Here is a 144179-nt window from a genome sequence, read left to right as displayed (position 1 = left end):
TCCTCTTTCTTTCCCTGCTTTAATGAGTAGGAAATATTTACTGACTATAAGGCGGCCGTCCTAAATACTTCCTTGTTAGGCCAGGAAGAATTCAATGGAGTTTTGCTGATGTGTTTGGATTAAGTTAATAAATAAAAAACAGTGATTTCAAAAACCCTGCCAGTTTAAGATCAGAGTTAAGGCCATTTCATGTTCACTCAGGCTCCCAAGAGCTGGGAAATTGGAAGCTTAAACAGATGTACCAGATGATCAGCAATGATGTTGTGGAATATCACAAATTGTGCTTGCTAATAACCTACCCTCCATGTACCCACACTTTCCCTTGGTCTTTCAGATCCATATGGAGAACCTGGAGTATATCTTTATGAAGCACCTAAAACATTTTGCATATATAGTTCCATGACATTTGTGGCTGCAAGAGCATGTGGTGTGGTTGCATTCTGCGTAGTTGAGATACAGGGTGTGTTTGCAGGGGGGAGGTTGTGTAGTTGCAGGGATATGTGTTGGGATGGTGCGGAGGGGTGCAGGGGTGCTTGTGTGAATTTTGAAGGGTGGCTGTTTGTCAGTTCACAAATCGTTTCAGAAAGTAGAAGTTCAGGAGGTGTGCCAAGTCAGATGAATTCCCCCCATCCCTACACACTAGTCAGCCTGAAGATACTGGAGTTCTTGATAGAAACTTGCCAGACCTGCTGCAGTGTGAGAGCCAGCATGGTGTGATGTGGCGCAGTCAGTGTGCCATAGCAGTGTGGCACTGCCATGGAAATCTTTAGGAAATCAAATAAATGAATTAAATGAATGAATTGGAGGATCAGGCTAGGACTGGGGAGACTCAGAGTCAAATGCCCCCTCAGTTATAAAATTCACTGTGTGACCTTGGGCGAGTTATTACGTATATCTGATCTTAACCTACTACACAGATGGCAAGGATAAAAAGCAGAGGCAGACTATGCATTCTGCCTTGAGCTCCTTGGAAGAAAGGTAGGGTTTAAATGTGGTGAATAGATGCTTCACTATACCGACACTGTCATGGGAAAGCAGCATAAAGAGTCGGCTTTTCTCTTTATCTTCTACCACTCTTCTTGCTGAAATGCTGCACTCTGCTCTCCAAGTGTGAAACTTGAGTTGCCTGTTTGGTTTCAAGCCTTTCAATTAAATTCATGTTCTGGTTTGATGGCTGGACATCTTAAGAGCTCTAAGACGGAAAGGACACAGACTCGGGTAAGCTCTGTGCACAGTACATGTAACAGATCTCCCCTAGCCACCATTGGAAAAGCCCAGGGAATAGCAGGCTGACACTCCAGTATACTGCTCACTACATCGTCATCAGCTCTCTCTTTCTCTTCTGGGATATATGCCAGAACAGCCAGTCCAGGAAAGCCCCTAATTAGGACTCCATCTTTGGGGAAATGGGACATCTCTGAGGACATCTATTCCAAGGAACATGAACTCTGACCTCATCTGCTTACAAGCCTGCCATGCCAAGGAACCTGTCGTGCCAAGCAGATCTACTGACAGTGAAGAGTTCTTGCCTGCTAGCTAACATGGCAGTCTAGAACAGTGGTGGGGGACCCAAGCTGTGCCCAAGGGGGCACGAAACTACCCATGGCCACTGTAGGAGAAGATATATTGCTTAGTTATTATCCTTCCTTGCTCACATTAGTGAGATCAGCATAGGACCATCCTTTGCAACTTCAACTTGGAAGCTAAGACAAAGTTGATTTAAACTTCTAGCACAACAATCCAGGATGCTTTAAGGCTTTAAGGCAGACTGGATTTTCCTTGGTATTGCCTCCCCCCTAAAAATAATAATCACACACTGTTTTGTGAAGAACTAAAATTAGTATTTACTTACATAATTTAGGTCTTGAGGGAACAATTGCAATAGCAAAATAAAGGCAGGTTGATAACCGCTATGTAAGTTACAAATGTACAAAATGTAAGTTCAAAAATGCTCTCTGAGCTGCAGAGCTCAGACATGCATGTGTGGTCAGCTTAGAAGCATGATAAAGAAAGAAACAGATGCCCAGGTGTGTGAGCTTTAGCTGCTTCATATACTTATGTATACCTAGCAAAACATGAATTGTTGGCTTGGCTGCAATAATGTCCCACATCCGCAGGCAGAGGAAAGAGGCCTGCATGTTTTGGATCTGAAGACTTCAATGCATCTCCTGATGGGCCCGATCCTTGGTGCCTGGAACTGACACAGCAAAAAAAAGTCTACATCACCACACCAAGTTGCAGGGCTTTGGAGACTGCAGTGGTTTGCTGCTTGATTATTCCCTGTCCTGCTCTTCTCGTACCTTGTACTGTGATTCATGTGCTGTACTTTGAATGTGTGCACCCCAAAGGATAAACCAGAAATGCATTAGTGCAAGGAGGAACAAACTTAGTAGAGCTTGCCGCACCTTGCCCCAGGATTAGAAAAACGGCGATGACACACTCTATAATTGTTTAGGCTGTATTTGCAACTCATAACAGCCACCCTCATGAAAATCCTCAGCAGCAGAACATTACTTTCTCCAACCTCATGATTCATCAGAGCACGCTGGGGTCATGAACTCTTATCTTTTGCATATTTTTGCACATGGAGTGCAACAGTGAGCATCAGTAAGTGGCAGCCAGATTACAGCTCACTTACCTTGCTTATTATAGGATATTCTGTGACATCTTTGCTTCACCCTTCCTTTCAGGAGCTCTGAGCACATCATCAATCTCTTATTCCCTCCTCACAAGAGCCCTGCGAGGTAGATGAGGCTGAGAGAGAGAGCGGCTGGCCCAAGATTGTCCAGTGAGCTTCTGTAGCTAGGTGGGCAATTGAACTCAGGACGTGGAATCCTGCAACGCTCACTGCACAATGGGCGACTGGTTCTCCACTTTTGTGTTTCATCTGTTTACACTTTGCATTGTAGAATCTTCTGGGGTTCTTTGACACCTCCCCTCTCCCAATAACCTCTGTTTTGCTTGTCTTTACATTCCCATCTGCAACAGATACAGCATATGAAGAAAGAGCGCTTCTGGGTCACATAAAAATTTTGAGCTCCAGACATAGAAGCATGTCCCATAGCATACGTAGGTCTCCAGCCTGTGAGCCAAACATTACAAACCAGGCAAAGCGTAAATATTGCATCAAGGAAATGACATGGAGAACTTTTCACAAGTACTTCCCTCTTGGCAGGAATCCTGTCAGGGATTTGGAGGAACACATGTGCTTCATGGTTAATGAGGACAACTCGTCAGTCAATGGATTTATTTGCAAACACCTTACTTCATTGTCTGCCTCTTACCAAACAACCATTACTTCATCGCCGCTAATATTGTTAGGAGGTTGCCGAGTATTGACTGGAGTTAAATATCACTCAATCTATAAACTGCAGCCAATCAACATGCTTTGTGATCGCTACTCAAAATTCTCAATAGGATTGAATAATGGAAGGGAGGTAAATCAAAGCTAACAGCTTCTAGCTCCAGCCAGTCTGTCTCCACTCTAGGCATCCATTCAGCTGGGAAGCATATCAAAATTTATATCCTCGACGTTTATTGTGTGGGGCACTAAAATGATGAGGAACCCTACACTCATGCCGCAAGAGCCATTAAGAGGAGGCAGAGTCTATATTTGAACAGTCCTATACAATTGCTCAGTAGCCAAAAACAGATGGAAGAACTGAAACATTTATCTACACACCAGCCAGATTTAATCTCTGTACAATGACAAAAGATTTTCTTTTTTGGAAAGCAATGTCGCAATCCAAAGCATATTTATCTAAAGTCCCACAGAACTTTAGTGGGATTTATTTCTGAGTACTGTAAACACTCGGGATTAGGTTGCAAAGTTAAAAGAGCATTTGCACTTATTTTTTCTTCAAAATCAGAATGCAGGTGTGGGTGTAACAGAGTGATTTCGAAGAAACATAAATACATGGCAGTGTTTGTTTCCTGCAGTACTGGGTTTTCAGAACTAAAATATTGTACAGATCTACAGTGCTTGTTTAATCAAGATGGATGACACATTTGATCAGCTGCTGAAAGAGGCTCTGTCTGCATTCTGTGATTTGGGTGGGATGTCTGGGTAGAGAATTCAGCATTCTGAAAATCCCAGGTGTCGGTTTTAAAAAACAAACAAACTCCTTGTCTTTATGCTCAGTGAAATCTTCAGACCCATGAGAAGAGGAAGCAATAAGTTTTGGGATGAGGAGTCAGTGTCCTGCATCACTTCCCATTACCATTGGAAGCAAAATTAATTATGCAAAACAAGAAAATATATGCAAATGGCTTGAAGTACATAACTTACAAGTTGAAAAAGGCAACTTTTTTTAGAGCATTTTTGAGGTTACATTGAACAGAATGTTGATTTTTAAAAAAACCTGCAGACTATACTCCAGCCTAACAAAATGCACAATGATCTGCTATTTCCAGCACACATTGTTAATTGTTCATGACAAACACTGAGAGCTCTGTCACAGCCCAGAGCATGGCTGGGTATGTCACTGCAAGCAATACCAGCCTTGGTCCAAGCGCATATTGGATCCTGCATATGGAAAACCTGCAAATTAAAGAAACTGGTCTACCACGTTCCTCTTCATGAAGCAGCATTCAATCCTTCATATCCTTGAGTGAGTGTGTGTGTGTTCTTAATTATTAGCCTAAAATTAAAGAAATTGGCCTGAATTGCTACTAAATGTCCTGGCTGTGTTGGGTAAATATATTCTCCAAGCACAACTGGACAAGGAAGTTTCTAAGAAAAATGCTTCATGACGATAACGACTTGCACAGTCACAAATCACCAACACATTGTTGCTTTTTCAGTGCTAGGTAAAAGATGTGTTAATTTTCCCAGTCTTGTGAAGTACGCTTTTTCTCCACTGTTGTTTTTTCTGCTGTGTTTTATTATATTATTGTTTTTGCTACGTTCCAAGTCATCCTGGGAAAGTTTATGAAGGGCTGTATATAAATCCTTAAAATTATATATATATATATATCTGCAACTGAGGGGCGCTGGTGTAGCCAGATGCTGGGATTTACATGTGGGGAGAGGGCTACTGCACTCTTGTGAGCTTCCCACAGGCTTCTAATGTAGTTGGCCACTGTGAGAACAGGATGCTGGACTAGACAGGCCATTGGCCAGATCTAGCAGGCTATTCTTATGCTCCTATGTTGGTGTTAGAGTTGAACAATCTGGAGGGCCAGGTTCCTCACCCTTGATGTAAACCAGGGATGGGTAATTGGTGGCCTTCTAGGTGTTGTTTGGTTACATTTTCCATAATCCTTGATTATTAGCCATTCTGGCCAGGGCTGATGGTAGTTGAAGTCCAGCAAAGATCTAGAGGGCCATAGGTATGCCATCCCTAATGTCAACAATCCCAACCATCATCAGGTGTGTCCTCAGATGTGCATAAGATGTGAATGAACAATTATGGGTACAGGTGGCAGCAGTTTCATAACCATGGCGCAAGGTGGCAAGATGGAATAGAGAACAGGCATCCTGCATTTTTCATTGTGCTACGGAAGGCAAGCTGCACCTGCTGAAATTTTCAATTAAAGATGCATGAGACCTCTTTTTCAGAAGTCCTACCCTATCATGATGCTATAGCAATGGTCACCCTGCCTGCACACATTATATAAGCCAGTATGTGAGGACATTTGTCAAGCACTAACCAGAATTTTAAGCTTTTTTACTTACAAGGAGGAAATGCTGAATTCTGTCAATGAAATGCTTAGCTTTGACTGATCCATGACAGCGAAAGGTAGCCCATTAATCAGATACTTGTCTGACACCTCTTTGCTTCTTATTGCCATTTGTCCATCACCTCAGAGCCCAAGTTCCCTAGGCAACAACCTGTGCTTAACATCCTGCAGCAATTAGGTTTAGAAGAAAAATAAAAATGTACATGGAATAATAGCAGTGATATGAAAATATGCTGGAGAGGTAGAAACTTGAGACAGTGGCGTTGCTGGACTTCCTTGTGGTGCTACTAGTTCTATATAAATGAAGGACCTTTTTATCTTCTAAGTATAATTTTCTCAACTTGCGCTGTATAAAGCTAACCAACACTGCAAGAGATTAGCTGGCTGCTAATCCCATCTGCGCTCCAATTGCTCATGCCTTTGGAATGCACTGAAAACCTATGCTACATATAGGCTAACATCCTATTATTATTTTTTAAAAAGAAAGGTAATCCCTAGTCTGCCTCTAACAATAACCAAGGCTGCATTTCTGTAATAATTAATTCATTTCCCTGTCACTATGGGTCACTGTCTGGAAAAGAGGAGGCCAAAATTAGACAGTTGTTTCACCACATATCATATCTACTACATACAAGAAAGTGGAGGAGATACTGGGAAACTCTTACGAATTTATGTTATGAAGAGCTGTGGACCCAAGACCCCTCTAGTCCAGTGTCCCATTTTTAATAGTGGCTAGTCAGGTATTTCTGAGGAGCCTATAGCAGAACAAGAAGACTGGAGAGCCCTTTTCCTCCTCTTCCTGAGACACACCTTGGAGGTTAATTAGGTCATCGTAGAAAATACCTATTGATAGCCTTATCTTCCATAGTGGAAAGGCTCAGTGGTAGACCATCTGCTTTGCATACAGAAGGTTCCAAGTTCAACCCTTGGATAGGGGTGGCAGGGGTCCCCTGTTTTAAATTCTGGAGAGGCCACAATCCAGCCACGCAAAAATATTTGAGGTGCAAAGTATGGCCAGTGAGCTGTGTGGCCTGGGAGAGTTTTGAGGGCCAGACAGGTCTCTACCTAGAAGGCCATATCCAGCCCCTGGCCCCTGAGGTTCCCCATCCTTGCAGTATAGGGTAAAGCGTCTATTACATTACAGTAAACCTGAAGGAGCATCTCCACCCCCATCGTTCTGCCCGGACACTGAGGTCCAGTGCCGAAGGCCTTCTGGCGGTTCCCTCACTACGAGAAGCAAAGTTACAGGGAACCAGGCAAAGGGCCTTCTTGGTAGGGGCACTCGTCTTGTGGAACACCCTCCTACCAGATGTCAAAGGAAAAAACAACTACCAGACTTTTAGGAGGCATCTGAAGGCAGCCCTGTTTAGGGAAGCTTTTAATATCTGAAGGAATCTGAAGGACTATTGTATTTTAATATTTTTATTATTATTTTATTATTATTATTATTATTGGTCCATCTAAGAGCATTGATATGGTAAGCAGCTGCCTACAAGTTACAGCCTCATGTACCATACAGGAATAATAATCAAGAAGTCACAAATATCTGCAGCAATCAGTTGAGTTGCTTGTTTCTGTGACAAGGCTCATTTTTGTTTCTGTGTGGAATGTCAAATCCTGTGGAGTGCTGATTGCAAACTGCTTAGTGTACTTTGATCTGCTAAATGAATTAATAACTCGGGCAACAGCCACAACATTGACATACAACCATATGTCTTGTATGTCATGTGTTTTGTTTTGATTGTTTTTTTAAAAAACTTTTTTTGGCACAAATCAAATATAACAAACAAAATGACAAACAATAAAAATACAGAAAGAAGCACTATGCTGCTTTTGAAGAGCATTAAGCTAAATAACTGAAGCTATCGAGATAGCCAAATTGCATGTTGTATCATAGAGAGAGAGAGCCCTGTGTAACAAGATTAGTTTTGGATGTGCTAAAGTCCTATCAGACAGCATACAATTTTTCAGGTTCCTCCAAACCTTTGGAAACACACAGTTAATAGGTTTTTTGTTTTTTCCAGCAATTGCTAGGGTCCTTTGTATCAAAGGGAGAGCTTCAAGTGCTGCAAAGTTTTCCATTTGGGAGCTACAGAAATCCTGTCTGCTGCTAACATCCAAGTTAAGAGATCCTTACAACGGAAATCTTTCATTTGATCATCCCAGGAAAACTATGAGGAGCTTGGAATGGGATATTTAAATGTTTTGGTCATCTCTTGACATACCGTGGAACGTCAGGTGTTAAAAAATAATGCACTGGCTTGCTGTCATTTGATGGTGACTTTTGTGTGGGAGTCTTATCTCTCAGCAATGTTAAGAAAGGCTTTCCAATAGTGTTGACTCAAGGAGGAAGCCTGTGGATACCGTGCTGCAGAGACAAAGGTTAATTGACAGAGCTTAGAGTCAGCTGAGACTTATTAGTCTCCAACAATCCCAGCCCAGAGCAGTAAAGCAGAACGAGAGACAGGTGCTGCAACAGGATCAGTGGCCAAGCTAATTCTCAGAGGATAAGTGGGTGGTGGACAGCAGACAGCTTTCCTTTTAATATGCTCTGCTTAATACTCCTTGCGCTGGTATGAGGAAGAGCAATAAATCGGAACGAGCCCAAAAACAGAGCATGGTCTGACTAAAGGCAGTGGGTGCCACAATCTTGTTGATGCCCTTGCATGCATTCCAATCTATGAGTTGCTCATCCAGCGTTCAGCTTCCTTGGAATGAAGGTCAATGGAGACTGTGATGCCTTTAGGATATATGCCTTTATTTTACACATATATACAACCTGAGCAAAGGATGGAGGGGCTCACAGCATCAACTCTCCAACAGATCTTGCTTCCCCATTAGGTTTCAAAGGAAGCCTCAAGTCAAAGCTTGGCGTCCAGCCCAGAGCAAGTCATGCCTTTGTCTCTTCAGCTTCCAGCATCAACTGAAACTCACACACAAAACCCTAGTTCGACCTTACAGGGGATACCCCCATTTGTCTCCAAGGCAGCAAGGCAACTTCTTTCTAATGTAAATAGTGTACTAATCTGGCTGGCTAAGGTCATTGCCTTAACAAAGGAACTGGTTGGGCTGGTTTCTTCTTATAGGAAAGCCTCTACCTACACAGGTTTTGGGGGGAACCCATGGGTATCTTCCAGACCGACCCTTCAAACTTATGACAACACTAAACACCTCTGACTCTAGTCAGTGCCTGGGTGGTAGACCACCTGGGAACAGCACCCTGAGTTATGCTGTAGAGGAACGATGGGGTATAAATAAAAACAAAGAGAAACAAACATACCAAGTACTACCCTACTTACTTGCCAAGCTAACAAGATGCTTTAAAGATGCAGTGTTTATCCAAATGGGAAGGGCTTCTAAGAATAAGTTACCTGAATGGAAATAGGCCAGGCAATCTGGTGTGCCATGGTTTGTTGCAGAGTGAGTTGGAATGCTCTGTTGAGTTGTGGGGCCATCACTCATGGCTCTCCATTGGCTTAAACTGGAGTGTTTGATTTTCTATCACTATTTTTGCAGGCATTTACTCCTTCATCAAGGGGCAAGACTGATCCCTAATCAAACACTAGATTCCAAGTCAACCCAGCTCCTTTTCCTACATGGCCCTAGTCCTTCCCATTGTTCCCCTTCACATTGGCAAACTTGTGTGGCATAAAGATGAAACAGATGGCACAAGGGTATCTCTACAGTGGTGTCCTTTTTTTTAACTGGTATCATGTGGTGCACCACAGCTGCAAAGGGCTTTAGGAGCAATCTCCCACCCAGGAGGTGTAACTCAAAGATAGAATTGCTCTGTTGTCTGAGAAATCAGCAGAAAGTATGGTTTAGATATATCTGTTACACTTCAGATTGGATTCCGTTGATTATAATTCAGAAAAGAGAAACAGAATAAGTCTAGTGGCTCGGAAGAGAAATTTTCCTTGATTACAAGAAGGTTTGAAATTAACATCAAACTCTCTCTCCAGCGAATTGGCAGAATTGTATGGCTTTAATGATATTTAATAATATTTTAAATCTCCCTGTTATTGTTAAGCAACTTCACTCTTTGAATGGAAGAGCAAATTTGCTTGATAATAGTGGGAATATTTTTAGATGCTTCAAGTAGGCAATAACTAAGTTATTAAACAGTTAGCAGCTACAGTGCATTGGCCAGCACAAGATTATATCATACAAATGGCTACAAGTCTTCCCGGGGTAATACAACTCGAACGCCTGATTTCTTGGGCCATTACAAAACTTTGTTCTTATGAGAAAAGGAAGGTGACTTCTCCTATTTATCTAATTAATTGCTACTGCAGCCTATTATAGCTCTAGGACAATTTGTGGGTGTATAGACATAAGCACGGTACTGTCACAATTCTTGACAAGGCCTTTGGAGGAGCTGGAGGCTTGGCTGCCAAACAGAATAAACAGTGCATCTTGTTAAAGTGACAGGACTGTCTCTTTCTGACATACAGGGAGGGGGTCTGTATTGGAATCCTGCATAAATCTCATTGACACAGAAGGGAGGAAACCAAGGAGCAGTGTAGGAGATTGCATCCCCAAATGTATTGTAGTGCCTGCAGTGTCAGCAGCTGGTGGACCCTGGGCCCATACCCTTCCCTGCAACTGTCCTGTTTTAAGTGGGACATCCCAGAATTCTGTTTGGATCCCGGAATGTCCTGTTTTGGGGGTCTAGTGCACCAGATCACCAGACCAAAGACACTCACTCTGGCATGAGTCAGCAGGGTCACGTCAGAGCTCTGGCACACCCTGCTGAGAGCATCCGAACACCTTCCATCCCAGTCCTCCGGCGCTTGTCAGCAAGTTCGTACTGAAGGTCCAGGGCTCTGGCATGACCCAGCTGAAGAGCACCAGAGAGCCAGGCTGGAAGGCACGCCCCTCCTAACGTCCCAATTTTGGGAATGAAAATGCTGGAGGCTTTGCGGGCCTAGTAGGGCAACTTGGCCATCTAGCAGGTCACCTAAGTGGAGCCAGTGGACTGTTATAAGGTACCCAAGAGAGCAGTTAATGAAGGGACTCCATAAACATCCAAGCCTATGGGAAAAGACTACTCTCCTCTTTTAGCTTCTTTACTTCTAGGCCTCCTTCCTAGAATATGGAATAAAGTGGTGGGATATCAATTGGACTAGGATCTGGGAGAAAGGATTTAACATCACGGTTTGGCCATGAAGCTCGCTGTGAGACCATAGCTGTCAAGTGTCCGTTATTTGAAGGGACAGTCCCTTATTCCAGCACCATGTCCCGCTGCTGTCCCTTATTGATAGATGTCCCTTAAATGATGTCCCTTAAATGATGTCCCTTAAATTTCAAAGGAAGTAGCTCCTCTCCCTCCCTCCCTGCCGGCCAGGGAGGAGGGAGACTCCAACTGTGTTGCTTGGCTGTGTTGCTCACCCAATAAGAAGTCTAACAACGACTGGGGGGTGGAGCTTGCATGCCTTGTGTGTGGCTGATTAATGCAAGCTGAGGGGGGTTTTGAATGCTGGATGCCATTTTGTTGCACGTGCTGCTGCAAACATTGCAGTGCAAAGCCAGGCCGGGGAGCCATCTTAAGTTGAGGCTGCATAGGCCTTGTGGTGCATGTGATTCAGATTCTATTCAGTTGAACCTCTGGTTACAAAGTTGGACAGTGTTCTAGAAGCTACCAGCATGAGTTTGACCAGACTGCAGGAGGACAGGAAGACTGGAGTGCCTGGAACAGGTGAGGCTGTAGGTCCCTTATTTTGGCTGCTGGTCCCTTATTTTCAAATCTGTAAGTTGACAGCTATGTGTGAGACCTTGGCCAGACTCTTGACCTAAGCCACCTCACAGGGGACAATATGGGGAAATGGAAAACCAACTTTAACCCCTTGCAGAAAAACATGGCTCTGGGAGTAAACGAAGAAGATATCCGGACTGTCTGTCCCTGATTCTGAAGTGGGGAAAGGAGGCTAGCTTTGGAATCTGGGACACCACCAGGATAAACTGGCCTATGCACATTATAATTTTCATGCAGGTCCCTGGCAAATACAATATCTGTAGGGACAGGCTTGCCTGGGTGAGTTGTGCAGTCGGAGTGTCATCTGTACTCCTGTACTATGTATAGACTCTGTACGCCACGTTCTCATCTGAACTATCCCATGCAGCTTCATCCTTTTTTATAATAGCATTTTAAATTTACCAAAACATTGGACAGGGTTTTCCCCCCCACAACAAGCATGCAAAGTAGGCCACAGTGAAATGTTAGCAAAAAAGAAGAAGAGGAAGAGTTATATGATAGCCATGTTCAAATATATAAAAGGATGTCACATAGAGGAGGGAGAAAGGTTGTTTTCTGCTGCTCCAGAGAAGCGGACACGGAGCAATGGATCCAAACTACAAGAAAGAAGATTCCACCTAAACATTAGGAAGAACTTCCTGACAGTAAGAGCTGTTCGACAGTGGAATTTGCTGCCAAGGAGTGTGGTGGAGTCTCCTTCTTTGGAGGTCTTTAAGCAGAGGCTTGACAACCATATGTCAGGAGTGCTCTGATGGTGTTTCCTGCTTGGCAGGGGGTTGGACTCGATGGCCCTTGTGGTCTCTTCCAACTCTATGATTCTATTCTATGATTCTATGAGTACAGGGGAAATAGCTGACTGGCTAGTGAATGGGAGTTTGACACAATCGGTTGCAGCTATTCAAATAGAAGACATGGGAGTGTGTAGCAGAAAGTAGTGCCCCAGTTGCCCTAAGAGATCAGCCTCCGCTCTGTAGCTGAAGATCTACTTTATGTTGCTGTGGCTGCTTAAAGGTGACGCTCCTAACTGCATCCATCTAATTAGTGTGGTTTCACTCGTCTAAAAGCCTAACTACATGTGACATTAATGAAATGATCAGCAACCATGTAATTACATTGTGTGTGTTTTTTCTATCTTTTCATTAAACACCAGGTATATGTGGTAAGGATGGATAAATCAGTCAATCTTAGTTTCTCTTTTTTGCATTTTAAGTTCATTTCATATCATTTCTCCATCAGTTTGAATTTTTTAAAATTATTATTATTATTATTATTATTATTATTATTATTATTATTATTATTATTATATTATTGCATTTTAGGGCACATTTTCCCTAATATGCACATTTTTTGTAAACTGTGTGCCCTAATATACTATATTTTGTATGTTGTATACATTTTATGCCTACTTCCTCAATATACACAATGTTTTTCACATTAATTTTGGTAGGAAAACTGAATCACAAAATTCAGCAAATTGTGAATTCAAGGAATACCTGCATTTTGGTTCAGTCAGTCAGTCACCAACCCTCCCCCACTTGGTCTCACATCCAAATGGCTCCACAATTTGTTTGTAATCCTACAAACCTTTGTTTGTAATCCCAAATGTGCCCATAAGTCTATTAAAACAGAAAGAAGTAATAAATGAGTATTGTTGTGTTTCCATGGCACAGCAAGACAGGACTGGTTGAGAGAAGGCAGCACTAGAGCAACCCTTACAATTTTAGATTTTACTCTTCTCACTATTTCCTACTACGGTTGCACAACAATCAAAATTCAGTATTTCCCAATGGACATACTCCATTATTTTTCTCTCACACACGAACTGCAAAATCCTGTAGTCACAATGTTCACGGTCGCTTACAGAATAAATGAGGGCTGATACATCTGACCTACTTTTGGACTTGATTTCAAGTCACATTGAACCCACATGAGCCCATTTATTAAATTTGTGCATCATTTTCTGAGTAGTTAATAATGAGATGAGGAACGCTGGGAAGTCCGCTATAAGTCATGCACAAAATGTCCACACAACTCAACCTGATTTCAAAACAAGTTTTATGTATCATTAAGCTGTATCATCAAGAATTTGGAACCCTTCCTTATTGTGATTTTAAAGCCACATGCTGACTTCTGTTGCTCACTCCTGTGTTGTGAAAGATCACATGCAATAATGCACATGAGTAAACCCATGAATTACAGTGGTGCCTTGGTTCTCAATCTGTTCCGGAAGTCCCTTCCAAAACCAAAGCGTTCCAAAACCAAGGCATGCTTTCCCATAGAAAGTAATGAAAAATGAAAACAAGACCATTGATCCATAAAATGAAAGCAATAATCAATGTAAAGGTAAAGGTACCCCTGCCCGTACGGGCCAGTCGTGTCCGACTCTAGGGTTGCGCGCTCATCTCACTCAAGAGGCCGGGAGCCGGAGCCGTCCGAAGACACTTCCGGGTCACGTGGCCAGCATGACGAAGCTGCAGCTGGCGAGCCAGCACCAGCGCTGCACACGGAAACGCCTTTTACCTTCCCGCTATAAAGCGGTACCTATTTATCTACTTGCACTTGGGGGTGCTTTCGAACTGCTAGGTGGGCAGGAGCTGGGACCGAAAGACGGGAGCTCACCCCGCTGCGGGGATTCGAACCGCCGACCTTATGATCAGCAAGTCCTAGGCACTGAGGTTTTACCCACAGTGCCACCCGCGTCCCTTAATAATCAATGCACTGTACTATAAAATAAACTAGACAGTATTGTAGAAGATAAAAATTAAAATTATTTTTTTTTCTTACCTGCACTGATGATAGTAACTGTTTGGATGGGGGGCTTTTATCCATTTCTGCAGTCAATCAATCAATCATCAATCAATCAGTAGCTGAACTGGGTTGCACACAAAACCAAATTAACCAAAAAAGCCTCAAAAACAAGAACGCAAAATAAATAGCAAAAACAAAAGCACCAAATTTAATTTGTTCCAGAAGACCATTTGACTTCTGAAATGTTCGACAGCCAAGACTCAGCTTCTGATTGGTGCAGGTGCCCTGGAAACAATAGCCAACAACCGCATCAGATATTTGGCTTCCGAAAATCGTTCAAAAACCAGAACACTTCCTTCCGGGTGTTCGGCGTTTGAGAACCAAGGCATTTGAGAACCAAAGTACCACTTTACAAGCACTGCAGTCCAATAGGGTATGAGTTATCTAGGCAGCTGGATGTTCAATCATTTTTGCCTGGAAACTCTAAAATAAGAAATGGTTCTATTTACAGTGCCTTAGAGGTTGCTTTGCTGTGGTGTGGACATTAGGTACACTAGAAGCATTTACACTGCAGTGGTTGTAATGAGGATGCTGAGAATTTAGAGATTGCTACCCACAACTCACCAAAGAGAACTACAATTCCGAGGAGGGGGAATTGCAATTAAACCCACTTACACTACAAAAGATGGGATGCGGGTGGCACTGTGTGTTAAACCACAGAGCCTAGGACTTGCCGATCAGAAGGTCGGCGGTTCGAATCCCCGCAAGAGGGTGAGCTCCCGTTGCTCAGTCCCTGCTCCTGCCAACCTAGCAGTTTGAAAGCACCTCAAAGTGCAAGTAGATAAATAGGTACCGCTCCAATGGGAAGGTAAACGGCGTTTCCGTGCGCTGCTCTGGTTTGCCAAAAACGGCTTAGTCATGCTGGCCACATGACCCAGAAACTGTACACCGGCTCCCTCGGCCAAGAAAGCGAGATGAGTGCCGCAACCCCAGAGTCGGTCACGACTGGACCTAATGGTCGGGGGTCCCTTTACCCTTTACCCTACAGTACAAAAGGACATGATGCCTTCCTTGTGTGTTTTAAAAAACAAAGTAAGAATCCATTTCACTTTGGATATTAAAACATTGGATTCCAAAGCATTCGTTGACTGGGTGACTTGGTTCCAGCTCTTGCACTCATAAGGCAAGTTTCATATTGGAAGGGAGCAGAAGAAGGATTGTGTTCTGATATGTTTCAGTCATGCTCATATATCATGGTAAATGAGCAAGCTTGTAAATGTCTCCGCACAGTTTCTAATTTGCTTTGAGTCACTGCTCTGTTGCTCACTCCATAAAACAAAAAGAGAGTGCTTCTTGCGGCATAGCTAGATGCTCTCTTTTAACTGGCGCTGTCATCTACATCTGGGAGATGTAGGGACTTGTGTAAAAATAGGAAGCTCTTTAAAAAGTCCTGTACAAGTTGTATCGGCCACCAAAATATAACACTCAAAAAGGTAGCTATATTCCTGGCACCCAGAGATTGTGCTTACACAATGGACCCATCCAACTCTGCTGAATAATAATTGACAGCTCATAAAAGACAGCTTCGGGTTGGTGGCCGATGAGTATATTTCTCTTTAAAATGTATATCTGTTAACTGAAAAGGTCACAGTATGCTTGTTTTGTCCTAGAATGTAGTTCACTTAAGTCCACTTCACTTTGGAATTCAAATTGTAGATTATTTCCATTCTTCAGTAGTGTGTGCCCATTTCTCCATGAGTTATAATAGGAGTTATTAATACTTTTAGAAAGTATTTATAGCATCTATTCAGACCTCATGGAGCCTGAATGGAACACCTGACAGTTTGTGATGTGTTTATGTATATGTGCTCCACGGGAATAGACCTGATCTGGTGGCAGATGTGTACTGCAGGCAAAAGAGGACCTTACAGGGGACGGCAGGGGAAATGTGGTATCTTTAAATTCCTGCCTGCAACACTCTTCAGAACAGTAAAAGAAATACATTTTCACACATTTAGCTTTCTCTTTTTTCCTTCCTGGCTTTCTCTGCATCTCCCCATCTCCATTTTCTTTCTTCAAAATTGCTTTTAGTGGCATTGCATGCTGCTGCCTACTAATTTATCACAAAAGATTTTAAATTCCACTTTTCCTTGAACTGGATGGTCTTTTATTCCTGTACATAATTGAGAGCACTTATCTGCCTCCATGTGCTCAAAGGAGCTGGGGGGAGCAGTCTCTCTTCTAGCGTGCCATGAAGTTATTGGCCAGCATTATAACCACTGTCTGAAAAGAAGAGACTATTGGTTTATATTATGTACCCTGATACTGTTAGCTGCTAAATGAATTTCAGATGAATATGATTCCTTCTCAACCCTAGCCCATTTGGATGCATTTGTATTTCAAAGAATTTGGGTATGGCGGTAGATAACATTTCAGGCTGTTCCATTTGTGAACTTGATGCTCGGCTATATGTCAAACGCCTGCGCATGTCCCAAGGCCAGTGAGGTCTCAACGTTCCTAGAAGTTGCCTTTGTTGGGAGAGTGCCATGGAACAAGCCAATTTGTTTTCCGTCTTCTAAGAACAAGGAGGCTGGGGATCCTTAAAGTAAAAGTGTCCTAGTAATATACATCAAATTAATATATCAGACAAATAAAGGTGTGTGTGTGTGTGTGTGTGTGTGTGTGGATTCCTACACAGGGCTTTGGATCGACTGCATAGTATTACAGTGGTACCTCGGGTTAAGAACTTAATTCGTTCTGGAGGTCCATTCTTAACCTGAAACTGTACCTAAGGTACCATTTTAGCTAATGGGGCCTCCCGCTACCGCCATGCCACTGCCGCGCAATTTCTGTTCTCATCCTGAAGCAAAGTTCTTAACCCGAGGTACTATTTCTGGGTTAGCAGAGTCTGTAACCTGAAGCATCTGTAACCTGAGGTACCACTGTAGTTGGAGAACGGCCCAAGAAGTAATGGTAAAAAGGAAGGCGGGAAGGGAGGTGGAAAGGACTGCCACTGCTAACCAGTGGTGACTGGTGCCTATGGGACTTGATAGGGCAGAAGGCAGGGAGATGAACAGTAGGTGGAGCCAGAGCGTATGACAGGCAGAGTCCCCTCATTGTGGTTTTGTTCCCTTCCTGCTCCTTGTTGAGTTCTACAAGGGCAACACAGAGGAGGAAGACGACAGCCAGTGCCACCCCTTGATCTGACTGTAAGAAAGAAGAAAAGCTGGTGGGCACTGGCTGAGGAAGGGCTGAAGTTGATGGGCAGTGACTGGCACGTCTGCCCAAAGCAGAGAAGTCCAGCATGAGTTAGAAGGCAGCCAGCAACAGAGAGGCTTGCATTTCTCTCAGACAGCTGGAAGCAATCGGCTGTCAACGCCCCCGCCCCCTTCTTGACACTGAAAGGAAGGTAGATAAGCCGTTAGCAGGGGGCGGGCTGGAGAGAAGCCAACTCTCTCAAGAAGCACAGGCAGCCTCAGAAGGCAGGAGGGGAACTTTTCCTAACCAGAAGAGGAGGCAGTTAGCCCCGTGAACCCCAGGAGCAGACAAATGGGAAACATAGCTGTCAACATTTCCCTTTTTTAAAGGGAAATTCCCTTATTCAGAATAGGATTCCTCGCAAGTAAAGTGAAAAGTTAACAGCTATGACGGGAAAGGAATTGGACAGAAAACAAAACCAGAAACATAGGTTCAGGATATTCTGCAGAAGCTGGAAACATTCTTCAGAAGGGTCAACTGAATCATAAAACACGGACACTCAGCTAGAGCGTCAGAGGTTAATTGTTTGCTTTGCAAGAAATTTTCAAGCTAATTACGACCTGCATGCTGTGTTATCAAGATGGCAGCCTGGGCTCCTGACAGTGACCCATTTACCCAAATGCACCAGCCCACTGCTGCTGACTGGTAAGCCTCCTCCAAGCCTTTCAAAGAATTCACCCCCCCCCCCAAGAATTTGTGAAATGTAACCCACCACCACCATTCACAGTTTGCAAAGAGGGTGGCTCATTGGGAGGGGGGCATTTTTTCTCTGCCTTAATACAATGGATGTAGAACTCAAATAATAAAGACGTCAATATGAAAGAAGAGTTTGGTTTGGCATTTGCCCATCTCTTAACCTGAAAGCAAGTGGCTCATCATAGGGAAGGTTTACAGTCAAGACGAAGACACTTTGGCTAATGAGCTGCAAATCAAACACCACCAGCATATTTCAATATATTCACCACATAACCCACTCCTTTAAATTGAATGCGAGTCTCACCACTGACTTCTGCAGGATGTGGACTGCATCCATAAAGCATAAATACTTCCACATGCTTTAGATCAATATTTTCCTTTTTTTTAAATGACCCACAGGGAGACAAAAACATGCTTCTCCTTCTTCCTTCGCTGTCTTTTTCCTATTTTGCAAATTGTCACTTGCTCCAGCCTGTGTAAAATGGAAGTACTATCAAATAAATAATACCCTTTAATGGCTAGTAAATCCAGTTATTCCTCTGTTTTTTTTAATCTTTTAATCAGGAAGTAAGACGGAATGGGAATGGGGAGGTAAATCATGAATGGCAAGCAGCACACCTTTGTAAAAATTGTTCGCAGACACAAAGAGAGCACAGGTTGTGTGCAAATGCATTTCAGGTGATTAAACTCCCTGAAGCCAATACAAGCATACAAATGATAAATGCTCAAATTGCTTTTCTCTTTTTCCACCCCTGACCCAGCACAGATGCTGAATTTGGTAATATTTATTTTTTAAAAAAATGAGTTAATAAAAGTGAAGCAATTTGCTCCCATATTAGCACAACCTTATCTTACTATCTTTAATGAACAAAAAAGGAACCCAACAACGGAACATCAAAGATGACCACTGGGTGTTTTTAATAATGCTCTCAGTTGTTAAAGGTTGACAAAAGAGATAACTTCTACAATTTACAGCTGAATGGGGGGAATTTTAAATAATAAAGTCTTCTGTTGCCATCATTATGCAGAGTATTGACCCTACTTCATTCCTGCAAATGTTTTAACTGATCTCATCTAAGAGTTTTGAATGATATCATCTGAGAGTTGTATCTACTGTACCAAGCCCTCCCCCCAAAAAAATTATTATTATTTTTACCAAAAAAAAGAAAGTGGCTGATTCTTGCTTATTAGCGGTGCTCATTAGGACTGCTTATCATGGTGGGATATTTCCTGTTCTGCTTCTAATAAAATGTAAATTCCATGAGCTCAACCTTCTGATTGGTGAGTCCTAGGCTCTGTGCTACCTACCAGTAACTCTCTTGCAATGATCTTGCATGGGCAATATTTTTCTGTTTTACCCTAACATTTGCTTATAATAAGCCCTGTCTCATCACCAGGGCTTTAGCAAGCTTGTCACTATACTCTATAATTCTTTGTTATAATCAAGTGATGCTCTTTGGTTGAAAAAATGAAGCATTCCACACATAAAATATAAGCACTGCAGGCAGAAAACATTCCTTCTCAAGGTGCTGGGACACAAAGAGTGCTCATTACTGACATGGAATTTTAAAAACGTAAATATAAACACTAAGCAGAGTCAATTAGGCAAAAGGGAATTTCTTCATCTGATGTTAGTCATCCCAGAAGGAGTCTTCCAAGAACTGCTCTTCCTTGGATTAAATAAGGCTGAAACATTACTCCTTCTGTAACCTTATTTAACATAGCATCAACGAGATGCCTCTGCGAAATGTCATTGGAATTATGATCCATTAACACATTTGTAGCTGCTCCTTCTTTGAAGGAGGTAAGCTCTGCAGTAGAGTCCAGTTCAGAGATTTTACAACAGAGGCCCATGGCCCATCTCAAAAATATCGGAAGGGATTTTCTTAATGTTGCGGACATTTCCAGAACAAAATAGGCCAGAGTGCAGAAGGAACGCCACAGTAAAGCTCAGTTCCTTCTGCACTCTGGCCTATTCTGACTGGGCATGCCTAACCCTATGTAAGGACACGGGTGGCGCTGTGGGTTAAACCACAGAGCCTAGGGCTTGCCGATCAGAAGGTCGGCGGTTCGAATCCCCACGATGGGGTGAGCTCCTATTGCTCAGTCCCAGCTCCTGCCAACCTAGCAGTTCGAAAACACATCAAAGTGCAAGTAGATAAATAGGTACCACTCCGGCGGGAAGGTAAACGGCGTTTCCATGCGCTGCTCTGGTTCGCCAGAAGCGGCTTAGTCATGCTGGCCACATGACCCGGAAGCTGTACGCCGGCTCCCTCGGCCAGTAAAGCAAGATGAGCGCCACAACCCCAGAGTCAGCCACGACTGGACCTAATGGTCAGGTGTCCTTTACCCTTTACCTTTAACCCAATGTAGCAAGTCACCCTCTTTCCTTCCACCCCATTCATTCAGTATGTCAGCTATGTGAGACTGTGAGGCGGAGGCCTCAGGGCAGTTTCCAGAAAAGATCACAATATATAAAATCAAAATAAGAACAATAAACCAGTAACACCCCCTCCCCCAAAAAGAGCAACATTTTAAATGGTATAGGATGTCAATCAGGTCAACCAAAGGCCTGGTTAAAATGGAATGTTTTTGCCTGGCTCCTGAAGGTATATAATGAAGGCGCCTGGCAAACTTCCCTGGGGAGAGCATTCCACAGACAGGGAGCCACTGCAGAGAAGGCCTGTTCTCGTGTTGCCACCCTCTGGACGTCTCGAGGAGGAGGCACATGAAGGAGGGCCTCAGAAGATGATCTCAGGGTCCGGGCAGGTTCATATGGAAAGAGGCGGTCCTATATTTAAGTGAAACACAAACCTAAATGAGAATAATGATGTTTTTAGTTGACAAATTACTGGAAAAGAAAAGTGGCTGATAACAACACTGAACGTTCTGTAGTAACTTCTCAGATATATTGCTATCTTCACATGCAGAATATGGATAGATGGATGTTCAATTCCTGCAAAGTTTTCACCCTTTTAGATTTGTGTACTTTGCTCACAGCTCTCAACTTCCACTTTGAAATCTACAATAGTGAATTTATCTACTGGCTGACAGCTATCAGCAAGGGAGAGTAGATGAGGCGGAAGATATAAGATAACATTTTTTAATTTACAGCTCTTTCGCATCAGTACAGACATTGCCAAGGAAACCAATGTGCGATTCAGCAAATCGTACCCATGTGAGAATTTTAGTTGCCTCGGATTAATTTACACCACTTTTTTTTAAAAAAGAAGACAATGGATTAGTTAAAATAAATGTTTAAAACAATCTTGCTAATCCCTTAGTGTGTTTTTTTTGTAACCTAACCCAGCTCAGTTTCCATGGGATCAAGGTCAGAAAAGTCACAGAGAGCCAGCAGGATACTAGCAGCTGAGAATGAGAACTCTCACTTTTAGATTTTTATCTGAAAGCTATAAATGCAGGTTTACAGGGAGCAGCTGAGTCTTCCAAGGCTGGCAATTTATATGATCTTTTAAACAAGAATAAAATATGCATTTTAAAGCACTCCCCCCCCCCATGATGGCCTAAGAACGCCTTTGTTTCAAAGCCCTAGCATCCAGCTTTATTATATCTATGTTTAAGGAGGAATTTATCAAATTAGTTCAAATAGCAGTCTCCTTAACAAAAGCGCATTTATGTTGAGGTTTGAGCTTCTTGGGTGGCAGGAGACATGGATATGCACGGTTACAGCCATACATTTTGCAATGCATTATTTACTCACTCCAGCCCATCTATTATGTTCTATAGATATAACTCCGACAGTTAACGTTAAGCTTTGTGCTATAATTCTAGAGTATTCGCTTCAGGTCACAGTCTGGCTTTGCAACAGAAATGCTTTGTGGAATAAAATGCAGGGGCCTCATTGCACATCCTGCCTTGAATATTATGTGTGGAATTTTCTGAATTTTCATATAGATTAAAAATGCCGGTTCTGCCATGCCTCATAAGGGAGAGGCATGTCTGTGTGGTCTTTGGAAACTATTTGCCTTAGCGGGGATGGGGGAGCTCCCAGTTTAGGACAGGGGTGTGGAACATGCAGCCCTCTATACGTTGCTGAACTCCAACTCCCATTGTTCCTGGTCACTGGCTTCACTGGGGCTCGTGGGAATTGGGCTCCAACCACATCTGGAGAGCCACACATTCCTCGACCCTGGATTTAGGATTTCTTTCAGGCAGCATAATGTCTTTGGCAGGCTCTGCATCTTCCTATGCATCTGAAGCTTGGGCTCATCTCCCATGCGAGTTTCCTTTGGCTATCACACACACACAAAATTGCCAGCTGGATGCACAAATCAGCCAGCGTTCCAGTTGGCAGGCACTTCCCGTAACACTATACAATGCATTGTAGCCATTTGTGGCTGTATAAGAGCCTTCTTGAATATAAAGATAACTATCCTGGCATGGCAAGCATGCTTCAGGTCAAAAGGCTATTATTTCCAGAATCGCTCGTCTCGTGGAATGACTTCATCCATACATTGCGCATGCATATAAATAACTGTGCCGGCACGCCACATTTGCAATTGTTTTGCTACTGTAGGGTTTTGTTCTAGATCCCACAGCTCCTTGTGCAGTTGTGCCGTTATCTGTCACGTTGGGGATTTGGAAGTCTGGGTTCTTAGCATACTTCTCCTTGTTTGGGGAATAAGTCCTCTCAGAACACACATCAGAAAAGATGAATGGGAAATTGCAGGGGGAAATTGGAAAGGAGAGAGAGAGAGAGAGAGAGAGAGAGAGAGAGTTACGGTATACATTTCCTTCTCCCTCGCTCTCTCTGAATACAGGATATAGATAGATATAGGATGATGGGTACCATCTCCGCCTGACCTTTGGCCTGATGGGAGATGGAATCCAACCTGAAGGAGCATCTCCACCCCCATCGTTCAACTCAGACACTGAGGTCCAGCGCCAAGGAACTTCTGGCAGATCACTCATTGCAAGAAGCAAAGTTACAGGGAACCAGGCAGAGGGCCTTCTCGGTAGTGGTGAGGAACGCTCTCCCATCAGATGTCTAAGAAATAAACAACTATATGACATTTAGAAGACATCTGAAGGCAGCCCTGTTTGGGGAAGTTTTTAATGACTGATGTTTTAATGTATTTTTAATCTTTTGTTGGAAGCCGCCCAGAGTGGCTGGGGAAACCCAGCTAGACTGGCAGGGTGGAAATAAATTATTATTATTATTATTATTATTATTATTATTATTATTAATTATTATTAAAGCAGCAGGTTGGAAAGGCTGAAACAGAGGTTGTGGACGTGTCCGTTTCAATAGAGGGTTTTGTTGCAAATTAGGGTACGTTTCATCCTAGTTTGTTAGATCCTTTCCAGACTAGCTGACATTTCCAACCAAAATGTAGCCTTCTGAGCCAAGGCATTTGTGAGAGGACTCACAAAATGGAAGGAGAATAGTGCTTTTTGGCAACAGGATGTTTGCTGGCATTTCTTCGAGCCCAAGAATGCTGAGTTATTCCCGTTAAAACAATCACATCTCAAATTTGTTTAGAGGAGGCTTTCAATACGTTGGGTTTCATGGGATCTTTCCACCTTTTGAAATTGATTTTACAGTTAAGGATGTCAAGTTAAGGTCCCCCCACACCCCACCCCTGGAATTATGCATGCTATCCCTTCTGGGGAAAGAGAAATATCAGATTCCGTCAGCCTTGGCCAGTGTGTTCTCCTTGTTTGATCCAGCTCGCACAATAACCCCAAACAACTGGGTTCTAAAATGAAATAAAATGTTTTTATTTACTTTCTTGTGTGTCTTTCTCTGAGATTCCCCGCCACACACACACACACACACACAAACACACAAACACACTTCAGTTTTTCGTTCCTGCTTTCATTTTACGCTTAGTGACTTTTTTTTCCAGCATTGATCCAGTTATGTCCTGGGCTGAGCCCTGATTTCATTCTCCTCAGCACTTAGAAGTGAAAAAGAACATCGTGTTCCCGCAAAGCAGCCCAGCAAACATGCTTCGTGGCTGTGCCAAGTTTGCAGCTGACCAATTGGCCCATATTCTGAGAGGGTTCGTTTTCAAAACTCTCTTTCTTACAAATAAGCTGACAACACTGGAAGATGCTTTGATTTTGTCAAGAAAGAATAGAGAGTTGGGTCAGATTCCCCCAGAAGTCAAGAATGAAAGACAGATCCTTCTGAGCTAGGCAAACATTTTAATGTTCGCTTTATTGCCACAGCCACCTGTGTGAAATACTTCTGTCGAGAGACTTCCTCGGAAGATGACTAAAGCTTATTCCATATGGCGCTGGTCTCTGGCAACTCAGATTGGAAGAAACAGTGTGATTTATGTGCCCTGGATTTACCGTCCCAGAGCCCAAACTATTTATAAATATGAAGTGAGAAGTGTCTGTCTTGAGTAACCCAGTCAGATGTGGTGAAGGACCGATTCCTTTAACCTACCTGCATGGCCAATTTCACGTCCAGCAGCTTTTTGAATTTTATGACCCACAGTTGCAAAGTAGCCATAATAGCAGAGACGGGTAGTTCAATTCTACTTTGTACTTGTGAAAACTTTAGTTTGCACCAATTTTTATCCAAGTGATTTTGTTCGTGGAAGATGCCAATGGAAGAAAACAGGCAGTTGCCTCATAGGTGTGAAATGGCTCAAGAAGAGAACAGCCAAGCAGTTAGATTCTAGATTCTACACTGTAACTTTATATTCTTATAATATCCTCATATTGTGGACCAAGTTTTTTGAATTTGGGCTAGCTCCATAATCTCTGTAAAACAAAACTAAGATACATTGGATTTTGTATGATTTTGCAATTAATGTGCTGCTGTAGAATCTTCTCTACCTATTCTGGGAGTAGCCAACATGTTGCCTTCCAGATGCTGTGAGCCACAACTTCCATCTTTGCTGAATCTTAGAAAGATGAAACACACTAAATTAAAATATCCAACATGAAGTATAAGGAATGCTTTAAACTCTCAGTTTCTTAAGTGGTGAGATATTTAATGCAATCAGTGCTATCTCACAGTAGTGGGGGGGGGGGCTGCAATATTTAACATTGCCATTTTCATGACAATAGGTCTTGCCACAGCACTGGTGCAGAATGTCATTTTCTCCTTCTGTCTTAAACAAAATATATTATTTTCTGCACATCTAAGGACAGGGAAAGAGCTGTGGAAAAATTCCAAGCATTCATGTATTGGTTTAATGGGTTAGTGTTGGGTGCCTTAAATGATCTACACTGAATATCTGAGTTTACTGAATAGATATGATGTCCAGATGAAATGATACATTAGAAAGGGTTTGACTGACTACATCTTCTTCCTCAGGAGCTATGAAATGAAATTAAAGTGTTTTTCAAACTCAAGATTTTAAACAAACTATGTATGAAAAGTATTTATATAGTGCTTTTCATGCAACCCTCTCAAAGCAGTTTAGACGAAAATGAACATTATATAATAAAGCAGAAGGGGTGGGGAGCAAGCTTCAATGAGAAAAAATGTTTTAAAAAGCCAAGGGCAAGATGATTCTTGAGTAGCCCTGCGGTGGCTATTGAAGGCAGGAACCTATTGAAGTCTTTGCCGTGAGGCAAGAGAAAGAAGACAGAACAGTTTGGTGAGCTGCCTGCTATCTATCCTGTCCTCAACTGCCTCCTCAGGGCTACCCAGGAACCATTTTACACTGGAGGGGCAAGACAAGACTTAGATTTTTAAAAGTGTTTCCCCCCTTTCTCCAGGGAACACACTGGCAAGGCAGCACCCATCAGGACTGAACTGTACATCTCCTTTTCTGCCATCGTCTCCTTTCCTTTCTCAGGAGGGGTGCAGTGAATAACTTGTCCTGGATAAAGGCTGGAATAGGGTGTTATAGAAGTTCTGAATCTGGTTTTGCTTTTTGTTTTCTGTACTTCTGTAATGAGAATGACATTTAATGAGAGATTTAGGGATGATTGTCTTTCTGGTTTGAAGTTCCATTGCTGTCGTCATCCTGACACATGGTTGGTTAAAAGAAAAAGAAGTTACGCTCTCTTTAACAGAAGATAACTTCAAAAAGACAAAGTTTAAGGTAAACACTTATTTGTAGATTATACAAACATAAAAAATATTCCCCCACCCTCATTAGATAGATATGAATAATGCACTCTTACATTCTCCTTACAGGCAAAATGCCTATTAAAAGCATGCACACCATAGATGAATTGGCCAGACACATTTTAGCAGGAAATGACTTTTCACAGTGGCCAAATATTCATAATCTAACATAAATATATATATATAAATAATGGTGACCTCAGATAGGGGTGGGACTCTTTAAATAAATAAAGAATAATAAATAAAGAAAAATAAATAAAGAATATGTTATACAAACTTATTACTCATCCATCGGCTTTCGTATAAAAGCTTCGGTCTTCGAACAAGCCTCAGAAATCAAACATGCCATGCAGCTTCCGTACTGAGCTTTCTGTATTGAGGCTTCTGTATTGAGTTTTCGGTTTTCAAACGTTTCGGAACTCGAACAGTCTTCTGATTACGTTTGAAAACCGTGGTACCACTGTAACTAGAATAGATATAACACTTGTTCAAATGCAATACAGCATATAAGGGGAACCCAATTCATCCACAGGGCACCCAAATGACATTTGGTTGCACTCTACCCTGGCTGCATTTAGGGGAAAACTTTTAGATTAGTCCAGGCTTTTCTGATAATTTTGCTGATTATTTCGTTTCTGTATCTGTATTTGATGTGATGTTTTAAAGATATTTGATTGCTGTTTATAATTGTGATGTTTTGCATTGTGTTGTTAGCTGCTCTGAGCTCCCACTGTGAGGAAATGTGGAGCATATTTCCAGGGAAATAGATAAATAAATGTTTTGTGTTGTGTGGTTTTTTTAAAAATGTAAACGTGTGTTGGTTTTCAGTTTGATTTCTGCTTAAAGAAGAGATCTACAAAATGCTAAACGTGCTCACTCTCATCATCTAGCCCTCATCTAATAAAGGGTTTCACTTTACCTAGGTTGTCTTGCTCGTATTTAATATGGTAATTGATATTGGACACCTGCCTAGTCTCATCATAGCTTTCTCTTTCTCATGCACCTGTCTTGTTTGGCCAAAACGTGACATGAGAACAGAAAGAGAATGCAGGACATCAAAGTTCAAACCTTTCTGTGAAGCTAACACGAGGATGACAAAATCTGTGAATGGGGGAGTTGGGGCTTTTTATTTCTGAGGAAGATGTGTTTTATGGATCTGAAGTTAGATCTTCTCACTTTTATTTTATATGAAAATTTACAACCCGCCGTTCTAGTGCCTATGGCGCAGGACTCATGACATTTAAAAACAACTCAATCAACTAGAAAGAGCAATGTTCAATAAAACAGAAAGGTGATAGCACCAACACAGCTTTAGGTTCTTGTTGCTGCAACAGTGCCTGGGCTTCCTACATGGTTTCATGCCTACTTTGGAAGGGTGGGATAATAAACCTGACTGGTGAGAGCAAATGTTGATGAAGAAGACCCAAACTACCCACAGAATGGGGGATCTTTTTATTTTTTGTGCATTTTAATGAGAAACAACATCTGAACCCAATTTGAGAACCAAAATAGAAGCATCCTTCAAAATTCACACTTTTCCCCAACCAAACATTGCATACAGAAATGCATGTTTTAGGGAAAGTGTGCCCAAGAATGCATACATTATTTAAAATGACATACAGATATGCATTATATTTTGAAAAAATGCTTGCAAAAATATGCATATTAGTCAAAGCTGCATATTAAAATGTATATATTAGGAGTTAATGTGTCTGTGACTATATAATGAATACTTCTTTGGGGTGGGATGGGGGAAATTGTAGAAGAAATTCACATTAAAATGCTGGTAAATTTTCATGAGGACCAAATCTGGAAAAGCTCAGAGGAAGAGTCTTAAGCCACAGCCAGTGTTTTAATGTATGCATCTGGTGACTGTTTCACTTTTGTGCTCTACATATTATTTAACTGTGCTGGTTCTGAGTTTTTATGTGCTCTCTTAAGTTCAGCATGATTTTATCATAGTATTATTTTATTCTCTTTTGTGTGATGCCTGGAGAAGCGATTTTATGGGGCATCTCATAAATACAAATCAATAAAATAAAATAATTTTAATCCAATAAAATGCTGCCTCTTCCAGTTGCTCTGAAACAAGGCAGAAAGAAAGGGGAAACGCTTTCAAGAGCCAGGAAAAACAGGAGGGAAGGAACTCTGATGGGATCAAAGGATAGGAGGCTGTCTGTGAATGCTCAGTGACATACAGCTATAGCTGCTGCAATTTTTGAAAGCAATTTTGGTGAACTTAGGTACATCCAGACTACAACTCATAGCTTTATCTATCCCTCAGGGACATTTCCTAGAACGTGTATATTGAGTAGAAGCTTCCTGGTGCATATTTTGCTCTAGGAGGCTTAATTTGAGGGTGCACTTCCAGAGTTGACAGTGAATACATTGCTTTTTGTAAATGAGCTACCATAGCTGCTAGAGAGCCATGAAAAATTGTGTCCTGGGCTTTTCAGACTACTCATGTACTACCTGAAACCAAAGGGATGCATTGGTTGCCAGATGTTTTCCCCCCAGCTCTCCTACCCCACTAATTTGGCTTATTAGTGCAGGAAGCTTAGCACCCTTCCAGTTATCAACTGCAGGTAGGAACAGAGGACACATAGAAATCTGTGAATTGAGATGAATTTGCAGATCTGAAACATCGCTTTTCTGAAATGGCCTATCTCTGTTATAGAAAGCCACTTCTTGGGAAGAAGACCTAACTCTGCTGTAGTAGCATCTCTCTTCCTTGGTTATTTTTATCGTAGGGCTCACAGGCTGAGGACTTGCTCCATACTCATTTGTTGGCCACTTCAGAATGTCTGAGTCTTTCTGAGATAAAACATGCATGCGGCCAATATGTTCTCATAAAAGATTAACATTCCGTTCTTTATCAATAATCACAAATTAGTCGTTCCTTTTCACACTCTTGTACTTTGGAATCAGAACAACATAAATTATTAACTGTTCTCATACTCCATCATACGAATGCAAGTGTTTTCGATAATTGCTAAAATATGAGGCTCACTTGGGCTCAAATATCTTCTGGCGCATTTGTGCCAAAAGTGAATTTCAGTCATCAAAAATGGGGAAGTTTCTCATGACAAACTAGGAATTGCAGTGTATTAAACCAGCTGAATGCTTCCTTACACATTACCAATAACTATTCGCAGATATTGAAGAAGTCATGAATTGTTGAACAGCATGGCAAACCAGCATGGCTGAGGAAAGCTGCAGCCATCAAGACAAACGTGTTATCTAAAATACTGTTAGCAATCGACATCTACAAATCAGTACATTGATTCTGGATAAATGGCAGAAATGCATAATTTGATTTGCTTGGCAAAATATACCACCAAATAGTTCAGCAATGACTGTGTATAACAAGAAAGGAAGGGTAAAGCATCCCAATATTAGAAGATATTATCAGGCTGTTAAATTAACCTCATCAAATGAACGATTTAATGAGGAAGATCAAACAGGCCGAACTGGAAATGTAACACTTAAATTAGTGGACCATATTTGGTTCCAGAAAAGATGAACATTAAGAAAGCTAAACCAGTTGTCAGCCTCAGCCAGGGCCAGGGCCAGATTTGGGGGGGCCTTGAGTGTGGTGTTGACCCCCATCCCCACACCACCCCCAACCAGGGAAGGGCCCAGCCTTGCTTATGGTGACTGAAGCTGACCACATGTGAGGCCTTGGCAGCAGTACCATTCATTGCTGTCTGCTGGGCACACTTCAGCAGTGGGCAGGTTGCATTGATTGCGAATAGGAGTTAAGAACTACCCAGACTATCAATTTATGAAAGCATCAAATTTAATAGATTTATGGGCTGGAGGCATTATATTTTGGGTGACTTAAAATGGCAGGCAGCCACTGCAGATGGGAGCTGAGTTTGACTCCTGTTGAAAATTGGCAGCACTACCTACTGCTGAAAGGCATCCATGGACCATGTGGGGAAGCTGGTGATTGGCATCATGACTGGGTCAAGCTGGGAAAGGGCTTTTCGAAGCTCCTGGGCTCTGAGTCAATCCCTGGCCTGGCCAATCGCCTCGGCTGGGCCTGGTAACCAAAGTTGACAAAGTCTTCTATGACATCAGAACAGTCAAGCCTATGGCAACCAGAGAAACCGTGATGCTGTTGCTTACACCCCACCCCACAGATCAGCCAATCAGTGTTAAACAGTACTTACAGCATGTGAATATGCTAGTCTTCCTTGACCAAGCAACTATTTCCAATGTTATTTTTCTAACTCTGTGAAATATTAGGCTTGTTCAGAAATAAACCCTCACCAACATATGCCTTGGGCAACCACCACAACAGCATATCTGGCGACAATGTGAAAAAGGAGCCTGTGTACACATGGAGGACACCTTCACATGAGTTGGAACATCTGTACATGCATAGGGTCCTTTTCACACAAACATTGAATGCAGGACACAGGGACAAATGTAGCCAGTGAGTGTGACAGTGTTGGAGGGATATATCTTGTAGGTACAGCAAGCATGGTCGTTTACCTCCTCAACACATTAGGACATTAATAGTGGAACTATCAAAACGATATTACACGATTTTGTAACACCACTCATTATTATAACATCTCATTTAGAGGAGGGAAGAGTTTGTGCCTAAGTGTGTATCTGTGTCTGTGTGTCTGTTCGTGTTGTTTGTTCACAGACTCTCTTGAAATGGCCATTTTCTGATGTGGTATAAACAACTGTGAACTTGACTTGGACGCTTATATAGAAAGCCAATGGGATAGGATTCTTCTGAACTAGAAGTTAATAACATTCTTTGCCAACTGAACAATTTTCAGCTTCATTCTTGGCAGAAGTCGCACCACAGACAAATGGATCAGACATTTTTGTAGAAGCTGTGGATGCTGAGTGCTTCTCTGAGAAGAAACACAATGGGAATTTTCACATGGGAATTGGGCCAGATGGCTTTCCCTGGACCTTGATTTTCAAATAATTCCACTTCTACCGCCTAAGTGGGTGAAGGAGATGGAAAAATAAAAACCATCAGTGTGAAAAAGAAAACATCTCACAGTATCCAGTGCTTGAGAGAAAGTTCATGTCGTAATTTTTCAGGAGATGAACTGTAGGCATGTGTCCACATTTTGACTTCCAGCTCTGTGAACCTATATTCCATATTGCTGGAGCCTTATTTATTTAGCATTGTGTTACTTAGTTTTGCTTAGCAGCTCCTATGAGCAAAACCCACATTTGCTGTTGTGATGTAAATATGGGGGTGGGGACTCATCGTATGACCAGATCAACAGGTAGGAGGATGAACAAAACGCTCCCCATAAGCAGCATGTTTTCCCTGGTGTGTTTAACTCCAATCCTCCATTCTTCTGCCTCTCCCCACAAAAAACAACACCACTGGATTTACTGCTGGATTCACAGTCCAGCTGGCTGGTGGGCTGAAGGAGAGTAAGTGAAAAAGGAGGGGGAGGAGGAAGGATCAGAATAGAAGGATCAGTGGTCTCAAATGCATCCCCAACTCCCATATTTGACTTATTAGATAAACATGGAGATGGAGGAGTTGTGTTTGTGCCATGAGATCTAATTCAGTTCTAAGCCTGTGGACCATAAACTTGTTCATCATGTAAAGCATCAGGAGAGAACTTCTATGCCTGATTTCCTCAAACCTGGTCCAAAATTCCAACCACAATACCACACTTTATCTCAGATCATATATGTTTCCATATATGCCATATCTCTTGTTGTCCGACACTTTTCTTCTCCCTTGTTGTATAAAGCAGTGCTTTCGAAGAGGTGGCTATTCTCTCTTCCTACAGATGTTGATTGACTCCAACTCCCATCAGTACCAGCCAAGCATGGCCGATGGTCAAGGGTTAGGTAAGCTATAACAGAAAGATGGAAGGTACCACAAGGTCTAATCCAACGCCCTGCATGCAGGAATCTTTTGCCCAACATGGTGCTCAAACCCACGGCCCTGAGATTAAGAGTCTCATGCTCTGCCAACTGAGAGTTGTAGCCCAACAACATCAGGTTCCCAATCCCTGCTTTAAAAAATGGAAATAAGCATTTGGGTTTAGCCTATAATCCTAGTTTGGTAGCAATGTTTTGCCATATGCTGAAGAATCACCTTTTTACCTGGCCTTAGACATGTGTGAGATGTATTTTTAGGACTCACTTCCTTCTTTTAATTGCAGGTTGTTCAGTCTGGTTTTGATAGGGTGTTTTTCTATTGTTATAAACCACCCTGGGACCTTATGGAGAAAGGTGAATAAGAAATTTAAATAATAATAATACAAAAATAATGAAGTGGGATAATTCTTTATTCCAGACTAGAGAACTTTTGCTGACAAGCATGCGGAGTTCAGTTTCTGTGTCAGTAACAAAGCATGGTATCAAAGGTAAAGGGCTGAATTTCTGCCTTATCTTTGAAGGTCCATACTTTTCCTTATTACTTTATTGCAGTTTTTTGTGGTTTGAAAGATAAAAAGTGACTAGTAGGGAGTTGTACCAGCTGCATGAAGTTTTTTTTTTAAATAAAAAACCCCGAATCAATTGGTTGCTCTGGGCATTACTGATATTATGCAAATGGCAACTGAATTTTGAGGACAGTTTTATCGTTAAAAGACAAATTATTTGTGGCTTCTTGTTGCTCTCAGTGTATTGTTTTCATAAAAGATTTCTCTACCATGCTTCATTACACAGCATATTCAACAGTTCCCCCACACACTGCTTATATAATACTTGACATTTTCAAAGATTCTGTTTAGAGTGGAAGAAAATGCCCAAATATACTAGGAAAATGCAGGTGAATCCTCTGCACATTTTCTCTGAAGCAGGGACTGGGGAGGACTTTGATTCTGTTCACATTTGAAGGCAAACCTACATAACTTGTGCTTTCCGAAACAACATGGGTAACATAGGCAGCCTCCTGGATTCACACTTCTTCAGATTTTGCAGTGCAATTTGCTTCGCCAAAATGAAAGTCTCTGGCCCTTCTAGAAAGAAAGTTATAAAGCATAATGTGCCATTTCTAATCAGTTTCTGTTAAATGAGCCAGCCTGGCTGCTCCCACCTGTTTTAACCAATGAGTGAAGTCAGAGCTGTGATTGATAAGTGAGTTGTTTCAATTCCAGGCAATAGGAAAATCCCTGAGGTCCTAACAGGGTTGGATTTATAATGGTGCAGATGGAATACTTGCACCAGGGCCCATGCCAGCAGAGACCCCAAACTCTTCAGCTTTCATTTTAAAAAGTAAGTCTCTGGGCCTTCTAGATACAAGGTTATGAAGCCTTGTATGCAGGAAGCTTTCTTAAGATGTAGTTTGCCAACCCAATGCAAGCAGAAGAATGAGTTTAATGCTTTTTCTGGCTCTGCAGCACTTGCTGAAGTTGGTCGGGTGACCTTCCAGCGGCAGCTCCCTCACCAGAAGTGTTGTATGGTGTTGTTCGAATTTCCCCTCATCTGTAGAGACACTCTGTTAATCCCACTGGTTCAGAATAAAAAGACTACACAGAGTATTGTAACTGTGTGGCTTGGTATCTTTCTTCCCTAGGTAGCCTCCAGGTGAGAGGAGACCCGTAGAAGTGCTGTAATACCACACTGTATGAGTTAAAATATTCCCTCTTCAGTTTTCAAATTCTGTTAAACGTTAGCATCAAATGGCTTGGGTTGTTGGTCTTTGGAGAGAGCGACATGCAGTTTTATTGCAGATTGCCAAAAAGATTGTGTTGCTTGCCTCAGACTTTACAGATAAGGCAAGCTGTGCACCAAAATAAACCTTAAAACATTTTTAAATAGAAAAATGATATCTAGAAAATGACGGATATACAAATGATACAGTAATCTTGTTAATCCGACATCTACTAAATCAATCGGTATCTATGAAATAGCTCCCATCTCTCTACTATTGCCACTGTATTCATGTCTGGCAGTTATCATGACAGTTATTGCCAGTTCTTCCTCATATTTCATTGCAATATATTTTCCCTCAAACATTTCCTGCCCACATAAACGTGTTTCCTGTCTGCAGATTGTATCTGTGCCAAATGAGCACTCTGGTGATTTACATTTGAAGGCGATTTTTCCATTTTAAAATTAGTTGAAGCAAAAATAGAAAACATTATTTTGTCGGTTTTTCATTCGTCAGGTGAGATGGTACCATCAGTACAGGTGTTTTGCTGGGATCTTTTTTGACGCTTAATCAATGCCACTAATACATTAGTGATGCCCAGGCATGGTCAATGCAGTTGATTCTAATGTTACTCCCCAAACCAGCAGCCCAACAGATTGGGAAGGGGACAACAGAACTGATAACCAGACTGTAGCTTAATTTTCTTTTTGGGAAAAGAAAGCCAGCGAACAAAATGGCAGCCAGCCAGATGATTAAGGTGGTTGTCATCATTTTTTAAAAAGATGATGCTACAGGGCACAAATTTGCATAAAGTTTTCAAGTTGCATTGCTTTGTATGTGTAGACGCACATTTATAAATAATTACTAAGATTTAAATAGAAACACAATGTATATTTACTATAGTGCAGAAGGCTGTGGCCTGGTGAATTGTGTGCCCACTCAGTTTGCTGTCTAGGTGCAACTGTTGATAGGCCATTTGAAGGCCCCTATGCTAGCCTTCATGTCATTCTTCTCTTGAAGATGGACTTGAACCAGTTGGACTTGAACCAGGAAACCCTTCAGAGAGAGGACACCTTCAAATAGAGGACTATCTTCTGTAACACAGGACACATGGCCACAGCGCAGATGTCAGCTAGCTCTGGGTCATTGAGAAGATTAGTGTCACAGTTTTTCCAAGGCATACATGCCATTCACAAATCCAGGCACATGAGCTGTGATAAGTAGAACTACATAAGAGTCTTAGAAAATGCCCTGGAGGTCATTAACTGGCAGAGGTGGATTTAAGGTTCTGCTGCAGTGGGCGCTGAGCAGAATAAAAGGCAAGAGGCATGGGAGCACGCGCCAAATTTTGACCTTGCACAGGGTGCCACTGAAATCTGAAGGACCAAAACCCACCACTGTAACCAGGAGGGTTATGGAGCAACAGCATATGTAACTAACTGACCTGAAGAGGGGAAGCCTTCCTTCCTAATGTGGAATGCCTGGGGATAGACTTTAGCATGCATTCTAACAGACGGTAGCCCTTGTAGGTTATTACAACCCATGGAGTGGTAGGAAGACCAGATATCAACCTCAGAGAATTCCTATGTTGTACATTTTTGTTTATCTGTAGTTGCTAGCAAAGGGGAACATCAACCTTTCCATTCAGTGTGGATAATTTTCAGGACACTCACAAAAATAACTTTTAGCAGGCAGCCATCTGGACCTTCCCTTTGACCTTTAGCTATGGAATCAGTTCTGACTTTGGTCTGTAGCAGAACCATTACTATTACTGGATACTATTGGGGGATGAGCCATATTTTACACATTCCCTAATCATGTGGCAAGGGACGCGGGTGGCGCTGTGGGTAAAACTTCAGCGCCTAGGGCTTGCCAATCGCATGGTCGGCGGTTCGAATCCCTGCGGCGGGGTGAGCTCCCATCTTTCGGTCCGAGCTCCTGCCCACCTAGCAGTTCGAAAGCACCCCTAAGTGCAAGTAGATAAATAGGTACCGCTTTATAGCGGGAAGGTAAACGGCGTTTCCGTGTGCTGCGCTGGTGCCGGCTCGCCAGAGCAGCTTCATCACACTGGCCACGTGACCCGGAAGTGTCTCCGCACAGCGCTGGCCCCCGGCCTCTTAAGTAAGATGGGCATACAACCCTAGAGTCAGGCATGACTGGCCCGTATGGGCAGGGGTACCTTTACCTTTACTTTAATCATGTGGCACAGAGCGAAATGGCAATTCAATAGCGAAATGGCACAGGAAATTTCTCTGAGAAAAAATAGAATAGTTGACCATATTCATGCACCATCTGTCACATGGTGCTATGATCTAAACTACTGAGCCTCTTGGGCTTGCTGATCGGAAGGTCGGCGGTTCAAATCTCCACAATGGGGTGAGCTCCCGTTGCTCTGTCCCAGCTCCTGCCAACCTAGCAGTTCGAAAGCACGCCAGTGCAAGTAGATAAATAGGTACTGCTGCGACAGTAAGGTAAACGGCATTTCCATGCGCTCTGGCACTCGTCACGGTCCTCCATGTGCCAGTAGTGGTTTAGTCATGCTGGCCACATGACCTGGAGAGCTGTCTGTGGACAAACACCGGCTCCCTTGACCTGAAAGAGAGATGAGCACTGCAACCCCATAGTCGCCTTTGACTGGACATTACTGTCCAGGGGTCCTTTGCCTTACCTTTTACCTAGTGAAAACTAGCCCTATTAAATTGGTATCAGTACAGGGTGATTCTGTGACCAACTTTAGTCCTCTGATCTGCCCCATAATAGAAGAAATAAACATAGCATAAAGGGCACTGTGACTTCTAAAGGGAGTTCTGTTAGTATAAATTTTATGGTTCCTTTAATGGATTATCTGTAGATGCTTATAAAAGTGCTGCTTATGTCACAGATATTCTCCAAATGGAGACAATTGTCTCCATGACTGGGAAGCGCATAGTACAATAATTATCTATGGGATAATATGGTTCATGTTTTACTGTGACTTTGTTAGCGGTGAAAGCCTTACTCATATTTTAGAAACAGTAGGATCTGTGTTGTCATACTTTTACAAGGTTGAGAAATAAACACAGATGTCACAATTACAGATAATGTTGCACATTTTACTATGTGCTTGCAAATAAAGTTTCAGATATCTAATTATCAGTGTGGAAAATGCTAAGGAATGGTGAAGTTCAGAGACACTGAGCTTCTGAGTCCCAGGTCGACATCGCAAACATTTCCTGAGAACCCTGCTTTGTTATTTTCTTCATTACAAATACCTGACTGCAGAGCTTTCGAAACTTTTCATGTTTGTGGCACACCTTTTAGACATGCATCATTTCACGACACATTACCGGGTAATTCAGCTTTACTAGAAAGCCAGAAGTTAAACAAATCCCTTTGCAGCCCCAGGAGGAACATGAGGAGTGTTCATGTGACACCCCCACACACCAGAGCTGACACACTAATGTGTTGCGACACACAGTTTGGAAAGCTCTGCCCTACTGACTATATTTTTACTGAAAAGGAAGGTCCACCATGACATCATTGTAACATGGCCAGTTACATCAATTAAGTTACTTAATGGCATCCCCAAGGAAGCTGTAAATACTAGTCAATTTTTCTTAAAACCAGAAAATGAATGGTTATTCTTTTACTCTTTCCAAAATGTACTTGAATTCTTGAATTCTAAAGGGAAAAAAGGTCCCAATTGAACAGCATCATCCTGTTCATGTCTACTCAGAAGTATATCCCACTGAGTGCAGTAAGGACTGTGGTCTCCTTCTCGCTATTAGTAACTAGAAATAGTATTTTTTCTGACACAATTAGAAGCTGATTCCTTCACATTTGTCCACACACCTCAAACTCTTCCACACGTCTTTATATTCTTGATTATTACAAACGTTTGTTCCCCGACCTTTATGACAGTGGTGTAGCTGTCTTCAGTCTCTACAAAATTCAGTGCTAAATCCATCTTCTTTGTTGGCCCCCAAGATAGTTATTAGAACTCACTCTTTTGAACATTTCTATTGATTCCCAGTTTCCTTTCACAAAGGCATTAAAAATTCTCAGCCTTGGTTTTAGAACTTTAATCCTGTCTGCCTGAGTTATTTCACTCAGCCCTCTGTTACAGTAACTATATTCTGATAAGTTATCTGAATGCCCCGGTTTTATACTATGGCCCGAGTTAATATCTTGCTACCCTGAACACCTCCCATCTACTCCAACTTATTTTTAACTGTCCTTATCTTTGCAAGCCTAAACAGCTCATAGTGCAGTTGGATGCTCTTGACAAGTCCAAGCATGTATCTCTCATTTTGAATCTGTTAGTGGGCTAGCTCTCTAACTGCACTGTCACACATTTTAGATTTTGCAGGACAGACCTTTTCAATGAGGTCTGCTGCACTGACAGCTTTCAGGAAGCAACTGCACAACCATGACACATCATTGTCCCATTGCATCATCACATAAGGGAAACCCAAACACAGCTTACATAGCTGACATATGAACATGTCATAATAAAAAATGCCCTTTTATTAGCTCAGTTGGTTAGACCATGGTGCTGATAACGCCAAGGTTGCAGGTTCAATCCCTGTATGGACCAGCTGCATATTCCTGCATTGCAGGGGGTTGGACTAGATGATCCTCAGGGTCCCTTCCAACTCTACAGTTCTATGATTCTATGATTTCAAGACATGATACGCATTTTGCAGATTTGTAGCACAGAAGAAGCATATTATCTATACATATATTTATTTCACTTTGCATTGGGTTTTGGTTTGAACTCTCCTTATGCTATCCTTTAAACTAAGGATGGGGAGGGGTTTTGAGCCAGTTTGCCAACCACAACAAGTGCAATTGAATCGACAGTTCTGACATAAGCAATTTATCCAGTTCTTTCAAAGGGGACCTGATCCAAATGGAAAGTTGTTTCTTTGAATTTTGTATATTCCTCCTGCAATTTCACCGATACCCCAACTTCTTTTCAGTACACATGGGGTGGAATCTACAACCCACTCAATTGGTGTGTGTGTGTCTTTTTGTTTTAAGAAAAACTTCCAGAAGAGGAGGAGATTCTGGTGCTTGGAATGGATGAGGAAAAAAAGTGGAAAGGAGGCCTAGGAATGTTTCCTCTACAGCAACTTTTGGAGAAAGAGTTTCCACTCAGAAAAATGTTTTAATGGTGTTACCTCTTGTTTTGGAACATTGCATTACAAAGAACTCTGCTATTTACATAGTTTTCCGAGCCACAGGACATTCTGAAATCAGAATTTTCTGATTTGAGCTTGTGTGGTTTTATTTAGTCATCAAGCCATTGAAGTCCACAAAACATTTTTTAAAAAACCCTAGGACTGTCCTTATTTAATCATAGTAGGGCTCCAGTGTTTTTATCAGCTCAAGCTTTCTTGGGAACAGGGATGAGAGAGCAACCTGCAGCACTGGAATGTGTGCATTTACTTCTAAATAAACTTGGCTAAGGTAGAAACAAAAAAAAATCCAAAATCCAGTTGCATAATAACTTTATTGGAGCCGATAAAATGTTGCAAAAATGTGTGCAAGCTTTGAATAATAATCAAAAGTATTCCAGAACTCTTCATCAGGTGAGATGTTGCACAAAGCGGGAGTTGCGGGGTGAAGGTGCTAAACAAGCTGTTTTACTATTAGGCTGACTTCTGAAGCCTTGGGGGGTCAGCATTTAGATCAGGGCTGTGCAGTGGCGTAGCGTGGGGGGTGCAGGGGGGGCCGGCCGCACCGGGCGCAACATCTGGGGGTTAGGGTTAGGGGGCGCAAATCAACGGGTTAGGGGGCGCAAATTACTTGCCTTGCCCCGGGTGCTGACAACCCACGCTACGCCACTGGGGCTGTGGGACCTGAGGCCCTCCAGATGTTGTAGGACTCCATCTCCCATCATCCTGGTTAAAGTAACTTGTTTAAAGTACTGGAAGCAGAGTGTAGGAATAAATGTGGACAGTTCTCCCAATAAAAGAAGTGAAGTCCCCCAAGGATTGACTGGAACATTTGCTTTTTAAATTGTTCATACAGGATTTGGAGTTATGAGTGAGCCGTGAGGTAAGTGCGTTTGTTGATAACAGAGCTGCAAGAACAAAAACAGATTGCGGGAGGCTCCAGAAGGATATCTCCAAACTGGGGGAATGAGCATTAAAATGGCAAAGGTGATTCAGTGGAAGCAAGCGTTGTGTCATGCATGTTGGGCTAATAATCCTAACCACATATACAACTCAAGGACTCTGAACTGGAAGTGACTGGCCAAGGAGCAGCTTGATGAAGATATTGACCCAGTGTGCAGCCGCTGTGAAAAAGTCGAACTCCCTGTTAAGGATCATTAGGAAAGGGTTTAAAATAAAACAGCCAATATTATATTGTCACTGAACGAATCTGTGATGTGGCCATGCTTAGAATACGGTGTTCATTTCTGGTTGCCACACCAAAACAATAGTGTACAGCTGGAAAAGGCTCAGAAAAGGGGAAGCAAAATGGCCAAGAGGCTGGAGCAACTTCCCTATGAGGCAGAAGCAGTTTGCAAGGTGCAGTGGAACAGCTCTACTGGTTGCCTGGCAGATGGGTTGTTGCTGCTTACAGTGAGGTGAAGGCACGGCAGTGGGGAGGTCATTGCCAGCAGGAGTGCCAAACTGGGGTTTAGAGAATTTCATGACAAATAAGGCTAGCAATGGCTGGAGTACTGCAGGCACAATGGCTCTAAATACTCATTGCTGGAAAAAGTGCTGTTGCTGCTCATGTCCTGCCAGCAGGCTTCTCATGGGCATGTGGTTGGCCAGCATAACAGGGTTCTCTATAGCCTATGCACCTTTGGTCTGATTCAGCCGGGCTCTTTTCATGTGCTTAACACTGACCAATTCATTTCGGCACCTGAGGCAAAGCACAAAATGGCACCCCCTGGGAAGAAGAGGTGAGTGCAGATCTACATCAGGAATAAGAAGGGCAATATATATATATATATATATATATATATATGCAGGTTTTGGTGTCCTCGGGTGTCTTCCCGTGTAAAAGTTGGGGTGTCTAGGCGACGTTTCGACGAGGTCTCACTCGTCATCTTCATCTTCATGAAGATGACGAGTGAGACCTCGTCGAAACGTCGCCTAGACACCCCAACTTTTACACGGGAAGACACCCGAGGACACCAAAACCTGCATTCCTGTACCCGTGAAAATCTACGAAAGCAAATATATATATATATATATATATATATATCTACAATGGGAACAAGAGGGTGGGAATCAAATTAACCTTACCCAATGGTTGAAGTGAGAACCAAGGGCCATCATGTGGGGAAAGGGGTCTGCTCTGAATCATGCCCCTATCAGCTGAGAGGCCGCTGTACTGGTGACATTTGCCGGGGGGGGGGGTGCTTCTGAGGAGGACGCAGGTCTGACCTCCAAGGAGTACCCCACAGCCTTTGTTGCTGCGGCAATGATGCATTCCTTGGAAGCAGGAACTGCTGCCCTCGCAGATCCTGCCGCCTGACCACTGCCTAATGGGTGGGCTGGCCTTGCCCCTGCCCACTGTCCATGCTGGTCAGGGGGTGCCAACTTATGTACAGTCATACCTTGGGTTACAGATGCTTCAGGTTGCATTTTTTCAGGTTATGGCAGTCGCACATGTGCAGAAGCGCTAAATTGTGCTTTGCACATGCACAGAAGCGCTGAATCGCAACCCGCGTGTGCACAGATGCACCGCTGCAGGTTGCAGACACTGTGGGTTGCGGACATGCATCCCGCACTGATCACATTTGCAACCCGGACGTTCACAGTAAAATATTAGGGGGAGCAGCAGGTAAGCCCTGTCCTGCATAACCGATTACAAGATGTGGCACATGCACACCATTTGCATGCCAATGCCCATCAACTTTGTTGGGGATGGCCCCCTCAAATATTTTATTGGGTGGGCCGATGGGACCTCAGCCCCTACGAGTTGGCTCTCCTATGATGCTGGCTGAAGCTTATGGAAGCCCAACAGCACCTGCAGCCCCCTCACCCATTTACAGAGGCGCAGGAGCCTACCAGAGGAAAAGCTAACAGCCTTATCAAGGGGCTCGATAGACCAATGCGGGTGCAAAAAATCGTGTGATGTGGAGCCTAGAATCCGGTGTAGCCAGGCGCCCATTCTGCAGGAAAGGAACGTCTGAACGAGAAAAAAAGGCGCCTGGCTGGTCTTCGATCCCCTTGGCGCGCGCTGGGGATTTCCACACCCCCCTAAAATTCCTCCCCCTCCCTCCATATCGTTCACTGTCATCTCAGCGGGTCAATGGCCGGTTCTTTTCCTCCGGCCCGCCACCCGAACGGAGAGGGGCGGGCTGCAGCAAGAGGAACCTTTTCGGCCCGCGAGGAGGAACCGCCAAGCAGCCCGAGGGGAAGCGGGCGGCCACTGCGGTGGCAGCTGTGGCGGCGGCTAGAGCGAGAGCAAGCTGGAGAAGCTGCAGCCTGGCTGGGCGGGTAGGCGGCGCTTGGGTCCCCCAGGCCTGGCGCGGGTTGGCAGGGGTGAGGGAGCGGAGGCGGGGCGAGAGGCGAGCTGGGAGGGACGCCAGCCTGCGCTGGGCTCGGGCTGCCTGGCTGGCTGGGGCTGAGGCGAAGGAAGCAGCGCGGCGGCGAGCGAGGGCTGCTGTGGCGGCGGCGGCGAAGCAGCAGCAGCAGCAGGCGCAGACGGAGGCTTGGCGCGCTCGGCTTCTCTCCCTTCGCTGCAGGGCGCGCGGCTGGGGCCCGGGCGGGTGCGTGACAGCCGAAGGTGAGAGCCTTTCCTTCCCGCGTCGCCGTCCCCTCGCCGCCACCCGTCTCCCTTCCCTGCCTCGCTGCTGCCGGCCTAGCGAGCGTGCGGAGGGGAGTCCGGCGGCGGCGGCGGCGGGGCCGGGACGCCGCTTGGCCGCGCGCTGCAGACATCCTGTTCGGCGGCGCGAGGCCTCTTGCCGCCTGAAGGGGGGCTTCGCTGTCTCTCTCTTGCGCGCGGCTTCTTCCCCTCCCGGTGACAGGCAGGCAGGCAAGCAAGCAAAGCCTTGCATTGCATTCATTTCCCGTCTCCCCTGCCCAGCTGGCTTGGCTGGAGGAAGTTGAACTGGAGCGGAGCGGCGTCCTTGCAGCAGCGGGACCCGATCCCCGCGCCAGCTGGTTTGCTTGCGAAGGAGGGAAAAAAAAGCTTTCTCTGGGAAAGGGCGCTCAGGATTGCAGGAGGTTGCATTTATGGCAGCCCCAGTCCTCAGCCCCAGACCAGTCCAGTTCTCTCAAGGTCTGGGAACTGGGAAGGGTGCGAGGAAGGGAGGAATTGCCGGGTTAAATATTTCGTATTCCCTGCCTTGCCTCCCCCTTTTTTGGGTGCTGGTGGCGGCCGACAGAGTTGAAGCTCCGCTGAACTGCATGCATCGCGGTTAGGCGAATTCTCAATCGGCTACAGGTCGTTTGAAAAACCCGGAAGGAATAAACCCTCTCGCTGACTTTATAGTATTTCAAAATCTGAGCACGTTTCCTTTTTCTTTCTTTTTCTGCCTTTGGACTTTGCACAGCGGCTGTGCTGCGTGAGGAAGTCCACGCTGCTGGCTTATGTGGGGAAGCGAATCAAAAGAGTGCATGGCACTTCTTGGTCTAGACAGTGTGCAATGGCAAGAGTGGAGCACAAGGTGCTAGACTTGGTTGATGCTAAATAAAGCTGGCTAAATATTGACACTAAAATCTCATTCTCTGGATAAGTGAGCAATCCACGGAAGTTAATCTGGAAAATTGCTTCACACCATTTTCCTGATAGGAATTTTAATCATGTATCGGAAGGCTACCCCCCCCAACCTCCTGTAATGTATTCATATTATAAGTACCGAATTTGCATAATGTTTTCAACATAACTTTGCTCTTTTCTACATGTATTGTCTTTACTATTTTGAAAAACTTTAATTTCTCTTATAAATAAGTAAGCAAACTCTTACTACCCTATCCGGAATACACAGGGAGACTTACTGGTTTTAATTAGATGCAATGTGAAGCAGAGATGCAATTTGTTGAATTCATAGCCCAGATATTATATGAAGCTTGTGTTGCCAAAGCTGCATTTCAGTTAAGTGTAATGAGCTGTTAAGCGAACTTCTTGTGCTATCGAGAGTGCTGCATTGTGTTTGCTTTGGGATTTACTGGTGGCATTTTAGAAAAATAGCTCTTATTAGTGTATTGTGTCTTTCCTGGAAATGGAAAGTGTCTGGTTCTGGAGGAACAAATGGCTGGTTGAAGGATTTGAGTTCAGGAAGGGGAGAGGAAAGTCTTGTGTTTTCTGCTGCCAAATCCTTGCCTCTAAGCATTGGATTAAAACGTGCCCACCCTGAAAAAAGAGGGTATAAGATGCATAGAACCATTTGAACAGGCAGAGAAATTTCTTGCCATTCAGATGACAAGTGGAAAAGGAATTGCAAAAGGAATTAAGCAGGGTGTTGCATTTCCACATGATGTGTGTTGCTGGGTTATATTTTTATTAATTCATCAACAGAAAAAATCCAGTGTGTGGTACCCATAATGTAAAAAAAAAATGAAGACATTAGGTTGTATGCAACATAATCTCTGCTTAGAGTAGAGCCACTGAAATTAATAAACTTGACTAACTTATTTATTAATTTCAATAGGTCTACTGTGCGTAGAACTTAGTTGGATACAGACCAATTAATTGAATGTATAAGGGAGCAAAAAACAAAACAAAAAACCAACACCCTAGTAAAATCTCTGTGGTGCCGACAGGAGGAGCTATTATAACTTAAGGCTATGACACTCACAGGTGCAATCCTGTGCCTGTCTACTGAGTAGCAAGTTCTGTTGAGTTCATTGAAACTTACTTCTATTTCAGTAAGTACACAGTTGTAGTCTTAATGTGAAGCTTTTTGAGGAATGAATGCAAAGTCTAAAAATTTGTATAGTAGAACAGATGCTTTGCAAGTATAAGGTACCAGTTTGTTAAATAATTTTGGCCAGAAGAGCTGGGAATGACTTCTACAGTCAGAGTACAGTGGTACCTCAGGTTACATACGCTTCAGGTTACATACGCTTCAGGTTACAGACTCCGCTAACCCAGAAATAGTGCTTCAGGTTAAGAACTTTGCCCCAGGATGAGAACAGAAATTGTGCTTCAGCGGTGCGGTGGCAGCAGGAGACCCCATTAGCTAAAGTGGTGCTTCAGGTTAAGAACAGACCTCCAGAACGAATTAAGTACTTAACCCGAGGTACCACTGTATACTGTTCTGAGGTAGAGGGACTGCTATAAAGAAAGAATCCCATTACTCCTCAGGATTAAAACCTGTAAGCTACAGAAGGATAAAATCTGGACCACATAAATTTAATGGGCATTCTGCTTCTTGATCAGGCAAATCCAATTCCACTTTATTTAAAAGATCATAATAATGTTTGCATATAGTACTTGGATTGTCCTGCAATGCTGTAATCACTTACAAGGGAGTAAGCCCCATTGCACTTCATGGAACTTACTTCTGAATAGATGTGCAGAGAATTGCATTCCTATAAAAGCTCCTATAATTAGTACAGGACTGTTTACAACAATGGCTGGAGACAGTGTTTTAATTTTGTTTAAAATGTGATTGGCTTGTGGAACACATTAATAGCACAAAGAACAAATGTAACAAGTAAATAGTTCTTTTAAAAAGTTATTGCTTAATGTGTAAGGTCATAAAGATGTCTTAGGCAGAGCGAATAGCTCTTCAGCACAACTTCAGAAGCAGAAAACTCATCCTAAAATGTCTTGGTCAAGGAAACAGTTGAGTCTATCCTGAGAGATTCTTTCCTGTTCTCAAACTGACTGCAAACCAGAGATTGATCTGTACCCTATCACTTGCTGGTATAAATACTGCAGTATTTCTGTAGTATGGAAGTAGTGGAGCACGGCAGCTGAGTTGGTAAGATCCGTCAGTTTGCTGTCTTGGAGAATAGGCTTAACAGGTTTGCTGGGCAAGACCATTGCTTGGACCTGATTTCCAATACAGATTTGTACTGGCTGATAACAAAAAGGCAAAATGAAACTGCTGCATTTGGGGAATACATTAGTACACGAGTATAAAGAAGTTCAGCACCTAACAAAGCGACTTGGGGCATTTGTGATACATTGTCAACCCTGAGGTTCAAGGGGGTTGTTGCCGTATTGTATCTACAGTGCAACCCTCCCTTTTCAGATTTAACTGAAAGTTTGTTGGGCTGGGTGGAGGGGCTGTGCTATCTTTCTCTACTGGTGGGGAGGGGGGAAATAGGTCGAACTAGACATATTTTACAGTGTTTAGAGAAGAACTCTAATTGGCAGTGTGCCAAAATGGTTGTGGCAACGAGAGCAAACTGAGTAGGCCTCCTCACACACTTGTGCGCTTGTGGAGCTGAAACTATTTCTTAGCGTGATAATAAATATTTCAAAGTATTTGAGATATTTGGAGAAGTATTAATTTTCTGGCACAGGTTGTGTATATATTTAGTTGAGTGTTGGCGATGTTCCAGACTCTCAAGTCAAGGTGTGTTTAAGTGGACTTGCTTGTTTGTTGCAGGAATCAGTGACGAAAACAATGTACACAGAAATCACTGTAGAACAATTTAATTAATACTTACGGTGCATTCCCCCTTGTTTCCAGCTCCAGATGTGTTCCTAGGCATAGGTGTGAAAGTTCTAGAGTTATTAGTAGACTTTCATAGCCAGTGCCGAAGAGTTCAGTTCCGTAGTGGGGGCGTGTTGAGGCACATAACCTTACCTCCCCACCACTATACTCCAAGAGTCTAAATCCAATGTAAGATGTTTGGCTAGCTTCCACCAGTACAAAAGAGCCCTGCAGGATCAGATCAAAGGTTTATCTAGACCAGCATTCTAGGCCAACCTGATGCCTGGGCAATAGCACAATCCCATAGGTGCAGTGGCAATGCTGTGCAAAATTCTGCGTGCTGTATCTATAGAAAGTGGTTTTCTTTTCTATTAGAGGCTGTTTACTGAGTGTAATCAGTAAAAATATTTACTGATAGGCATATTTTTTCCTTACTAAGAGGTTTACCCCTGAGTTTTGTTGGTGGGCTTGGTTAGATGTTTTTGCATTTGTCAAGCGACTTGGAGGCGCCACCTTCTCCGGAGGATCGAGGGGACCTGATGCGACATCCTGTTGTCGTGCATGCGATGTTGCACGACATCAGGATGCCGTGCAAGATTGGGGGGGGGGCACAGTGCCTCAGCCCCCAGGAGCTGGCACCCTTGGAGCATATCAATTCTTTCAATGCATCATTTCCCCTTCTTGTCAAGTTCTTTTTGCAGATACCAGAGAGTGGAAAAAATTAGCATATAGTGATACTGCATGTTCATTCGTGGGTTCCTAAGTAAAGGAAGTAAAGAAAGGCTGGAGTACTGTGGGAGAAGAGCTTTTGTAGAGACACTACATGGTGTATTTGGATGGTTGATAACTTGTGGCATCTTCAGAATCAAAGGGGCAGCTATGCAGTGAAGAGTGTAACAGAATGACAGAAGAGGTGGGGGGAACAGGCACTTGTAATAGAGCTTAAAGGTAAAGGGGACCCCGACCATTAGGTCCAGTTGTGGCCGACTCTGGGGTTGCGGTGCTCATCTCGCTTTATTGGCCGAGGGAGCCGGTGTACAGCTGGAGCGGTACCTATTTATCTACTTGCACTTTGACGTGCTTTTGAACTGCCAGGTTGTGCTTTCGAACTGCTAGGTTGGCAGGAGCAGGGACCAAGCAACGGGAGCTCACACTGTCACGGGGATTCGAACCGCCAACCTTCGGATCAGCGAGTCCTAGGCACCGTGGTTTAACCCACAGCGCCACCCGCGTCCCTGTAACAGAGCTTACTGGCTCTCAAATGTAATTCTTGTTTAATCAAAGCAATCAGTATACCCAACTAACATAACCAAAGTAGGAGTTTGGGAAGGGACTGTACTTGTTTCTCCTCTTTCTTTCCAATAGTTTCACCTATTAAGTACATTGATCAATGGCGACTTGTGCAGAGCTGCTTCTTGACGTTGTGTATATGCACAGGAACGCTCTTTTACACTTGGCTTACAGTCACACAGCCAAATGACAACATGCATGAAAATAATTCTGTTGATGGATGATGATTGGTTGTCCTTATTGATTAGTCTTCACAAACATTTCCTCAGTGCATTGGAGATGTAGGGGATCAAAAGGCACTTCCCCCCATATATTATGAAGCATGGCTCATGGAAGAGTAAACATGGTGTAAAATCCCATGTTTTTAAGATCATGAGAACCAAAGGTCCTGTTATCATTACTTCCAATATATTTGCCAGTCATCAGTAGACAGAGATATGGCACTTTGTGCTCCATTTTTCTTCATTCATACACAACTGCACATTGCAGGTCTAGATACAGAAAAAGATGACAACTTTTTATAAACATTTACATTCATCAGTACCCATCGGTTATATTGAGAAATATTTCCCCATATTTTTTCCTCTTCTTCCTGTGAACTCACTAATACAGTCATCAGGTATCTGTCATCATTAAACATTCAACCAGTGTTATTAATGGAGCAGTTGGTGATAATAGCAGTACAGTTGTCTTCACTGAAATCTTTGCTAAGACGTTATTTGTATATAGTGAAGCAAAGTGTTGGATGTAGGAGGAAAGAGGTTAACAGTGGTACCATCACTATTTTGGATCTCAGTATCTTGAGCTTCAATATTTTGTTTGTGTAAGATTCTATTTTGTTTTTAATTTTTCCACATTTCTATGGTGGCCCTGTTTTCACAGAACAGTAAGCCATGGTCAATAACAAACCATGGTATACCACAAACCATGTTTGTCACACTCCTTCCTTTACTGAGCTGGGGGGGAACAAAGCAGAGTGCTGTCTGAATGTTACATGTGAACCAGCACTCATGCTTTCCTTGTCTTTAGATGAGCCATGAGCAGAAGCCAAGGTTTGTTCTGGGCTTCTGTTTGTGGCTTGTTTGGAGAGAAACAAATGTAAGCCCTGGTTCACATTAATTTTCTCTGTGCTAAGCAAAGGGAGCAGCAGAGTAGATGCAATATGAGCAGTCATGGTAAACCATAGTTTACCATGATGTGCAAACCCAGGCCAGGTCCTAAGAACAAATTCAGGAGACATATTAGAAAGCTCTTTGGTTTCCAACACCCAGAAACTTGAGGACCATGTAGGACAGGGGCAGGGGACCTTTTTTGGCTGGTGGACCAGATCCAAACCTCCATCATCCTCTGCAGGTCACCTTGACCAGGTGCGGGAGGTGCTCACTTGTCCCATTGTGACATCAGGCGATAACTTCAAAGGCATGCTACAGATGAAGAATGTCTATTTGCAGCTGTGGTTTGAATCCAAACATCCAATTTTATTTTCATTTATTTATTATAGTTATATACTGCATTTATCTTCCGAGGATATCAAGGTGGTGTACAGTGGATGCTCGGGTTGCGAATGTGATCCATGCGGGAAGCACGTTCGCAACCCGCAGCATTCACAACCCACAGTACCGCATCAGTGCATGCACGGGTTGCGATTCGGTGCTTCTGCGCATGCGCAAAGCGCAATTTAGCGCTTCTGCAAATGCACAAGCACTGAAACCCAGAAGTAACCCATTCTGGTACTTCCAGGTTCAGCGCAGTGCGCTACCCGAAATCATGCAACCAGAAGTGTCTGTAACCTGAGGTATGGCTGTACATGGTTCTTCTCCCCAATTCATTCTCACAACAACCCATGGGTTAGGCTAAGAGATGGTGACTGGCCCAAGATCACCCAGTGAGCTTCATGGCTGAGTGGGAATTTGAACCACACTTAGCTCAAATGGACGAAGCAGGGCTCAGTTTCAGTTCCCATCAGCTGATGGGCACTGAAAATGAGCCCCCCTTAGTGCAGCTGATCCCAGTGTGGCTCAGATGCATGAAGGCACAGTATGTCACAGTACAGAACATGTATACTGCCCTTGGTGCAGAAGACAAAACTGTCTCCTTAACTCATAATTTTCATGCTTTTTGATGCATGAATGACTTTGTAAGAACCTTAACTCTACTGAAGGAGTTTTGATCCTAGAATTATTAGGTCAGGTGTAAATGGTTTCTGTGACTTTGAAAATGTAGGAATGGGCACCACGTCTGTTCTACTATGAGCCACAGTTCATGAAATACAGATTTTCAAAAAATGTGTTATGTGATCCTACTGCAACTGGGGTAGAGTGGGGTTTTTTTCCAGATAATTTCTGTGGCAGAATTCATCCATCAGTCGGAATTTTCACATAACCGTTATTCATTATACTTTGCAGCAAATGGCAGAGTGGCAGGATAAAAAAATATTATCCTGTAAATAGTCTCACCTGCTAGAATTACATAGCCCCCTGAAGACATTTTATTCTTTGCTTTAAAAGGTTTTCACTGTTTAAGTGAATGCTTTCACTTGTTGGTACAGCAATGCAGCAATTAGATTATGATTTGAATTTAGCTTTTTCTATAGCTGTAGAATGAATAACAGGTGAAATAATAAAAACTTTATAAGGCACCTACTGTTCTGGATTTCTGTAAGCTAGTGTTTAGTGTGTATATTTATAGTATTTTACAGCAGTGTATTGCTTTTTTAACTTCGTAATCACACCAACATGATTTAAATGTTCAAGCCTCGTCTTTTGCTCCAGGTCTAATTTAAGTATTTACCACTTCCCCCAGCCTGACAAAATACTGCTCCTTAGGTGGTCTAGCTTCAGTACAGTTACATAAAGCTGTGGGAAATCACATCAAAATGTGAAAGGAGTAAGTTAAAGTCTTCATAGAAAAATTGTAACCTTACTGTTGAATGTATAGTTTCTGAGGAAATAAAAAATGGAGGCACGTGATTTCATGCATAAAATCAATTTGTGTTCGAGCAATGCTTCTTCTCAAAAGAACCACCCCAAAGCAAGAAGGCATGCTTGGGAGGATGCCATGGGTTAAACCCACCCTAGATTAATTCACTCTTTCTCATGCTTGCCCTCAGCATTGGAGAAGGTAGACCAGTAGGGGGAAGAGCACTGATCTCCTAGGAATATAGCAGATTTTAAAGATAAGAGCCCTAGAGCCCCTTTCCTGCCTTCTCCTGTCTTAGAACTCAAGCTCCTCTGTCCATATTCAATCGCTAGATTCTGCGCTGCCATGATGGATATTTGTTGAAGGATGGTTTGCGCCACAAACTAGGCCTAAAATGAAAGACCTGTGCTCCTTCACGCTCTCCCCCTTATCATCACTTAACTGTTTGCCCCTGTTTCTGTCTTTTTAAGCATGTATGATATAATCACCTTTTAATTGCTAGTCATTATCCCATACCTGTTTTAAATCTTATGTGTTCTGTTTATCCGTATGTTTTATCTTATACTGGTCTGTAACCGAAATAAAGTTTGATACAGATATTTAAGCTCCTCTATAAAAAAATATGTATGAAATAGGGATTCAGTAATTTGCGGGTGGTGGAAGTGCACCAAACAGAGAGCAGGGGTGACTTGGCCATTAAGGATGAGCACTTATTAGGGGGACTTCCCATAGAATCACAGAGTTGGAAGGGACCCTGAGGATCATCTAGTCCAACCCCCTGCAATACAGGAATATGCAGCTGTCCCATATGGGGATCGAACCTGCAACCTTAGCATTATCAGCACCATGCTCCAACCAACTGAGCTATCCATTCTAGCAACCCCTGGACTGGAATGCAGAAGCATTTTTCGCCTGGTTTCCCAATGCAGAGGTCGCTGCTGGTAACTGGGAGAGGTGAGATGGTGGGGAGGGTGGCATGGTGTGGGGGCTGTCAACCTGATGCCCCCACCTCTCTGCCCACATCATACTTATTTCCACACCAGTGTGCCCCTCTCAGTTACTGGCAGTGACCTCCTCAGTGAAAAGCCAGGCAAGCAATGTTGCTGTCCCACCAGACTGGACTTGATTTCCAATGTAGAGGCAGTACTACAAGAAGTAGCACACTGGAAACTAGTTTTCAGTATGTGGACTGAAGTTGTTAGTGCTCACCCCCTATCTATATTACGAAAAGAGGGGTGTTCGTGTAGGAGCTTCCTCTTGGTCCCAAATATATTCTTTTCTGGGTTCTGGAGTTCTAGTTTGAAGTCTGTTTTGTCATTTCTTCCATTTTAATTTTTGTTCCGTGCCAGCACACTCGTTTCTGAAACATTTCCCATTAGAACCTGAGCTTACCATAGTTAGAGCCTGCAATGAGAATGGGAGTAATTATGCTAATTTCATGTTTGAATTTTTTTTCTTCCTCCGTAGGTGAAGTATGTGTGCAGAACTCCACCGCAAAAAGTTTAAGAAAAGTGAACATTCTCCAGCAAGTACATCAGAAGGAGGTGCAGCAAGGAGTAATTTTCAGCCCACCTTGAAAAATTGTGCCCATAAGTGCCAAGCTGACCTGAAAAGGAACTAGCTGGGAGTCTATACATAGATAAAAGTCCACTCTTCTGAAATTTCACTGATTAAATGTAAAAGACGCACATACAGCCTCAGCTGTACAGCCACAGATTCTGGTGCTTCTTATGTGTTTGTGTTACAGTCCTTCTAACTGACACGTTACTTCCCCTGTTTATAACTTCTTTCGCTGTATATACAATAAAACCGAGTAGCACTGTGTTGCTGTTATTCGCTGAAATAATTGAATGTTAAGACCTTTGCCAAAATGAGTGCAGAAGGATACCAGTACAGAGCTTTATACGATTACAAAAAAGAACGAGAGGAAGACATTGACTTGCACCTGGGAGATATTTTAACTGTGAATAAAGGTACTTTAGTGGCCCTTGGATTCAATGACGGGGAAGAAGAAAAACCTGAGGAAATCGGTTGGCTGAATGGTTATAACGAAACTACTGGAGAAAGGGGGGACTTCCCAGGAACTTACGTAGAATATATCGGAAGAAAAAAGATTTGTCCCCCAACTCCAAAGCCTCGTCCGGTTCGACCTCTTCCTGTGGCACCAAGTCCAGCAAGAGTAGGAACAGACAATGATCAACCAGGTTAGTAGCGACTCTCCCCCACCCCTAATCATTGTGGTTCAATGTCCAAACCTTTATTCTATGGAATATTAAGTGGATACTGCAAACGGTAGGTCATTGAAATTGGTCAGAACACTGGTAGCTTTTTGCATTATTACTCGTATTTTTCTAAACCATGTTCACTTTGTAACAACTGCATTTTCCTATTTGGACTAGAAAAGAGTTCATGCTTTCCTTGCATTTTGATTGCCCTTGTGCAGCATGACCATAAAATAGAAAAAAACAAAATGGTTTTGGGAAGTACTTCAACATACTTGCCTTCAGACCGTGTTCCAGAGAACCCTGTGGTACTTCAGTAAGAATGTTGGTAACGGCAGACGAGTTTTCTTTAAAGATACATTTCCCATTACTACCGAATTTCCTCTGTAACATTTTACCCTTTTGAGTCTCAGGGCATGTTGTCAAGTCAGCTAGGGGGAGATCTGGCTAGTACTCTTCAGTGCTGTGCTCTTGGAAATCTACAGAATCCTCTGCAAAAAGCAGGGGTTCGCTTCAAGACAAGTGTGGAAGGGGTGTCCTGAATGTAACACCCCCCCCCCCAATCTGTTGGGGGGGGTGTTACATTCCCATAGGACAGGGAAATTCTAAGATAATAAATATTTCAGTTTAGAGAAGCTGTCACCAACATGGTGCCCTCCAGATACTGAACTATAGTTCCCATCACCCAAGATTATTGGCTGCACTGCCTGAGGCTGATGGGAGTCTGGCAATATGTATGATCTGCATACATGAATTATAACTATTTCAATAACACCTGAGTAGTAGTAACCACACATATCACTGAAACGATTACTTGAGACTATAAATGGAAACGAAATATCACTGCTACTGTTGGGTTGTATTCATGTGGCAGTTCTGCTAATATAGCTTAATATTTAAGAAAACGTATGCTAACTTTATTCAGATAAATCCATGGTTTTTAAATGTAATAGGGGCCAGCCCTACCATCATGCAGAATGAGGCAACCGTCTCAGGTGGCAGATGCTGCTGCAGCGGCCCATGGCTGCTCCTCCAGATTCCTCCATGTGGCCTGCTGCCTCAGATGCAGTGAACGATGCCATCTTATCACTAGTGTTAATGTATGCTTCAACTGCTGGCCCAGCTAGTTTTTGTTTGAGGGAAACACCATTTTGTCCTTGACTTCAGACAGCAAAATGCCTTGGACTGGGCCTAAATGTATTTTTGCTGTCCTATGAGACATACTGGTATTGAAAGCCAGGTCAATCAACATTTTTTTTTTTTGGGTAAGAAATACATACATGTAAGAGAAGGAGGTTGGGAAGGAGATGATTTTGACTACCATAGATTCTGGCGTATAAGACGACTTTTTAACCCCGGAAAAGAGGTTAAAAAGTCGGGGGCCGTCTTTTATGCTGGGTATGGGCGGCGCAGTGCGGAGCCCGCGCACTGCTGCTTCAGAAGCGGCAGCAATGGGCAGTGGGGACCACTCCACGCCAGGTGGCTTTCTCCCGGAGCAGAGCTGTCCAGCGTATTAGGCGACTGGGCTTATAAGACGAACCCCCAAATTGCAGCTGCCAATTTGGGAGGTCGCCTAATATGCCGGAATCTACTCCAGAATTCTTTCACCTCCCCACAGTCCATGCCCCCCATATCTGCTCTAGACCCTCTGGAACAGCATGAGCGATGGTTTGGTGCTTGCAGGGAGGCATGGGAATCACTTGAAATTGCATCGCTCTCATCTTCTCCTAATGGAAGGTTCCAATGGATCAGAGAGCCTTCCATCATTAGAGAGATGCCACTTGGTGCAACACTTAGTCTTGGTGTCTTCTAGTCCTTCATGTTCTCTCTTCAAGCTCTCGTGTGTGTGTGTGTGTGTGTGTGTGTGTGTGTGTGTGACAACAGAAGTAACATACTAGGAAATCATTTTTGTTACTTTAAATGAATTCACGTAACGTGAATCTTTATTGTTTTGTTTGTTGAGTAACAGTGTTTGTCATCTTCACCTTTCATGGACCCCTGAATCCCGCCTGCCCACCAAAATCCCAAAGTAGTACAGAATGGTAAAATGTTAAAGCTTGATTCAGAAAAGTAGTTGCTGATGGGAAGGTGGCATAGTAGAGCGGAACTGAATTGCAAGAGGTGGCTTCGGCTACACGTATCTGTGTACATCCATCTCCTTTGACGGTGCCTGGGGAGCAGGATGTGCATAAATGAATTTACCTCTGAAGTTCTGTTGTGCAGAATGCCCACAAAGTAGAAGAGAAAGTGGAAACATGTAACATGGTATTATCTGCTGTCTTTGTTACACATGGCAAATGTAAGCACCTTGCATGTTTAATAGAGCTGTTTTAGAACAACAGAGGGAATAATTCACAACTGTGTGAGTGTTCCACAAAGTAGTGACAATATGGCTGCCTACAGCTTTATGTTGAAAACATAATCTCCCCTTACATATTAAATATTAAGAAATGCCTTTGGATCCTCTGGTGTGGGGAAAATATTTGCTGCTTAAGTACCAGCACTGCTGCCTTCCCTCTTCTGAGTCACAGTGTCAATTATTAAAAGTGGAAATTCTCTTCCCAGGATAATGAAATGGTTAATCTTTTATATAGTCCAGATGAATGTGGGCAGCAAACCAACAGGAACCTTCCCTGGATAATAAACCATTGTTCTGCACATTAGAGTGCATTTTGGCTATAAGGAGACTTGATGTAAAGCTTGCTTGACTGTATTTGGTCAAGTTCATATTTTCCAGGCTTAATTTTTTTATACTGCTCCATCAGTAGGAGAGGGAGCACATGAGGAGTGATGTTTCTTACTGTACTACTTGGGAGTCAAATTGAAAATGAAAACATAGTTGTATGGTTTACAGATTAGGCCTCTGTTGTGGTTTCTCACTGATATATTCACCATGGTAGCTTTGCCCCAAACTATTTTTAACATGTGTTCCCATAAACAAAACAAGCTTTATTTGGGGTTTCTGCTTTTGTTTATCAGACTTAGTAACTTGATACTTTGAACACTTCTCTTTCCTTAATCAGACAAGTGTTTTGTCTTTGTGAGCATACATATCCTGAAATCAACAGATGTGATTGAAATTTGTACACTGCGTTTGAGGAAGGCTGAGCTTCAATAAGCAAACAGAAATGTTTTCTTTTTCAAATTTAATTTTCTAGGCTAACCTAGGATTTAAAATATATAATGCTAACCAAAGCAATTTAATGTATGCCTAAATAACATAGACTACATAACATAGAAATTCTTAAGGGGTTGTGGAAGACAAATAATAATTGTTTTCAACAGTTTCGTCTCAGCCTTTTGCAGTTAAAGTAACAGTTTTGTAGCACCCTAATGACTTAACAAATTAGTAACTGGCTTACCCATTCCAGGATCTTTGTTATCTTCAGCACTGTTTTGCTTTGTGAATGGCTCTACATAATGGTACATTTAAGCTTTTAACATAAGTATCAGTCTGCACTTTGCCGTTCATGTTCCTTTGACCTCATTGCTTACAATCCTTTCCCCTTGCATGTATACACCAATTTAGGATAACATTTCGCCCATCTGATGAAGTGGACCTTGCCTACCAAAAGCACGTGACATAAGAAATGCATTAATCTTTAAAATGCCACAAAACACTTTTTAAAATAATAATAGTGGTTAGCCTTACTGCAGAAAAATGAAATTCCTCTTTCTAACCCCCCGTTTTTAAAATAAAAATTCCAGTGATTATCTGAGGGTAGGACCTCTATGTACTCATCTTGACAGTAAGGGCCAATTTAACATTATCTTAATGATGGGTGTTACTGCTTCCCCGTGTTTAGAACTCTTTCTGTTATTGTCATATCTAGAAAGAGGAATTATGTGATATGGGGAAACCATGTGGTTATGTCAAACACCAGTATCATTTCTTCCAGGGATGCTGGTCTTGGAAGAAACCACATTACTCGCCCACATGGTGTGGTTTCTCTTTTCAGATTGGAGCCATAAGGAATTTAGCCAACAGGAACCGGCTGTCACACTGCTCTGGTAACCAAATAGCCATAACTTATGGATGAAATTCAGGAACATCCCCTTGAAATTTTGTAGACAGTGCTGTTTATACTTGGTCATTACTGGGGGGGGGGAGAGAATTGGGGTGATTGGAGAATTATGGATGGTATTCAACTAAGTTTTGCTCAGAGGAGGCCCATTGAAATTAATGGACCTAACTTAATCCTTTTCGTTTCAGTGCATCCTTTCTGAGCAAATTTTTGTTGCATACCTCCCAGAGTATGTTTCCCTTTCCAGTATGCCCCAATCCCCCGTTTATTCTACTCCACTAACATTTGTGTGAGTATCAGTGCTGGAATAATCATATGGTTGCAAGATGGAGGGCACTTCTATTACTCCTCCTGCCAAAATAATAATAATCTGTATAACCTTTAAGACTTTTATTGGTTATTCTATGTGTTTCCACACACACACACACACAATCACTTTTGTGTATGGTGGTTGCCCTACCAATTAATATTAGAAATATATCTTCAAAGGTAAAAAGTTTCCAAAATAACTTTGTGGCGGGGGAGGGAGAGACATAGCGGTGAAGGGGAGGACATATCTTTGTGAGTTTCACCTCTCCATTTGACAACATTCGACAAAGCTGAACAGCATGGTCTTTATGTATATTCTGTCTTTTGTTGGGAATTGCACAGAGAGGGAAATGCAATTATGAGCACCCTGCAGAAGAATTCAGATAATCCCTAGGGACATCTTCCTCAAGGGAGAGAGGCTACTTGTACAAATAAACAATATTAGGAGTCTTTACTGATAGTAAAATATTGAAAATTGACAGTTCAATGCTGTGAAACAGCATCCTATTCTACAGCATAGTTGTGTTTATTTTTACTGTATTTGTAAGAGGCACTGCAATCTACTGGTCTGATTCCCCAGCAAAGCAAGTGGGGTTGGTTGTTTACTCCTGAAATAAAGCTTCTGAAAAGATAAGTGACAATATCTCAGCTTGGAAAAATCTCTACTGCTGTTTTCCAGACCCAGAAATAAAATGTTTCAAAAGTTCATTGCATTATTTACAAAGATGTGGAATAATATATGAAGTCTCTTCAATATTTGTACAGATACTTCTGTGGGAGGCAGGTGTCTAAATCCAGGATAGTGGGGGATTCTTGGTTTCCCCAAACGTGTTGGTATATCCATGAAATATATTGCAAGGCCAGGTGCTTTTAAAACCTGTGAAATTTACAAATAACACCCTGCCCTAACTCACAATTCAATATGTATCTTGATCCCTGTACTCTAAAATAGCAATCAAACAAAGTAGCTGAGAAGTTGGTATCCCATTATGGACTTGTACATCATGGACTTGCACATGTGCAGGAAATCCCAAGAATGGGCTATATCTACATGTTTGCTCACAGAGATAATAGTTCTCTTCAGGTGTTCTAAATACCTGTTTAGGAGGCACAAAGATGTACATGTTGGCTCCACCCCTTCACCCCGTGCCTTCCCACGTTGAGCAGGAAAATCTGAAGTGGAATAATAAGCCCGTTCAACACTATAAATGCAGGAATGTCAGAATAGAGGGACGTGGGACTGACTTCCTGAACCCTGCAGCCTCTATATAGTTAGACACTGTTAATGCCTAAAGAGGGCTAATGTATGCATGCTAACAATTCTGAACTCCACAATGAAGAGGGGCGTGTGGATGCATGTGTGTGTGTATGTGTACATACACACAAATATATATGGCTGTTTTATTCCTAAGGAGAAGAAGAAAAAAGGGAAGGAATTATTACAATTTGTTGTTGTTGTTGTAGTTGTAGTACCCTGCCCATCTGACTGGGTTGCGCCAACCACTCTGGGCAGCTTCTAGCATGCATAAAAAGACAGTAAAACTTCACACATTAATCGGCTTCCCTATACAGGGTTGCCTTCAGATGACTTCTAAAGGTTCTATAGTTACTCACCTCGTTGACATCTGATGCGAGGGCTGTTCCACAGGGTGGGTGGGTCCTGCTGGCAAGGGATGATGGGAGTTTTAGTCCAAAAACAGATAAGAGACCCAAGTTTGGGGAACTCTGATATAGATGGACATGGTAATACACTTTCTGAACAACTTTTACATTAATACTGTCGAAAAATGCATTGGCATTTCAATATGCCTCCTAAAATGTCTACCTGTTTGGGAAGTTTCTGTTCACTAGTTGTTGTTTTTAAGGGCTAAATGGCTGATTTATCAAAGGACTTCTAGGTAGCTATTAATCTTAAGTAAAACACACACAAAAGGGATGGAATTATCAGTTTGCTTGGCATATTTTTGGTGTTACATTTGAACAACAGATTTATTTATTTTTAAAAGGCTAAACCACTTTCCCCTCAATGCCACAGAGCTTCTCTGACTGCTGTTTGACTCCATCTGCTGGTAAATACTCATAGTCCCAAAAATATTTCACACAAGTAATTGATGGGTTGAAAGTAACAAAATGGAATCCAGTCTTTGTGTGTGTGATCCCCACCCAACCAAGACAGACATCTTATTTAAATATTGTATCTAATGGTTCCAACCTAGTAGTGTATCTGATTATAACTCCTGCTAAAATTAAAAGAAAGCCAAAACCTGCCGTCTTGTCTACTTTTAGGGCCACTTGCTTGTGTTAAAATAGACAATTGCATACCAGCCCCAAACCCCCATCCCACCCAACTTCTAATACAAAATTGAATTAATATTCTTAATTGGTGGTAATGCACATTGCTGACACAGTCTATAGGTTTAGCAGTCTTTCACTTGGGGTTTGCTTATAAAGGAAGACTTGGTTTTTTGCAAAACGTGGTCATTTGCAGCTGCTAATTTCTTGCCAAGAAATGATTAATTCTGTACCACCGTGCCCCCTTAAATCTTTTCTTAATGCCATTTACAGATACACAGTTTCTTGTGAAAGAACGCAGATGTCTGCAGCGCAGCTGGCCGTAAAACTTTCTGCATGTGTATCTTGCTTAAAATCTTGTGTCCATGATGAATTACCATGAAATCAGTCTGAAGGCTGAAATCTGAGGAATTACCTTATTTTAATAGCCTGGAATGAAAAGGGCATTTGTGTTGCACTTTAAGTATTTAGCAGTGGTTATGGCTTATGCATTCTGTGGCATTATACTGACAGTACTGAAGGAGTGGTTGGGTTTGCTTTATTAAATCCAGCCAGCTTTTAATTTTTATTTCAGAACAGAAAGATTCAAATGCCATGTCCTAATTCTTTAAATTCTCATCCTGCCCTATAACAAAGATAGTGCACTATATAACAATACATAAAATCAAATAAAACACAACATATTTTAATTTTATTTTTTAAAAAACTTATGTTGACTAAACCCTGACCCCAGAAGCCAGCCCAGACAAAGGTCTTACAGTGCTTCTAAAAAATATGCTTAGTTTTTTTGGCTTGCTTCCAAGGGGAGGGGAATTCCACAGCTGCGACAGAGACCAAGAACTCTTCTGTCTGTGCCTTTTTGTTGTCTGAACGGATCCAGTGAATGGAGTTTCCAGCAAACTTTCTGATGCCCTGAATAGATTGGAGTTGGTTAGCATGTTTGTTTGACTTGCATTTATTTAGCAAACAAAACTTTAAAAGCACAGTGCAACATTGGGATTTAATACGCTGCATACATATCACAGGGGTTTTTTTTCTAAGAAGTGTTTGAATTGAACTGTGTGGTTGATTGCTGAAAAGTCAGTAAACCACACCTGCACTGCAGTATATATGTCTACTCACAAATAAGTCCCATTGACCTTACGCTCAGCAGCACATGTTCATAGAATGACAGCCTTAGTGTTGACTAAATGCTTCGTTCAAAGCTTTACTGGGAAATTATTCTTCTCTGAATGCTTGTAAATATTGTAACACACAACTCAAAAAACTGGCTAAGGAAAGGAATGAAGGGACCAAAAACTTGTTAGGCCAATTTTAGCATGCTTAGAAATCAGTGTGTTTAGCTTTGTTATACAGTGGTACCTTGGTTCTTGAACAGCTTAGTTGTCGAACAAATCGGTTCCCAAATGCCGCAAACCCGGAAGTAAGTGTTCCGGTTTGCAAACGTTTTTCGGAAGCCGAATGTCCAACGCGGCTTCCGCTTGAGTGCAGGAAGCTCCTGCAGCCAATCAGAAGCCACACCTTGGTTTTTGAACGGTTTCAGGAGTCGAACAGATTCCTGGAACAGATTAACTTTGAGAACCAAGGTACCCCTGTATATACATGCATGTTTAGAAATGACTCACTTGAAACAATACAGTTCAGGAGCTGTGCAATTTGACTAGTATTGCATAGTATAGTATCCTTTCATTGTGTTACTAATCCATTTTCTGGCATATGCATTTTATAAATTGAAAAATATAGTAGTGGAAAAATTTCCACCCCTGTCACTGAATGTATCCCATACAAATATTAGGAGGCTAGTCATGGCTGATCTTAGAATGAAATGGAATGAGGAATAGAGGAGGAGTCAAGCTTAGATAAGCCTAAGATGTTTAGAGATTTGTAGTAAAAATTAGCTGTGTTTTACACAGTGATGTGACTTTGCTGTGCCTCACTTGAAGTTATAATGTGGCTTAAGGAGCCAAGGTAGACATTATATGGGAACGTGAGCTTTCCTTCACAATGCAAAGGCGGGAAATCCTTTATCATCCCAATACAGGGGCCAGCGTTTACAGAGAAGAATAAGCAGGTGGATGGGAACTGACGCCTTCAACTTGCTGATCTTCTGCTGATAGTCCCTGTGCTGCACTCGCTATTATCTGTGGGGCTGTAACTGCATTTCTCAGGATAAACTCAAAGTGGGCCCTAAGACAGTTCTTGAATCTGAGTCTCCCAGCTGCAAACCCCACAATGCTGCTTTCTCAAAGTGCAAGTCACTGGAGGCAAAAGTAATCACTGCCGCAGTGAGTACAGAAGCTCACACAGCTGCTTGCCTGCTAAACTGAACATCATAGGACATCTCATGATGAATGGTGAGCAGGTGAACGACACAGTTTGCGCCACTGAGATTGCTTTCTGTTACAAGCAGAGATTTAGTCATAATTGCCCTGCACTGTAAATGCAGCAGAACCCAACTCATTATCTTGCATCTGTGGCTCATGTAATTCATAGTCAAAACTGGTCTCTCTTTTTTTACTTGCATGCCTTGCTGTAACGCTTAGCAGTGAGAACAGTCCTGAGAGTTTATCAGTCTGATTAAACTTGCTGGAGCAAGGGGAAGACTCTTCGCTGACCAGCAGCAGGAGACATAGAATTGAACTCCCCAAGAGAATGAATGACTGCTCTTCCTTTGTGTAAGAAAGCAGGGTGCTGATTACTACAGCTCAGAGCTATCCCCATACATGTGCTTTTGTCTTTTGTTGAAAGAGAAACTGATACTCAGAGAAGCGGGGCTTGCATCCTGGTCTCAACTGTGAGCGAGCAATGACAACATGTGAATTCCAGACAGGGCCAGGAATGGATTAAGAGCTTCCTGTCAGTGTTGTGTATCATGCTGTAAATCTTCAGTTTTAAACAGTCACTTGAATACTTAATCTTAGCAGTCCTTGCAACAACAAAAATCCAACAAGGCAGGCCAATATTATTCTTCCACATACTACAGATGAGAAGAGATGCTAAGACTTGAGAAACTGTACTGAAGGCCACTTAGCAAGTTTGTGGCTGAGCTAATATTTAAACTGGGGTCTGCTCATGCTTTTAACCCAACACTGAAGCAGACGGCAAAGAGATATTTCTAGACATTATGGCTGTGTAGCTTCATATCAACTTCAGCCTAAGCACATGCAAAGTGGTGCATCGTGAGACAAAAGTTCCTGATTGCACATAGATGCTGATGGTGTCCAAGTTGGTTGAAATTGTTCATGAGATCCTTGGTTCATAGCAAAAAGCTCATTGACAGCACCTGCTGATTGTATAGCAAGAAAACCGGTTGTGTGTGTGTGAGAGAGAGAGAAAAGAATGAAGGGATGTATGTGGACCATCACCTATGACAGAAGGCTTGAGAAGTTCCAGCTGCTGAGTTTAGGGGCGGAAAGAAGAAGAAGATAACTCATCATTATGAAAAGTGTGGAGAGAATTATGAGAGAGAAAATACTCTCTCCAAACACTAGAACAGAAGAGTGATCCATTGGAATTGATCAGTCACAAATTCAGGACAAATAAAAGTAAACTAAACTTCTCTCAATAATTATGGAATTTATTGCCACAGAATGCCACAGCATACATGAGTACATGTCTTTTTTTAAAGGGGGGGGGGGCTAATCTTTGCTTTATAAATTATGATTACTTCTTCTCTTGAGAGAGAGAAGCTTCAGAAATGGTTGCTGTTTGATTTTAAGATTTTGAACATTTAGAGTTCTTGCCAATTCAAATCCAGTCGGCTGTTCCAAATCCGGAATAATTTAGCTGATAATTAGCCGGCATAAGCATTTTTATGAAAAGCATTATTGAGGGCTTTTCCTAGCATAATCCAGTTCTGAGACTTGACCTCTCTATGGGCTTCAGAGTCTTGCTTGTTAGTAGGAGAAAGTGTTGAGGAATGCATATTCAGTCATACAGTGGTACATAACAAGAGCTACTTGTTTTTAAATCAGATATCTAGATTTTAAAGGACCTCTGTTCATCCAGGAAGGGGCCTCCTCAAGTGCACTGATGCTGCAAAGTGATGGTAAAAAAAGAAAGGAAAAAACAAGCTTTTAAAAAACCACCCTTAACTGCCACCAGTTCTGTATTTTTGCAGTTTCCTCTCTGGGATATATTTTTGTGCTGATGCTAACAAAAATCTTTACTATTAATTATTTGTGGTCCAGAAATGAATTCTAATGGGGCATAATAATTTGGGGGCCTGTACCCAGTGAGATGGTAATAGCTACAACACATGCCATGGGCTTTTAAAGACCCCTTGTTGTTAATAAACTGTCAGTTGTCCTCACTCATTTCTCAAAGCACCTTGCAGTGAATGTACCCTTGATTTAAGACTGTTACAGACTGGTTTGACCACTCCAGATAGCTTTCAGCAAATAAGGCTGTTTGCTGGTCAGAATTGTGTCTGCACGCAGGGCACTTTGAGAGAGAAGGCATGATCTTGTGCCTAACAATCAGTTGGAGGGGGAAGGTGGTCACTTCAGGGGATGTCTCAGTCAGCATTATGTAAGTGTGCAGCTGCTAGGACCCCACAGTGTGCATTGCTGGCATCACTGGAGAATGCTAGGTGGTTGACAACTATATGCTTGCATAGTGCTGACTGAGACACTCAGGGTCCCATCATCACTTCTCAGCGGTTACTGGCACGCTCTCCTTAATGCCTCCACCCTGGCTGCCTCTTGGCAGCTCCCAGATTTGTAAATAGTCACTTTTCTATTTGCCTCTGGTGATGAAGAATTGCCTCCAGGTGTATGGGCAGGGAAGATTCTGCAATTTAGGAAAGATGGCACTCCCCACCCCCCTTTTTATGGAGTGGGAGACAAGTTCGTAACTTTTGTGAGCTTGGCCATAATTAAGGTTCCTTCATAAGCTGTTTGTTAAAATGCCAACCATTTGAATGACTGAAGTAAAAAAAAAAAAAGGCCCAAATTGATAGTGTAAATATCTATGATGTTTGAGCATTTTTGCCAACATACGTTGGTGCAACTCTCCCCACAAGCACCAGAGGGGGAAGACAGTTATAGACTGGTCTAGAGTTTTCTCCAGATGTTTCCTCCAAAACTCACAACTAGAGGGTTTTTTTATTATATTTAGGTAAGAGAAGGAACCAATTATTTATTTATTTTTTAGTTTGTGCTATTTGCATGATGTTCAGCATTTCTCATTGACTGTTTGTATCCAGACAGAATAAAAGCACACGTTGCCCCTTTTTAATCTGCAAGGTTGAATTATCTTTTTCGTAAATAACTACCACTGAAATGCTTTAAAAACAACATATTTTTTTTTGCTAAGGGTGTGTTTAACTTTCTTTTTGTTCTCAAATATTCCATATTTGTTCAGAGTAAGACAGGAAAGAGCAAGCTGTCATCTTCCTCCTACCAAGGTCGTCAGCAAAATCCCTCATTAACGTGAGTGAAAATAGGATCAGACCAATGAAGATTATCCGGGATTGCCTGTTTAACCTGGGAATCTTGTCTGAGAAAGTACTGTGGGGCTGCACTATAGCCATAAGAACAGCCTTCAGGATCAAGCCAATGGCCCATTCAGTCTAACACCCGTTCTCACAGTGGCCAACCAGATAGCTGTAGGAAACCAGGGAGCAGAATATCAGCACAAGAAACACCCCCCTCCACCTCCACCTTCCTGATTTCTAGCAACTAGTATTTGGAAGTATTTCTGCCTCCAACAGTGGACAAAGAGCATAGCCATCATGGCTAGTAGCCATTGAAAGCGCTCTTCTCCATGAATTTGCTTAAAGCCATCCAACTTGGCAGCCATCACTGCTTCCTGGGAGAACACATTCCCGAGTTTGACTATGTGGTGCACGAAGAAGTACTTTGTTATATCTAAAACAAAAGTTTATCCCAAACCTTTGGGAGATGCCATCTAAGAACACTGTTAGAATGCAGTAGAACTCCTGCTCCATGATTGCAGTCATGGGATTTTTGTCTATCACATGACGGTGTACGTTTTGACTCCACAGAGTGGGAAGTGATGGTGACAGGATGTTTGTGTTACTGTGTTCTGTGAAGTGGGACTATTGTCCTTTTTTTTTTGCTGTCTGATGCTAGAGAGAGAGAGGGAGCCATGTTGCAGTGCTCCGTGTGTGTTGTATGTAAATAAAGTAGATAAGCCAAAATGCTGAGTTGCTGAGGTCTGTTACGCAAGCTGTGAAGACTCTGTGGATCCCTAAGTGTGCCGGTGTCTGTTGGCATCGGTCGCTGTGATGTTCGGGCTGAAGACAGCTTTTGAAGCTCCTGAATGAACGTCCAGGAGGGAGAGAACATGCCAATCGGGCATGTGTCTCTTCCAGGGTCCTACCTGAGTGTAGGACGACCTCCTGACAGTAGGATCACAACTTGTGCACATTTAACTCGCGTGAAAGCAGCTTTATGCGCTTGGCAGCTTCCAGAGCATGAGTAGAGAAATGTCACGTGGAATCACCTCTGAATGATTTCATGTGGTTGAAGGAAAAATTTGAATTACTTCAAAATTTGATTTTGCAAATGCATAAAACATTTTATTTATGTTATTCATATTTTGCCTTTTACCAAACAGCTGCAAGCTAGCTTACATTTTTAACAATACGGTATCATAAGAACACATCCACCACACTAAACAGCAAAATTAGACCAGGAAATAAACCTGTGAGGTCAGTAGTGAAAGCTAGACCAAAGCAGTAAATAAGTCTGAAACATCAGTAAAAGCAATTGAAGACTTGGACAAACACAGAAGGCATCAGCACCTAAGAAAGCACAAGCCAAATATTTCTTGGGAGGGAGTTCTATTTGGGTGCATTTGCAGATGCCCATACAGTATTATACTGGTAGATGTAGCAAGGAGCTGGAATGGATTATATCCCCTCTTAACCTGTGAAGAACTTGAGGGACTGTTTTATATTTTTCTCACTGCACACTTACTGTGGAAGAACTCTTCTAAAGTTGGAACAGCTTGTTTCTTCAGTATGGGAAACAGCAGATTAAGGTTTTATTTATTTATTTCACTATTTTGGTTTCTTAGGGAAGAAGAAGTAAGAAACCGCCCAAGAAATTTTGCTGCCTGAGGTGAAGCACAAAGTAATGCCTCACCCCCATTCTGAACCCAAGTGGACTGGCAATTGAATCTCATTTTAGCACTGGTGATCTTCCACTGCACCAGAGTTAGGGGCCCCAGAACAGACCGTGTGGCAACAGAGGGGAACAGCAGCTGGGGAGCTCATGGAGGAACAGTTGCCTCCCTCTGTCTACCAGCCCCTATTGACGTCATCTGTTGCCTTTTTTGATAGAAGTCTTATTTCTCTTTGGATTCCTATGTACAGATTCTGTACAAGGTTCTGTCCTTTGACTTTTCTATCTCTTTCTCTCTCTGCTAAATCATGAAACTTAAAAAAAATGAAGAGGGGAAGGAACGAAGAGGAGAAGGGAGAGTGGTAAATGAGAGATTGATGGAACATATGTGTGCTTTTTGAGTACCTAAGGGTTGTGAATGTACATTTATATAACAGCTAATATTGAGGAAACCATTTGTGTCGGGGTGAGTAAACCTCTGACAGATTACATGCGAGCACTTGCACATGTGTTTCATTATTTGATTGCCTTAGGAGACTGCTGTTTAAGTTGGCAGATCAACTTATTAAAAGCAAAGCTTGTCTGCTGGCAAGATTACAGCACACTGGGGGTGGGGGAGGGCAGAGAGCCCAAATGCTGAGGTATAGTGTGTTTATAGTGTAAGGAAACTATAATGTTACTGGAGGAAAGTAGGATTAAATGTGGTTCCAATTTATTGTACTGGGCTCAAGATTATATTCCTTTAGAATTTGGGCATATATGATGTGTGTGTGTGTGGCTTTTTTAAAAAAACACACACACGTTTAAATCAAATATGTTGAGAAGATCTGGAATACCTTTCTCTTCTAACTTTTAGAAAGCGCGGGCATTTTGTTCTCAATGTTTCTTAAGTATTTGAGCAGCTTTGAAAATAAAGAATGTCGATAGTAACGGAACAGCTAGATTTGCTGGTCTCACTGTCCAGTTATCATGCAGTGCTAAGCTCTTGGTAGTGTTGCCGCTTTTAAATTTGTATACTACCCTTTACCCATAGATCTCAGGGAGGTTCTCAGAATAATGAGGGCAATTCACAACATTATGGGTCCCCCTTCCTGCCTTCTGGTGCAACACACGGAGGAGGGGGTTGGCCAAATGAGCAGCCGGTTCACCATTTACATGTGAACCAGCTCACTGAGTCCATTGTCAATTTAACAGTGAGCTTTTTGGTAAGCAGTTTACGGCTACTTCACACATGGTTTCAAGCTATGCTTTTATCGTGTGTTTGGAGGCTGCTATGATAGGTTTGAATATATGTGCATACAGGGTAACTGGAAAACAAAATACGATAAACCAGATAGCCCTGCATAATATTTGCCCTAATTCTGATGCCACCTATACGGGACCAAAGATGATACATGTTTAAGCATATGCTTACTTTGGCCCTGACACCACATTTGACCCAATTCCATGCTGCAGTACCCTTGTTGTAACTCCGTAGTAGGGAAACTGATGACTAAAATGCACAAGTGAGTTTTCTGTTGCTTTATGGCAGTAGAGGGCAATCTGTGCACATTGCCTAATTTGGAAAGCTCTCTGAAAGTGACCAGTTAAGGCATGATCTACCTGCCCTTTCCTGGTAGCCCATTGAGTGGCGGAAAAGAAGATCCTGTCTCTACCCATTGTTGGCATCTGCTCCACAGCAAGTGACTCCCAGCACTAGCTCAGGGACCACCACCATTATCAGAGCACATTCAGTGTGTTCAGGTTATTTTGTGTGGGCCTCTGATGACAGCACTGCTTGCACAAGACAAACTGTAAACCCTTTCCTACAGATAATTAAGATAGCTATTTACACAGTATGCCTGTTATACTAGAGCAGGGGTCTGCTCCGGAGCCGCATGTGGCTCTTTTACACCTTTGCCGCGGCTCCGGGGCGGATACTAGCGAGGGGAGGAGGCGCATTGTGCGCCCCGACACTCCCCACTGTAGCGGGCGCTGTACTGGCTGTGATGTCGCATGGGGGCGGTGCGTGCGTTAGTCACGCACCGTCCCGACGTCACCTTCCCGCCCGCCCGCTACATTGTAAGGGGCATGTACGCTGGTCACTGCATTGAAAGGGGGCATGTACGCTGGTCACTGTTTTGAAGGAAGTGAAGAACACACACACACACACACACACATACACACAAAGGTAACTTGTTAATTTAACGTTTATTTCTATGAGGAGGAGTAATTCTGAGGGGTCAAACAAAGAAATAATTTAAAAAATGTGACAAAAAAGTTATTTTTATAATGACGAGTTTTGCGGGTCCCAGTTTTTTTCCCTTCGGAAACGGGTCCAAGTGGTTCTTTTTGTCTTAAAGGTTGCAGACCCCTGGGCTAGAGAGATAGAAAACAGTACCAAGGCATCCAGTATAAGGGAAGTGACTGGCTGAAATCCTAGATGCCCTTACCTGAGAGTAAGTCCCATCAAACTCAGTGGATCTTACTTATGCGTAGACATGGAGAGGCCTGCAATGTTAAGTGTCTTTAAAAAACAAAACAGCACGCGGGGAACAGGAAAGAAAATGTGGTGGACAAGAAAATAAGAGGGTTACTTCTCTTTCTGCAGCAAAGCAATATGAGATGCAATAGATTAATTGCCACATCAGCGCAGTTTTAAGCAGCTTTAATTGGTGCATATGTTTGTACATTGCTGTAAGATTCAAGGGAACGGCTAATTAGGGTACAACTTGTTCTAACTGCCTGTGTGGATTCAGTGTAATAAAAAATCGTGTGCAAAGTACATGCTCAGGTGCTGTGGCCGGTGTTGCCTTCAGTTATTTTAGGAATAAGTGCACTGGCCTATTAGAAGAAAAGGTTACCAGACCTAGTTGAGACACAGCGCTCTCTCTCTCTCTCTCTCTCTCTCTCTCTCTCTCTCTCTCTCTCTCTCACACACACACACACACACATCATTTCCTGTTTACCAGAATTCAAATACTGTACGTAGATCTTAAGTTCTCCGTACAAGTAGGGCTGCTTTATGTAATGAAAAAGTCCTCATTGAGCATTCTGGCCTAAACATCTCCTGTCTGTATTGCATGGGCTTCCTTGTGGGTCTGGCATAGTGCCATGTTGTATGATGCTGTGTAAACAGAACATGCAAGGAACTGTTTGCTGATACTAGAAATCTTGGGATTGTTAAATGCTGGCAGCTTTAGTTTTTGTGTTAGAAAAGAGATGAGCTTTCTCTACTGGCAGAGTTTTGAAATTCCAGATAGTTAGATGTTCACAGACGGGCAAGGGGTGGTTTTCTTGATATAATTGCAAGCAAGAAACCTGCATTAAATCAATTATATGAATTAGTCCCTGTCCCCTATTGGTAACCTAAGACCCTCCAAATGGTGGTGAACTACAGCTGCCCTCAGCCCTAGCCAGCTGTGGCCAGTGCTCAGAAATGATAGCAGTTGTAGTTCAGCAACATATTGAGGACCACTGTTTCTCCACCCTGCTTATGTGATTTTAATCATTTCGATGTAAACAAAGCTGTCCTTTTAAAAAACGAAACCAGACTGAAAATAGCTCACTATAAAATGATTGCCAAAACTTGTCATAGGTATCTTAACAGATGACAAATGAATTTGCAGAGCAGTGTGAAATGTCACGGTGTTAACTCCTGTTACGAGTGACAGCTTGTTGTCAGAGTGCCAATATGAAATAAGACCAGACATTGTCACAAATACATACAGCATATGCTTATGTGCATGGTTGGAGACCTACCCAATTTTCTGTGTGGAATAAATTCTTCATTATGTCGTTAAATTAGGCACACACAAAACATTTCGTCTTCTGAATATGAGGTGCTAATTTGGAAGAAAGGTATTTGCTTCATCTCCCTTGTATGAGAAATAAAATAGGGAGCTAAATGGCTTAATAGTACAAACAAAATGGATACATAGTAGGAACCCAAGAACAAATGCGTACATTGACAATAAATGTTTACAGTCAAGTTTCCTCAATGTTTTCTGATAATCTGAAGCTACCATTATGAATCTTGCCTCTTTTTGCTTGAATGGGTGATAAGACTTCAACTCTTCATATAGAAGCCCACTTTGGACAATATAAGTGGTAATGAGCCAATCTGTAAAAGAATACTATATAAAATAAATCGATTAAAATCCATTTCTGTTCCCCTACTCACATGATTAGTCAAAACCTGTTTAATTTCTGGACAAAAAAAGGTAAAGGTAAAGGTACCCCTGCCCATACGGGCCAGTCTTGCCAGACTCTAGGGTTGTGCGCTCATCTCACTCTATAGGCCGAGAGCCAGTGCTGTCCGCAGACACTTCCGGGTCACGTGGCCAGCATGACAAGCTGCATCTGGCGAGCCAGCGCAGCACACGGAACGCCGTTTACCTTCCCGCTGGTAAGCGGTCCCTATTTATCTACTTGCACCCGGGGGTGCTTTCGAACTGCTAGGTTGGCAGGCGCTGGGACCGAACGACGGGAGCGCACCCCGCTGCGGGGATTCGAACCGCCGACCATGCGATCGGCAAGTCCTAGGCGCTGAGGTTTTACCCACAGCGCCACCCGCGTCCCGTTTACAATGTAGTAAAAGGTAAAATACAAAATAATGTAACACTTCAGGGATAAATGCAATGCTCTCATGGAACTGCACAGATTAGAAAAAAGGCATGGATTACTTTTTAATAAAAAAAAGTTAAAGCATCAGTTTTAGCCTATAATTAAGGAATAACTAGAGACTTAAAAGAGATCTCTGCAGCATAATGCTGCTTATAGCATAATGGCCTGCTGTTGTGCAGGAGACTGATCTAAGGTTTTTGTGGAAAATACTGACACCCTGAGGTGAAGAGTAACTTCAAAGCAATCGCATAGTTATAAGATCACTTAACTCTTACATTACATTACATTGTTTCCAGTAGATTTTGCTGCTCTGCATTTCCTCTCCTTAATGGTATCCCTTCTAAGCATTTTGAGAAATTTGGCCCTGTAACTGGTGCTGACCATCTCTAATGAACTTAGGAACATACAGTAGAAAGATGCTTTATACCGAGTCAAACCCATTTGCTCATCTAGCTCATGGCTTCAGCCAGGAGTCCTTCCAGCCATACAACGAGATACCTGGAGTTAAACATGGGAACTTCTGCATGCAAAGTGTTGTGGGAGTGGGTGGGTTATTGTTAATGTTGTTGTTAATTGCTCTCTAGGCACTGAAAATTCTTTCTTCTTTTGGCAAAGATTTAACAACATTACATGGTACTTGTTCCATTTTTAACACAATGCAATACAGTGGTACCTCTAGTTAAGAACTTAATTCGTTCCGGAGGTCTGTTCTTAACCTGAAACTGTTCTTAACCTGAGGTACCACTTTAACTAATAGGGCCTCCCACTGCCGCAGCGCCCCCACCACACGATTTCTGTTCTCATCCTGGGGCAAAGTTCTTAACCCGAGGTACTAATTCTGGGTTAGCGGAGTCTGTAACCTGAAGCGTCTGTAACCCAAGGTACCACTGTACAGGCCACGGCAAGGTTGGCCTTTGCAGGGTTCGGGCAAAATATCTTTTGCATGTCTCACTTGGGTACCAAACTGGCAAGATACTACATATTTTACTAGCCAAAAGTAACCCCAGTCAATCTCTTAGGTTACACCTCAGTGAAGATAACACTTTTGGAGAGAACATGTAGGACTGTAGTTTTAAATGCCAGTTATAAATGAAATAAGTAAATGAATTATGCTACAGTGACCACTTACACATCACCCCAAAAAAGAGGACAAAAGACAAGAGTATCTGTTTTGCTTGCAGAAAATCACAGGCCATCTCCAGGTAGGACAAGAATGTCCTCAAACTGAAACCCTGCAAAGCCACTGCCAGTCAGTGTACGGTGCTATGTTGAGCCACAGACCCCTGTGGTGCCAATTTTAAAATTAGGACTATAATTTAAATAGAAAGCCAATACTTATTGACATTGGGAGGGGGGAGGGGGAACCCTGTGTCCAGGTGGCTGCTACTGTCAGACTACTGTGCATGCAATAATTTCCATGCCCCTGTTTTAGGGTTATTTGTCTTGAAACCGGACTAGGTCAAAACAGAGGACTCCTTCAAAAAGAAGACTGCCCTTTGTAAAGCGGGACTAACAGACAGTCTACATTAGGTACTGCTAGGGCCATCAGGCTAAAAGAGCGTGAGAGAGATAAAGCAATTAGGGGATATTGTCCATATCCTGCTTTGTCTTTAGTGTAATTAGAAAATGCATTTCTGTAGTTGCTGTTCAACAAGGAAAAATAATGCCAGTGTGTATTATTATTATTATTATTATTATTACTACTTCCACAGCATGCTATTGCTTTAGACGGTGTTTTTCTACAGTAGCACAAGCAAAAAGAAGATAGTTCCCAGCTCTAAGGATCTTACAAGCTAAACTATTACTCCAGTGCCACTAAAGTTTTGTCAGCACCTTGAACTACCAGTTCTACACTAAACATGGCATTTCTAAACAGAAGGCAGGTTGAAAAAGGTGTTGTGGCCTTTATATAAAATATTGTGTGCTTCAAAAGCAGCCCGTAGAGGGGAGTACAATATAAGAGGACGATTTAACTACAGGCATTTTTTTTTTTAGAGAGAGAGAGAGTTCCAGTTGGAGCCAACTAAAAACATCTGCTGTCTTATTTATAGTTCCCAATTCCAAGAAGTATATTCTGTGGCAGATGAAAAAGTGGATGACAGCTCATAATTCATAAAGTTACCAAAGCCTAATCTGATAGAACATAATGTACAAACTCCTCCCTCCCACACAGACAATATCGCTTCCTTTTAACACGAGATAGCATGGCTTCGCTACATATTAAATTGAGCGCTGACATACAATTTACAGCCCTTGTTATAATAATTAAACTTTAATAAAGAAGCACCGTGGCCTATTATTGCAAAATGTTGGCTCAGAACCAGCAATTTGGGGAGATGCATCTTGCTAGTGTGATTCTAAGCCAGTTTTGTTTTGTTTTTAAATCCAGTTAACTTCCCCCTCAGAATCTATTTTTGTTTTGTATTATAGGAACCCCTTGCGTTGTTGTGCTGAGGATTATTTTTCTTTTTTCTTTAACAAGGGAGAGGGGAGAGGAAGACATTTTCTAGCATATCATTTTTTATTTTGTTTAAAAATACTGGTAAATGAGAGCTTTCTGGGTAGTGGGCTGGGATTGAATTAGCCTGTTGTGAGAGTGTATGTCCAACTTAGTTTATAATCAAGTTTTTGGATGAAGTCTTTGGTAAGTTGTTGGTAAGCAGTATTTCCCCATGCAAGCTTTTCCCTAAAGTTTTAAAGCCACATTTTCTTTTGGAGGGTATGGAGGTGCTCACAACACATATTCATACCACAGATGGCGTATACACCTTATTAAAGCAGCTTAAAATGATATAATGTGCGAAATATAAATGCATCATTTTTACAAATATAAATATTTACATTATGTTGCTTAGAAAGCAATTCTTTGGAACAGATGCCATCCAAATGAACAGTTGTTGCACCACTGCGCACACCCAACCCTCCCATCTCACTAGACCAGAGCTTTCCAAACTTTTCATGCTGCTGACACACTTTTTAGACATGCATCATTTTGCGACACAGTAATTTAGTTTTACTAGCAAACTGGAGATTAAACTAACCCCTTTCCAGCTGCAGGAGCAGGGCAGGGCGGGGGGAATTCGCACAACACACCTACACACTACAGCCAACACACTAATGCAGGCTTCCTCAACCTCGCCCCTCCAGATGTTTTGAGACTACAATTCCCATCATCCCTGACCACTGGTCCTACTAGCTAGGGATCATGGGAGTTGTAGGCCAAAAATATCTGGAGGGCCGAGGTTGAGGAAGCCTGCACTAATGTGTCATGACATACAGTTTGGAAAGCTCTGCACTAGACCTTGGAACAGACAAAATATGGGGGAGAGGGCAGAAGTGGTCTGGAATCTAGGCGGGGGCGACTGTATTACTTACTAATTGTTTTTTGAGGTTTTCTGTCATCACCCCATGGGGGGGCAACCATCTTGTTTTCATACAATGTGCTGCTAACAACACAACATCACACTACACTAGTGCACCCCACAGTAGCAGTTGGGCTGCCGTTGTTCTGTCGCTAAACTATGGCTTCGTTTTAAAGTTAGAAAAGATAAGACAATACCAACACCAATCCTTGTGATAAGGAAGGAAGAGAAATTCATTGGTCCACGTTTTAATTTTCCACCCCAGGAGTGAAATGTGGATTAAAATGCAGCGGTCATTCAGATTACACAGTTCTCAGAATTTCGTGGTGCTATTTCTGCTCAAAATATTCTCATAAAATGCATACTTCACAGAATTAAAAATGCAAGAAGTGCAGTGAAAAGCATATGAAACATACATTTTAGCAGAAAGTGTGTATAATTTGAGTGCAATTTTTTTTTTTAAACTAAAAGCATGGTAAGGAATTAATCTTTTGATTGAGTACATGTGAAACTCACACTGAACACAAATAAAAGGATCCAGCCACCTACATACATAGCTCAGTTGGTGGAGCATGAAAGTCTTAATCCCGGGGTCCTGAGTTTGAGCCCCATGTTGGACAGAAGATTCCTGCATTGCAGGGGTTTGGAAAATACGGCCCTTGTGGTCCTTTCCAACTCTACAACTCTGTGATTCTATAATCTCCGCCTTTGGACCGCCTCATAAAATACCAACAGAGCAATTCAGACTGTGACCAGGCAGCAGCAGGCCATGTTGGGGTGATAGCCACCATTGTATCCACAGCCCCATCCATTATGCTGGTGTTGGAAGTTGAAGGAGGCAGGCAGAAATGTGCTGTGAGCTATGCCAGCCTGGAACTGCTGTAGCCATTAGGCCTTCATTGGACCCGGTGCTGAGAAAATCTAGGAGAAAAGAAAAGGTAAAATTACTCAGGCTTTGATTTTAACTGTAATGTTAGACCATAGTCTCCTGGATACCTTCTAGTAAATGAGTCCCGTCCCCCCAGCTTTTTCAATAGTGTATCTTATTACATTTTAAAGGGCAGGTTAGGTTATAATTTTGGTTCTATGCACTTTCATGCTTCCTCTAGCAGTAATGAAAGGTTTGGCTCAGAGGCTTGCAGAGCCAACCTTCCAGCTTTAACTTTCCATAGGTCTTTGCCAGGTAATAACTCTGAAAATCTCTTTTTACTGAGAACTCCTGCAAAAAGTGCAGCTGTGTGCTGGTTTCGTCTTGCAGCTCATAGCTCTGTTGGCAGTGCTCAGTTGCAAGGTATGTGTCGTCTGCTCACACACGTTGCTGTTGCTAAATGCTGTTCAGGCATGTCTCTATTAACAAGAGGGGGAGAGCGTTTGGATTGGAGGGAATCTCGGCTTCTGTTTCCTCTGATTGGTTATGGCCGGTGGCAAGGTAAAAATAGAAGGAGTGGAAAATCCAGCATTTCTCGCATGTCACCAGAAGCCTCCTTTTAACCTGGGATAAATGCCTAATGACCGGGGAAGAAGGCTCTTTGAAGACAAACCCCTGGCAACTTTTAAACACTGGGGGCAGCGGGCTTCAAAATAAAACCCAAAGGGCGCACTTGGTCTGAACGTGAACGTTAAAATGATTACTTTAAGTGAAAAATTGATACTGGATTGTAGCAAAGGGATCTGCAAAGTTGCCCAGATTCTTAAGAGTGGACTTGGCTCTCCAAACCTTTGTGCCGTGAAGCACACATCAAAGCAGAAGATAGTTTTGAAGTCAGGTACAGATTGCAGGCTGCTTGTCAAGTTTCGTTATTTCTCTGTGTCCATTGAAAATTGTGTGTTGAGATGGGTGGGGTGGGGGTGGTGGGGGCTTGTTTCTTGCCATAATCCTTTTGATACATGTTCAGTCCTCTGCTCTATTACCACTAATCCATATTCAGAGCTTGTTTTGGCAGTGGTAGCTGGAATACTTGCTTCCATTCCGTTTTGTTGCTGTAGCATGTCAGCTTTCTTTAAAAAATATATATAAAAAAATTAAAGCACCACGAACAAACCTGGCTTCCTTCTGTGTAAATCTTGTAAAATGGTACTTAGTTCTAAGAATGTTGTAAAGTGTTTAGTTTGGCAGACAACTGTTTCCTGAGGTCTTTTTTTATTTTTTTAAAAAACACCCTAAATGACTGTAATTTTCAGTTTTGTGCCAAAGGTGGAAAGTTTACTCTCGAAAGTACCAATTGCAGTATAATGGTATGGGAATTTTATACAGGAGCATCGCAGAACAGAGCAGCTCACGGCTACAAGAACTACGAATCCCACTACTATTAAGAGAGGGTCGTTGTGTCAGGGTTGTTGGTGATGCGCTTTGGTCACTCATCACTTCATCACATTACAGCGTTAAGGGGTTTCCCCTCCCCATCAGTTTATATAGAATTTAACTAATTTCATTAAAGTTATGATTGGCAGTTTGTTTGAATCAGTGAGGTGGTATTTGGCTTCAAAGAATCAGGGCTGTCACCCAATTAAATAAATCTTTTTTAACTTTATGATATTGGTTGGTTTACCTATGATTTATCAGTTAAATTTGCATATGTAAAAACAGTTGTGAAGTAGTCATATACCATACTAGATTCTTTTTCCTGTTCCACCTTTTTCATATTATCTTAGGAGAGTCATTCTCTCTTTTCTGAGAGAGCATGGAGAATCCCTGTTCTAGTGGCCATTTCCAGCTTACATATGTTTTAAACGCTGCTCAATTAATGGCAGTGTTAGAAACTGAGATATGAGAGCTAGGAGCTAAATGGCACCTTAAACCTAGGTTATGGGTGCAAGAACGCAATGTCTAGGTGTGCTTTTTTATAACAAGAATACAAAGCTGAAAATGAATGAACTGCAGCTAAAATATTACAGTGGTACCTTTGGTTACATACGCTTCAGGTTACATATGCTTCAGGTTACAGACTCCAGAACCCAGAAATAGTGCTTCAGGTTAAGAACTTTGCTTCAGGATGAGAACAGAAATTGTGCTCCGGTGGCGCGGCAGCAGCAGGAGGCCCCATTAGCTAATGTGGTGCTTCAGGTTAAGAACAGTTTCAGGTTAAGAACAGACCTCCGGAACGAATTAAGTACTTAACCCGAGGTACCACTGTATGTTCATTTTTCACATGGTCTCAGAATCTGCTCGTGCACATGGAATTCCCTGTCACAAAATGTGCCTAGAACAATGGGAGTTTCGAACACTGATTGGTAGATTTTCAGGCAGCTTTAACTGATTTGTCTACATGGGGGTAAGTCCCATTGGGAATGTGCATAGGATAGGGCATGTTGCAGCCCTCAAAATTATATTTTATGTAGCAAACCCAATTGATTGCAAGAGCATTTCTAGCTCCGCAGCAGCCTATTTTTCTGACTGCAAAATATAAGACAAGAGAAGCCTCTCTTCTAAAACATCAAAATACTTGATACAGCATTCCTAATTTACTTCTGATCTAGGATGGGACAACTAGGCTCAAAGGAATTGTGGTGGGCGGGTGGAAAATGCAATTTGCTTTCCTTACAGAAACCGCTAGAGGGAGTAAGAGAGAGAAGGCAGTGAGCTGAATTTTTCATTCTGCCGCGTGCCTCCCTCAGAACTGCTTTGTGCACAGCTATTTTCAGTGCAGATATTTTTGTGCAGAAAACCGACATACACATGGCCATGCATGCATGCATTTCTAAACGCCACAGTGATTGAACACTTATGTAGTTATAAAAGTACAAGTACTTGTAAAAATACAGCAAGGTGTTTTATGCATGGATATCTTTCACCATGATCAGATTCCCCAAAATTGGCAGAGCTTCTTCTAAACTTTTATAACATGATTGCTTGTTGACAAATGTAAGATTGACTACTGCTGGCTCCACCATGCTAGGATGGGAGTGAATGTTCTTTTCACAGAGTTCATTCTTCTGCCGGACACATTTCACAAAGAGCACTTCAAGGAAATCATCTTCAGATTCTTGTACTCTGGATTTCCTAGTAATTGTGGCATATTCAAAGAACTACTGTTAAGAGGAAGTTTCTGATCTTTTTAAAAAATGCAGTATTTTTATAGTTCTTCTAGAAATCACAGAAGGGGGTGGGCAAAAAGAAAGAAGGTACGCGGCTGGTCAAGTCCAGAGCTTTCTGTTCCATTGCATTTTGTTATAAGAAGGTTGTATAGATTTTGCACATTCAGCTGTGTTCTGTTTTGAAGTACACAAGAGTTCTACACTAGTGTAGAGCACATGTTGACACAGGGAAACATGCGCAGGCTTTGTATGGAACCCTAGGGTGTGTATGTGTGTGCGGACATATGTGATCATGCATCTGTGCAGCCTATGGAGGACAGGGGAAGAAAAGAGTAAGAGGTATCAAATACAGTGGTACCTTGGGTTAAGTACTTAATTTGTTCCGGAGGTCCGTTCTTAACCCGAAACTGTTCTTAACCTGAAGCACCACTTTAGCTAATGGGGCCTCCTGCTACTGCCATGCCGCCAGAGCACAATTTCTGTTCTCATACTGAAGTAAAGTTCTTAATGAGGCACTATTTCTGGGTTAGCAGAGTCTGTAACCTGAAGTGTATGTAATCTGAAGTGTATGTAACCCGAGGTACCACTGTATGCAACTTCATAGCAAGTGCTATGATGTGGACTTGATGACAACACAGACTTCCCTGTGCCTGTCGCCAGTCAAGTGCACCTCCATTCTGAACCCTTTTCCCTGGGGAGGCTGCACGTGTCTTTTCAGGGAGATTACAGATTGTGAGGGAAGCAAGCATACTGGCCTTAAAGAGTCTTTTTAGCGACAGAAAAAGTGGGTGGTGGGGTCAAGCGAGTTTGAGTATTGGTTATGCTGTATATGCAGTGTGAGGAAAAGCAGGTGCAAGTGTCTTTTAAGGACAGAAAGGCCTCAGGAACTTGACGAGGAGCAATGAACACAGACGCCTCTGTATCTCCCATCTGGACTTCCCAGTGCAAATGGACCCAGAATGGAAGACTGGTGCAATTCCGCACAGGGGCAGCCTGTCCCATTTCGCCACCTGAGGTGAAACGGGAATTACCACACCTGCCATGTCCCAGTTCTCACCAAACTCTGCAGGAGCCTGAGTGCTCCTCCAACTGTTGCCACTCGCTTTGCTTCTCCCCTTGGGTGGGGAAGACAAGCGGCAGTGCTGCACTCCAGAATGCCTCCCCCTCAGCAGCAGAAGTGGTGAGGCTCTGATTTATCATTGATTAATGGTCACATTCCAGTGGTGCCCTGTGGTACAGAGCTCTGCGTCGCCATGCCCAACAGGCTTCCTTCATCAGTTATACTGAAAATTGAAACAAAGAAGGCATGTCAAGACTTCTCAAAAGGTTGCCCCAATGAAGAGCTCCAGTTGCTATTTTGGTGTGTCCACGATCACAAAACTGGATGCCTGTTTCAAACTACTATGCTCTTTCCATGAACCACCGTACAGCAACTACAGTGGTACCTCAGGTTACATACGCTTCAGGTTACATACGCTTCAGGTTACAGACTCCGTTAAGCCTGGTTAAGGTTAAGAATTTTGCTTCAGGATGAGAACAGAAATTGTGCTCCGGCAGCACGGCAGCAGCAGGAGGCCCCATTAGCTAAAGTGGTGCTTCAGGTTAAGAACAGTTTCAGGTTAAGTACGGACCTCCGGAACGAATTAAGTACTTAACCCGAGGTACCACTGTATCCTATTTATTACATCCGCAGCATATTTGGGTGCATGTTTTCATTGCTCATGGCAGCCAGTTCAAAACTCTGGACCATCTTTCACCCAGCAGGGTCCATCACTGCTCTTATACTCTGTTTTAGCTAGCCATGGAAATATGCCATGCTGGCAGGGATAGCATTCAATATAAGGTTGCTTCTTCTTCTTCTTTTTTTGCAAGAAGTTGATAGTGGCACAGTGACCCCCTAAGCACTCCTGTGACATGGTTGCTATTCCCATCCACTAAAACACTTGTGCATGGCTGTCACACATGGGCTAGACACAGATCTGGATAATGTTCATGACTTTCCTTTATGTTACTCAGAAATGAGTGTGCATTGATGCAACATGACTTGAGCCCTTTGCAGTGAAAGAGTTATAGAAATATAAGGATGCATATTATTTATTCACTATTGCATGAGAAAATTCATATTGTAGTGATAAGTGGTTCAAAATAGCAAAGGGTGTAGCATGTGTTTCTGAAGTTTCATTCCAGGCCAGCAGAATTTCTACTGAAACTATGCTGAATATGTCCTGATTATTTGGGACTCAAACGTCTTCTTTTTAACTAAGTGATTATGTATGGTTCTAATACGCAAGGGCTGACGAGAAAACTGTTTGCCTAGACTTTGCCAGCTGATAAAGGGAATTTGTTCAGTGTTTAAAATTTAACCAGCTGCATTACATCTCATGCTTTTCATGAACTCTTAACTGTACCTCAGCTGCTTCATTTAAAAAAAAAATATTTTATTTATTTCTCCTTTCCTTTACAGCTTTTACACTTCCAGATCTTTCAGAGCAGTTTTCTCCACCTGAAAAGGCGGCTCCTCTTCTTATCAAGTTAGTGGAAGCCATTGAAAGAAAAGGTATGCATATGGTGGCATAGGGCTAGAATATAACTTTGTTGTGTGCCTGGGCATTCGGATACCACCCCTTTTGAGCTTCACATTTTTGAATTGCAAATGGCAGGCCTAAATGTCAGGAGCCATATCAGGTCATGCTTAGTCTTGCACAATACTCATGTGCTTGCTTCCAATGATGTTGGAATTATACCCAAGGTCCAGAAGTAATAATAATAATAATAATAATAATAATAATAATAATAATAATAATACAGTCGCATGCTGATTGAATTGTGGCTACTTGGTTTATTAAAGTAGTAATGAAGCTTAAACAGCTTGCCACCTTGTAACTGGCTGTTGAGCTATATTGGAATGAATATGTATTACCTCTAAAGACAAATTTGGAAAAGCCCTAGAAATGTGAAATGTTTTCAAACAGGTAGCAAATACTCTGTCCTTGAAGTGAGTAGTTGATCCACAGGTAGGAACTGCTTGGGAGCATTAAACCAGCTTTTCCCCAACCTGGTGCCCTCCTCGTGTTTTGGGCTACATTTCCCATCGAACCCAGCCAATGAATGGTCAGGGATAATGGGATTTGTAGTCCCAACAACATCTGGAGAGCATTAGGTTGGGAAAGGCTGCCTTACGGGGCCCTGCTTCCCTCAGGTGTGAGAAGCCAAGGCACAGTGTTTGGGTTTACTTTGAATGGCGGGGAGTCCTGGAGAGTAATAATGTCTTTTGCATTCCCTGTTTGTAAACAAATATACCAACATCACACTTTGGAGAAAAAAAACTCATAAGGCAAAAAGCACAATTGCTAAGGCTGTGTCAGTTTCTTAGAAAGAAGAACAGCCGTCAGAGTGCTTCCGTGTTAGTAAACTTCAGTGGAAACTCTCACTTCTCCGTCTGTGTGTGTCAAAATTCAAACTTGCTGCAAACCTTTCTTTGCCCTTCCCATTTGCTGAAGAATGTTGCCAGAGGAGAGAAATTTCCTCCCATCATGAAACATGAATTTTCCTTCTATAGTTTGACTAGCATTTCTGTCACTGTACTGTTCCCATCCCAGCATGGATTTATTGTGTATGTGTGTTCCTTTCTCCATCTGACTTCTTCAACTGGTCAGCCTCACCTCCGCAGTGCTATTCCATAGGTTTAGAAGTTAAAACAGGACTGACTATTGGTGCAGGTTAAAAGGCAGCCGGTTTGAAGGTTGATTGTTTGCAATCTCTTAAGTGTAGTTCTTGCTCTCATGACTGGTTTACTTTAAATGCAGCCATTGTTAAATGTCACCAACTTCAAACACTTCTTATTGAAAGGAAGTAGTACGTGTACTGAGAACGGCTGTTTCAAAATATACAGGCACTGAGTTTGGGAGCGTTTCTTAAAGGATCGTGCCCAACTCTTATGCTGTTGAAACATCTTCCACCAACTAACTACAATGGTACCTCGGGTTAAGTACTTAATTCGTTCTGGAGGTCCGTTCTTAACCTGAAATTGTTCTTAACCTGAAGCACCACTTTAGCTAATGGAGTTTCCTGCTGCCGCCGCACCGCAGGGACATGATTTCTGTTCTCATCCTGAAGCAAAATTCTTAACCCGAGTTACTATTTCTGGGTTAGCGGAGTCTGTAACCTGAAGCGTATGTAACCTGAAGCGTATGTAAACCGAGGTACCATTGTATTAAAGTTTTGTTTTGTTTTAAAGTCAGAACTGATCATAGATCTTCCATTTCATGTTTAGTTTGGCCCTGATGCAAATTTCAAAGTCAAGAATTTGGATAAGGTATATTTTTGTAGTGTTGCTCAGCTAGCTGTTTGCAGACATGTCCTGCATGGGGTGCAATTAGATGTGAGAGACTAAGAATGTAATTACACAAGCATGTGCAAACTCCTGCTATGCAGTGGCATTTGGGTGAAATACGATGTACAAAAAGCCACAGGATTTGCTTGAGAGTGCTTGTTTCTTTGTTTTAAAAACCCAATCTGCTCTGTTTTTAAGGTCTGGAATGTTCAACGCTGTACAGGTCACATGGATCAAGCAGTACTGGTGAATTGAGACAAATTACTGAGTGTGGTAGGTACAAATATTAATAGATTTCAGGGTTATTCACATGGGACAAATTAATTTAACATGTAAAACTTACACATGGCAGAGCAGTGTATTCCATTGGTATTCAGTTACAGTCTTAGCTTTCACTGACCTCGGGTCCCATTGACTTCGTAAATTCCTGGGATTAAGCCTACTTGGAAATATCTTGGTTGGCAATAGCTTTTAAGAAATATGATTGGCTGAGGATGCTGCTATAACTTAGGTTAGGTAAGGTAAGATTTATGCATGGCTTCCCCACTAAAAGAAGTCTCAGAGCAGTTTACAGAGAAAGCGAGAAATGCAATGAAAAAATCATATAAATATTATTAAAAGAGATATAAGAACACAATATCATAGTGTTGGAAATTCCCAAATGCCTAGGAAAACACAAGCAATAGAACAATAGTAAGGTTGGTTCCAGTGGGCCTCCCTGGGGAGAGAATTCCCTAGGGACCGATCCAGTACATCCATCACTATATCTGCTTGAGCAAAACATGAGAAATAGAGCCTTGTGTAATCAGAATATTGATGAAAACATGCTGTAAAACTCCAGATACAGCCAGTCTACAGTTGTTAAAATCTTCTGGGTCCGAGGAGGATTTCTCTTGGACCTGAAAACATATTTTTAAACTTTGCATCCATTTAATAATTTTGTTCTGCATGCACAGATCACACACACACACCCATGCACACATATACACACACATGCATATATGTGTATATGCATTTGAATATATATCTGAAATTTTAGAGATGTAAAGTAACTTTCAGCAGCAGCCAATAAAACATTTTCTTGTTTTCACTCTGGCCTTATCATTGGTTGTAATGCTTTACTGTGCTACTGTTTACACAAAATATTAGTATGTAAAACAGAGCTCAGTTAAAAATACCTTGAACTCTTAGAAGGCCTAAAACAATCTACTCATATTGCCCCATTAGTGAGAGGTATATCAAAGCAACGAAGTCTCCTGGTGGGCTTTGGACAGATCTCCTTGACTCGAGTATACTTTTGTATGTTATTTGTATGGTGTGGCAATGTATTTTCCTTTTCATTCATGATTCCTTGAATGGCCTTACAGGTGAATAATGCAAAGGCATTCACTATGTTTGTAAAGGTTCTTGCTTATTATATATTGCTTTTTTTAAAAAAAAAAATTGCTCACCAGTGTGCAGATTCGCCATGCTCTCTCTTAGCGGCCTGTTGCCATTACTTTCTGTAGACAAACTTGGCATTAGAGGGGGGGCATGGGATGTGATTGCCAAACTTCTTACATTAAGAAGCAGAGCTTTTACAGTACATTGTCTTTCTGCAATGTCTCTTACATGTGTTCTACATAAAATTGAACCTCTGTGAAGAGCTCCTTTTTTAGATAGTTGTAAAAGGTATGGAGTCCTAGGGGGAGGGCAGTAAGAACCGCACACCCAGGCAACAGAACATCCAGGCAACAGAACGCCCAGGCAACAGAACAGAACACTGCCATTACTAAGCAGCTCAGCCAATGCACAGTAGCTCCCTATCTGCCCTTGGATAGTATAATAAGACCTATAGCCCTGTAGGAAATTGGGGGTATGCTACCCCAGAGCAATGACTTGCATGAAACCGGGTAGAAGCAGCCTCAGTGATGTTGTGTCGCGTGTTATTTTAAGTAAGCTGACTTGGGTAGCCTTATGGATCGAAATAAATAAATAAAAGCACATTTTGGGTGCCTTGTTTGCTACAAATGGTTCATTATAAACCAAATTGAGATGCAAGCATTGCTTTCTGTTTTGCATGATCAAGAAAACGGTAGGGGTGGTGGCAGGCAGACTGAACATGCTCCAGAGGCAAAGCATGACTGGGACCTGTCTCTTCCTCTCTCAGATTTTTCTGCAGTGGATTTTGAAGCCCTCGATCTGCAGGTTTTATCAGATGCTTTGAAGAGGTACTTTGTGGACTTGCCAAATCCCGTCATTCCAGCATCTGTTTACAATGAAATGATTTCCATAGCACAAGGTATGAATGTAAACTTTTTTTTTTTTTTGCAAATGCAGAATTCATTAACAGTGGTAATTTTTGTTTCCTCCAAGGGTAGGTTATGGGAGGCATAATATACCAAAAATCGGACCTTTAGACAAGACTTGCATACTTTTTTTGAGCCCTGCAGAAACACACACACATTCCTTTTGGATCTGCTTTGTACACATAGCAAAGATCTGCCGCATAGTCCTGTTTCCCTGGCACACATATCTAGTTGAAAACGTTTGTCTGTTTGCATGTTATGCGCTCACCTTTCATTTTCATGTTAACAAAATCTCATGGAATTTTCTTAAAAACATAATGTACGAAGCGGTTCTTAGTGTTAAGAACTCATTGTGACTTGGCAAGTACGATATTTGTACAAACCCTGGTTAACAAATCAAGGATTTGTCTGTATGCAGAAAGAGCTAATTGTTAACCTTTTATCAGTACTTGCGAGGTAAATGTATTAGAGTAGACAAGATTCTGAAGTCCATTCGCAATTCTTGGATACAGTGCAATAAATATGCATAGATAAGGCCCATCTCTTTTAGTATTGAATTCAGGCAGTAGGACTCAACCTGTTCAGTGGCAGCCTTGATAGTTATTTGCAAATTCTAGGGACAGGATATTGCTTCTAGTGTAACCTTCAAAGTTACAACAGCACCTCTGATGCTTATCAGCTACATCTCAGAATTACCCAATCATGTATGATGCTAAACAGAAGACAGACTTCTATCAGCACACGCTGAACATTTTGTGGCTTTTTACCAAATGATACTCCTGTTTCACTTTGACTTTTGTATAGTTGATCCTTTTTTCTGTCCATGCTTACTAAAGTTCTCATCGTTCAAGAGAAGAAAGAATTCATGTCTTCCTGTAAAACTTCTTGTTGAATGACAAGAACCTCATTAGGAAACGTTCATTTCTTTGCAGAAGTGCAAAACTCAGAGGAATATGCTCAAGTGCTGAAGAGGCTCATCAGATCTCCTAATATACCTCAACAGTATTGGCTCACACTCCAGTATCTGCTCAAACATTTCTCCAGACTTTGTCAGAACTCTACCAAAAACCTTTTAAATGCAAGATCCCTAGCTGAAATTTTCAGCTTTCTGCTCTTCAGGACCCAGGTAGCAAGGTAAGGTGTATGCATTTATTTAACTTATTTATTTATAAGATTTCTTACCTCCCCACCAACCGTAAGGTACTAGGGTGAGTTAATAATGAGATAATATTTAATAAAGTTTCACTCCAAAGTATATATATTGAAATTAATGGCCCTAACTTAGTCCCGTTCATTAATTCCAGTGGCTCTACACTAAGTAAACCTTAGTTGAATATCACCCATTTAATCGTGCAGTTAGAAAACCAATTACAGTTGCAGAAGCAAGTGAAATCATTTGTATATGTGTCTGATATTATTCAGAATATTCAACTTGTTCAGCGCATGCTTCCCTGTTTTAATATAAGACCAATATTTTTTTACAGCTCTGACAGTCCTGAACATCACGTAAAAATCCTGGAAGTGTTAATTACAAGTGAATGGAATGAAAGACAACCTGCACCAGGTAAGAAAATCTGGATTTTGGAGGCATTTTGAAGTATATTTTGGAGAAGGCTGTACTTGTGGCATTTTCTTACCCTCTGCCTTTATTATTATGTTGAATTGGGAAGTCTGAGGCAAAACGGTTTTGCCTTCTCTGATGGTTAACTTCAGGTAGCAATGTTCACAGTTGAAAACCAAGTAGGCTACTCTGCCAAGCCGCGCTGTCCATAAGGCAGCTATGAGGAATCTAGGGCAGTGCACGGGAGCTGTTCTGGTATGCAATTGTAGCTTCCTGCTTGCCTTGTTTTCTGATTAAGCACTGAGGTAAACTCCTGTGTAGAAATATCCAAAGATAAGATACACAGTTGTACCATGAGCTGGGTTCAAATCTCACCTCTGCCGCAAACTCCCTAGATAGATTTACACAATCTACTGTGCTGTCCCCACCCCTGTCTGTAAGCTAAGGATGGTAATCTGTCAACCATTTTTTCCTTGCTTAAAGCCATATGTCATCACAACGCAGAAGAGTATGGCTTACCATGGCTCCATGAATGTGCTGACTCCCAGTGAGGAGCCTGCACCCATTTTGCTCCTCCCTGTGCCTTTTTGGCTCCTGCAGGAAAGGTTTGGCTTAGGGTATGGTCCAAGCTCAGGGTCAAGGTTAACGTCACTCTCCTGAAACCATGACCTGTAACCATAGGGCAGACCTTGGTACTGCACTGACATAATGTTGGAAAGAACCTTTCGCTGGGGGATTTTGTATACTGTGGACATTGTAAGGTGTTCTTTGGTGACTGATGACCAAATAAGCAAACTTTTGGCACATACTTTTCTTTAAAGCAGATTTAAGGTGTTGTCTGAAAAAACTGAGTGCAGTAGAGGCTGTCTCGGGAACAGAATGTGAAGTCAAACAGATGTGATTTGGGTGTGCGAGCATAATTTTAAAAAGCAATAGTCGGTTGAAAATGGATACCCAGAAACAAATGGATGTATTGGTACTGGGTATGAAAACTGTGAACTGTAAGGGAGACACAAAGATCTAAATAGAGACTGTTATTTGTGGCGCAGCATCCCTTTTGCTTATATTTATTTTTGATTCAGATTTGTCATGACCAATGGCTAGCACAGTAAAGTTATTTGGATTGGATTGGATCTGGTATGAAAACTGTTTCCTGCTTTAGAGAGCTGTTGTAGGGAATTGTGAAAAAAATGCATGTGAAACCTGATGGCAGCTTTGGTCATTGAATTGACATGGTTGGTTGACCCTTTTTAGAAAACTGGATTATGAAAACTCGGTTCTATCTTGGAATAGACACCACACCAAGTGTCAAAGGATTCTTCCAAGATGGTACCTACTGAATCGTATCCATGCATACTCCCCCTGCTCAAACCTTGTTGTTGTTGTTGCTTTGTGGGGAGAGGGGAGCATCATGGCTTCAGGGGAAGAAAAGGAAGGAAGAGTCTCATTTCAGGAAAGGAAATTCACCTGCACTGTGCTGTATTTCACCCTATGTTTTTATTAAGGAATATTTTAAGTACATTATCAATTGATATCACTGTAAACTGTGCATTTATAGATTTCAGTATAATCCTTTATCACAACTCACCTGTGCTTAGGGAAAATTATTGAGTCTAAGTGATTTGGTTTTAAAAACATAATTTTAACTCTATCCCCCTGCTCTTGGCATCCCTGTCACTTTAAGCCAGTCTACATTCTGATGTTTGTCCAGCAGAGGGCTCCCCTTCTAAGCTAATAATAAGCAAGGCTCACATAATTTTAAACGAATAAAATACCTTGCTGAATTGTGATTCCCATACTTTGTCAGTGCTTCTTATTTTGTATGTGTTGGGGGGGGGGGGATACAGACACCAGTGATTTCCTTAGTGTAAGCCAACTAAGTAACACAGACAAATATTGCAGTTGGAAGTTGGGTTTGTATTCAACCTCTGCTTTTAGATGCTTTGTGAATCCAGTCTTTCAAGCACCATGAAACAAGTAACCAAATTATGCAAGATGTGGTAAAATTCTGGTTTTTATGGAAGAGAATAAATCAAATTGCAGACACAAGGCACAATCCTGCCCCTCTCTTTTGCTTTCTGCATGCAGCCTTGCACACGCATGAATGGATTAGCTCCACACACTGAGTTCTGTGTTTTTGGTGCCATCTATAGGGGAAGAACTAAATCAAGCCCAAATTAAATATCAGATACTCCTATAAGTTTATAGAAACGCATGGGGGGGGGGGGCAGTGACTCTGAATACCATTCCTGTATTCCAAGTCAGAGTAGATGGGAATGGACTTTTCTACAATCGTTGAAACAATATCATAAAATGGAGTCAACAGGTTTCTGTAATTAATAGCAGTTTCTGTAATTAAACGTGAACAGTTTAAGCAGATTGCTGCTATAGTACTCAAATTACATTAAAGTGGAAAACATAAATATTTGTCTCCCTCCCCCCCCCAATTAATTTTCTGTTCCCCATTAAATGAACCAGAAGCTTATTTCCTTTGTGGTTGTATAACATTTTTATTTTTGTAGTCAAAGGCAAGGAGATGTGAAGCTCATAAGAAAGTAAAATCTCCCAAAATATGTTTCTGCCCAAATTCAGGACTTTTAATGCAGTTTGATCCCAGGCCAACAAAGATTGAGAATACCAGTTGGTACCCGAGATGCCAAAAGTTGCCAAAGTATACGTAGAAGTTATTATGGTCAGTTGACTAATAAATCCTGATTTGATTGATTGAGTGATTGATTGATTGATATAAGCAGGCAATGCAAGCAAACAGAGGGGCTGAGTTTCAAGTTTAAACCCATGTAACTTGAAAGCTCTGTGGCTGTCAATGTACCCAGGTTGAAGCTAGCGGGCATTCAGGGAGGGACTGAGGACTTGATATTAATTTGACTCAGCAGTGTGGGGCTTCATTTTATGGGTCTTCAAACACCACCTGTCGTTGTGGTCCGGTGAAAGTGTGTGGAAGGTGATGCAGTGAATGCTAACAAGCTTCTTCTGCGCTTGTGGGCTCTCAGAGGCGCAGAACTTTACAAGGAAGGCTTTCATTCTGTTTCTCTCCCCCCCCTCCCCTCCCCAGCTCAGCCACTTCCTGTGTTTGGCTGCTCATAATGCTTTTCTTGACAGTCCTGTACTTCACTTCTGCATGCAGCAGCCAGCTACAGAGACTATTTTAAGGCCACTTACAATGGTCTTCTCATTTACTTGGCTAAAATGAGACTGGGTTAGTCTTGCATTGGCCACTTGTTAGCCGATGACAACTCTGACTTTGACTCTGCCTACCCTCCCCCCCCACCCGCCTGAAATCTCTTGCTCAGCAAATATTTGAACCTGCCCAAGTTAATCATGAAACTGAGATCTTTATCTCAGAGAGACGTGCAAGCTGCAGAGGACTTTTTTTTTTTAACTACTAAAATCAGTGATGAAATAGAGGTGAGCAGATAGTCTGAGAGAGCCGCAAGAAGTCAATTCTTTCTAAAGCGTAAGAGGACTTGGAGTTTTTATTTATTTATTATTATTATTTTGCACGTTGCTGCTTTTTCTTCTGGAATTAAGGAGCTAGAAGACACTTTTGGAGACACTTGATTCTTGTTGCCTTCGGTTCCAAGGATAGTTTATTTTCTTGAAATTTATTGGTACATGTAAATTCTGTGGAGCTGGGTAGAGGCCATCTACAATCTGGCAATTTCAGGTTGTCAAATGCAAGGGTGACCAAGTGCCATGCACAGTATACAAAGTAAGTGACTCACTCTCATTCTCTCTCTTGCTCTCTCTCTCTCTCTCTGTGTGTGTGTATATATATATATATACATACAATCTTTAAATGAAATGCATGTGATCATATATATTATGTGTGCGTATGCATATATATAAATGCATGCATATATGCATTGTATATGCATACTTTTACTGTATATGATCATTAGACTAATCAGCAAGCTTTCATAGTTAAAATGTGATTTGAGCGAAACTTGACACCTGTTCAGTTATCTGCTGGAACAGTGGAAAATCACCTGTCTGTCAGTGTCCTGCCTGTTCTGGTTTTCCACATCGTGTCACAGCAAGCTAGACTAGTTTGGGTCAAGCAGTAACCTGATCATATAAGTGTGGCTGTTCCGGAGTTTAGCCAGTAGTAAAACTTTTGGTGAGGGAGTGTACTTATTCTTCCCACTTTTGCTGTTAAAAGCGACTTGAGGGGGGGAAACAAATAGAAATGACAGCGACTGCCTCGTTGGGCTACGGGAGCTAGCTGTGTGTGCTCTTTCGTCTTTCAGAACCTAATTTAAGAAATGTACCTTGGCAACAGAGCTGTTTGGATAGCAGGTGGGCTAAACCCTCAAGTTCAATGTTTGGACTTGTGTCTGGGACTGTCTGAAGTGTCCTGTTACATGAGGCAAATGGAAGGAATCTCTGGAGCATGTCCACCTAAAGGGTTGTAGAGGAGGGGGAGGCTACTGTGGGATGGGTTTAAGCATGGCTGTTGCAGGGCAACGAGTGTGTGCATGTTTTTGCTGCTGTTGGTGCTGCAGCCATGTCCTTACATGCTAGTACTTGTCTTGAAGGATAAAAATGGTCAAGAGTTCATTTGTATGTGCAGTGCTTAGAAGATGTGAGTTGGCTTTCATTCGTGGTGTTCTGCAATGCACATCACCTAGAGTTCCGGTATAAGAATTGGTAAGGCAACAGTAGTACTAATGAGTTAAATATTTTCCACGTCTGGCTTTCTGTGGTGATAAATGTATAAAATATTAGAATCTGTCTGCTTGGTGACTTCTTTAAGGATTTTTTTCCCCTGATGCTGAGTAAGAAATCACCTTTTTAAGAAATAATAGGTCACTTTAGCTGTGAGGGAGCCTGGAGGAAGAGACCTGAGAAAATATCCAGTCTAAAGCAGAGAAGGCTGACCAAGAATTTTTGCTCTTCAGGAATTGCCAAAATGGCAAATGCCCTGATGACAGGAGGTCAAAAGAAGCAGTATGAACTAGGCATACTGATATATTCTGTTGTATTTTGCTAAGCATTTAACGATGGTGGGCTTGATTTAATTAACAGGAAGTTGTTTGGTTTTGCTCATAGCAGTGTAAACTTCTACCGTTGTTTACCTTTTTTTTAAAAAAAAGACTGATTGGAACTCAAAACAGCAAAGATAGATTCTGAGTTTCTACGTTTTGTGAAGAATTAGACAATTGCATTTGCCAGCTTTCCTGAAAAAGGGCATTTCTTGAAGGTGGCATGTTATTAGTACAGGACCTTGTGTTTTAAAGAAGCGGTTGGTACCCAGACTTGTGCAAAATGGGCACTTGATAATATATCTGGAGCTTCCGAACTTTCCTCTTGTCAGGCTTTTATTTAAAAAGCGCACCCGTAGTAGAGTCAAAATGTGCATGGAAGGATTGCAGTCAGTCGTAAACCCTGCTAGAGAACAGAAAGCTGGGACAGAGATGTGATCTCTCTGTGCACCAAGAAATCTACTGTATTGAAGGAAAAACGCTTCCTGCTGCTGCTATCAGCCTTTTGTCAACCTGCCAGCAGTGGAATGTACCAAGCAGCCGACAGAAAAGATTAAAGGGGGGGTGGGGGTGGAATCAGTGTAAACTGAGAACATGTTCAGTCGTCTTTATAAATACAATCAGGTGCCGATCACAATTCTGTGAAGTGTCTATTCTTTCTGAAATGACAATTGTTATAAAGATTAACAAGGAATAAGAGTGGGGGGGAGGAATGAAACAGGAGTGGTCCAGTGACATTATTTTTGACATGATTGGCTGGGGATTATGATGTAATAGGTTACAGTGCAGCCCCTTATAGGTTTTAAAATGAATTCCAAGACACCATTACAAAGAGATCCGGACTGTTTCCTTCTAAGTGAGCTTACTCGCTGAAACTCGTACAAATGTACAACACTGTCTGGAACATGGAAGAACTGGACATAGACTATCCTAGGACAGATATAAATTGTGGCACGGATTTGATGTTTTACATAGAAATGGACCCACCAGGTAACGTTGCAGCATTATTGTCGGAGGCTGGCATATTCTGGATGCCACAAAAGCTGCTCTCAGAGCAGAACTGGGATTTGGGGGTTAACTTGCGGCTGTTAAGTTGCTGAATTAAATTATCTTTAGTGCATGGGGGGAAAAGAAGACAGCAAGGGTTATTGTTCAGAATTCTCTTTGGCTTGCTTAATGAAACTGTAATTGTCAGGTGATTTCTGTTTTTAGTTTTTTCCTCTCACCTGTAGGTCTGTTTGTTATACTGTACAGTAAAAATAGCCCTGCTTTGTGTGTCTTGATGTCAGGCAGAAAATGCTGTAAAAAGCTGCTTTTTTTCTCAAAACAATGACGGCGTTTTAAATTATTGGGCACTGTTATTAAATGTTAGGTGTCACCATTTCTACTTTCATTTAGCACAGGATAGGCAGATCAATGGGCTGCATTAAACCTTTGAAAATACAGCATTCATTTTGATGTGCATCTTTCCCACATGCATTGTTGTAGATAAATGAGATTGGAGTTTCCGTTAACGTAAATAACTTGATTTAATTTTTATTTAGTCCTGATTCCCCACCCCCACCCCCATTTTTAGCTGGTAAGCCAGAAATCCTGCAGTATCTTCTCTGGCACCCACTGGTGTCTGCATGCAGGTTTGACATTGAGAAACAGGACTGTGGGTTTTTGAAAAATCAGTATTGCCGTTTGGAGCAGTTTTATCCTATAGAATGCTAAGATTAGAACCAGGGATATTTGGGTCACAGATGGACTCCTTAAAGTGTATTTTGGCAGGATCAGAGAAACCCAATTCTTTCCCTATAGCAGTGCTGTGTAATTTTCCAGTTGTTATTAGCCACAGCGTTGTCGATTCTAGAAAGCAATGTAATTCCTCTTGGATGATTAAATCAGTATGTGTCTGTAAGCGTGTGTGTGGAGTGTAGCATAATTTTAATACATCGAATGATAGAAAGATGCGAATACCAGGGATGGGAAATGAGGTGCAAAACTTCAGTTTATATCTTTCCAAGTCCCAAATTGCAATTTGTGCTACGATGGGAGTGGGGGGAGGAGCTCTCCTTGGCTGAGAGCACAGGACTTTTAGGTAACCAAGGCTGCAATCATATGCACACTTATCTAGAGGAAACCATGTTGAATGCAGTGGGGCTTACATTGAAGCAGATCCATAGGATTGTGTTGAAATTATAAATGCTTACTAGAGGAATTAAGCTTGCTTCCTGGCAGGAGAGGGAGAAGTTTCAAAAGCAGTGCTGATTAAAAACAAATAAATCAGAGCTGAAATAATTTTCTTCTTCTCAATGGATTTAAGTTGATTGTCATTTTAGAACGTAACCTACCTGTACACAGCAGGCAGTATAAATATATATGTATTATTGTTTTCATTTGCAGCACTGCCTCCCAAACCTCCAAAGCCTAATACTGTAGCAAATAACGGTATGAACAACAACATGTCTCTGCAAGATGCTGAATGGTACTGGGGAGATATCTCAAGGTAAGGGCAACCTTTTATCTTGCTAATTATATATGCACATTTTTAGCACATTCTCTATTTGATAGGAAATGTTTAAAACATTGAAGCACAGCTTTTGTTGGCAGTGCTTTTAAAGAGTTAAAAAGCATATATTTGCAAACCAGAAGTACAAAACATGCCAGAGCTATATTCTGTTAAACATTTCTCTGTTGGTTACTTACAACAGGAAACAACTGTTTTGCAAACGTATCAAGAGCACCAACGTTTGTTTTTACATCTAAAGCTCTCTGAAATTCATACCAAAGAATAGGAATACAATTGCTAGCAGTTCACATTTTTGTACATACAGGAGAAAGTAGTCTATTACTGAGCTCTCTTGCTATAAACTTCTTGGAACAAGTGGGAAGTCAGTTCATAGAATAACAGAACTTGGCAGGTTTTCATATGAAAACTTCCTCATACTTTGACTGTGCTGAATAAAAAAGAAAAAGGGAGAAAATACGTTAGTAGTGAAAGGCTAGTATTTTTAGAAGCTAAACCAGATGTTGCTTCGGTCCCATCACAGGGAAGAGGTGAATGAGAAGCTTCGTGATACAGCTGATGGCACCTTCTTGGTACGAGATGCCTCCACCAAAATGCATGGGGACTATACGCTTACACTAAGGTAAATATTGTTGCATCATCATATTATTTACTGAAGTGCATTTTACATGGCTGGATTTAAGAAACATTTTCCTCATGAAGATGACTGACTTTCCCCATTAAATTTTATTTACAGGAAGGGAGGAAATAATAAATTAATCAAAATATTTCACCGAGATGGGAAATACGGCTTTTCGGATCCATTAACGTTCAATTCCGTTGTTGAGCTAATAAACCACTACCGGAACGAGTCTTTAGCCCAGTATAATCCAAAGCTGGATGTTAAATTGCTTTACCCGGTATCCAAGTATCAACAGGTAAAAAAAAAAGATTTTCATCTCCTCTTCTGCTTAAGTACAAAAATATTGTAAGATTGTCTTCTAACAAAATGAATGTATCTGTGAAGGATAGGAATTGGGGTGGGGATGGGGGCATGGTTACTGTTTAACGTAACATTTAAGTGCTCACTGACCCTAACCCATGTTAACCTCATCAGATTCAAGAGTAGGTTTTTGCCTACAAGGAAAAGCTCATGCCCACTAAATCTGTTTGTCTAAGTTGCCATGGGGTGTTTTGCTAGTACAGACTAACACGGCTCCTCTTCTGGAATGTGCACTGTTATCTAAATAACTATCTCATTTATAAGTGGATCTGCAAGTCTTGGGTGTGCATCTGGATGCAGTGGTAGGCTGGAAATGACCAAGACTGAGACTGGATCCTGGAAAGATAGGAACCCTGTGGGTGGTCATTCCCGGGTCTGGGAAAATGGCCATTGGCCTGTTCTGAATGGGGTCACACACCCTTTGAAGGAGCAAGTTCATGGTCTGGGGCTACACAGTGATACAACCTTGTCATTAGATGCTCAAATGGTATCAGTGGCTACACGTGGCTTCTACCAGCTGTGAATGTTACTGGGCAGGTACAATCTGGCCACAGCAGTCCATGTACTAGTAACCTCAATGAGTGCTGCAATGCACTAGATGTGGGTTGCTCTTGAGTTTGGTCCAGAAGTTCTAATAATGGTGCAGAATACTGCTGTTGCTACAGTGTTGCCATCTGCTGTTGTTTTTGTATATATTTTTACTTATTTTTTGTTTTCTGTACACAGCTTTTGGTATTTTTGTAATGTGAGTGGTTTATAAATCTATTAAAACGAAAAGTTGCTGATTTGAATAGTGGTGCACATTTCAGGAGCTCCGTAAGTGGCATAAGCAAAGGAAACATCTTGGACTAATAGGCTAATCACGACACGAGCTTTTTCTTGTAAGCAAGAAGAACGAGCCGTTGCATTTAATAAACACATAAGCTCATTCCACAATAAAATGCATGGGTTATACATCTGTTTTCGGTGGCAGCATTGTAAGCAATGCATTCTGTCATGTGCAGAATCCATGGACGTTCATTCAGTCAAAATTTCTTGGCTGATTACTGGTGATGAGGGGGGGCTGCTGCATTATACATGCTTGCCTCTAGACCCAACCCATTGCATTGTGCGAAACATGAATATTTAAGAAGCCTGGTCTTCATTGGACATGTATCTCCATGTGCTTGTCTTTCCAGGATCAAGTGGTTAAAGAGGATAGCATTGAAGCAGTTGGGAAGAAATTGCATGAATATAATATCCAATTCCAAGAGAAGAACAGAGAGTATGACAGACTCTATGAAGACTACACAAGAACATCTCAGGTGAGTAGTGTGGAATGTCTACCATGAACTCAGTCTATAAAGCACTCTGCCACAGCGGGGCCTTCAGTAGGAACTATAACAGGAGCATTCTGAGATTAAATCTAAGATGACCTTTGAGTATATGTTTTGAAAGGACGAAAAGTGTATGGTTTGAATAGTGGAGCAGCTTGCCGTTGTTTCACTCCTCATTTGCTTGGCCACTGCGCTTCTTGTCTGGTCACATCCAGGGGCACTAGCACACTATTAATTAATAAATTTTACAGTAAAGATTATATGCTGTTTGAATAAGACAGCTGGGCCCAGCAGGAAAGTTGACACTATCTATACAGAGACTAGATTTTACTAGTGTGAGTAAACCGCTCTGTTGATATGGGAGGAATCTTCTACTTCTTAAAGATTTGGATATGCCTTTTAAAAAAATATTATTTCTGGGTTATAGTAACACTATAGTTTTGTGTTTTATCTCTGCACACACAACTCACTTGTAATTTTACTATACCTGGTTTCGGACTTATGCTTATATTCGTGATAATAATGACTTCCCCAGCAAGAAATATGTTTTAAATAATGATGCTCTATTTCTTATCAGAATAACATAGTTGCACAGGTATATGAACACAGTACTGTTAGTACTCTTGAAGGACTTCAACTTAGCCACTGGAGTCAGGAACAGTGTCTAGACTGGACTTAATGCTTTATGGTACTGTCACTAGTAAACTATTGGTTTTAGCGTTTATTATAGCCAAAATAAAACCAGGAAAGCTAACCAATTGCTCAGACGAACTCAATATTAGAGTAAAGTGTTCCTACAATTGAAAATAGTGGTGATGCTGAGTATATATTGGGCTGGATCCAGCCTGGAAGTTGAACTAAGTTCCTATTGAAATCAGCAGACCTACAGTTAGGAACGAAACACAACTAACTTAGTACACATCCAGCCCATAGTATATAGATATATAAATGTCTTTATTACCTTTGCTGTAAACCTACAAAAATGCAGTGAACAAATGATGGGTTTGATAGAACTACTTTAGATGTGCCCTGCAGAAGTTTTGACCTTTTTTCTTTGAACACCTGCTTTTGAATGCCCCTGCAGCTTAGTTTGCCATGGGTGGTGGTGGTAGTGGGTTGAGGGGCAAGGCTGCTGTTCAAAAACGCACACCAGCCCATTGCACCCTTGGGCACATAGAACTAGTTGCTTGGCTCCTTGGATCTCAGCCAAGGCAGGGTGGTAGCTCATTAGTAGAGCACATACATCCTTTGCATGCAGCAGGTCCTAGGTTTACTCGCTAGCATCCTCAGGTAAGGCTGGAAAAGACTCCTCTATGAAATTGTGGAGATCCACTGCCAGTTAGAGCAGACAGTACACAGCTTGCTGGACCACTGGTCTGATTTCAATACACGGCAACTTCCTGTGTTCTCCAATCAAAGTTGATTTTTCAGGCATCAGAAGGAAAGACATGCAGGCAACCACCCTTGCTACTTTACTGGCATTAAAAAAAATACCCAATCACAAATGTGTTTCAGGTATAGAACACCCAGCCCCTTTCTGAGTTTTGCAGAAACTGAATTTGCAGCTTTTCTCCCCTCTAGGAAATTCAAATGAAAAGAACTGCTATTGAAGCATTTAATGAAACCATAAAAATATTTGAAGAGCAGTGCCAAACACAGGAAAGATACAGCAAAGAATATATTGAAAAGTTCAAACGGGAAGGAAATGAGAAAGAAATACAAAGGTTGGTAGCAGTGTCTTAAGATTTTTATATTTAAAGTGCTCTAAAGAAACTGCAAGCCTGAGCAGTGCGTTAAGAATCTATCTAGAACCTAACATGCCTAATTTTCCCCTCCAGAATAATGCACAACTATGAAAAGCTGAAATCTCGAATCAGTGAAATTGTGGACAGTCGGCATAGACTGGAAGAAGATTTGAAGAAGCAAGCTGCTGAATACAGGGAGATAGACAAACGCATGAACAGCATTAAACCAGACCTTATACAGCTCAGAAAGACCAGAGATCAGTACTTGATGTAAGTGCCTATGAGTTGCCAGATTTTTAAGTGTACTACTTCAATTTGAGTCCATTTTTAATGCATATTTCCATCACTAACTATGCCTTCAAATTTACTTTTCAGGTGGCTGACTCAGAAGGGAGTTCGGCAAAAGAAACTGAATGAATGGCTTGGCAATGAAAATACAGAAGAGTAAGAATCCATAGTCTTTTTGAGCACTTGTATTACACCAGTTAAATTATGACTCTATACATTTTCATTGATGGAATATGAATCTTGTAGTGTAGGGACTGTGATACTTGGTCTCTTCAAGAAGGCTAGCTTGGGCATCAATTTTACTTTTTGGGCTAGTGGAGAGCTAAGAGTTGAATCCTTAGCAATTTCATATTTTGTAAAAGAGGCTAAGGCGTCTGATTCTCCCACAGCCTTGATACTACAAGGTGGTTATCCTTTTCTCCATCTTAATCCTAGGGAAGTAGAGGAGATAGTCAACCTTTCATCTAGTTTTCTATCTACACAGAGGTCTGTGGCACCTCCTGTTCTTTTCAATAAAGAGAAGCTCTTAGTTTACTATGACAATTGCAACCACATTATATTACTATTACTATTGAACCCACAATAGTGATTTTGCAGCAGCTGCTGAAGCCTTAGATGTTTGGAGCAAGTAAATGTGAAGGCAACAGGGTTTCAACAAACTTTGGGTGCTAGCTCTTTTGGAAAGGTATTTGCTATGCTGCTGCTGAGCATTCCAGAATGTGTTTTCAGTAAACCAGCAAAACAAGGCAGATTCTAAATTCATAGAGGAATGCTTTTAAATAACACCAAGGTGAGATTGGGGGAGAAGCAGTGGGGGGGGGGGTTTACTCCCTGTTAGCGGGAACACTCTGCATTAATCTAGGGCTTGTTCCGCTTTATTTATAAGACACATTAAGACACATTTGTGATTATGGATCACAATCTGTGTTTTGGGTGAATGCATAGTCTTGTTTGAAAACTAGAGCCATCTTAGCAGACCCAAAGCTGGCTCATGTTGAACTGTTTTGTGCTGACAGCAGGGCAGCACCATTAGTGATGGCAGTACTTGAGAACTTCTCAGTCATGTTGGCTTAGGTCCAGGCTCCATTCTCACTGGTGGGGGAAGGGAGATGGCTTACCTGTTCACTCCACCTTCCGCCACTCTGCCTCCTTGGCATTGCTCACATTGATCTAGACAGTTGGAAGGAGACTTTCCACCTATGGAAGGCAGTCTGAATCCAACCTGTTAAAAAATAATAATAACTGGGTTGTTAACATAATGTGAAGCTGACAAGAATCCTATTGATCTCATTTTGTTGCCACATGGCAAAAGTTGCAGGCAGCAATTTGTACATCCTGTAGACTCAGGAAAACAATTCTGTAGTTTGTGTATTACAATATTTGGAAGACAGTCATGATGATTAGGAAATTATTTTCTTCTCATCAAAGCCTGAATCATGCCCTCATGTACCTCTTGTTACGTCAGACTCTGGTTGCGTTTTTTCAGGATACGAACGCAGCAAACCCAGAAGTGTATACTTCCGGGTTTCGCTGCATGTGCATAAGCGCTCTGTGCATCTCGCCCATGTGTAGAAGTGCTCTATCACGCCACACACATGTGCAGAAGCAGCGCTCTAGTTGCAGACTGTTCGGGGTGCGAACGGCAACTCAGAACGGATCAAGTCCGTAACTAGAGGTACCACTGTATTTGAGAATGCTGATGGGGCCAACGTTTGAAGTCCTGAATTAAATAATCTGGGTGGAAGTGTAATAAATATATTAAAAGTTAATTTCATCTGGTTCTTAACTATTACATGTTGCTTCTCCTCCCAATAGGCAATATTCTATGGTGGAAGATGATGAGGATTTGCCTCATCATGATGAGCGAACATGGAATGTAGGAAATATCAACAGAGGCCAAGCAGAAAATTTGCTGCGTGGGAAAAGGGATGGCACATTCCTTATTCGGGAAAGTAGCAAGCCGGGTTGCTCTGCGTGCTCCGTTGTGTATGTATCCAAATGTTTTACCCTACTTCTAAAGCAGTGGGACATGTAACATCCTCAATTCCATTAAAAATTATCCATCTTGCAACATTGGGCGGAATTCAGCATCACACTCTTACAATTGTTCTGTCAGCAAAAGCATTGACTTCTTGCCAGAGGGAACAAACTCTCCTACCCCTGTGGGCTTTCGGGGGGATCTCCCAACCTCTCCAGAGCCAATTGGGCAGGAGGAAGGAGAGAAGGGGAACCCTCGCTGTTCTAGCGGGACTCGCATTTGAATCTGACTAATAATGTTTGAGGTATCTGGGATAGCTCAATTGGTAGAGCACAAGACTCTTACTCTCAGGGTTGTAGGTTTGAGCCCCTTGTTGGGAAAACAGTTCTGGAACCTCATGATCCCTTCCAATTCTATGAGGATATTGTCCTGAATCTTAACATTTTAATATTATCAGTTACCAGCATTTGTGGGTCATTTGTACGCACCTATGTGCTCTCCTCCCTGTCTAATCTCTCTTAGTTATATGCTTATCTGCTCTGCTGGTGGGGAAGACCCCAACAGCCAGTGTAATTTGCTTGGCCGTGCTCCCCTCACAATCCCATACTTGTTTCCTTGAGTAGCCATGTTTTTTAAATGCTCACTCTGCCAACCCAATATGTTCTGCACTTTTAGGCCTAACTTCACTTCTGAGTGAAGGCTGGTTGTTGACATAAAGGTGTCCAATTAATGACTTGAACATGAATTAAAGTAAAAATGTTCAAACTTTATTCAGTGATACGAAATGTTTTTGAACAATAGTGTCATCCTATACATGTTTACTTTGAGGTAAGCTCCGTTGAATTCAGTGGGACTCCCAGGGGTGTATGTATAGGATTGCAGCCAAAGTTCAAGAAATATTCTGAGAGATGTTGAAATTATTTCAGAGAAACAGGGAACTTTAGGTTATCCGTATGTGGAGCCACAAAATCAAAAAAATTATTAGTTAAAGGCGAGTGGAGCAGTGGGAGTAATTTTAGGTTATATAGTAATAATGGAACAAAGGGTTTTTTTATTTTCTCATTTTAAGGATAACTTAAAATAAGAAGGATGTACCTAAAAAAAATCTTTCTCTCTTCTTTTAGTGTGGATGGTGAAGTGAAGCATTGTGTTATCAACGAAACGCCTACTGGGTTTGGATTTGCAGAGCCATATAACTTGTACAACTCGCTGAAAGAACTGGTGCTACATTATCAACACACATCGCTAGTGCAACACAATGACTCTCTCAATGTCACACTAGCCTATCCAGTATATGCACAGCAGAGGCGATGAAGATGTTAATAATACTCTGGGGTTTGTCTCTTTCTATTAAAACACCCACAAAGATCATTCAACAATCTTGAGGCCTCTGGGTAGAGAATGCTCTTGAGTTGGAGCTAAAGTGTCAAAGCCATCTGTCTTCAGATGGGACTGAAGCTTTCTTCGCAACCGCAGTGGGAGAGAATGCAGTTTTAAGAGCTGCGAACACACATTTCTAATCTAAAGTGCTTTCTTTTTTAGAGGAAAAAAAAAACTAAGCAGAAGGCAAAACACATCAAAAGAGAAGTGCTATACCTGTCTCCCTGCAGGGACATAGAGGCCTTTAACCATGGTGCTTGCTGACCACCTCGTCGAAGCTTTAAGAGCTCAAATGTTGGAACTCTGAAGACTCCAAAGTGCAGCAGGGGCTGTGTAAAGTGGCATCAGAATTTCTCCGTTGCGACTTGGGTGATGTGGTTGCGCACAGAGGATACGGATTGCCAGTTTTGTGGATTGCTGGTTTTCTGGCGAATGATATGTAGCAGAGCGGCACTTTCACGTTTTAAGGGACACTTTAGAAGACACTTTAAAACAGACGTGGGTAACATAAGTGCCAGGAAGTGTTTTTGTTTAGACATTTAAATTCCTGTTTTAAGAAGATATTTAAGACTGAATAAAACTGGACTTTTATGGCATACAGTATATATAATATGTACATAGTTCCGGATGACTAAATATCTTAGATGGATACTGTCAATACCAAACTCATTCTGTTCACTATTTGTTTCACCGAAAGCTAAATCCTTACACTGCTATGCAATACTTCATTTTCTATAGGCTGTATTTGTTCAAGTGTAACTAGAGGATAAGCTTTTTTCTTTTTGTCATCTCAAAATGTTCCCTTAATACATATTTTGGTGTTATTTTTCAGTTCGTTCATTATTTCCTCGGCCATTTTTTTAAAAGTAATGTGCAGGATGTCAGTAAAAGGTGGTTTCAGAATTAAAACTATGAACTATTTTAACAGGGTCCCCCCCCCCCTCACTTTGTATAGAGAATTGGGCTTCTAGCTCAAGGTTAAAATTCAAGATTTCCTTCTTGACTAAATATTTTGTTGGGCAGTGCCTGATAAGCTTCAAAGCTGCTTTATTCAATAAAAGAATATATGAACATTGCAAAGTATCACTGAGTCCAACAATATTGTTTGAAAAATACCTACAGATTATGGAATCCCAATATTTTTTATTGGGAGAGTTTTAGATTTCTGTGCTGGTTCTGTTTGTATTTGAATGAAGACAAATGTCCATCTTGTTTTGAATGCTGCAGAAAAACAGTCAGAAAACATTGGCTACTAGGGTAGTTAAATCAAGTTTAATCCAGTTGATTGACATGTGAAATTTTGACCAACAATTCTAGACACTTCATCAAGATATTTTCCATATCGTATGGAAAAATTGTTTTTGGTGGGTGGTTTTTCAACCGTGTGTGCATTTGGCTTCCATATTTCATATTTTTGTGAATAACAGAGTTTAATAAGGATAATTTTAGGAAGCCCCGGTTCTGCGACACATATTTCCCACAATTAATCTTTTATTACTTTCATATCTCTATGGAGTAAAACAAAAAACAAATATAGTCATCTGAAAAGGCAAACAAATCAGGTACCAATGGATTAAAAGTAATGAAAGAAACATAAAACCTCATTGTTCTAGTATCTAACCAAATTCTGCATTTCTTGAGCAAAACTTTAAAAATCATAGTTGCATTTTCTATTTTACAGATTAGTGTTAAGGAACTCTGGAAGTCTTTTTTTGTTTTTTGTTTTAGTGAATAAGAGAAAAGAAAATAGATATTGTGGAACTTTTTATGGTTTTGACCCATTAGGTAATCAGTGCTTTTTAAAACAAAGCACTACGGACTCCTTGCAGATATATATTTCTTGTTTGGTAACACTATGAATAAATTAACTTTGTTCCCTCAGTCCTTATTTTTTTTTCTTCTAGTATCTTTATATTTGATGCTGTGAGGAGTTTGTTTATCACTCATTGGCTTTGCTTTTCTGAGGAATGCAGTGTGTTTCAGAAAACTTCAGGGTTCGGTTCAAACCCCTTTTAAAGCCAGCTGGGGCTTTGCCAACCTTGAAGAAGGCTTTGGCGGGAGTTTGGGCTGCCCCTGCAAGCTTAAATCCGCTTTCACTGGAGTAGTCTCATGAGAGTCAATGGAATTACTCTCACGTTTACTCAGGTGGAAGTGGGCTGAGAGTCACATTTCATCTCAAGGAGCATTGATCAACAAGAACTATACCAATTTTAATCAGTTCCTTTATTCTTCTCCACTCAACAGTAGCAGGGAGGAAACACAGGCATTTTGCTCCAGTGATAGTTCTTGGAGGGCAAATTACGACTGGTCACTGAATAGCAAGTAGTTTGCTATTGTAATAGGACCCGAATGCACTTTGACAGAGATAGTTGTGCATCTGTAGGTTGGCTGCACCTGACGTATTGTCAAACGGAGAGGTGGCGCTGCGAGTTCTGATCACCTGTTTAGAGAAGGCTAAGTGTAGGTCCATGGGGGCAAAGAAAGGTGATGCCTGGATTTAGTCCTCACACCACCCAAACTAGCCACCCCATTGATCGCCACTGCTCAGTTTGACAGTATTTGCTGTGCACAGTTGCCAATCTTGTTTTGGGAAACCACATGTGCAGCTTTCGGAGCTGGATACAGTGTCTCAGCCTTGGAAGCTGCATAGCAATAGCCTCTTTAGTTTGTGGTCCCCAAGCTAGCAGTGGATGCACATGCAAAACTCTGCCTCTGTTCATTGCCTCTCCCTCTCTGGTTTAGGATGCAGAGAGACAGAACCAAACTCCCGAGCTACCAAGATAATTAAACTGGGTTTCTAGAATATGAACTGTCCTGTTTATATCCCGGTGCACCTAAAATGAATACAGCTACTACAGACAAAACAAGTTATGGATTCCTTAACTTGAGGCTTAGGTTTGTTGTCTCTGATGTTACGTGTGTGTGTGTGTGTGTGTGTGTGTACGGACCACATTCTCACCGCGGTTTTCAGCATGAAGTGAAACTTTACTCCCAAGTTTCCCATGTATTCAAACAACCTGGAAGGAGCAGGCTGGATGGTGTTCTGAGGTGTATTTTAATGTTCAGATTTTATCGTTTTGTGTGTCGTTGGCTGCCCTGGAGATTCTTTGTGCCATTTGGCAGAAGATGCATTGCAAATAAAATAGAGAAATGCTGTTAATTGGAAGTTTGTATAAAGGGGGAGTGCTTTCTTCTTGTTTTTTTTACAAGGAGGAAAAATTGAGTCCAGATCACTATTTCCTATTATAAAAGAGAAATGGAAGAAGTCTGCTGTATTCAATCATGGTACTTAACTGAGCATATTTCAACGTCTCTAACTTTTATTGAAAAAGGAACACACAACCTTCTCCACCCCACCTGCCCTTCAGACTAGGGAAGAGTGAATGATCTGGATGCACCTGATTTCAAATTCCAGCAACTTGTTTCAAAGACAGAGGGAGCTTGGAAAAGGTCATGTTTCTAGAATTTGTTTTAATGTGTCAAGCCAAATCTTATGTTTCAGTGTCAGCTGTTATGTAGAAAAAGTGGCTTTGTCATGTAATTAACAATGAGCTTTGATGCTTTGGGGAAAGGGGGGTCATTCTGATGTTTTTCATTGAGAAGAACATTGGTTAGTTTTAACACAGTGCTTTTGCTATGCATGGTATTTGTTTGGGAAAGTGATTCCTAAGGTGGCTTTTGTTCAGGATCGCTTTCAGAATGGGCAGTTCCAAGCAAAATGCCTCCCATGGGACATGGTTAAAAATGCAATATTCCATTTTTTTTAAAAAAAACATACACACAAAGAAACCCCACAGATCTTGTAAGATCTGCTTTTAAAATGAGCCAGATACAAAATTAGGAAAAGTTACATTACCATTTGTCCCTATGAGACTGCATTAGCTGCCCAACATGCTGCTATTTTTATTCTTGGTTTTTTCCCTCCTTAGGAAAAAAAAATAAGCTCTGTTCTGTTAAATGTCTTTAAAACATTAAAAATTTTGTTGTTTTTAATTTTTGTAAGGGAGGAAGAAGCTAAATGGATCACTTTGTACATTGCCTTTAAAAGGTAAATGCACCTCCTTAAAAGATGCTGGCTTTCTGAAATTGATGGAGCTGTGTCCTGTTTTTAAGTTGCTTTTTAAAAAATTGTACTAGATCTTCAGCCAGAATAAAGATTGTTTTGCAACTGCGCTTTATGTGTTGAATCCTCAATGAGGTCATTGTCGCATTGCTGACTCCCTTGTGTGCTTGGTTTCTGATGATCAGCTGGTAGTCTAAGGGATGGTAGCATATGATTTCTCCCCAAAGGACCCCAAGTATAAAGGGAAAAATAAATATTTCAACTTGGTACCCCAGTAGATTAGTAGTTCCTAGTGCATGAGATGGACATACTTTCCTTTCTATTAAGGATGGTAAGAGTATAATATGACCTTCCATGTGGTACAGGTAACTTGCAACCTACTCACATTTAACTTGTGTGCACTCAGCTTTATGCGATTGGCACAGAGAGAGAGAGAGAGCGCAGGGGAGAGTTCTGGGGAAAATGGTTTAGCAATCCCACCAGCAATTGAACCCAGTGTATTTTTACTATACATGTTTTTTACTTTTCGCACAGTCCCCAGAACATAACCCCCGCATAAGTTGAGTCGCCTGTATTATAATAAAATTTCATTCACACAAATGGCTTTTAGGATAAAACAGATTATTACTGTCCCCCCTAGACTTTAGGTGGCATCCAGGGTTGTGCTTCTCTTTTGAAACATGAAGGACTTCCAAAAGCAGATTATAATATAATAATAATAATAATAATAATATAATTTATTGTTTATACCCCTCTCATCTGGCTGGGTTTCCCCAGCCACTCTGGACGGCTTCCAACAGAATATTAAAAACATGGTAAAACATTAAACATTAAAAGCTTCCCTAAACATGGCTGCCTTCAGATGTCTTCTAAAAGTCAGATGGTTGTTTATTTCCTTGACATCTGGTGGGAGGGCGTTCCACAGGGCGGGCGCCACCTCCAAGAAGGTGCTTTGCCTGGTTCCCTGTAACCTCACTTCTCACAGTGAGGGAACCTCAATAATAATAATAATAATAATAATAATAATAATAATAATAATAATAATTTATTTATACCCTGCCCATCTGGCTGGGTTTCCCCAGCAACTCTGGGTGGCTTCCAACAAAAGATTAAAATACAACAGTCTATTAAACATTAAAAGCTTCCCTAAACAGGGCTGCCTTCAGATGTCTTCTAAAAGTCTGGTAGTTGTTTTTCTCTTTGACATCTGGTTGGAGGGCGTTCCACAGGGCCGGTGCCACTACCAAGAAGGCCTTCAACCTGGTTCCCTGTAACTTGGCTTCTCGCAGCGAGGGAACTGCCAGAAGGCCCTCGGCACTGGACCTCAATGGGAGCGGAGACGCTCCTTCAGGTATACTGGGCAGAGGCCATTTGGGGCTTTAAAGGTCAGGGGGCGAGGGCGGTGCTGTTCTTTGAAATCTCACTGGGCATGCCCAAATCTTTAAACATATATCTGGTGGCTCTCTGTGTCCTGGCCTCTTTTTCACACTTCTCTTTACTTGAGGGCCTAAGGCAGAGGTGTGGAACCTCAGGTCTATGGACCAAATTGGTTTTGTGCACCAGGTCATTGTCAATCCCCTTTGCCCCCTCTTTATTTGGCATGACATTGTTTTTAATCTGGACCAACCATAGTTTCATCAGTGTAAAACTTCTAAGGGCGATGGATGACAGGGCCAGGTTCACTGAGGGTGTCACCCTCTTGAGAGCTGTTTGAGGGAGGGGCAGACACTACAAGCAGCGTTCCCTAGCTTTCATCATCCTCATCCAGAATGGCCAATGCTCAGGCATGATTGCAGTTGTAGTCCAACCACATCTGGAGAACAGCACGTTGGGGAAGGCTGCTGTAGTATGACATGCAAACCAGTCTTATGTGGGAACAGAGCTGGGGTTCAACATGACACAAAAAAAGTGCTCCCAGCAGTTGACTCAAGTGGGTGGAAGAAGTAGATGGGGGGGAGAGAGAGCAGCAACTGTAATGAATATAAGAAATGGAGAGTATCTGCTGATACATTTAGTTAAAGTTAAGCCAGGGTTAAATTGCTGGAAGAGAACATTTGAAAAACCTTGGGCAGCCTTTGCTGACCAAGACTGTCTCTGTCACAATCTGAAAACCTCAAGGTTTCAATCAAATGTTGTGGTTCCAGCACTTCCAAATACTGGTCCAAAAATCCTTTTGGGCACCGACATCCACTATGCTTTGGACAAATCTGCTTGAGACACTTTCACACAAGCAGGTCTGTGGGCAATTGGCGTTCCAAATCAGCCTGCTGTTTTTTTAAGAGGAATCCATGTTATACATAAGTGCTGCTGCTCCATATGGAAATTTGCAAGCTCAGACTTCCTATATGGATACTGAGAAGTGGGGGGGGGGGGGGACAGGTGCAAAGGTCCTTGGTGCCTCCATGTGTTGGTGCTGCCTGTTACATCTGAAGCATCAAAAATTGTAAAAAGTTATAGGATGTGGTTTCAGTCCACTGATAATCCTTGTCTAGAGGGCCACAGGAACAAAGCTCTTCAGATTCGAGTTGCTGGAGAAACTCTTTCTAGCTAACTGTACACACCTGATTACATTATATTATCCAAGCAAATGATCATGCACATTATGGCAGTGCATAAGCTGGGAGGGTCATTAATATTTTGGAGCCAGTGGGCACATCTGGAATTTTGAGGAACGTGTGATGGGCACCAGTAACAAAATGGCTGTTGTGGAGGTGTGATATAACACAGCGTAGCTCCTGCATCTTAAAAGAAACAGGAACACGCCTCCCCTTCAATGGGGCGGGGGGGGGGGGGACGACACAGATCTACTTCCACCACCTCTCTGCTCACTCACAGAGAGAAGCTCTTTGTACTTCTGTAAGCTAGGCATCTAATCCTGGCATCCAATGAAGTGTGGGTATGTTCAAGGGGATATGTTCAATGAAGGAGAGGCTAAGCTGGAGCAAACAGGAATTGAGCAGGAAGAGTTAACACACCCATGTGCACTGGGGATTTTTGAGGGGATATTTACTGCGTCCTTCACTGGTTGCCATTGGCAGTTCTGTCAGGCAAACTAGTGATCTCTGGGTTGGTGACCCCTGCATAGATGTTTCACTAAAAGAATATTCTCTATTCAAAGTCCATTTGGGGGCCTACTCTGGCCCCTGTGGCAGTTTATTTCCTGGGGTAAAATCCCTCAACAACTTCAATCCTAAAAAAAGGTTAACAACTTTGGTTGGCCCTTTGGTCAGTCCTCACGGCCCTTCACTTCATCAAATCTGGCCCGCTTTGAAAAAAGTTTGGACACCACTGCTCTGTTACCTTCTGAAAGGACAGGAGCTGTCTGTCACCCACAGGAGGAATAGCTGGGAATATGGAGTTCCTTTGTTTGTAATGGGCACAGACCAGCATCCTATTTGTCTCTCAGTTTCCATCCTTTTCTCCATCTGAAGTCGGAGAAAGAATATACACACACATGAAAATCTCTTGTTTGCAGAGTATGAGCTGCTGTTTCCATCATTATCTCTAGGTTTCTGTTCTCTTTAAGACTTAAAATAAAATTGTCAATTCTGTGGCTTCTCGTTCTACGCTTTCTCCAGTTAAACCAATGTAATGCCATTATCAGCATTATTGCTTAAAGTTTAAGTAACAGTACAGATAATGGCATTATCCTGGTTTAAAAGGGAAAGGGGGGAATTGAGAGACTATAGTATTTAGCATTTTATTTGATAATTTATTTCCATCCTACCTTTCTGCCCAGAACTAATCTCTCTGCTTAGATTACTTTGTTAATTAGTCGTCCCTTCACTCCAGGGAAAGCTAAGCTTCTTGTGTTTCCACAGCTTTTCGTTTGTTGTCATGTGACTCAGTGCCATGCATTCACCATCCACAGGATTATTTACAGAGCTAATCTCCCTCCCTCTGGGTTTCAGAGCGGCCTTCGGTTCTCTACACATCCAATGGAATTGCCTTCTAAAAAGATAGGGAACCCCCCAGCCTATTTGGATCATATTATATGTTAAAGATCGAAGTGGGGAACTGTGGTCATCCAGATGTCATTGAACTTCAACTTCTGTTAGTCCCAGCCAGCATGGACAAGGGATTGTCTATTTTCCAAGTCCTCTAGAAAGCAGCTTAATTTGCCAGGCCTGATTCCAAAGTGAGCTGGTGAATTTCACTTATAACTAATGTGACCTCACATTGTGCACAACTGACCCATATGCCTCTTTTTAAACCTGCTCAATGGATATACTGCATGCTTTGCATCCATAAAGTACTTGGTGAAACTAGGAACTCTAGTCGGGTATCAGGGCTGCTGGAGATCTTGGAGATCCATCACAGTGGAATTAGACAAAATGGAGCTAAAATAACCATTGGATGAAATGACTCCTGCTGCATCAGCCTCCTTTGTTCATAGCAGATAAACTGCAGCAAGTTGTCTAACTGGTGGTAGCTTAGTCAGTAGGGCATGAGACTCTTAATCTCAGGGTTGTGGGTTTGAGCCCCATGTTCGGTAAAAAGATTCCAGCATTGCTAGATGGTCCCTTCCAACTTGACAATTCTATTATTCTATGATCATACAAATGCTAAAATAAAAGAAGGAGGAATAAGGACCCAATAATGGGGAATTAGGATGATGGATGGACTTCCAACTAGACCAATTGTTAAAAATGTGTGCCTCTTTAATTAGGTGTTGGATGCCCACTCACAGTGGGTGGTCTCTAAACTGACAAAACTGCACCTCCTTGTTTGGCAGTCGATACCAGATGGTGCAAAACATGCCATCTGGACACACCCTCATTCATGTTTTCTTCTTCAGCAGCTGAGTCTGAGATAATGATTTACTTAAAGACCACCTGGCATGAGTTGGTAGCTGAGCATCGATTTGAACCCAGGTTTCAGGCTTGCTTTGTAATCTACTGATCTAAATCAAACCATTGCTCCCCTAAAGATTCGAAATGTACGCAGTGTATTCTGTATACGAGCAGCTTAGACTTATAGCTGTAGACAAATCTGCAAAGGGCATTAGAAAGGCTATGGAGACACAACTGGGACAAAGCTATTAAGAATGAAAACAGCTGTTGATACCCTGGGAAAGGATAATGCACGCAGGAAAAATTTGAACTTTCCAAAGCTCTTGGAAGTCTAATAACATTTGAATCCTAGGATTACTTGAACCATCCAGGGAAGATCCTCAGAACGTGTTAATTGTTTGTCATTGTGATGTGCTAGGCAACCTACCATGAAAACCCAAATGGTTCCTAAGAACCTCAAGGACTAAGATATTTCAGAGGCATGAATGGAATGGCTGGGGTTTCATTTTTTAAAAAAAGAAGCTGTAATCATATTAAACTGGACATGATCCATAAGGACTTGAACCAAGACAAGTCTGGTAGGAATGCCTTTATTATTGTTTGTACTGTGATAGCAGCTACAACAGTTTTGGACATATCCGCCCCGCCTCCCCAGTAACTCTCCTTCTCTACATGCACGCACACACACACACACACAGAGAGAGAGAGAGAGAGAGAGAGAGAGACTTACCCAGATATAATCACACCCAAAGAGCACAGAAATGGGCAGAAGCTGCTCCACATGCTTAGTGTCTGAGTGTGCATTAAATTGCCAATGCAGTCCTCTTGCTGGAATGTGCAATGCATTTGCAGCTACATGCAGACAGATCTGGTAACAATACTGAGGTCAGCAAGGAGGGGAAATGTACAAGTCGCTTTGTTATCACCTTCAGCCACATAGACATTCATTTCAAATAAACAATGCTAAAGCATTAAAATGGACACACACACACACAGGTTATTTAACACAGTGTTATATATTCTGAGTCAACAATCCAGCTGAATACATTTGGGTCTGGACAGATAAGAACAATTCAAATTACCTATCAAAGTGGTGAATATTAGTTCATTTGCTGCTGTGTTTTTCAGATACACAATCTTCTTCAATAGCATAGATGTCCTGTACTTCCCAAACTCTCCAAATCTGAGTACAGGTGGAACTAGTTGTAAACTGTACCATATACAATTCTAGTCTCCTCACCTCAAAAAGAGTATTGTAGAGTTGGGAAAACATTCAGAAAGGGGCAACCAAAATGATCAAGGGGGTGGAGCAACTCCCCTGTGAAGAAAGGTTGCAGAATTGGGGCCTTTTTAGTTTAGAGAAAAGGTGAAGATTTTTGCTGATTCTCTTTGCTTGCCTAGATGGAGGGGTGTATGCAGGGCTTTTTTTCAGCTAGAACTTTCCGGAATTCATTTCTGGCTCCTGTCAGGTGGGTGCAATTGCCATTATAAGAGAACAAGGGAAGCATTCGTGGTAAGTTCCGGCACCTCTTTTTCTAGAAAAAGTAGCACTGGGTGTATGAGTGTATGTAGAAACAAAGCTAGTATGCAAAAGCTTTTGTTTTTTTAATTTGCATTTTATGCTCCTCCCACTTTTGCCTCTGGCCCCGCCCACCACTGGGACGCTGTGGCCCCCAGTAGGTTGATCAGAACAGAAGGTTCAAGAAGGTTCCGCAGGCTTGCTCTGGCCTATAATCCCTTCCCCCTTACAAACCGAGGTCAACCTGACAGACATACAGGAAGGAACTCTCTCTTCAGCCTGCCAAAGCTAACATTCACACAAAGAAGCGTGACGTTGATTTAACCGTACTTTGCCCTTGTCTGGGTGGCGAAACACTTGGTTGTCATACGACATCCTTCAATTTACACAGGCCTTTCACCGGAATCGAGAGCAACCTTTTAGATCCTTACCTGGCATGGAGATTATACCGTTCAGTTCTTGAGTTGACAAAGAATCCCTTCTGCTATTGGTTAGACCAAGTGGGCAGGTGCTCAGCCTCTCATGAAATGTCTGTGGCATGGACTTGATAAATGGCTTTCTCTTGCATGCTCAAAGATTGCCATATTTTGGTATGAATGATCGCCCACTTTACGTATCAGGAGTTTCTGAATACACATGGCAACAGGTGGGTCTGCATTGACTTAGCTCCAGCCCTGGGAAATGCACAATATATTGTCAACATGGATAGACAAGGACATGTTGTTCTTGCGCACTGCCAGTGACCTTTCTGCGGCAAAGGTAATGCACACAAGCTTAATTTCTCGCAGTTCTCGGCTTTTACAGAAAGATTCTAAGAGGCTCAGTTTTGAACAAGATTAAACATGTTCACAGCTGAAATCTAAATGGGTTCTGCATCGATGTTGAAATGGTGTGCTTAAACGCTGATCCCTAATGCAGCCTACGCGAGACCCACAGCAAATGTTCTCCCCAGCTGCTGCTCTTCCCATTAGCAGAACGGGGGAGAAGAATTAAGGAATCACCCTCGCAAAAGAATCTGTAGCCAAGGCTTCAGTAGCTGTCAGTTTGTAGGCGGAAGACTATAATAGATTGGAGAGCGACAGGAATTCTGAACTCAGGTCAGCTCCTCCAAACGCAACCATAATTTTGGGCACTCTTTATGTGCGCTGCCTTGGTTATATTTAGAGCCTCGCTTGCAATTCATTTTCAGGAAATTCTCAGCAGCCATGAGGGCTAGAACCTTGGAAAAATATATAAACTGAGTTGAGTGCCACATTGTTTTTATTGGCAGTGCTGCAATTTGGCTGAAGCTGAAGTGAAGAGCATTGCTTCTTTGAGAGGTGAAGGGCAGCTTCCCAATGGCAGATTGTTGACACAATGGCAGATTGTATTCAGTGACGGAGCTTCATGCTCCAGCACTGGGGGCGGAGAGCAGGCGGGGCTGGCTCGTGTCCTGGGGATGGGGCGCCCAGCAAGCGCGGGGGGGGGGGGCAGCCCCGATGGCACCCTGGAGATCGTGTTGCCAGGGGCAGTGTGCTCCCCCCAAACTCCTCTTCTTCCGCCAGTGATTGTATTCAACATTGCCTTAACTTCAGATTTAAAATGGCGGGTGCTAATGCATGTGCATGGATTGCAGTGCCGTTTGTTTGCTTGTTTTCTACACAAGATAACAAAGATGGCAAAGGTGTACAACTAGCATTTGACAACAAGTAAAAACACCTCATTACATCAAAGCTGCATAAGGGAATTTCTAGCTTATTTCAGATATAGACCTTGGTGCTAAACATACTCCGGAGGAGGGGCTGTGTGTCTGCGGAATTAATAAAACCTACAGACACAATTAATTTCTACATGAAAACCACCCTCAAAACATATATATATTACACACACACACACACACTTGGCGTCAGAAGCCATTTAATCTGAACAATACTTTCTGTCCATTAGAAGCAATCCAATATTGTGTACCTGTTTTCATATATCCATTCCGTCATGTTTTTGCAATGATCTGTGTAATTTTTTTTTAAAAAATCCTAATCTGCATGGAAATTTGCATTTAAATGTATATTTTTGAATACATTTTCTTTCAAAACATGGATTTTTAAAGGCATTTGGAAATTTTTGTGGGTGAGCAGGAGACTCCACCCCCCACACATTATGGATGATTGGGGCAAAATTGCATTTGGAAAGACGGGTCTGTCTGTGTCCATCCTATCTTGTCTGGCCCTCAAGTAATGCAGGGTTAAGCGAAAGGTCAGGAGTCTGTGATAGATGCCTTTCAAACTGCTTCAATTTCCTAAAACCCAAGGTAATGGTGGGGTGGAGTTAACAAATCAAAGGTCATGGCACAAGTGAAAGAGTAAAGTGCATAGCTGCAAATTGTCCAAACATCCAAGTGTCTACACTGGTATGTGCTTAGTGTCATCTCCCCTTCCCCAAAATAAGTGTTTCCTGTTTGGAGTGTGAACCAATTCCGCAGAGGATGAATTAACACTTATCTATTAGGCCAGATAAGATAAAGCCCCTGTCTTTCCACCCCTGAAACCATCTGGGAGTCACCTAATCCTCAGAGCCCTTTTGTATACATTAGATTGGTGGCATGTTTAGCAGATGCTGATGGAGTCATAACTCTACACCCATGTCCCAGCTTCCATGTCCCATGGTACTTACTGCCAGCAAATTTTGGTAGGTCACTAAAAGGTAAAGGTAAAGGGACCCCTGACCATTAGGTCCTGTTGGGACCGACTCTGGGGTTATGGCACTCATCTCGCTTTATTGGCCGAGGGAGCCGGCGTACAGCTTCCGGGTCATGTGGCGAGCAGGACTAAGCCACTTCTGGCGAACCAGAGCAGCACACGGAAACGCCGTTTACCTTCCCGCCAGAGCGGTACCTACCTTTCTACTTGCACTTTGACGTGCTTTCAAACTGCTAGGTTGACAGGAGCAGGGACCGAGCAACGGGAGCTCACCCCGTCACGGGGATTCGAACCACCGACCTTCTGATCGGCAAGTCCTAGGCTCTGTGCTTTAACCCACAGCACCACCCGCGTCCCTACATACTGATTATTGCAAGGTCGATTAACAATCACACAGTTCACTGTTATGTCTAAGGGCCGTTTCTTACTGACTCCAGAGCTGAGATCATAGAATCATAGAATCATAGAGTTGGAAGAGACCACATGGGCCATCGAGTCCAACCCCCTGCCAAGCAGGAAACACCATCAGAGCACTCCTGACATATGGTTGTCAAGCCTCTGCTTAAAGACCTCCAAAGAAGGAGACTCCACCACACTCCTTGGCAGCAAATTCCACTGTCGAACAGCTCTTACTGTCAGGAAGTTCTTCCTAATGTTTAGGTGGAATCTTCTTTCTTGTAGTTTGGATCCATTGCTCCGTGTCCGCTTCTCTGGAGCAGCAGAAAATAACCTTTCTCCTTCCTCTATGTGACATCCTTTTATATATTTGAACATGGCTATCATATCACCCCTTAACCTCCTCTTCTCCAGGCTAAACATGCCCAGCTCCCTTAGCCGTCCCTCATAAGGCATCGTTTCCAGGCCTTTGACCATTTTGGTTGCCCTCCTCTGGACACATTCCAGTTTGTCAGTGTCCTTCTTGAACTGTGGTGCCCAGAACTGGACACAGTACTCCAGGTGAGGTCTGACCAGAGCAGAATACAGTGGCACTATTACTTCCCTTGATCTAGATGCTATACTCCTATTGATGCAGCCCAGAATTGCATTGGCTTTTTTAGCTGCCGCGTCACACTGTTGGCTCATGTCAAGTTTGTGGTCAACCAAGACTCCTAGATCCTTTTCACATGTACTGCTCTCAAGCCAGGTGTCACCCCTCTTGTATTTAGATGGAGGGGGGCGGGGAATGGTTCATTTCACGTTTTAATGTGAACCTACCTAATTCACACTTCCCAAAATAATACATGGACTGAAATCAAACTATGATTCAAAATCCACATTTCTCCAAACGTTGCATTGCAGCTTTCCAGTTAAATAATGTCCATATATTAGAGGAAGGCATACATAAGCAGGCATAAGTGCATCATGTTGAATCATGTCTTGTTGCTCCCCTAGATCCGCCTTTGGAGATGCCAGAGATTGAACATAGAACCTTCTGAATGTAGGTACCCCTAAGCTCCAGCATGCTGCAATGTGCTTGGCTTCAATCGGCTTCACTGCATTTTTATTCTGAACTGGATCAGGGCCAATATACAGCGAGTTGTTTTGTGCATGCCATCTGTCTATACATGATGTCCTCCATATGCTACAGCAGTGGCTTGAGGTTAGGAGCTGGCATGCTACCAGTGCTTCAGAAAAGAAGCCCTGACTCTCCTTGCATCCACACAAAGCACAGCTTCGGCGCACCAGCCTGCTCATGAAATGTTTTCCAGCTTTGGGATGCTTCAGAAATCTCTGGTGCCCAAGGCTATACTGTAGTGCCTTTAATTTGATATATCTGTTTCCCAACTAGTTGACCAAGAACACATTTCCTAGGCATGCTTCCCTGGTAGCAAGCCCCACTGAACACAGCAGAACTTGCTGTCAAGTAAACACACATGAACTTGCATTCCATGACTGTGTTGAGTAGAATAGAGTCCTGTTGATGCATTTCCCGCTGGTGCGCACTCCTCCCACAATTGTGAATTCCACATCCAACAACAACAACAATTTATTATTTATACCCCGCCCATCTGGCTGGGTTTTCCCAGCCACTCTGGGTGGCTTCCAACAAAACACTAAAATACAATAACCTAAGCAGGGCTGCCTTTAGATGTCTTCTAAAAGTTTGGTAGTTATTTTTCTCTTTGACATCTGATGGGAGGGCGTTCCACAGGGCGGGCGCCACTACCGAGAAGGCCCTCTGCCTGGTTCCCTGTAACTTGGCTTCTCGCAGCAAGGGAACTGCCAGAAGGCCCTTGGCGCTGGACCTCAGTGTTCAGGCAGAACGATGGGGTTGGAGACACTCCTTCAGGTATACTGGACTGAGGCCATTTAGGGCTTTAAAGGTCAGCACCAACACTTTGAATTGTGCTCGGAAACGTACTGGGAGCAAGTGTAGGTCTTTCAAGACTGGTGTTTCAAGACAGGTAAGATGCTCATCACTGTATGACCTTTAACAGATCAGAACCAGGCTGGGCTCCTTTTTTTTCTTTTTTCTTTTTGCAGTTCAGCCTAGCAGGGCACATGCTTCGCATGTAGAAGGCTCCAGATTCAATCCTGACATCTCCAGGTAGGGTGGAGAAATCCTCATGTGTGAACCTGGGAGAGTTTCTTCCAGTCAGTGCAGATGAGACACGGAGAGCCTATGGCCCTCCAGATATCATTGAACTGAACTCCCATCATCCCAGACCATTGTTGGTGAGAGTTGGAGTCCAACAACGTATGTGGTGGGAGGGAGGGCACAGGTTCTCCATCCTTTCTGTAGACCAGTGTTTCCCAAACTTGGTTCTCCAGCTGTTTTCAGACTACAATTCCAATCATCACCAACCACTGGCATTGCTAGCTAGGGATGTTGGGAGTTGTAGTCCAAAAGCAGCTGGAGACCCAAGTTCTGGAAACATTGTTGTAGACAATGCTGAGCTAGATAGAACTATTGAGCTGAGTTTGTATAAGGCACTTGCCTACAAACAGGGCAGCGAACTCCTCTGCTGCTGTGCTGAGCTGCATATCCAGTTCAAGCTCTGTGCCTGCCTTTCCCCCCTAACTAAAACAATTTTAAGAGGTACTAATCCCTTCCCCCATAACCTTAACTATACAAGAAGGAAGCACACATCATTTACAGACAGGTTTGTCACCTCCTTTCCTGGACATCTCTAGTTTTTACCGTAACTGGTGTGTTTTTTTACTGGGTTTTTTTTAACTTAAACAGTAAAAAACTGACATTAAAGGCTGCATTTACAGCTTATCTCATCACCCACTGCTGCACTGGTCCTCATTAACAACTTTATTATTCAATGACGAGTCACTATTTAGTACTGAATGCAAATTAGTTAACTCAGAACAGCGGGCAAAGTATATAAAAATTATGGGATGTTCCCCAAGGCTACAGTTCCTGGTCTCGCCTTGAAAAGGTACCCTTGCTTCTGCTAAAGATAAAAGACAAAGCAGTTAAGCAGAATATAGTCATTGGGGAGCAGAGAAGTGCTGTACATTCCTAGAAAAGGGTTCTTACCAACATGCCAGCTCCAAGTGTTGTGAAGCCATGGCTCACCTTTCTGGTATGCGTCTTTCCCAGGGTTGGCTGAGTGAGCAACCTTCCTTAGGATACTATTACCTGGCAGATGTACTTCTGTATTTTTACCAGACTGGGCAGAAGATCAGATGGAGCACCATTTGAATTTTTGGCCACCAACATCACAGGTATTTGGGCTGTCTCTGATGCTTCCTCCTTTAGCTGAAGGACACCCTACTGGCTCTTTTAATATGATAAAGTATGATACTTAAATCTTCATTTGATATATTATTAGGACTTGCTTTTAACCTTCCTACCTCCTTCATTAGGGACGCGGGTGGCGCTGTGGGTTAAACCACAGAGCCTAGGACTTGCTGATCAGAAGGTCGGTGGTTCGAATCCCTGTGACGGGGTGAGCTCCCGTTGCTCGGTCCCTGCTCCTGCCAACCTAGCAGTTCGAAAGCACATCAAAGTGCAAGTAGATAAATAGGTAGCGCTCTGGCAGGAAGGTAAATGGCGTTTCCGTGCGCTGCTCTGGTTCACCAGAGGCGGCTTAGTCATGCAGGCCACATGAGCTGTACGCCGGCTCCCTCGGCCAATAAAGCGAGATGAGCGCTGCAACCCTAGAGGCGGTCATGACTGGACCTAACGGTCAGGGGTCCCTTTACCCTTTACCTTTTACCTCCTTCATTAGGAAAACAAAAACTTGTTCTTGGATTCATTGTCCTCAGACGAGAAATACTATAATCCTACCATATATATATACATATACGCAGTGGTGCCCCGCAAGCAAGACGAATGCCTCGCAAGACGGAAATCCCGCAAGACGAAAGGGTTTTCCGTTTTCAGAGGCGCTTCGCAAGACGAATTTCCCTATGGGCTTGCTTCGCAAGACGAAAATTGACGAAATTTTTTGAGGTTTTTTTCCGCTCCAAAACCCCTTTTTCTGAAGCGCTAAGCTGCTAAAAGCATTTTAGCAGCTAAACCGCTAATCCCTTAACCCTTTAATAGGCGTTAATAGCCCTTAAACTGCCAATAGCGCTAATAGCGCTAATCCACTAATGGGCTTGCATCGCAAGACGAAAAAACCGCAAGACGAAAAGACTCGCGGAACGGATTCTTTTCGTCTTGCGAGGCACCACTGTATAATCTTCATTCAGGTTCCCTCTAAAGCAGGGGTGGCCAACTAGACGTGGCTGGGCTCCAGCTGCTGGGCTCCAGCTGCCATTGTCCTTGGCCATTGGCCATGCTGGCTGTAGCTGACGAAAGTTGGGAGCCCAACATGTGGATGGCCGCAGGCTTAAATAAAGTGCTTTAATTGCCTAGGAAAAGAAGGGAAGTTACTATTCACTCCGCTTCAGCTAATGTGGAGTGTAGCAGCGCAATAGTTAAGCTGGTGACATTGAAAATGAAAACAAAACAAAAACCATAATCCTGATCAAGTTTGAATTATGTCAGGTGCTATTCTGCTTCTTAGCATACACTCCAGGGGGTGGAGAAAGCAGTAACGTTTGGATTTGTGTAGGACAGCCAACAAACTTGGGATGGCCCTGATTTTAGTCCAGATATTCAAAGGCACAATTTATATGGTTTCCCCCTAGTGCTTAAAAGGTGTTGCACATAATAAGGCAAGGCACTATTTCAGTAACGCCTTGCTCAAAAGAGATTTTTAAAAATCGCTATGACAATCATTTCCCATCTCCCAAAGAGGGTGAGAGCTGCAATTTATGCTCCCAAAGACTACCTTTTTCTTAAAGCTGTTAAGGAACATTTTCGGTAATAATGGCTGATTTAGATAGATTCCCAAGGTGCTGGATCATTGCTGATGACATTAATGGTTTAAGGCTCCCTGAATGTTGATTGATTGCCGTAATCTGCTGAAACTATTTCAGGACATAGATTTATTATTATTAAGCCTATAAAATGGTGTCAGGGTCAAAGCAAGCTGATGATTTGTTTTGTGATGCAGACATTATACAGGAGCAGATGAAATCTTTTAATAAATGTGAAATGCAGGCGAGAACAATGTTTCATCTTCTTTCGTTGGAAAAATCTGTGGCCGGCTAATACAGATTACAGCAGCGCGAAGAGAGTGCATTTCGACTAAGGATGCTCATGGAAAATAACCTTCAAGCACCAAACAAGCTCTGATCTTTGCTTGACAGTAGCACTTCACTTAGAATATAGACACCTCTTGGGGGGTCTCGCTCCATGGGCAAGTCTATAGTATGAAAGCACAAGATGGAACAAACTTGCTAGAGCTAAACAGAGTTGTGGTTGATTGGAAGAACTATAGGAATTCCATGCTACCTCCAGGTCTATAAGTTGGTTATAAGGTGAGGCTCATCACCTCAGTTGCATGCGGTGCCTTTTACCAGGTTAAACACCTCATCTGCTGCAGCAAATGTAGGCTGATCCTTTAGGGCCACTGGATCACAGCCTTGCTGTGAAAACTTGTCAAACTTTTTTTTTTAACTCCAGCCCTCAAAAAATCTCAACGCTCTCATATTCTACACACACTTTATACATCTGTCTGAACTCGGAGCAGCTCTGCAAGCATTCTTGTTAATGTACAGTTCTCTGACCAACCAGGCCTCTGCAGTACTCAGCCAGTCCTAAACCAAAAACACATCTCTGGCAAAGAGATCCCTCCCGTGTGTCTCTAAGCAGGTAAACCATGTGGCTGTTCAAGCTGCCTGAAAGTTAGACCTGCATGAAAAGCTCGCCTGATTTGTTGCTATGAGGGCTAACCAGCAGCATTCATACTGGCATATTAGAGCTACCTCAGAGGGCAGTCCAAACATGCTCAGAGCTCACCTCAAAGCACATTCTTTGTGTTATGTACTGAAGTTCTCACCCTGGGCCAGCAGGGGGATACTGTAGATAGTTATGCAAATAAGGGATCAAAAGTGACATTCAGTGATTGGATAGTTTTAAAAAATTGTTACAGTTACGTTGTACTGGAGCTCTATATAAGCAGGCTGACTGAACCCTTCAGTTCAGTTCTGTTCTGGCCTGTGAATAAACAAGAGCTGTTTGAAGAATTGCTGTGTCGTCTGATATGTTCACCCACAACTTAACACTTTGTAGCTAGTTGGGAGAAGAGTGTGGCTCCTAATTAAGAGAGAATAGCATCTTAAAAAACAACAAAAAACCCTAAATCGTTTACTGTTATTTTTCAGAATGAGGATTGGCTTCTGTAGATGCTGCAACCTTCCCTAATTATGTTGTTGGGACTGTAGAGTTTTTAGGGGCCGAGTACAAACTTCCTTTCACTTCTAGGCTTTTTAGCTGTGTGCAGTTGCATACCCCGCAACACTTTGAAGCCCAAATGCAGGATCCCATTTTCCCAGACGCCATCTTCCCATTTTTTTATCGTGAGAGCATGGCAGCCATTTTGGTTGCCATGATCAAGTGCAATTTTGCACTGTGGTCATTCCACCCACCCCCCAGCACTTTTTGGACCACGGCGCCCGAAAACACATGTTTGGGGGCATCATGCAAGATCACAACCTTTTAAAAAGTGCGTTTTCGGGGAAGGGGGTTGCACCACAAAATTGCACAAGATCACGGTGACCAAAATGGCCACTGTCTTCTCATAATAAAAATCCGGTTTTTCTGTGACACTTGTGGGGTGTGCATTTGCATGTTCAATATGTTAACCATTGGTCCTATTGGTCACTTTCTAGACTTCTGTGTTTAGTTTTGTTTCAGTTTTTGAATGCTTTAATCACTTGGGTTTTTTTTCATGCAAAGTATTCTAGATTGCCAGATGCCAGGTAATATAAAAAAATCTTTGAAACAAGTCAATAACCAAACAAACTAATCTAATTTGCTTAATATTAAAACCCAAAGTGCTTTGACCAAATCTGAATTTTAAAAATCATTTGTTTCACCTCCCAGTATCTCTCACATTCTCTTTTTAAAGGCAAAAAAGCCCCATCTCTCCACCCCAAAATAAAACAAGGATAGGGGTTACAGGCCAATGTGACAGAGGAAGAGATCATTATTCCCCAGGGTGGGGGAAGGAAACTTGAAAGGCCAGAACTGAAACTTGCACAGGCAAAAAAAAAACCCCTACATAAGCAAAAAGATTGCAGCTGGTGCCTAAGATGATGGGGAAGATCTGTTTAAAGGTTGGTCACATTTCCAAGCAAATGCAGAACTTCAGAGAACCAAAGGCCTTCATACTCAAAGTGACAGACAGTCTTTTCTTGGTGCAGTGAATACAGTACAGTCTGAAGGAAAGTTACAGGAAACATAGGATACCAGGTCAACCAGATAATACCACTAATCCAGTATTCTTTCTTTCTGGTCCTGAATCTCTGAGATAGCAAGCAGGGGTCTTTCAAATCTCCTGCTACTGGAAATATTTTTAGACCAGCTTTCATCAACCTGGTGCCCTCTAGATCAGCTTCTCTCAAACTTTGGTTCCCCAGATGTTCTTGAACTACAACTCCCATCATCCCTGACCACTGGCGAAGCTGGCTAGGAATGATGGGAGTGGTAGTCCCACAGCATGCAGAGACCCAAGGCTGAGAAAGGCTAATCAAAATATTTTGGAGTACAACTTCCAGTACACCCAGACGTTGTAGTCCAAAACATCTGGAGGGCACCAGGTTGGCAAAGGTTCTTTAGACAGATACCATAGATTGTCCTTGTGTCAATAGGGGTGTGTGTGTGTGTGTGTGTGTGTGTGTGTGAATCTGAACTTATTCTATGGTTTATTACTGTAGATCATGGCATAAGTAAGAAGATTGGCATTACTAAACATGACAGGTGACCCTCCATTATGAACTTTCTTGAACCCTGGTACCAATCTAATCTCAAAGCATGCCCTGGAAGGCATTCATAAAATATCTTGAGTTCCTCACACCTCGTAAAAGTCAGCACATGTAAATCAAGTTGCCAGTAAACTCTGTTTAACACCTGAATGGATGACATCAAGATAATGGTGAGATAATTTTAAGGCAGGAGGCGGGCAAAGGATGGCCAGGTTTAGTCAATTGCTCTCTGGGAACATATTCTTTCAACCTTTTGTTAAGCAAAACACATGGTAGCAGGCAGGAAACTCTGGGATAAAATGAGATGGGGGGCACTTGGCTTGCCAGTAGTACATGTGAAAAGGATCTAGGAGTCTTAGTAGATCACAAGTTGAACATGAGTCAACAGTGTGAAGAAGAAGCAGAAAAGGAAATCAGGAACTGGAAGAAAATGTGAACACAGAGTAGGAAGAGAATAAGTTTCACATGCAGGGTCTAACATGGCAGGACACACAATTTGCCTGGGATACAAATTAGCCTAGGCAAGCAGGCAGCCTGATTTTATGAGAAAGTGAAATTCCAAAAAGAACATATTAGTGTGCTATTTTGCTAAATTGCAAACAAATAAATAACATTAGATTTGTACAACAATTGAACATTTAGCAAGAAGGTTCCTTGCTACAGCAAATCAACTATAGTTATTTCCTAAGAAAATTAAGGGCTGATTAGAAAAGAGAAAACAGGAGGGTATTAAATGGTGGTTACTCAGCAAAAGCATCACTCCTTGCCAGTTAATGACACAGAGCCAAGTAAATAACAGAAAGCATGTTGAAGTTGCATTGAAAACTGTGGGACTGGATATAAGTTATAAGCTCTGGTCACGATCTGGCAGGGTGTTCGCCTATGCAAGTCCAGTTAAAATGAACGGAAGCAGCTCTCTGCATTTGAATGGAACAAGCACGGGAGCTTCAAATGTGACTAATTTCAGCAGAATTTAAGCATGTATATATTTTCCTCCAGTTGCACCCACAGAATTAGATTTATTTATTTCAGTTTATATTCAAAGGCCGCTTCAAGACATACTATGGTGGAAGAATCTACACACATACATTGAATTTCGCATAGCTCACTGTCACTGTCTAGTGCCACATTTTTGTACTGCACTTTACAACACATTTAAAATGTTTTATTTGCAGCTGTATAGCTGGGTCTTATGAGGTTTATGATAATACATGGCCAAAAGTTAGATTAGCTGAGTGATGGGCAAATTTACCCAGACTCTGTTCAGATTGGTAGCAGTAGATACTGGGGGTGGGGGGATTGAGAGAGACAGAGCTTTAAATTCACTATTTCAGTAGACATTTTGTCTACAAAAAAGTAGGAGGTTCACGCCGCTGCAGGAGATGGATTTCTCACAGACACCCCATGAAAAGTATGAGGGACACTCCGCAGATGCTCTGGTGCTCCCAGTGCAGTCATATCCACCATATCCCAAGAGTGAGGAGAAGTTCACACTTTAGTGGGGCCAAGGGACCCAAGAGCCCAGTCCAGGCTGCAACCCCACTGCAATGAGGGGAGCAAAATGAGGCTCAATCAATAGGAGATCTTTGAGGATATTTATGGAAGGTTATTCCCCTGTATCTACATATGCTCAGTCCCTGGCATCTCTGTAGGACTGCCAGAGAAGCCTTTCTGGAACCCCGAAGGTCACTGCCAATCTGTGTCAACAATGTGGTCCAACTCAGTATAAGGCAACTTCCTGGGTTCTTTTGATGCTCATACCAGCAGAAGAATGCTCTCATAACACCATTAAGTTCAGAATCTAACTGCACCACAGTGTCAGTTAGACACAGTGTCTAACTGCACCACAGTCCTGTGATGGGAAGTGGAAACTTACTCCCATAGATCCTGCTGGCCTTGCATACCAAACCTGACTTAAACCATGCCCATTTTTTTAGCCTCCTCCTCCTCCTCCTCCCAGGCTTGACTGTGGTTCTTCAAGGCAGCCAGCATCAGTATGGAAAAAACTCTATAGGTAGCTATCGTCACTTCGACAAATGGATGAAAACTAGTCTCTGAATCTCTTCTCGTTCTTCCTCCATGCTGCATTTCCTGAGAATTCTTTGTGGTGAATGGATTGGCACTGCTTAGACCAACGAGGAAATCCCACCCCCCCTTTTCACAGCATCTGTAAACAATTAACAGGAATGCTAGCAAAAGCTCCGCTCAAAAGGGTGCTGTTCTTACAGAGTTATCGTGGAATTATGTCTTTGTGCAGTGTAATCTCTATGAAGTGCCCTTGGGCAGGAAGCCATGGTAAGCAAGCTGGCGGGTTCATGATATCTCCTTATCTAACAGGTTTGCCTAAGTAACATGTACCTGCAAGGTCTCTAGGATTTTAGGGTGGTTGTTGTTTTTTGCTTTTTTTAAACTTACTGAACTCAATGGATATTGTACCAGCTCTCCTGCTTTCAGAATACTTGATGTTTACTTTCATCTATTTCCTCCCTCTTTTGATTTCATTTTAAACACGGGGAAGAGGTGGAGCTCAGAGTTGCAGCATCTGCTTTGCATACAGGAAGTCCCAAGTTCATTCCCTGGCCAGAGGCGGAGCAACCTGCTGTGGTACCCGGAGCGGCGCTCGTCCCAGGGGGCCTGGTGCACTGCCTGCGGGGGCATGGCGCGTGCCCCAGGAGGTGCCACCAATTGGGGGTTGGCATTTTGTCACACACACCCTTTGGAATGGCACCCAGGGACACACACCCCCCCGCCTCAGAACTCCCCTCTCCCGGGCATTTCCAAGCAGAGCAGGAAATGCCCCATGTCTGAAATCCTGGTCAGCCACTGCCAGTCGTTGTACACACTGCTGAACTAGTGGTCTGACTCTGTAGAAGGCATCTTCCTATGGTCCTGTTTCATCTTAATCATTTCAAAGTATAATTCAGTCTCTTGATTTCCTTCCCAGTGAATATTTTTCTCAGAAATTGCCCCGTCTAGGAACTTCAGGTATCCTTCCCACAATGTCAGGGTCTGATGTGACTTTAGCATGGGCACATTGAGTCTATAGATTTAGCATCTTCCATCCAAGTTGCATTGATGAGGCAGGTATGGAAACACCTAAATTATAGAGTTGGATATGCAGGACACTTTCTTCAGGCATTGTAAAACCAGCGATAACCAATGTGGTGTCCTCCAGATTGTAAGGGATGATTGTAAGGGAGTTGTAGCTGAGCAACACCTGAAGAACTACAGGTTTTCCACCCCCTGTCCTGGACCTTTGCTCTCTAGCTGATGTATCTTGACCACTGATTCCAGGGGTGCCAACTTGAATAAAATATTGGCGGAGCCCAGATAAGCCCTACCCCACATAACTGATCACATGACACAGTACACACACCATTTGAATGCCTATTGACTATGGGGCCCCCAGCCCCCTCACATATTTTATTGAGGGACCTCAGCCCCTAGAAGTTGCTTCCTATGACTGATACATAGATTCTTTCTCCTCTCTGGAGCATGAGAAACTTGTTCTTTACTGCTCAGAAGAATGAGCATTGGAGACCTTCTTCCTTCTGTGCCAGTTATTGGATTAGAAGACCCTCTTCTCTCTGCATTCTTCCCAGTGCAGTGACACTATGAAGTAGTGATGTTCCATGAATTCAGGAATGTGGTGGTGCTAAAGTCAGTCTATTCCTCTTCCATTACCTACCGAACTCTAGTCTTCATTTGAAAAATTCAACCCAAGTCGAAAAAATATGTTCCACATACAATTACAGCTAAGCACATTGGGAAGCATTTCCAAAGCTTATATTTTCAAGAGTTCCTTCTCGATCTTACTTGTCCTCTTTCAGTTCCCATTTCCATGGAAACAAGGTAGAAAAGGCTGTCATTGAGCACTGTACAAGCAACAGTCAGGATTGACAACGGGAGATCTTGCAGATACATTTTAGCTGCTGGAGGTCAGCAGAAAATAGTGCTAGGAAACCAAGTCACAATCTATATGAAGCAACGTGCATTGTCTCCTGAATGGCACACAAAGTAAAGCAAGGCCGATGAGATCATGAGGTAAATGAATATTCTTCCCACATACACAGTCACATAAATCCCTCTGGCTGCAGTTCAGCACTTGGGGACCAATGGAGTTGAGCATACCTACCTACCTGTGTGCTGGATTGTGGCCAATCCTTTTTTTCCCATCAGGCCATTAAATCACGGTTGTTTCTTTCAGAGCCTTACACAATAAAACACAGTTTGCATCTTCATTTCCCCCTTCATTCTTTATATATGCAGCAAAGCAGCAGTCTGCACATCTATCACCCAAACTATAAGCTTGGCAATACAATGTCCGTGAGGTGCTCTTTGTCACTTGATGGTTGGCAAGATTGGGGCCAGTTTGAGGGAACCCTCAGCAAAGTGTCCCCAGTGGACCCTTTCTGTAAGAAGTGGGTTGATCTGGTGATGGGAAGAGCAGGAGTCCATTTAAGTTTCCCACAATGACACTCGGTCAGGGGCACTATGGGAAATTTAAAGGGTGGCTCACAGACCAAGACATCAGGGCAGGTGTCAGGGCCAGCTGGTCCTACCAAGGGTGTCGAGAGCTGGCGCCAAGCCTCACACCTGGATGCAGCATTCACCAAGTGAGCAATTGCATCACATATGTCGAGCTCGAAACTCTATCACCCAGAAAGGTTCTGTGACTTCCATGAGTATGGGAAGGTGAATTTATTCCCTTCCAGTGCCACACAAAAAATGCCTGTTATAGAGACGAAAGATACATGATGGATAACACTGACATGAAATAACAACGTGAGCCAAGGGGGTGTTCAGTAATTACATTCAGTGTCCAAAAGGAGAAAACACGATCTCATTGACTCCAATCAGTCTCTCCTTGTTCGACATTCCGACTAGAGCACTTTCCTAAATAAGATCTAAAGCCTCATTTATTCTACTCTCCTTCCACACACACACACACCCTTCACCTTTGCTTTTGAATCAGACTCTATTAGCAAAGGTGGCCACTTTCCTTATTGCAAGAAGGGCTTTGCAGCACCCAATGCGGCATTAAACAAAACAAAAGAAGAAAATATACAAGAAAGAAAAGGGCAACAACCGGACAGCTCCACCAGTTTGACGGTGGTGCTGATAATGCCAAGGTTGCAGGTTTGATCCCTGTATGGGGCAGCTGCCTTGCAGGGGGCTGGACTAGATGATCCTCAGGGTGCCTTCCAACTGTACAGTTCTATGATTCTATGAACTCCAAATGGTACCAAAGTGTGACATCAGGAATTCGCATCAGGCCTCTGCAATGTTTGGGAGAAGTTGGCGCCTTGACATCCAGAACCTTTCCATATAGCAGTTTATTGTTGACTCCCCATTACTATGCATGCAAATTTTCTGCAGCATTCATATGGCATTATCCTCATCAAAATGCTATCCCATAATATTTCCCCATTAAATCCAGATTTACATCTCTCTCTCTCCCTCCCTCCCTCCCTCTCTCTCTCTCTCTCTCTCTCTCTCTGTGTGTGTGTGTGTGTGTTACTTATGGGATTTTCAGGAACAATTGGGAAAATAACCTGGGTTTGAATCCATAATAAACAGCCATGGCAGGGGAAAGCACCCCGGATGTATTGAGTATTTTCTTCAGCAGGTAACGATAGGTAAAGATTAAAAGAGATGTCAAGGTAGCAGGGAGAACACTGGTAGTGATGTCAAACGTCATGAAACGTAATGCAAAAAAGTACAGTCCCTGACCATTCAAATAAAGTTTAACAAAAAAATAAGCACAGCTAACATTCATAACAGCAGCTATTGGTGGCAGGGCTACTGTTGAAAATGGCCACTCTGCTTGTTTTGCATACATTTAAACTTTCATGATCAGAAGCCATACTTTTTTGCATTTTGTTTTAAAGACATTTGGCCCGCAGTTCATGTTTCCACCACCACCACCCATACTCAGCTGCCAACTGAGAAAATAATTTCATGTGTTCACTGAAGTAGACTCTGGTCCAGAATAAGCTGTCCCGGGGTATATGATCTGAAGGCACATGAGGCTACTATCTTCCTGAAACTAAGCAGGACTGGGGCTGGTCATCAGTGCCTGGATGGGTGCCGGCATGGAACCCATGAGAATGTTGCTTCCAGCATGGAAGAAAAACCAGATTGTGGCCTGCAAGATGCTAAATGACTCTTATTTTTGCCCACTGGGAAAAGTGATTTGGTTCCAACTGCACAGCCTTTCAGAATCTTAATACTATGAACATCTCTTTAGATCTTTTTTAAATGCTAGTGGTTACTAGGCTTTGCCGTTTTACACTTTTGCATGTCTTTTCCTCCTCGATTGTATATGTGTCATTTTTCAGGAAGGATTTTTTTCCCTTCAAGGCTATATAATGCTTTTTTTAAAAAACCGAGAAACTCAGAAGTAAAGCCATCTGCTCCTGAGATAGACACCTGTGTGCGAGAAACACACAGTCAGTTCATGGCCTGCACGTTGACTTGGATCTCAAGAGGTGAGATTCTTACCCTGGATTTGGCTGACACTCTCAGCTCCCGTCCCAAAGCCACTAAACAGCGGACTTGGCGGAACATTTCTTGAGGAAATGGGAAGGGTATCTGAAGGAAACCAACTTCTTCTTGGGTTCCTTACAGCCCTAAAGACAGCCTGGCTTTGCTGAATTTTGAAGACTTTTCAGCAAACCTGCGCCAAGTTTCGAATGACTCAGGGTGAGGCTTCAAAGAGGCTGAGCTGAGTTATGATTCCACCTTAAACCAATCTGAGACTTGGCAGTGGGGACGGAATTTGCCATAAGATTTGGGTTTACTTGAAACTGAAACTCACACAGGGATGCAAGGATGTGTAACTTGAAACGGAAAATTCATTTCTAAGAGTTCTTGTGGAGTTCCTAGGGGCTGTAGGAGGTAAGGCCTGGCCATATTCCTCCATTTCTCCTTTCCCATGTGGGTGGCGTCGTGATGCTTACTGCAGCTCTGAAAGATTATTCATTGCTAAGAAGCCGGAGATACAAAACAGGGAGAAATATGTAATGCAGCCAAAAGGCTTCTCTCTGTTTTTCATGGAGAATTTCACAGGGCCTTTAATGGGGAAGAGAGAAGAGGGTTACAGTTTATGGTCTAAATATGTTTAGCCTTCGGCAAATGCAATGCACTTTGGGTGCAGTCTACCCAAGGAAGTTCTCCTGCACAAGCAATGTTCAAACGAATGGAAGCTTTGCTAGAGCACCGCCAGATTCCCACGCAGTTCTCGCTTGTCTCAACTGAGTCTTCTCTTCCTAGCAAAATTGTGACCCTTATGATCGCAAGTGTCCAGAGCAAGCGACAGTATTACAGGCAACAGAGCAGTAAGAATACCAAATAGATGCAATCAACCTTCCCGCTGACTTTAAAAATGCACAGGAATACCTGTCAATATGAAAAGCAGCAGTAAAGCGTGGTTAGCCCTGCTTGGGCACAGAGCAGAGTATGGTTTTATGCAACTGGAAAGGCTGTCATCAGCCAAACAGGAAGGGAAGCAATTTTCAGCTTCCCCCTCTACACCGGAGAGTTGGAGGGCCATATAGAGCTGATTTGGGGAGGTGGCACTGGGTTTATAAATGGTTGAAAACTGCAGCTAGAAGGCTTACAGTGAGTTGAGAGACACCACTGGACACAACCCTCAGTGTCCATCGATTGCTACTGGATGGTGGAGCTGCGCTGAGGTTTGAGCACCGGAGCACCACCTTTTTTTAAAGGCTTGAGGCAGACAGTAATCTTGTGGGAAAGTAAAAAGTCATTTGAAGAGGGGATCACTGCTCCCAAGGTGAGTACAGTTTCACATCTGATAAGCACAGGCTGGCCCAAGAAATGCCTGAGGTGAAAAAGAAGGTGCCTTCTCTCCCCCCTCCCCCTCATTCCATGTACAGAAGTTGACTCTTGCATCAACAACGGCAAGGGGGCAATGACCTCCATTGCACCTGAGGGCAGCAGGCTAGCTTAGAGGGTGCAGAGGAGGCCATGCACCCTACACAGCTCTGTCATCCAACACTTTGCTGCCACTCCCTCCCATGTATCTGCTGCCCGAGGCAGTCACCTCACTGTCTGTCTGTCTGATGGTAGGGCCAGTCCTTCAAGTTTTGCAGGATTCGTTTTCCCTCTTGCTTCAAAAAAAATTTCCAAAATCTGTTTGACCAGAGATGACCGTTATGATTGGATGATTTGCAGTAGATTCGTATCTTTTTCTGACTGCCAGCTGTTTAACAATGGCAACAATTGTTTTCGTTTTCCATGTCAGCCTGTGAGAATCCTTAATCTTCAAGAATGTAAGATGAGTCCTATTGGATAAGGAGGAGAAGGGGCAGGTCTGTCAGGTCCAGAATTCTGTTCTCACAGTGCTTAACCAGGTGCCTCCAAGAAGCCCAAAAGCAGGGCATGAGCACAATCTGTAGTTACTTGAATATAAATGTGTGCCCATATATGCAGATCTCACAGCGCTTAATCAGGTGCCTCCAAGAAGCCCCAAAAGCAGGGCATGAGCACAATCTGTAGTAACTTCAATATAAATGTGTGCCCATATATGCAGATCTTCCGAGCATATGGTTCATGGAGTTAGGGATGGGAAACACTGTCAATTTCAGCTTCTCTTAGTTTCCCATTTGGCTAGTCTTAGGTTCATTTCTCCACATAAGTTTGTGATTTTTTTTTTTTTTAAGTTCTTGTGAAAATTATTCAGCATTTTAATATGGACTTCTAATATGCACATTTTTGCAAGCAAATTCCTATAATAAAATGCATTTTTGAATGTTGCTTCATGCTACTTCCACACACATTTTCCCCTAATATACACATTTTGGGTAGGAGGACAGCCTTGCACAAATCAGAGAAGTGTGAAGTTCAAAGCATGGCTGCATTTCAGGTCATATTTGGGGAGCTTCCCATTAAAACCTGAACCAAAATCAAATCCTCGTCTATCTCTGCATAGGTGCGCCCATTGTTTTCCTTGGCGGATCATGGCTTCCAGTTAAAAGTAGTTTGTAAGGCGAGATATGGTTGACGCATGCTTCCTTTGTGTTCTCCTTGGATAGATGAAATAAGGAAATAAGACTATGAGAAAAGTGGACACAGTAGATGCAAACAAACTTATTCTCAAGGCAGCTACTTTCAGGAACGAGAAGAAAAAGATCCCCAGGACGCTACTTTAGCTGGAGAACTACTCAAGCATCTTGCAGACTTTGAAAGGAGAAGCTGTGAGACCCCCAACAAACTTCTATTTATTTTCATGATAAGGTAGTGATGACTGTCTGTGGAAGTCATATATCATTTCCCCGGAGAAACTCCCAAGAGTTAAAGCATATTTTCTTTTTATTCTACTCTATAATAGTAAAAACCAATTACACCCACTCCTCCTGGCTGTCTTCTTGGATTATATTTAGAGTACTAATCTGACTAGTACAGCTGTCGCCCAATTAGAGAAATCTTAGTTGAATAATCATATGTTTAATTGATTATAACCGCTTAAATTTGCATTTGACTGCAATAGTGGGTTTTGCGGGGGGATGAGCTTCTTCTGGCCTTAAATGATACATGCATTTGTAGGAGGAGGTGCCCATCTTAAAGGAGACATCCCATGTGAGTGTGAAAAGAGGTGCAACATGTCACATTGCATCAGCAACATCTGTGACTGGAAAATGTAAATGTTCTCCCTTACCCCCCCCAAAAAAAATCCAACGTGAGTGGCTGTGCCATTCCTTTAAAAGGCAAGCGCGAGAGTACATCTACATTTGTACACCATGTCAAAGGTTTAAAGATTAAGCTGAAATGATAGGAAGCCCAAATCAGAGCCCTGTTTTGCAACCAAGCTTCCACAAGGGGAAAAATTCCCAGCCTATGAATGGCCTGTAGTCCAGGGGTCGGCAAATTTTTTAAGCCGCAGGCCAGTCCATTGTCCCTCAGACCTTGTGAAGGGCCAGATAAGTGGCGGGGGGGGCTGGAAGAAGAGGCGAGGGGGACAAGTAGTCCTCCTCCTCACCCCCCCACCCCCCCACCCACTGTGCTTACCTTCCCAGGGCCTGCTGCTGCTTCTCATGGGTAGGCAGAGCGAGCTCATCCGCTCCGCTCTCTGGCCTACAGAAGCACCAGGGCGGTGGCAGTGGCGGAGGGAAGATGAGCAGCGCGAAAGGCCTGGCTCCAGAGAGGGGCTGCTTAAAATGGCGCTCAGCCAGCTCAGCCCAGCCCCCTTCCTCCTCTAGGCAGGGCGGGCAGAAGCCAGGAGGAGGGAGGGAGGAGGCGGCGCCGCAGTGTGTGTGAGGGGGGAGATGGAATGGTGCAGGGGGGGGAATGGCGCAGCCTGAACGAACAGAATCCCCACACCAATCCACAGACAGTCCACAGGCCAGATCATGAAGGCAATTGGGCCTGATCCAGCCCTCAGCCCTTAGTTTGCAGACCCCTGCTGTAGTCAGTGGCTAGCATGAACTGGCAACCATTGAGAGACTTTTGCAAATGGCACCTTGGAATGGGCCTGAGAGACATATAAGCAATCATCCGCTCTGCAGCGTCTGCTATCACATCAAAGTAAAAGGTCCTCACTCAAGGCTGGCTCCAAGTCTGAGAAGACCACCCACAAACTGCATGGCGCGCTGCTGATAAAGCCAGTGGCCCAACCCTCTGTTTTGTTAGCAATTCATTAAAAAAGTTGCATTATTGTAGAAAGCCAGTGTAGTATAGAGGTAATAATAATAATAATAATAATAATAATAATAATAATAATAATAATAATTTATTATTTATACCCCGCCCATCTGGGCGGCTTCCAACAAAATATTAAAATACAGTAATGCATCAAACCTTAAAAGTTTCCCTAAACAGGGCTGTCTTCAGATGTCTTCTAAAAGTCTGGTAGTTGTTGTTCTCTTTGACATCTGGTCGGAGGGTGTTCCACAGGGCAGGTGCCACTACCGAGAAGGCCCTCTGCCTGGTTCCCTGTAACTTGGCTTCTCACAGTGAGGGAACCACCAGAAGGCCCTTGGTGCTGGACCTCAGTGTCCAGGTTGGAGTGTTGGACTAGGATCTGGGAGATCAAGGTTCAAATCCCTACTCTTCCATGAAGCTCCCTGAGTGACCTTGGTCCAGTTACTTTCTCTCAGTTTTAACAACTTCATGAGGTTGTTGTGAGGATATGAGGAAGAGGAGTTCCTTGGATGAAAGCTGGGGCTTGTTTGTTTGTTTGATAGCTAGATATATACAGAATAGGAAAGATAGTCATGGATTTAACCTTTCAGCACTGGCATACTTTTAGGGGTGGGTGCTCTGTGATTGCCTGAACTTTTTTTCTGCTGGCAAAAGATTCAGAGAATTATGTGTCCTGCATATTTAACTTTATCTTGGAAAAAAATCACAGTTACTCATTCATTTTTAGCTCTGCAACCTCAGGGGAACTGCTTCCAAATTCTTCAAATGCATTGCCAATTTCCCTCCAGTAACTAGAATGTCACCTGGCAGCCTTTGCAGCAACTGATCCATGATAGGGATGCTGGCTATGCCATATGGCAAAAGGTTTTTATTGCCGGCTTCCCCAACTGCGCCGGCTGAGGCTTGATGGGAATTGTAATCCAAAACAGCTGGATGGCACCAGGTTGAGGGAGTTCGATGGTGTCAATAGTCAGATCCAAGAACAAGAGACCTCAATAGCTACTTGTTGGTAGGACCGATAAGAACTATTGACTCGCAGCCAGCTTGGAAAACCTTGGGGGGGTGCAAGAGGATATTGATCTAGAGTCAGTACTGAGTTTCCTGAAAGTTTATAATGTTCACAATTTGGGGTTGTGCCATCTTGTGCACACACAGTGGGAGGTGCCCACTCACAACAAGACACAGCAGAACTCATGACTTCTGTCTGGAAAGCTGTTAGCTGTGTGTCTGACCCTCAAAGCACCAAGCATGGGGTCAACCTTATCAACGCTAGAAATAGCTCTTGGTTGAAGAGCCAAGGAAACCTTCCTCTTAATGGCTACTAGCCATGATGGCTGTGCTGTGTCTCCATGGCCAGAGGTAGAAATGTATACATGGTATCTTTTGATACCATCAACCATGGTTTTCTTCTGGGGTTCTGCAAGGTTCGCTCCTATCCCATATGGTGCTAAACATCTACATGAAATGGCTGAGCGGGGTTATCCAGAGGTTTGGAGTATGTTGATGATGTTAAGAACGTAATTTGTTCTGGAGGTCAGTTCTTAACTTGAAACTGTTCTTAACCTGAAGTACCACTTTAGCTAATGAGGCCTCCCACTGCCGCTGCACGATTTGTGTTCTCATCCTGGAGCAAAGTTCTTAACCCGAGGTACTATTTCTGGGTTAGCAGAGTCTGTAACCTGAAGCGTCTGTAACCTGAGGTACCACTGTACTCAGTTCCTCTTCTCCTTTACATCTGCAAGTGAGGCAGTGGAAGTGCTGGACTCGATAATGGACTGATTGAGAGCCAACAAACCAAAACTTAAACAAGGTAAACCTGAGGCACTGTTAGTGGGTGGTTCCCTAGACTGGAATGGTTGGGAAGTTGCCTGCTCTTGATGGGGTAACGCTTCCTCTGTAGGAGTGGGTACGTAGCTTGGGGGTACTCCTGGATCCTTTGCTGTCACTTGAGGCTCAGGTGGCCTCAGTGGCGCAGAGTGCCTTCCATCAGCTTCAGCTCCTGGCCTAGCTGCAATCTTATCTGGACTGGGATAGCCTAACTTCTGTTGTCTATCCTCTGGTTACCTCTGGTTAGATTACTGCAATGCATTACACGTAGGGCTGCCTCTGAAGACTGTTTGGAAACTTCAGCTAGTGCAGAATTCAGCGGCCAGGTTGCTCATTAGGGCAAGATGGTTTGAGCATCCTGGTCTGATCCTGCTCTGACTGCACTGGCTACCAGTTAGTTTCTGGGCCCAATTCAAAGTGCTGGTTTTGACCTATAAAGCCTTAAATGGCTCAGGACCGCAATACCTCAAGGACCGCCTCTTTCTGTATGAACCTATCCAGACCCTGAAATTATCTTCTGAGGCCCTTCTTCATGTGCCTCCTCCATGAGAGGTCCAGAGGGTGGCAACAGGAGAACGGGCCTTTTCTGCAGTGGCTCCCCATTTGTGAAATGCTCTCCCTATGGAGGCTCACCTGGTGCCTTCATTGTACACTTTTAGGCACCAAGCAAAAAGGTTCCTCTTTAACCAGGTCCTACCCCTGTAGGGACGCGGGTGGCGCTGTGGGTTAAAGCCTCAGCGCCTAGGGCTCGCCGATTGAAAGGTCGGCGGTTCGAATCCCCGTGGCAGGGTGCGCTCCCGCTGTTCGGTCCCAGCGCCTGCCAACCTAGCAGTTCGAAAGCACTCTCGGGTGCAAGTAGATAAATAGGGACCGCTTACTAGCGGGAAGGTAAACGGCGTTTCCGTGTGCGGCTCTGGCTCGCCAGAGCAGCGATGTCATGCTGGCCACGTGACCCGGAAGTGTCTTCGGACAGCGCTGGCCCTTGGCCTCTTGAGTGAGATGGGCGCACAACCCTAGAGTCTGTCAAGACTGGCCCGTATGGGCAGGGGTACCTTTACCTTTTACCCCTGATCTATTCAGAATAGACTATTCTCAACATTTGGGTGGTTATTGCTACACAGAACATTAACCCATCACCACCACTTTCATTAAGAGGCTTTTAAATGTCTTAACAAGCATTCACCTGTCTGCTGCATTACTTTCTCCTGAATTTGTTTTGTTCTCTTGGCTCAAGTCTACTTTGCTTGCACCGTTTCCCTGGAGCAAAGTGATGCTGGTTTCAAAGCCATACTTCGTACCTCAGGCTCCTCAAGAAGGAGTTGACTCACTCTCTTTGGAAAGGACAGTCATTCTTGATGGGCCGAAACCTTGGCCTTGATGTGAAACTGTTAAGTAACTCTTCCGAAACCAAAGCTTTGAAATGTGCCCTGCCAAGCCAGCTAGCAAAGAGTTCTGAGAAACCTAAAAAGGCAAGGCTATGTGAGCTGGACTTTCCCCCTGCAAAATGAAGACACATTAACCCTGAGGTCCAGAGTACAGAGGGGCTGTATGAATGGAAAGGCCTGATGGTGGAGTCAGTAGTTCAGTTAATGTTTAGCAAACGTATTTGGTGACAAAACATTGCTAAACAATACTGATAGCATTAGGATTCCTCCTAAGCTATACCCAGTGTTCCACGAGCATCCCCCCCCCTTCTTTATTCTAGGCACCTATCATTAGCCCTCTCTGGACGTTCATTGTGCCTACACTTTTCAGTGCCACTCCAGGAAGGGCGGCTGGTTGCTACCATCTTGCCACATTTCCTGGGGTAGCTTCAGAGCCAGCCAACCAACCATGCCCTCCTTGGGCTGCCCATTCCTTTGCCCCCCTCACTTCCTGTTTTTCTTTTCCAGCTGACAGTCACCATTCCATGGCCACTGAGCATGCTAAATCCACATCAGGCTGCTATTATTATTTTTAGGGGGTACCCCCTTTTTATTTTATTTAAAAATGTACTTCGATGAACCCCAAGGCCTCCACATGCATGCTAGTAAAGGTAAAGGGACCCCTGACCATTAGGTCCAGTCATGACCGACTCTGGGGTTGCGGCACTCATCTCGCTTTATTGGCATGACTAAGCCGCTTCTGGAGAACCAGAGCAGCGCACGGAAACGCCGTTTACCTTCCTGCCAGAGTGGTACCTATTTATCTACTTGCACTTCGTGCTTTCGAACTGCTAGGTGGGCAGGAGCTGGGACCGAGCAACGGGAGCTCACCCCGTCGCGGGGATTCGAACTGCCAACCTTCTGATCAGCAAGTCCTAGGCTCTGTGGTTTAACCCACAGCGCCACCCGCGTCCCCATGCTAGTAGCCCCCTCTTATTTTCAGTGGTCCTTGTTTTACTCCATTCCTGCCAGCATACACACCACCTGAGTTCAGCATTAGTAGGACTGATGATAGCTTCAGTCAAACTGACAGCCACCTCTGTGGTGAAACCTGCAAAATCTCAAGATGAGTCGGGGAAAGCCCTTGGCATCCCTAATTACTTTCAGCTCCACACAGTACCTCACTTTGAAGGTTCAGTGTTGCTTCCTCTTTCCTGTTCGGGATCACACATATAGCCGAACTATCAAACAGATGAGGCCACTTATTCTTCCCAGAAAATCTACAGCTAGGCTGCTCACAGCAAGAATTCCCATCTCCTTACTAGTGCCTCTAATGTGTGGTTACACCTACGCCATACATTTAAAGCACATTTAAAGTGTATGGCTTTCCCCCAGGGAATCCTGGGAACTGAAATTTACCCCCTCACCCTGAATGAACTACATTTCCCAGGATTCTTTGCAGGAAGCCATGTGCTTTAAATGTATGCTATGGATGTGGCCTTATTTTAAGAACATGAAAGAAGGAGCTCTTTTGGGTCAGGCCAAACATCCGTCTTGTCCAACATCCAATTCCCACAGTTGCCAAGCAGTTGCCTATGGAAACTCCACAAGCGCAATAGGTCTCTTCACCAGAAACAAAAGGATCTGCTCATTTCAGCTCTCCCCATTTCTCATTTTTCCAGTTAAAATTCAGTACTCCACATTTTTGCAGCAATTTGCACTGTCATTTTCTATTTTAAAAAAATATCCTCCTGAAAATTCATCAGGATATTAGTGCAAATCTCTCCTACTAAACATATTTTTGTCTGCTGCTTTTGAATGACGCACACCTTTTTTGCAAGCAGTTTTCTCTACTGCAACACATTTTCGTATATTATTTTCATGCTCAGTTGGTTAGAGCATGGTGCTGATAATGCCAAGGTTGCAGGCTCAATCCCCATATGGGACAGCTGCATATTTCGGCATTGCAGGGGGTTGGACAAGATGGTCCTCAATGTCCCTCCCCAACTCTACAATTCTATGAATATATTTATTTTTATGCAAGTGCTTCCCTGATGTATGCATTCTCTTAAACACTGGTTGGAGAGCTGCATCACAAAACCAAGATAAGTGGGAATTTCGAGGGATGGTTGTGTTTCAGTGCTCATATTGTTTCAGAAAGTGTGAACTTGATGGATTCACCTGTCAATGCAAACTGAATCAACTTTCTCTCCCATCCCTACTCTCCACTCATAATATCCAGAGGTCGTGTGTCTGATTCAGGCAGTATTCCCAGCAGTGCTGGGATGGCACAAATGAATTTCTAGAAACGATAGGAATTTCTGCAAAAAAGGTAAAATGCAATTGGGTGCTCAACACATTGGTAATTACTGTGATATTTTCTTTCCCAATATTTGTTAAACCACAAATATATTCTGCTGTACTCATGTACCACGTCTGCACTGATGCTACATAATGTTCCGCCCAATAACCTTTCTCCCTCTTCCTTATTTTCTTTCTTTCTCGCTTCGGCAGCACATATACTAAAATTGTAACGATACAGAGAAGATTAGCATGGCCCCAGCACAAGGATAGCACACAAATACAGTGGTGCCTCGGGTTACATACGCTTCAGGTTACATACGCTTCAGGTTACAGACTCCGCTAACCCAGAAATAGTGCTTCAGGTTAAGAACTTTGCTTCAGGATGAGAACAGAAATCGTGCTCTGGCGGCGCAGCGGCAGCAGGAGGCCCCATTAGCTAAAGTGGTGCTTCAGGTTAAGAACAGTTTCAGGTTAAGTACAGACCTCTGGAACGAATTAAGTACTTAACCTGAGGTACCACTGTATTTTCTTTCTGTATTTCTTTTTCTTTTTCTTATAATTTTAAAACTTCGATAAATATATATTTTAAGAATGCAACTGGAACATGCTCTGCTCAGCTGTGTGAAGAAGACAGCAAACATGTATTCAAATCCAATCAGCCGGACTTCAAGGCAAAATGTTGTGTGTGCATAACTTCAGAAGGGAATCAGACTTAGATATGAAGACTTACTGAGGGAAGGAAGAGTTCATGAACTTTTCAGGGGAGTTATTTACTTCTCCAGCTTTGTTCCATGGGATGTTGATAATACCTCACATATTTACCATGGGTGCTAAAGAAGCAGTGAGGGGGGGGGGGGGAATTAACGGAATACGTCTCTAAGCATTTCTCAATATCTTTCTGAAAATAATAATAATCATCATCATCATCATCATCCCTGTTTTGCAAATGGTGTGGGATATTTAAATCAAATGAATTCAGATTCAGGGGAGCACACAAGATAGATGTACACACAGCATGCACAACTATTCAGTGAGGCAGAGAAGCAAAACACCAGGCGACATTCCCATAACTCTTGCCTGCATAAATGGCATTGCCTTAATTTCAGGGCAAGTCTATAACAGTCTTGTCCTTCACCCTGACATCTTTATACCTAACATCTGTTGCTGATACAGCATTACAAGTTCTCTTGTTTACACTATGTTGTTGAATAAATATAATGGCAAGAATTTGCAGAATTGACAGATTCAGCTCTCTTGAACATTCCTCACTGGGTGCTTTCAAGTGAAAATAAGTGTGTGGCTTATGTAGGAAGAGTGAACAGTGCTCTCCTGTGTATGTCTTCTCGATGAAAAACCCCACTGAGTTCAACCAGTCTTACTCTCAGGCAAGTGAAAATAGGATTGTGGACTAAAGTACTAAGAGCTAGGCTCTAAATAGCAGGACTTAAAAGAGCTATATGGGATCAGAGTTGTGGGTTTTGAACTGAAAGGGCATTTTCACACCACTGGGTGCATAAAATGTTTTGATTAATGCCTCCGTGTGTGTGTGTGTGTGGTTTTTTAAAACACACACACAAAACACACACCTTTATTATATATTGTGTAGGTTGGTAATTGTGTTATTCATCATTTAATGTCATTCTAAAATACTAGAGGGGTAAACTTATAGCTGCCCTTCAGGCTACAGAAAGATAAGTGAAGGAAAGTCAAAATACAAGAGGAAAATTTGACTACAACATGGGCACAATGGACTTTTCCTATCAGTCTCCCACCACACTGATTGCCCTCTTTCACATAGGGCACTTGGAGGGTATGCAAGTGGGAGACGGGAAGTGGAGTGTGGGGGAGATTGGGGAATAAAGTGGAGTCAGGTGGGAGAGAGAAGCAGGGTTGCTAACTTCATGGTTCCATGATGGCCACATGTAAACCTGTTCTCAGAATAGCTTTGCTTGCCAGGAGTAATAAACTTTAGGTTTCTTTATTCTTTCAACCAGCAGTCATACCAGACAATATATTTTATGCACTCCATTTTACGATCTCTTGCCAACACTGACAAGATTTGGAAGTTTGGTTCAGCATCTCTTATCCTTTAGTTACATAGGAAGCTGCCTTATACCAGATTAGACTATTTGCTCATCTGGCGCAGAATTGTGCCCATCCATATGATAAAAGGTAAAGGTAAAGGGACCCCTGACCATTAGGTCCAGTCGCGAACAATTCTGGGGTTGCAGCGCTCATCTCGCTTTATTGGCCAAGGGAGCCGGCGTACAGCTTCCAGGTCATGTGGCCAGTATGACTAAGCCGCTTCTGGCGAACCAGAGCAGAGCACGGAAACGCCGTTTACCTTCGCGCCGGAGCAGTACCTATTTATCTACTTGCTTTCGAACTGCTAGGTTGGCAGGAGCAGGGAGCTCACCCCGTCACGGGAATTCGAACCGCTAGCCTTCTGATCGGCAAGTACTAGGCTCTGTGGTTTAACCCACAGTACCACCCGCGTCCCCGCATATGTTATCAGACTCATATTCTTTTCAGCCCTAGCTGGCAGGGCCAAGAGTAAGAGATGCTGGCGGCAGCAGCAATCTAACAACATCTGGAGAACCTCACATCTTTCTCATTACTTGCAACCTGGTCCTTCTAATATGCATTAATTTCAGTTTTAATCACGGTCCTTTACTGCTTTGGTGTTTACTATCCTGGGCTCCTTCGGGAAGAAGGATGGACAGACATTTAATAAATAAATGAAATGAAACACCGCAGGTGCAGAAATTGAGCCTGTGTACGCAGAGCATGTGCTCTGGTCCTGATCTCTTGCTCTTAGGAATGTTCTCGGAGCCTGTTCTCTATTAGCATGAGAGGGATGAGTGAGCTGAAGTCCTTTAAATGGCTATTCTGCATCAAATGCATTTTTTAGTGCCAGGTCTGTGAATCAGTAGAGATGAAAGTCTGATGATGTTTGCATTTCGTTATCTTCTGAATGAATGAATGAAACGCTTCCATTGTACAATAAAAAATTGACTTTTCCTTCCCTCCAGCACAAATTATATCCAAAGTTAAGCTCTTGCTCCGGGCATAGAGACATGATCCTCTTCAAGGCCTCCACTGTGCTCTTTCTTTTTTTCCTCCTTCCTCAAGGACTTTTCCATAAATTTGTAGTTATTGCAGACTCAGTACCTTATGGCACTTTGACAATTTCTTAAAAGGGCTATTCTGTATGTAGCCCTGATAACGTATATACCAGTTATGTGCTGTCATATACTATATATATATGAAGGGTAAAGAATCAGTAAAATTATTGATAGGTTTCCCATTTCAAAATCATCAGAGTTTCATAAGGAAGATAGAAATCTCTTGGCTTTGAAATACAGCTTTAAAAAAAAGTTTTTCACAGCAATGACAAGACATTTGACTTTCCAGAGAAAGTATTTTTCCTGCCGTATTTCATCATTGCTCTTCAGTTACTACCCAGCTGGAACTGATTTTTTTTTTTTTTAGCACTGACATTTTTGTCACTGGGAAAATTTGGCCTTGTCCCACATTAGTTGTGTGTCACGATAGTGCTCTTTGGAATGTGGTTGCGCAGCTGTCCTTGAGCTCACTTAACACACCAAGGAAATCAGGAGAGTTGAAGATATGTGACTGAAGGAAGAGTGTTAAGCAAGAATTCTCAGCCCGTCACCAAATCTGGCTCTGCAGCCTTCTCTGTTTGGCCCTCAGAACTCTCCTCAGGCCATATCCCTTCACTGACACCACTTGGTACCCCTAATGCTTTTGTCTCATTGGAATGTGTCCTTGAACTCAGATAATACCTCAAGGACCACCTCTTTCCACATGAAACTACTCGGACCCTGAGATCATCTTCTGAGGCCCTCCTTCGTGTGCCTCCTCCTCAAGAGGTCCGGAGGGTGGCAACACAAGAATGGGCCTTCTCTGCAGTGGCTCCCCATCTGTGGAATGCTCTCCCCAGGGAAGTTTGCCTGGCGCCTTCATTATACTCCTTTAGGCGCCAGGGGAAAACGTTCCTTTTTAACCAGGACTTTGATTGATCTGATTTACATCCCATGCCCTTTTAAAATGTGTTGGGGGGGCCATTAGGTTGTTGCTTTTATTTTTATTAGTTATTTTGTGGTTTTACATCTTGATTTTATTCTGAGAACTTCCCTGAGACCCCTGGGTGTAGGGAGGTATATAAATTTAATACATACATACATACTGTATTTTTTGTTCTATAAGACTCACTTTTTCCCTCCTAAAAGGTAAGGGGAAATGTGTGTGCGTCTTATGGAGTGAATGCAGGCTGCACAGCTATCCCAGAAACCGGAACAGCAAGAGGGATTGCTGCTTTCGCTGCGCAGCGATCCCTCTTGCTGTTCTGGCTTCTGAGATTCAGAATATTTTTTTTCTTGTTTTCCTCCTCCAAAAACTTGGTGCGTCTTATAGAGCGAAAAATACGGTACATACAACAACACCTCTTGCATGTTCTCATGGAGGATAGAGAGAGGTGTTTGTGTGCATCTGTAGAAACTAGTCTACTGTACAAAGTCAAAACCTACCTTCATTCACAAAGTTAAAATTTACATCCATTTCTCTAGCCGCTTTGCCTCCCTCACACACTGCCCCAAACTGGCATGCATCCCCTGGAAATTCTGAGAACCTGGGGGGGGGGGGGAGAGAGAGAGAATCAGTGAAGTTTTGAAATCAGTGGTTAAAATCTGTGTTTTAAAAGATTCTTGGTTCAAAATGGCATCCAATTGCATCCAAGCATAAACAAAAACCTACTCCTTGATCATGTAAAATTTGGT

General features: G+C 42.6%; 1 protein-coding gene and 2 long non-coding RNA genes across 6 annotated transcripts; 2 read left to right on the top strand and 1 right to left on the bottom strand.

Annotated features, from left to right (window-relative positions):
• Nucleotides 1-42219: 42219 nt before the first annotated feature.
• PIK3R1 (phosphoinositide-3-kinase regulatory subunit 1) lies at nucleotides 42220-106069 on the top strand. 4 transcript variants are annotated; one of them, XM_083403959.1, is made up of 16 exons: nucleotides 42220-42534; nucleotides 52037-52773; nucleotides 80975-81067; nucleotides 83042-83116; nucleotides 84993-85124; nucleotides 86064-86265; nucleotides 86616-86695; nucleotides 94084-94186; nucleotides 94731-94829; nucleotides 94944-95124; nucleotides 96368-96493; nucleotides 98087-98229; nucleotides 98344-98520; nucleotides 98626-98694; nucleotides 100354-100524; nucleotides 101641-106069. In XM_083403959.1, exons 2-16 carry the CDS (start codon nucleotides 52440-52442, stop codon nucleotides 101828-101830), a joined length of 2175 nt encoding a protein of 724 aa, XP_083260085.1. In that variant the 5' UTR covers nucleotides 42220-42534; nucleotides 52037-52439; the 3' UTR covers nucleotides 101831-106069. The 4 variants fall into 4 exon arrangements, with proteins under 4 accessions (XP_083260085.1, XP_083260086.1, XP_083260087.1 ...); XM_083403960.1 differs by lacking the exon at nucleotides 42220-42534 and adding an exon at nucleotides 42551-42911; XM_083403961.1 differs by lacking the exons at nucleotides 42220-42534; nucleotides 52037-52773 and adding an exon at nucleotides 75763-76241.
• LOC310660130 lies at nucleotides 83440-84986 on the bottom strand. Its single transcript, XR_014503222.1, has 2 exons — nucleotides 84295-84986; nucleotides 83440-83742 (listed from the first exon to the last, which is right to left on the bottom strand). It is a non-coding gene; the product is annotated as an uncharacterized lncRNA (long non-coding RNA).
• Nucleotides 106070-112540: 6471 nt separating the features above from the next.
• Nucleotides 112541-125699, top strand: LOC310660141. Its single transcript, XR_014503235.1, has 3 exons — nucleotides 112541-112917; nucleotides 116339-116384; nucleotides 125181-125699. It is a non-coding gene; the product is annotated as an uncharacterized lncRNA (long non-coding RNA).
• Nucleotides 125700-144179: the final 18480 nt, after the last annotated feature.

Source organism: Podarcis tiliguerta (genome assembly GCF_965153285.1).
Source record: "Podarcis tiliguerta genome assembly, chromosome: 11".
Classification (NCBI taxonomy): Eukaryota; Metazoa; Chordata; class Lepidosauria; order Squamata; family Lacertidae; genus Podarcis; species Podarcis tiliguerta.
This window is presented reverse-complemented; position numbering and strand designations above follow the sequence as displayed.

Coding starts and splice junctions, on each gene's coding strand:
- PIK3R1 (XM_083403959.1), top strand. CDS start 52,440: ATGAGTGCAGAAGGATACCAGTACAGAGCTTTATACGATTACAAAAAA. Junction 83,117..84,992: donor GAGACAAATTACTGAGTGTG/GTAGGTACAAAT, acceptor TTCCTCTCTCAG/ATTTTTCTGCAGTGGATTTT. Junction 98,695..100,353: donor GGCAATGAAAATACAGAAGA/GTAAGAATCCAT, acceptor TCCTCCCAATAG/GCAATATTCTATGGTGGAAG.